The sequence below is a fragment of the Cotesia typhae genome, unplaced genomic scaffold (genome assembly GCF_013202065.1).
Source record: "Cotesia typhae breed Kobodo isofemale line unplaced genomic scaffold, CoteBio_Ctyphae contig_44, whole genome shotgun sequence".
NCBI classification, from domain to species: Eukaryota; Metazoa; Arthropoda; class Insecta; order Hymenoptera; family Braconidae; genus Cotesia; species Cotesia typhae.
In genome coordinates, this window is record NW_027423753.1 from 4,050,481 (window position 1) to 4,171,828 (window position 121,348).

The 121,348-nt window shown below is 27.3% G+C and overlaps 10 protein-coding genes across 14 annotated transcripts in view; 7 read left to right on the plus strand and 3 right to left on the minus strand.

The window, feature by feature from the left end:
• The first annotated feature begins 4,847 nt into the window (after nt 1-4,847).
• Hk (potassium voltage-gated channel subfamily A regulatory beta subunit hyperkinetic) lies at nt 4,848-21,476 on the plus strand. Its single transcript, XM_074245234.1, has 9 exons — nt 4,848-5,071; nt 7,257-7,480; nt 13,744-13,960; nt 17,911-18,038; nt 18,291-18,497; nt 18,604-18,698; nt 19,660-19,703; nt 20,274-20,499; nt 21,375-21,476. Exons 1-9 carry the CDS (start codon nt 4,953-4,955, stop codon nt 21,474-21,476), a joined length of 1,362 nt encoding a protein of 453 aa, XP_074101335.1. The 5' UTR covers nt 4,848-4,952.
• Nucleotides 21,405-36,074, minus strand: LOC141528937 (sodium/potassium/calcium exchanger 3). Of its 2 annotated transcripts, XM_074245233.1 has the most exons (7): nt 35,278-36,074; nt 34,795-35,201; nt 33,223-33,457; nt 32,051-32,218; nt 31,216-31,521; nt 30,753-30,990; nt 21,405-21,531 (listed from the first exon to the last, which is right to left on the minus strand). In XM_074245233.1, exons 1-7 carry the CDS (start codon nt 35,360-35,362, stop codon nt 21,456-21,458), a joined length of 1,515 nt encoding a protein of 504 aa, XP_074101334.1. In that variant the 5' UTR covers nt 35,363-36,074; the 3' UTR covers nt 21,405-21,455. The 2 variants fall into 2 exon arrangements, with proteins under 2 accessions (XP_074101334.1, XP_074101332.1); XM_074245231.1 differs by lacking the exon at nt 21,405-21,531 and having other exon boundaries at nt 30,391-30,990.
• A 424-nt stretch (nt 36,075-36,498) lies between these two features.
• Nucleotides 36,499-40,835, minus strand: Meigo (Solute carrier family 35 member B1 homolog meigo). The gene is made up of 2 exons (XM_074244638.1): nt 40,178-40,835; nt 36,499-38,915 (listed from the first exon to the last, which is right to left on the minus strand). Exons 1-2 carry the CDS (start codon nt 40,562-40,564, stop codon nt 38,334-38,336), a joined length of 969 nt encoding a protein of 322 aa, XP_074100739.1. The 5' UTR covers nt 40,565-40,835; the 3' UTR covers nt 36,499-38,333.
• Nucleotides 40,836-41,877: 1,042 nt separating this feature from the next.
• LOC141528588 (formylglycine-generating enzyme) lies at nt 41,878-44,597 on the minus strand. 2 transcript variants are annotated; one of them, XM_074244723.1, is made up of 5 exons: nt 44,412-44,597; nt 43,372-43,973; nt 43,137-43,308; nt 42,192-42,375; nt 41,878-42,110 (listed from the first exon to the last, which is right to left on the minus strand). In XM_074244723.1, the coding sequence occupies exons 2-5, from the start codon at nt 43,934-43,936 to the stop codon at nt 41,952-41,954; spliced, it is 1,080 nt and encodes a 359-aa protein (XP_074100824.1). In that variant the 5' UTR covers nt 43,937-43,973; nt 44,412-44,597; the 3' UTR covers nt 41,878-41,951. The 2 variants fall into 2 exon arrangements, with proteins under 2 accessions (XP_074100824.1, XP_074100823.1); XM_074244722.1 differs by lacking the exon at nt 44,412-44,597 and having other exon boundaries at nt 43,372-44,115.
• Nucleotides 44,598-46,628: 2,031 nt separating this feature from the next.
• On the plus strand, nt 46,629-53,306 carry LOC141528587 (uncharacterized). The gene is made up of 3 exons (XM_074244721.1): nt 46,629-46,935; nt 47,031-47,673; nt 48,441-53,306. The coding sequence occupies exons 1-3, from the start codon at nt 46,889-46,891 to the stop codon at nt 49,089-49,091; spliced, it is 1,341 nt and encodes a 446-aa protein (XP_074100822.1). The 5' UTR covers nt 46,629-46,888; the 3' UTR covers nt 49,092-53,306.
• Nucleotides 53,307-53,364: 58 nt separating this feature from the next.
• Nucleotides 53,365-59,467, plus strand: LOC141528589 (uncharacterized). The gene is made up of 4 exons (XM_074244724.1): nt 53,365-54,568; nt 54,644-55,953; nt 56,717-56,829; nt 59,130-59,467. The coding sequence occupies exons 2-4, from the start codon at nt 55,910-55,912 to the stop codon at nt 59,465-59,467; spliced, it is 495 nt and encodes a 164-aa protein (XP_074100825.1). The 5' UTR covers nt 53,365-54,568; nt 54,644-55,909.
• LOC141528586 (uncharacterized) lies at nt 59,423-68,103 on the plus strand. Its single transcript, XM_074244720.1, has 5 exons — nt 59,423-59,871; nt 60,476-62,154; nt 63,562-64,030; nt 65,427-65,528; nt 66,734-68,103. Exons 1-5 carry the CDS (start codon nt 59,558-59,560, stop codon nt 67,071-67,073), a joined length of 2,904 nt encoding a protein of 967 aa, XP_074100821.1. The 5' UTR covers nt 59,423-59,557; the 3' UTR covers nt 67,074-68,103.
• Nucleotides 68,104-70,526: 2,423 nt separating this feature from the next.
• Dysb (dystrobrevin binding protein dysbindin) lies at nt 70,527-72,911 on the plus strand. Its single transcript, XM_074244817.1, has 5 exons — nt 70,527-70,852; nt 70,935-71,227; nt 72,008-72,163; nt 72,307-72,447; nt 72,537-72,911. The coding sequence occupies exons 1-5, from the start codon at nt 70,797-70,799 to the stop codon at nt 72,623-72,625; spliced, it is 735 nt and encodes a 244-aa protein (XP_074100918.1). The 5' UTR covers nt 70,527-70,796; the 3' UTR covers nt 72,626-72,911.
• A 965-nt stretch (nt 72,912-73,876) lies between these two features.
• On the plus strand, nt 73,877-78,681 carry LOC141528672 (cystinosin-like). Of its 2 annotated transcripts, XM_074244833.1 has the most exons (9): nt 73,877-73,892; nt 74,317-74,423; nt 74,497-74,587; nt 74,659-74,841; nt 76,348-76,588; nt 76,650-76,769; nt 76,874-77,162; nt 77,907-78,009; nt 78,470-78,681. In XM_074244833.1, exons 2-9 carry the CDS (start codon nt 74,393-74,395, stop codon nt 78,519-78,521), a joined length of 1,110 nt encoding a protein of 369 aa, XP_074100934.1. In that variant the 5' UTR covers nt 73,877-73,892; nt 74,317-74,392; the 3' UTR covers nt 78,522-78,681. The 2 variants fall into 2 exon arrangements, with proteins under 2 accessions (XP_074100934.1, XP_074100933.1); XM_074244832.1 differs by lacking the exon at nt 73,877-73,892 and having other exon boundaries at nt 74,121-74,423.
• Nucleotides 78,682-113,358: 34,677 nt separating this feature from the next.
• Nucleotides 113,359-121,348, plus strand: part of Bma (SCY1-like protein bma) — a 10,515-nt gene continuing 2,525 nt past the window's right edge. For both annotated transcript variants that reach the window (XM_074244961.1, XM_074244962.1), the window contains exons 1-11: nt 113,359-113,610; nt 113,742-113,876; nt 115,026-115,271; nt 115,927-116,047; nt 116,363-116,601; nt 117,678-117,808; nt 117,919-118,033; nt 118,143-118,442; nt 118,513-118,753; nt 120,093-120,438; nt 120,591-120,840. In XM_074244961.1, the coding sequence (XP_074101062.1) occupies nt 113,461-113,610; nt 113,742-113,876; nt 115,026-115,271; nt 115,927-116,047; nt 116,363-116,601; nt 117,678-117,808; nt 117,919-118,033; nt 118,143-118,442; nt 118,513-118,753; nt 120,093-120,438; nt 120,591-120,840 (2,274 nt within the window). In that variant the 5' untranslated portion in view covers nt 113,359-113,460. The remainder of the gene's footprint in view (nt 113,611-113,741; nt 113,877-115,025; nt 115,272-115,926; nt 116,048-116,362; nt 116,602-117,677; nt 117,809-117,918; nt 118,034-118,142; nt 118,443-118,512; nt 118,754-120,092; nt 120,439-120,590; nt 120,841-121,348) is intronic.

Sequence of the window (121,348 nt, forward strand, 5' to 3'; positions counted from 1 at the left end):
CTGTCCGGGAATTCATCCAACTCGGTCTGTGGGTCAACGGGTTAAAAAATTGCAGATACTCCTATTTGGACACAGAATGTATTCGCCCACTCAACATACCCCTACACGTATACATATATACACAACATACATAAACATTCACCGGTGTACAGGGTACCCTCATTTTACAGCACTCTAAAACGTATTTGGTTACAGAATTTTTTTATACTTTTATAATATAAAAAAAAAAACTTTATTACATTTTTCATAGGTTACATTTATTCCATTTTTCAAGACATCCCTTCGAATATGAATAAATCGAAAATGTGCTGAATTTATTAAAAATTAAAATCTATCAAAATTAACTTTTATTATTCGCATGAAAATGGATCAAATTGTATGGAATTACATTTCTTAAATTAAAGTGATTCAGAAATATATTTTCTTATTGCGATGAATATAATATAAGGCGAATCAATAAGTCGAAGAATAATTTAATTAGTTTCATTAGCAATCAATAACTAAACAAAATAATTTAATTAAAATTGTTATTTTCGAAAGTTCAAAAATTTACGTAGTTTTTTTTTACTTTTCAAAAAAAAAATAAATTAAAGTTTGAAATAGAGGCCTTCAATATTTTTTTTAATTTCGCGCTTCCGTAGTAGCCACCAAAATGCGTGCGCTATAAATGTCATAAATATGGTAATTGGATAGTGAAATAAAGAGGGAATACGTCTTAACAGAGAAGAAAAGGAAAATAAATATATAAATGTTTTATAGACTTGACTGATAAAGTATTGAATAACCACTGAAAACTTTACACAAAACTGTAACATTTCTGGAAAATAATCAAAACGTCTAAAATTTTTTTTTAAATAACCTAGAACCATTTTAAAATCATTAAATATTCTTAAGTTTTAAAAAAACAAAAATTCATTTGAAAATTTTGAACCGTCCAAAACTTGTTTTAAAATTTCAATAGTTGTAATTCATAAAATACTTTAATTTGAAAAATCTGAAATCAAAGTACCCAAAAAATTTTTAAATCATTATCTTCTATCTAATCTCTTAAATACCCAAAAACTTTCCAATTTCTCAACAAAAAAAAGTCATTAGCTTGAATTAACGACCGAAGAATCCGAAATCAACTACCCATGAAAAAATAAAAATTTTTTATTGAGTAGTGTTGAAATTTTCCAACAGAGAGCGCATGATCGCTGAATCATCTTCTTATAGGAGATTTAAGTTTGAAAGATATTAAGTTATTAAGTTAAAAAATAAAAATAACTTTCTTAACTCTTTTACGAAACTTAGATCAGAAATTGGTTGAAGTTTCATTAATTACTAGACTATTTATTGTGTAATATGTTAATTCTAGAAAAAACAAACTAAATTATAATAAATTATCCTCACACATAGCTTCTATGGCCATAAATAACTAGATCAGGTCAATTCTCGCCAGATATAAAAATTTGATACGTACGACCATATGAAAAAAATTATTTCACGGGTAAACAATGAAAATCCCTGCAATTACACCTGCATTCCCTCACCCCAACAATTCCACCATCCCCATATGTTGAAAAGCCCCCTTCCGAGCCCTTTACAAGCTGAATTAACCAAACAAACTCGATCGTCAATTAACAACCGCTAAAAAATGGCAATGCCCAATTACCGGAGCCTCTTATCAACACATTGAAACTAAAAAGCATTGACAGAATCGACAACATTGATAGCTCTAGTTTCTACCCTGGCCGCCTGATGAAGGCCCAATGAGTGCAGATACAAGTGTTGTTAAAAGTGTTGGTTATAGTTATAGTTATATCAGTACAGCATTATAGAATAAAAGTGTGCAGTGTGGTATGTGCGACGGTGTGGCACGCGCGTCAGCGTTTGGATCTGCAATGCGGCGTTGCCGGTGAATCCGTTGGTTCCTGGCCCTCCACCCTTGCAACTCGTTCCGTCGGACAATACGACAACTTTAACTACCAACTACCCCAATCTAACCCGCCCGAGACCGTCATAGGACTGCAATACACCAAGACCGAATTATCAAATCTAAATTTATTGTGAAAAATTTTAATTCTTCAATCCAGTCATATTTTTAACTATTTTAAATACAAAACAAGTAGTTGCGTGGATCCTCCTATCCAACATATGACACACAAATACAAAATACAATATACATGCAATTAAAATAAAGACAGAAACTGGAAGTGAGTGAATAGAGTCGATCCATGCGCTGGATGCAGAGGAGTCATGCGCCCTTGCAACTACCCTTCCTCTTTGGCTTCAATGACTACTGTCTCTCTTCCACTCACTTACCGAGAATCTTACTCTTCACCCTCTTCCCTACCTGCCCCCAAATCGACCCCCAGTGCGAACAGACCATCCACCCCTTGATACGGTACCTGAAGACCGCGCAGTGTTGCCTACCGTGGCAGGGGAGCACAACACTTGCCGTTTAAAAATAATTATTATTTTTACTAATTCTTTCGTTAATATAACATATGTATATGTATATGTAAATTTATATGTCGTATTTGTGTATGTGTTGTCGGATTAATTATTAATTAATAATCATTAATCGATCATTAATAATTCATAGTTAATTAATTAATTATTAATGTTTATTTATTTATAGTTAATTATATTTAAATAATTTGTAAATAAACAATGTTCATAAATGTATTTTTTATCGGGAAAGTTAAAGTGGTGAAAGGACTCATTACATATGAGGACTAAATTGGAATCACGAGCATTATATTCCCTATCGTGATCGAGGATTTTGGAGGTTTTATTGGTTTATAGACACTTAAAATGACGTGACGCTGGGGGACGTTTAAATTATATTTATTATTGATATTAATTATATTTATTATGAATTGTTATTAATTACGCATTGTATAATATTTATCAGTTGTTGCAATTGTAATTTGTAATTTTAAATTCAGAGACTTTAGATGGTTCGTAACTTAACGGGCCCACGCGCTACCGAAATAATTGCTCTTTGACGGCTCTGGTGAACGTGTTAAATTTAATTATTATATTATTAATTACGGTTTGTCATTACGCCATTGTTACATAGTTTTTAGAGATATTAGAAATTGCGACATATCCGACTCATATCGACCAGACTTGTAAATAATTATAACAGTGTCCAATGTTTGTTTCAATTATTAAATAATAATTAAAATAGTTATTAAATAATAATACTTTGATAAATAAATGTGAATAAATAAATAAATATTTTGTGGGTGCCTCATGTTTCAATAAAATAGTGCCTAATACTTGCAATAAAAAGAAGAGGAGGATATGATATTTTAAATTCATTGTCTGTATGTGTGTGTTAATTTTTTTGTTTATTATTGTGGGTGTTTATTATTGTGGAAAAATAATATTAACAAGATTGTTAAAAAAAAATTTTTCAAGTGTTTTTAGATAAATTTTGCGGATGTTTGGACGATGAATATTTAAAAGTTTGACCTAAATTTAGTTCGGCGCATTGACGCGATTTTTAAATTTTTCGTTGTGCAAACTTAAAAAACGGGTTTTTCAAAAATTTATATTTAAAATCAATTCTATTTACAATGGTTATGTTTACTGAAGTTTAAGATGTAATATGACATTTACAAATTTACGTAATTAAAATCAATTATTTGTCGAGATTTATTTGCATATTTCGATAAATTTACTGTGTAAATCTTGAGGTCATTTAATTTAATTTAGATTTATTTATTGAGAGTTGTTAATTTTAATGATTCAATGTTTGGTATCGATAGTCTGTGTGTTGATTGACAGTACGAAAGGGCCAAAAAAAAATACTAAATGTTATTTTTTTTGTTTTTTAAGGAAGATTAGATTTTTTTTTTTTTTCTTCAAGAGAATATTTTTTAACTTTAATTTTCAGCAATAAAAAAATTTTATACTTTTTTGCACAAAATCATGTTTTTCCAATTTTTGAAAAAACTTTTTAATTATCAAAGAAACTTTATTTTTTGTAGATTTTTTTATGATTGAAAATAATTAAAGTTCAGTCTTTTTAACAAGTTTTAAAAACTTTTAAAAAAATTATTAAATTGATAAAACTTTTGAGAAAAAAGAACAAAATCTTTATCGAAAAAAAAAAATAATTTTCAAATATTTAATATCACTAAAACAAGTAAAATTTTTGAAATTTTAATTAGAATTTTTATTGTGAATAAACAAAAATTTAATTACAAAATAAAAATTCTCAATGCAAAAAAAAAATATTTTTTTTTTAAGAAATTTTTTTCTTGGATAGTAATAATTAACTTCTATAATCAATACGAGGATGAATTAAACAGAAATCTTCGTTATCAATATAAAAGTAAAGTTGAAAATTTTTCTAAAAAAAAATTTCAAAAATTTCAAACTCCATTTTACCTAAAATATTTTTTATAAGAATAACTCTCAATCAATGAATGCTTTTTTTTTTCTAATTTCAAAATGAAACCCACAGACGATATAAAACTAAATCGTTAGTGAATGATAAATCTTCCGTGTTAACGTCACAAGTTAATGACCTTTTATTACTGCAGTAGTCCGTCCTTCATAATTATATTCCGCATAATAAATAACTTTTAAATTTATTATTCTCTTTAAAAAAAATTTTTTTAATGCGATACATAGAATTATAAATTAATCTTTTTTATATTTTAATCGGATTACGTACTTAAAAAAACTTTTTAATAAACGAATAACTTCCTTTCGTTTTGTTTTGTTCTTTTTATTCTTCTTAAATGTAAATTTGTGCTGGTATAAAGTTTGATTTATTGCTAAAAGAAGAATTTAGTTATAAATTTTGATTTGTTGAAAACAGATCCGTGGTGATTTAACCTGCGGACACTTTGGGGCAATTGGATGCAATTAAAAACGAATGTGCATACCACTACTGAATAGTGAGCACGCGCTGGTGCACGTTAGCGGAATCACAGCCGTTAGAATTAGTTATGTCACAATTAATGCTATGCAATCTTGCGAATACTTCAACTGCGGGAAATGATACCAACAATAACGCTAGTAGCAGCATGGAGGACGACGACTCATATCCACTGCCCACTATTTATCGGTAATTTACTTTTTTATTCTTAAGTAATGTCATCGAATTATTATTTTTTACCTCCAATTTTTTTTTTTTTTTTTTTACTTTACTTTAACAAGACAAAATTTTTTTTACGAGTAATAGCTTAACTGTAGTAATTAAAATATAATTGTACTTTTCTGTGCGAATTATTTTCCGATCTGTTTCATCATAAAATCTACTAATCGCTGTAATTAACTTCAACAAATACACCCGATGATTTAATTTTAACGATTTAATTTTTGATCCAATACTTGAATCAAAAAAATTAAGAAAAAATTTTTTTTTCAATTTTGACTATACAGTAAAAAATTGTGCATAATTGCGTCAAAAAACAGTGTTAAAAATTTTTGTGTTAAACATTTAATACTTTTATGTGTGAATTTAGCATTTATTTTGTTCAATCAACACAAAAAAGTGTTAAACATTTTACATAAAAATTTTTGACGCAATGACGCAAAATTTTTTACTGTGTACAGTTTCGAGATATTCAGTTGTAATCAATTTAAGAAGTTCACAAATTAAAACTCAAGGATGAAAAAAAAAATCATCATTAAAAAATCTTACAAATTTGACAAACTACTTTACTATTTTTAAACAAGATAAACATTAGGACACATATCTGGCTTGATATGTTCTTATGGTTTGATATGATTTTTTTATGACGATATATGCCCATATATAATTTTTCGTCCACAAGTAGTGTTAAAATTTTCAGTAGAGAGCGCACGATCACTGAATCATTTCTTTAAATGAGAGATAAATTTTTGAGGTGTTAAATTATAAAATAATTGTATTTTTAAATATCTTAGGAAACTTATCTGACATTGATTTTTAGTTTGTTGAATTACTAAACTAATATTTGTTCAATAAAAAATTTGAATTGACTGACAAATTTCTAGAAAAATTAAAAAAATTATAATAAATTATTTTTTTATTCTCTTTTTTAAAATTTGAGAACTCATTAGAAGATTTTCACGGGAGAATATAAAAATATCCTTATTTTTTTTCTTCAATACAATTTCCTTGAATCAGGATTATTTTTCTTTTTTTGTATCAAATAGATAGATACATAGGAGAAAGATAGATAGCATTGTCTTTTTTCGTCAGCGTAAAAACAAAATAATAGAAAAAGTTTTCACAAATTTTAGAGTTGCTACATTTTAATAATTTAAAGAAACCATTTCTTTAATTTTTGGGTGAAAAAATGAGCGGTTTTATGAATGTTTTTCTGTAAAACAGTCAAAGAAACCCAATGTTAGAAGAGTTTTTTTATGCAAACACATTGGATGAACCAAAAATGTCAAGAAAAGTGTGAATCGCTTGTACACTTTTTTGTGTTTGATTATTTTTATTCACATATATTTTTTTCTCTTCAACACCGGGTTTTTTACTCAACATTATGAACAATGCTCTTGATTCTTTGTTAAGCTAGTGAGAACGTCATTTGTTCATGCTTTTATTTTTTGTTTTATTGTTTCATTTTGTCCACTTCGCTCACTAATAGAAGTAGGTAATGTACTATAGTGAGTTGAATTTTTTTCAACCCGAGGGTGAGTATATGAATGAAAAAATTTACATCTTGAAAAAGTAATAATAAGGAGTGAGAAGTAAAATAATTATTTCTATTAGTTAAATTTATTAATTTTTTTTTTTTTTCAACGAATTAAACCGAAACAAAGCTACTATACAATTTTCTTAAAAAAAACTGAAAGAAAATAATTTGAAAAAAGAATTCAAATAATTTTTAATTTTTTGTTGTGCAAAATAATAAAAACTTTAAAACAATATAAATTATAATTTATGCACAAAGTGGTTATGTGCGACAATTGATGCTCTGGGTGACAAGGTTTAATTGGAGACTTCAAAGACTTCTTATAGTTGTAGCCGGAGCTCGAGGCTCTGTCGGTTTTATTTTTTTTTCTTTATACTATACTAAAAACCGAGTGGAGCGTGCCTCGAGGATTTTAATAATTTTTTTTTTTTCTGTTATCATAAGGAAAAATTTTTATCAACGGGATAAAAAAAAAAATTACGCTGTTCTTAGTTACCGGGGTAATTGATTTATATTTTTATTTTACCGTTGGTTTGTTGAAAATAAAAGCAACAAAGAAAAACAAAAGCTTATCAACTGGTGTTGGAAAATGTCTTTAACAATCACGGTATTTTTCAGGTGTCGTGCTCCTATAGCGAGTCTTGATTGTATGGAAGAGTTCAATGGCAGTACCGGTGGTGCAGACTCGGGGATCCATTGTAGTACGACGCAGCAAGGTACAAAAGAACAACTACTGACGAGTTGCATAACGTCCCAAAGCCAACGTTCACAACATCCATCTCCGGGTATTCGTTACCGCAACTTGGGTAAAAGCGGTCTTCGTGTTTCTAATGTTGGGTTAGGTAAGAATTCACTTACTGAGTTTACTCAATATTTATATTATTGATAGTTCGCTTTGTCTGTTAATTAAACTCGTGCTACGCCAGAGTAACGGAAAATCTTTTATATTTTCATTTTTCAATGATATTTTGTTTGTTATTGGCCTTTTAAACGTTCAGTTGGCACCAGGCTCTATCAAATCTGTAAACTTTAAATTCTCGATAAAGGTCCCGGGTTCGAGTCGTGGGTTCAGTTAATTTTTTTCTGTCAAATTAATGCTTAAAAAAATTATTAAGTTTAATAAAGTCCTCATTCATGAATTTTTGAATTTTATTTAGAAAAATTTACAATGTAAAATGGTACATTTTAAATGCAACACTAAAAATTAAACTATAATTATTGACGTGCTGGGACTGATAATTTATATATTTTAAGATGAGAGACGTTATTCGAGTGAATTTTACAGTTCACTTTTTTCCCTGCACTGCAAAAAAAATTAACTTGAATCAAGAGTAAAATTCTTGAACCAAGAAAATAATTTTGAAGAAGCTCATTGTCTTGAATCAAGTAAAATTAACTTAAACCAAACGAAATTTCTTAGCTTGAGAATTTTTCAACTCAAACCAAGACGATGAAATTCTTCAAAATTCTTCAAACTTGATTCAAGTGAATTTTTTTTTCTGTGTATTTTTTGTGTTGTTTTTCGAGATACAATTACAGACGATAATAATGATAGTAATAAATAGTCCTAAAATGCCTGAAGCATTAGATTGTATTGTTCAGCAGATAGTTCCGCAACTACAGATAGGTGGCGAGAGATAGTCTAACGTTTTCCTGCACAGAACGGGAGATTGAGTAGATAAGTTTCGTTCATAATTCGAACTTTTCATCACTTCGTATGTATTCAAGTATTTTTCATGGTACACAGAGAAAATTAAATGATTGGGTTTAAAATACTAAATTTGTAGTTCCAATCATCGACGATGATTAAAACATTTTTTAATGCAAAGATGGTTAGTGTTATTATTTTTTTACGATAACAGTTACCATTTTTTTTTTTTTTTTTTTTTTTTTTCAAGTCACAGTTACAATCAAGATGATAACAGCCACTATCAGGATAATAATATTTACTATCAAGGATAGTAATTACTATTATTGATTTCTATAAAAAAATTGATCGAAAATTCAATAATTTTCAAGGCATGGAAAGAAAATTATACACAGTAAAAAATTTTGCGTCAATACGTCAAAAAATTTTTATGTTAAATATTTAACACTTTTTTGTGTCAATTTAACACAATCAATGTTTATGAAAATTCAAATATGTCAATGAAAATTTAAATATGTTTCAATACAGTGAAATGAGAAAAAGTTCCTTTCTAAACTCGATCAGTGTATATATGTTAAATAAAATAGCGATTACTAAATTCTTTGTTTTTCAAGTTTTTACCATCATCTTCACTTCTATCTAAGAAATTGTACAAATATATAACACCAAAAACTAGGAGTAATTTTTATGAACATTGAGAATGGAGTAAAGCTTCGTTACTTCTAACATAATACTTTTTAACAATAATAAAATTCATCAATACGCTAGATATTAAAAATCAAACCAAAATTTTTCTTCTGAAGGAATTTCATCTAAAAATTGACGCGGACAACAAAACAAGATTTTTTGCTCGCGTAACAAAAACTCGAAAAATGTTATTAAACTAAAAGCTTTTTTGGAGAATAAAAGTAAATACGTGTTTTTTTTTATTTAAAAAATGTTATTTCTTCCTTTATGGTCTTACTCTTAAAATACTCTTGAAATCACAGGAAAAGGTATATTGATTAAGTGTTGTAAAAGCGTAAAGTCGCTTCAACTAGCCCCCGTACAATTTATATTTTTTTATTTTTAGTGTTATATCTCAGTATCTTTTTATTTAGCTCTGTTGTAATTTTTTTACTTTCGATGTATATAGAATACAATATCATCGGAATTGAAATTTAATTTAAAAATATGAATTGAACTCGCAAATTCCTTTGAAATTCATTGTCTGAATCGCGTATTTATACTATACTGATTTCATATGTATACATCCATGTAATAAGCACAATAACATCACAGAGTTCTCTGGTATATTGAATTTTTTTCCCCTGTTTTTTTCACTTGTCAATAAAATTAACTTGGAATATTGGCATCTTTTTTCATTTTTATCACTTTGACGTGTATGCGAACTGCTGCTCTAGTTATATTTTTATATGAGCATAGTTTTGTTGCATTTCTATCTCATCATTTTCTTTCCATCCTCGTGCATTATTATCAATTTTCTATTTCAGTGAAATAATTCATCCATAATATTATCATAGGCAATATTTGCTCTCAATATTGTCTTATTTCAAAGACTCGGTTGCTCTTTGATTGTTTAATTTAGCATATTAATTTTATGCAATCTACACACTCAAAGTTAACTTTTGTACATTTTAATAACGATAGAGGATTGGCTCATTATTTATGTCTAAATTACACATCACATTATTCTACAGGGTGCTATCATAGAGACTGTTACCTCACAGTGTTTACTTTTATTCCACCAACAGGAATCTTGGGTCGGAAGCAACATTTTCTGAAATTACCATGTTAAATATATGTAATTATTGACAAAATTTTAATTTTTAATGATAAACTTTCATCAAAATTTTTTTTAATAATACACCAGCGATTGAAATAAAATAATCTTTAAATAATAAAACAATTAGAACATTTAAAATAGCACCCGCTCTCATGTTATCACAAAAAATTAATAATTAAAGAAAATATTAGACAAATAAAATTATTAAAGTTTTATTTCTTTAATTTTTTTATTAATAAATTAAATTCAAATTACACTAGAAATAATCACAAATAATCTACATGTTGTTAGTTCAAGAAAATGTTTCTACGCTTTAAGAAATTTACTTTACTTCAATAAATATTCGACTTACTTCGAAGAAATATTCTTTTCAATCAAATCCAGCTTGTACTCTCGTTAAATTTGTATTTCAGCCAAAAAAAAAATTAAAAAAAATTACGTCACTTCTTCCAACTGATTTGTATAGCTTGGCGCGAGACACAACCATTGCTCTCGATCTTAGCTCAAAAGAAAATTTATTGACATATATTTAACACTACATTTTAATAACCTAATATTATAATTTCATTGATATTTTTTGTCTTAAATAGAAAAGTTTTAATCTTCACTCAATAAAATTTTTTTTGGTAAAAATAATTATTTTCAGTCGAAAAAACGTTCAGTCCAATTCATAACTCTAAGCTATGAAAATAAATACTCTTGAAAAATCGGGAAGTTATTATTTTCGGCATTCCAAAAAATTTCACTAAGCTTCCAAAGATGTTCCAAAAGATTTTGAGAAATCGCATAAATAAAATAAAATTAAAAAAAATTTTTTCATCGATACAATTACTGGATTTTCCAACCTAAATAACTTAAAAATGTAATTACATTTTATTTGTAAGCTGAAAAAGTTCAAGCTTCGTAATAACAAATGTTTCAAGTTTTTTGAACTTGTAAAAAGCTGGAAATTCCAGGAATAGCCGGCAGGGTCAACCATTTTTCAGATTTTTTTTTTTTGAGTGCATGTGTCAGCTTATTGAATTTATACCGGCAGTAAATTATATCAACAGATATATATAACAATTTTCCATGAAATAAACATTATTGGAATAATTAAATGAACTGTCATTACACAATGTTATTAAATTTATCGTAATAATTTAAACTATTCGTAATATTTGACCCGTGATTGACATGTGGCATCACTTTTACACCACAGGGGGTGAATTTGACCTAGTTAACCACTCCGATGTCTATTTTCGTCCAAATTTAGCCTTCTCCTCCTCCTGCTATCGCAACCAAATTACATTTAAGCTTGATTACTATATACTTATTTTTAAATTAACGATAAACAAACGGACTTTGATTAAACTGATCAATAAACAATTCGATTTATATTTAAAAATAACCCGATTTTTATTTCCAAATTGTTTAACTTTTGCTTTGTTTATAAAAGCAACAAAAATGAATATACTCATATTCACACTCGATCAAGCAAAATTCAGCTTGTTAATTCAATTATAGCTAATCGATACATACCAGTTTTAATTATCCTCGAAAATATCGAGAAAAATGTTCCATTACTGTCATTTAAAGTTTTATATAAATATATTTTACAGTATCGGTTATTGCTAATCAATTAAAAAAAGGAAAAATTAGTTTTTGATAATTAAAACCTTTAGAACGGTTTCATATTGTTTAATTGTGTGTATTTGATCCAGTCTTCGTTAAGAAAGTCCAACTTCAGTATTAAGCAGAATCCTTATATATATATATATATCTATAAAATATGAATGAGTCAATCGAAAGTTTCAATAACTTTATTAAACTCAATAAAATTTCTTTTTCAATTACTCGATTCTTCAACTTTTTACCTCTATTTGTCTTTTGCTGAATTTAAGTAGTCAATACTTTACTAATACTTATTGTTGAATTAACTCAATAAATGGATATGTGGTATCATTGAAAATTCTTAAACATCAAAGAAAATATTAAGAATAACATAAATATTTTAAGATTTACACTTTAAAACTCGACTAAAAATCTAAGAGAAAATTATATTGATTTTTAATTAAAAAAAATTTTCTAATTGATGTCATCAGTACTGAATAAAAAAATGATTTTTTTACATTAGCTGATTTAATAAATATTTATTAACAGTTATTAATTTTTTTGTTAAATATTTAACACTTTTATGTGTAAATTTAACATTTGTCTTGTTAAATCAATACAAAAAATTGTTAAATATTTAGCATAAAAATTTTTAACACAAAATTTTTTGAAAAAATCAATTATTAAATGCAAATTATTTATACTTAATAAAAATTTGTTAATCATTAAAGGAATTATTTGTTTACAATTAATTTTGAAAATGAATAAGGTTATTTCAATATAATTAAAAAAAAAATAATAATTCTCGATTTACCTGACATTTAGCTCATAAACGTCTCCAAATTTTGACGCATTGCAGTGTATTTTCTCTTGCATGCAAGCATTGTTCAGTTAAATATTTATTTTGTTAGCAATAATAGGTAAGATTACAAAAAAAAAATCTTTCAAGCGGATTTGAGTCACTGAAACTTGCTATAATTTCATCCTACAATCTTCTTAATAACCAGCAAAGTAATAAGAATACACTGAAGAAGAATCTTATTAACATTTGAGATTTAACAAACAAGATAAACATAACGTTATAATTCATAACAAATTTTGAAACTTTATTGACCGCTTATCTCCCACACTGATAGAAAGATTTATTAACTATTAATAGTTTAATTTATTTGAAGACAATTAATTAGTTTATTAAATTTTAATAAAAATTTTCTAACATTTAATAAATATTTATTTGGGAGGAAAGTATATTTATTAATAGTTGACAAGTATTTCCATTAATTATATTACATTTTAATAAAGTTTATTGTAAAATACCAAATTTTATCAGAGCTCTTAATTATTTTTTTTATATTTTGAAATATTAAAAAGGTTAATTTATTTAGTGAATTGAATTATGATCATGTATTCCAGCTATAGGATTATAAAAAGTATCAAAAGAAAATTCCTATTTTTGCTTTTTATTTTAAATAAATATTTGTTAACAGTTTAGAAATATTTATTAACATTTAATAAATCGCATTTAATAAATAATTTATTTATGATGTTAAAAAATTATTTATTATTAGTTAATAAAGCTTATTAAATATAAACAAATCCATCTATCAGTGCATTTATAAATTCACAAGTTTTATTTATAAGAATTATAATTTATTACGAAAATGTCAAGAACTACCCTTAGGGAACTTGACTTATGATCTTTTAAAAATAATAATAAGTTTGATAACAGAATTAACGTGGGCGTAACAGCTGTCAATATTAGTGATAAAATAACAATAGATTTTAAGTAGCAATAAACCGAATCATATTATAATGACTTTCGAATATACCGAACTACATTTAATTGAAGTAGGTTGGAAATATTGAGAGGATAAGCCACTTGAATTTATACGTATGGATCATCTCTATCAGAGATGAATCAATACGGGTATATCTGTAGTTGATAAACATAGAGTAGAGGGTGACATATAATATGTAAGCACAGATGATATGGATATGGATATGGATATGTATGGTGAGCCAATACAAATGTGAATAATATAGTAAACCGAGAAATGTTCTCTTGACTGTTAATTTAGGTACATGGACAACATTTGGTGGGTTGGGTGGATGCACCAGCGAGGAAACAGCAGAAGCTATTGTGGCCTTGGCCTATGACAGTGGTATCAATGTGTTCGACCTTAGTGAAGCGCACAGTGGTCATAGGGCTGAAATCCAACTTGGTCGTATTCTCTTACGACGGGGCTGGAACCGCTCCAGCTACATTGTCACCACTAAAATCTACTGGAGCACCAAGTAAGTTTCGACCCAACATTATGGCATTAAGCATCCCTGAAATTGTTTTCACTAATACGATATCATGCACTTAATTTATCATTGGCTGCACTACACACACACACACACACACACACACACACACACACACACACACGCGCGCGCGCGCGCGCTGGACTTGCCTAATAACTCCCTTAATTTATGACTGCTATTTATTTTACTCATAATTACTCTATAGGGATGGAATTTTTTACAAAATGCACGCCTCGGTTATAGTAAAATAAAAATAAGTTTTTTATAAAATTAAAAAAATTGAAAGTTGATAAAAATTGATATTTTATGAAATTTTTAATGTTTAATTTTTTGTAAGAAGAGAAAAATTATTTCGGAGTGTTTTTTAAGTTTTTAAGCCGTTCATTCGACTTCGTGAGAAAAATCAAACGTACTTTGTGATTCATCCCAGAAATATTGTAAAAAAAAGAAAATTTCTTTTTGTAAATTTTATGAAATCATTATTAAATTTGTATGTTTAATTTTTTAATTATTGAAAATGTTAAATTGTCTTTGTTTTTGCAATTATTATATCAATCTCAAGTTGAAAAAATATTTCAATTTATTTTAGAAGAATTCGTATTCATACTTGATTAATAATCCTTGTAAGCTCTATGGTGACTAAAATAGTCCTTAAATTTTATAGAAAACTCAATGATGGATTTTAAAATCGAACAACCACAAAATTTGTCACTTTGAAATTTAATAGTTGTCATTTTAAATACTTGAATCGAGGCGTGCAAAATTGAAATTATAAATTTTTAAAATTTCTTTCACTATTGTATTTTAAGAATGAGTTTCATTTACATAAAATTTTCATCCAAGATTAATATTCATGAATGTTACGAATATAATTGGATCAATAAAGAAAATTACAATTAGCTGTACGTAATAATTAATTTGGTTATTTAAGTAAAATAAATTAAGAGTAAAAATTCTAAAAAGTTTTTGATCCAGGCTTTTAAATAAGAACTGAAGACATGCACAGTAAAAAATTTTGCGTCATTGCGTCAAAAAATTTTGTGTTAAATATTTTGATGTTAAATATTTAATACTTTTTTATGTTGATTTAACAGAATAAGTGTTAAATATTTAACACAAAAATTTTTAATCCTGTTTTTTGACGCAACGCCGCAAAATTTTTTACTGTGTACATAAATTTTATTAAAAATAAAAATTTTCTACAGATTTTCAGCACAAGTACACAGTGATCTAAAAATACCATGCGTGTTACTATTTAAATATTAATACAACACCACAGCTTAAAACGAACATTTACTAAAGCAAATTTATCCAGTCATGCTACAGTATAAAAAATTAACAAGCATTTACATCAAACAATCGCCACCACAAAAAACTTATTCATTATTATCAGTATTATTATTATAATCATACAATATACTTGAATTGTAACCAAACACACTGTCATGTAATCAATAAAATAAAATATTTATTGTAAAAAACAATTCATTGACATTATCAGAATCATAAATAATACATACCTATTATATCCAAGACCTTGGTCTAAATTCATTATTTTCTCATCATATCGATTAAATCCGTCGTAATTTCTATATTGATAAGATTATTATCTATTATCACTTCAAGTTTTTCTTTGTTCATTAATGCAATTTGCGATGCTTTAAATATGTACTCTGTGTCAAGTGAAGAATTTTTTATTTTTTGCTTACCACCTCTGTGAGCTTACATACATTAGCATACTAATTATCAATCATCGTCAAATTTTTCAACAAAGGGATGTCAGCCTCTTGGAAAAATTGCTAACAATTTTTTATTTTTTTTTTCTACTCGGAAAACATTAAGCACAACGTACACGCAAACTTTATCCATTTACCTATCTGCAAGCTTTTTAATATGTTATGCTTATTTATTCATCATTGTATTAAAACTCATCTATTGTTAGCATATCGTTTCGTTGATGTAAGGTAATTTTCGTTTTAATAAAAATAAATCTTTACACTAATTTATTAAATAAAATGACAAAATTGAAGGGAAATAAAAAATTTGTGGTCATAAATAGTCGTGTTTTATCATTTTGTGAGTGATCAAGGTAGAGCGCTAGGTATCGACTCTAGCGCGGTAAGGGGAGAGCAGTAACCATATGATTTTTCTTAATATATAGATTAGGGTGGTTTTTTTTTTTCAACTATTTTTTTTTTTTTTTTTTCGGTGTCATTGTGAAATTTTGTTACAAGCACCCAAAAAAAATTCCTTGAAAGTTTGGGTCCTTGATATTAATATTAAGTCCTCGACCAAGGCGTGTAAAGATTTCCCATTAAAAAAACACAGAAACTCTGGTTTTTTTATCTTAAAATTTCCGTAGCTCAGTGGCATTTCACAGTATCGTTTCGACCATGGACGGGTTTTTTTCAGAATTGAATGTTCTACAAAAGTGTCTATTGCGACCAAGCCGTAACTCGAACCGGTGAAGTAGTACAGGGCCTCTAAACTTGATTTTTCCATGAAATTCGCGTTTTTTCGCATTTATCTCATGAATGACCAGAGCTATACAAAAAAAAAACAATAAATTTGTAGGAAATTTAATTTCCTACAAAAAAGGTTCTGAGCACCAAGTTGCTAAAATGAATATTTCCGGAAATATTTAATGATAAATTTTTTGTAATGTAAAATTTCAGATTTTAATCGAATTTTTTTTATTTTTTTTTCAAACTTACAATAAATACATTAAAAGATTGTTAGTTTTTTGAAAGTTTTATTTTTTCAAGCATTTTCTTTCATAGTAAACGATATGAAATATTTTTTTAGAAAAATCAAATTTGTTTACGATCATTTTTTTTAATATATTCACACATTTTTCTTGACAAGAGAATATTCCGCATTATGAGACGTGTAATAACTAGATATTGTTACCTTACATCAATCTTAACATTTAAATAATACTTTTCTTATCAATATAAAAAAATGTCCAATAACTACACTGAAAATAAAATTATAAACTGTTAATAAATTTATTTATTTGCAAACAATATATTTATTTATTAAGAATAAATAATTGATTTTTAATTAAGTAAACGTACACTGATAACAAATTAATTTGATTTAAGAGAAAAATTCTTAAGCCAAGAAATTATTCTTAATTCACGTGAATTTTTCTCAATTCAAGAAATTTTCTACTTGATTCAAAATATTCAAATTCTTTAAAATTATATTCTTGGTTCAAGAATTTCTCTTTTTAATAAAGTTAATTATTTTTTCAATGTACAGTTATTAACAGTTAAATAAATTATGTTCAATAAACGACTTGTGAGCTGTTAATAGACATTTTTTAACTTTTAATGAATAATTATCGTTTTTCAATAAATCTCATTTGACAAGTATTAAATTAATCATTAATAAATATTAATTAAATCACCTAAAGTTAAGAAATTAATTATTGGCAATTAATAAAGCTTTTTCAATATTAACAAATCCTATCACTCAATTAATTTTGTTTCAAATAAATAGTATATAACATATATCTAGGACAGTAAAGTAAGAAATGTCTCAAATCACATGTTTTCTCAGATTACATGTGAGGAGTTGAGTTTCAAAAGGGTATCTTTTCATTTTTGATTAATCTTTTCATTTTTATTGAACTTTTTGTAATTTAGCTACAAAGTGCTGTCGGATATGAAGCTACAATTTGATTTTTATTCCGAAATCTTTATAATTCTTGAAGTAATTAATATTAAAAATTTTAGAAAACTGCTCTTTTAAAATATGAAAAGATACCTTTTTGAAAATCAGCTCCTCATGTGATTCGAGACATTTCTTACTTTACTGCTCTAGGGATGTAATATACTATTAATTTTTTTCCACCACCTCCGTTACACTAAAAATGATCTGATAGATTAAAAAAAATAACAAAAGTTACATGTAATTGTATCGGTGTGTCGTAGAAGTGAGGGACGAGGTCTATCCAGGAAACATATTATCGAAACCGTTCAGGCGTCCCTATCGAGGCTACAATTGTCGTATATCGATATTGTAATGATTCACAAGGTCGATCCAATGTGTCCGATGGAAGGTAAGCCAAAATTCTGCAGATAGGTTATCTCTACGCAGAACAATCAATAGTGTGCACTATACTAGCGTTGGTTAAAGCTGATAACAAAGTAGCGTCTCAGACACCTAACCAGAACTTAATCGACCACAAAACCTAAATACTTCCATTACATATCCATATTACATATATTATTTATTTAGAATAATTGTATTGTATTGTAAAATTTTTCTCTAGTCTTTTTCTTAGAAGTATCTTTTGGCATTAATTTTTTAGAAATCGTTCGAGCTATGAATTATGTTATAAATAGAGGATGGGTGATGTATTGGGGTACGTCAAGATGGTCACCGGTTGAAATAATGGAAGCTTACTCGAATTGCAGACAGTTTAATTGTGTTACGCCAATTGTTGAACAAGCAGAGTATCATTTATTTTATAGAGATAAACCAGAACTTTATATGCCGGAATTGTACAACAAAATTGGTGATTATTTCTAACAGTCACGTATTATTAAGACATTAAATAAAACTAATCACAACTTTGTCTTAAAGTTATTCTAAAGTATTAGATCTTCTCAATTGGCTTCCAGGCGTCGGTTTGATGGCGTGGTCAACCGTTACGATTGGTATGGTTTCGAAGCCCGATGAGTGCGGAGTTTCTTTTCTATCAAGATCCTCCTACAAGGTAAAGATTTAATTCATTTATCTCTCGTATAACTTTTAGTGTTAATTTACAATAACGGGGTGTTGAAAAGATCTTCTTTTTTTTTTATTGCAGTCTCTAAAGTTTGTTTTCAAAAAAACGGAAACACTTTTCTGGAAGATCACTTGATTAATTTCTATCTAATTGTGCACCCTTGAGAAATTTTTTTTTTAAATGAGACGATAAAATATTTTTGATTATTTTTTTTTACGACACACGTCTAAGGTTACGGTACAATCGTTAAAAACAAATCATTTTTATTTATACACGGAAATAAGTCAAATTTCCGGTTAATTTTTATAGTTTTGAACGATAAATGTTTTACATTATAATTTTAATTATTATTATCATTTTGAAATAATCTTTATTAATATTAAATAGCTTCGCCTTGTGGATTATATATATAAATGTTAAGAATATTTGTATAATTAGTGTAAGGCCCTTAGGGTGCTTTGGCTTCAGGGTTTAAATTTTTTAAAAATTTCTTAAACGTAAAAAAGTTAAAATTTCTTGAACGAAGTTAAATTTTTCTAAGTCAAGAAAATTTCTTCTTGCTCTAAAATAACTTTGGTCTTCTTTATAATTTTCTTGGTTCAAGAAATTTTTTTTTCTGTGTAGAATATGTAACAACAGTTTTGATTGCCTAAAAAAGTTTTATTTTCCATTTAAAATAATTAAATAATATTTTTTGTAATGAAAAATAATTGATAAATCAGCACACAATAGAAATAAAATATCAATTTATTTTTCAGCAGATTTTTTTTTCGGGATACAAATTTTTTATAAGATTAGAGAGCAATAAAAAATCATTTTTTCACACTCTCATTTCTAGTACGTTGAACTCAAGCGTACAATTGATTTTAAGTTGAAAGTTACATTCTTAGTTATTATTATTTTTGATTATCCCCTGAAAAATGGTATGATTTTTTTTTATTACTTGCAGAATAAATACTCGTCGTTTAGTTGGACGGAGGATGAAACACAATCGTTATACAAAGAAGTATATTATTTATTAATGTTTTGATTGTTGTTGTTTGTTGTTATTAGTCTTTCCATTCAATTTCTATTGCGACATCATTTTTGATTTTTTTTTCCAAAATTGGATACGTTTCATAAAAAAATATTAAGATAGAATAATTTAAAAATTGAATATAGATTTTGAGATGCATGATCATGTGGAAAGACTATCATAGCTATGTCAAAAAAGTAGAAAATTTTTCATTAGTTTTTACCGTAAAAATCATGGGAAAACTTTTCAAATAAGCTTGGAAAAATTTTTTTATAGCTCGCAAATTTTCGATAGTGAAAATAATAACTATAAATTACGTGGACGCTAGATTTTTTTAGTTATTTATTTTTATTTTTTATTAAAATTTTTAGTTTATCCTGACATTTAAAATATTTAGTTTTAGTTCTAACTATAGTAATTTATTTAACGAAAATAGCTCCCTAGATTATAGCCCATGCTAAAATAACACTTAAACGGTAAATTTTTAATGAAAAATTCGCTTTTAGCTGAAATTATCTATATGAATAATGACAATTGTATCTTCAGAGTCGCCGTGATCCTCTGACACCAGAAATAAGAGAGCGAACAATGGATGAAGAACCACCACGGAAACCATCGGATAAATTGCGGGATGTATGTGCGCTGGCTGATCGATTAGGATGTTCCTTTGGGCAACTGGCGATAGCGTGGTCCCTCAAAAACGAAAGCGTTCAGTGCCTTCTTCTTGGAGCGTCAAATATCGAACAGCTTTATGAAAGTCTACAAAGTTTACAGGTTTGTTATATTTTAATACTTAAAAGAGATTCTTGCATCAATAATAGTTTAGTATACGGAAAAATCATGTTAAATTGCTGTTAAATGTTTAAATATATAATTAAAATAGGGAAACACGTTGGTTTATTTTTTGTCTAAAATTATTTAAATTTTTACATTTTTATAAATTTTTTTAGTTCATAAATTAATAAATAAATCACTAATAAGATCTCAAAATAGTTGTCATGGTAAAACATTCTCAAAAAATTAGAGATTATACGCGCCGTAAAAGTATATGAACTTGTCCGACTCCTTAGATATATACTTTTTCACAAATTCTTGAATTTTAATTCATTATTTGTAAATAATTAGACGGTCAAAAAATTTTTTTTTATTTTTTTTTAAGCTCACAACAAATACATTAAAAAATTGTCAATTTTTTTTTAAGTTTCTGGCAGTTAGTTTTTTTTTATAACTAAGAAACTGGTACAGAACTGCAGAGAGCGTTAGAATTTTTAATTGAATTCATCTCGGGTTATAGGATAGGCCTTAACCACGATAACTACCTTAATATAAGAAAAAGTTAGTAAAATTCAAGAATCCACAAATCAATGCTCATTGATATTTTAATAAAAGATCACATGTCTTATGGTTCAAATATTAAGATAAAGTTTACATTTTCTTTTATTGACGAAAAATATACAAAAAATTGAAAAAAATATTTGGTAAAAAAAATGAATAAAAATGTTTTGTTAAAAAAATTAATTAAAAATCATTTTGTTTAAAAAATGAAATACCATATGATAATAATTATCATTCATTGTGATGAATCTAACTATATTAAAAAATATTTACGAAGATTGACTAGTACTAATAATATGAAAAAAAAATTTCAGCTCATACCAAAACTGAATTCAAGTATGATGTTGGAAATCGAAAGGATACTAGATAATAAACCGTCCCGACCACCAATGATTTCAACCCTGGCACTCAGATGACAATCGGCTGGGCCCCCAGGAAGCACTGGGGGCAGCATGGATGGAGCTGGAAGTCCTAAAAGCGAAACAGGACAAAGCAATGATCAAGATAAAGATGCGACCAATAAAGTATCATTTTGTGAAATACAATGAATAGTTATTTACACTTTGTGGTGGTTTAATACTCAGGGCACCGTGGCAATTTCAGCTTTAAAGCCCGACCGCAGATTTGTAATAATAACAGTATTACAATCTCCGATAAAATATAATAATGCTTTGTATTAAAGACGTTACAAAGTTTATACCAACCCACGACAATATTCCGGGTCACTTGAGGTATTTATAATATTAAAACAATAGTAATATTAATAATAATAATAATAATGATAACATCAACCATCGATATTTGACTTTTTAATCGATAAAATTAGTTATAATTATAATTATATAAATTATAATAATGTACACATGTGTATACAGTATTGTCCAAATGAAGATACATTTTTTCTTCGCAATATTATTTTATTTACAATAATGTGTAATCGCAACAAACACATTCGATTTATTACATTATAAATAATAAATTATGATAACAATAACATCAACAAAAGTATGAAATTTTAAATGAAGCAAACTACCGAAATTTGTCTTCTTATTATTAAAGTAACAAGCAACATTAAATTACTGTAGTTACAAGTAATTAACGATTTGAAATTAAAACCAAAAGTCATTGCGTTCAAAGATTTATAGATTTTAATATTTTTGGGTCATCTTCAGAGAAGAAATAGATTTTTTTGATAATGTGCCTGCATTGAGAATTTATCAATTATAACCTTTTCGTGACTTCGGAAGAAATAGACAGTAAAAACGAACTTCAATCTTTCAAAGTAAAAAATCAATTAATCATTTTTAAAAAAATTTTTTTTTTTTAAATAAGAACAATGGGTTGATAAAATGATTGCATATAACTTGTAAAATGCTATTAGATGGATCATATATTGACGTTTAATAGAGGTTAGTAACTGAATTTGACAAGTTAATGAAAATTTAAGTTGGTAATTGACGGATGGCCTATATCATCCACAAATTTAATCTCAGCATTACATGTACATTAATAAATACCAACTTTATAATATGACGTAGATTATGAAATGTGACTATTTCATTTTAGAATTATAATTTATCATACTGGTCTTTTTACGGTAGTATCTCTCGCCAAGTATTTCTTCACCCAAAAAGAAATTTACTTGAATCAAGTAATTAATTTTGAAGAACTTCATCTTCTTAATTTAAGAAGAAAAATTCTTAAACTAAAGAATCTTTCTTGGTTTAAGTAAATTTTCCTTGATTCAAGAAATTTTTTTCTTGATTCAAATGAAGTTTTTTTTTAGTATAATTGCTCTAAAACAAGTTAACAAATATAACAATTTAGATTTAAATAAAATCATGAATTTAAACAGTTTCCATGGCAAATTTTGACATAGTAACCATTGCTACGGTAATTGTTGCCAAAGTGGTCACCATAACAACAAAAAGCGACAAAAATGAAAACGTCACATCAAATTTTCAATAAAGGATTTTTTTTATGATGGAAAAAATTTTCATGATCTAGAACTTTAAATTTAGTTTTTGAAATAGCTATCGTCTTCTTTTACACAAATGAATAAGGTTCGAATACTTGGCACGAGGCACTACCATGTCTTTGATTGTTTTTCCTTTATAATTTTAAGAGATATATATTTGGGTATGACTTATGGCAAAATATATTTAATAATATATTGATCAACGTTTCTTTTACATTATATTTTTTCAACTACACAGAAATAACAAGATGACACTGGATATCATCACAGATTATACTCAGTGATATCTGTGGTGAAAAAAAATTTCAGATAATAGCTAGTATAATCCAGATTATACTGGGTGATATCTGGATTATACTAATTATAATCTGGATTATACTCATTGTAATCTGGATTATACTCATTGTAATCTGAAATGTCCTGATATTCTAAAAGAAAAAAATTTCTAATTTTTTGTATTTCATAACTTAAAAAAAAATAATTGTCCAAAATTAACCTCTATAATTCATAAAAATTAAATGTATCGCACATTATCAATAAAAATAAATTTTTTCATAAAGATCACAAAAAAAATCATAAAAATAAAAATTCAGTGGTATAAGCAACCACTTTTGTACCCAGTGGAATTTCTACGGGTTATTAATTAATAAGCTGCGAGAATGCTAACGAATCACGCGTCAACTAATATATAATTATAAATTATAACAATCGATAACAAATATATAATAATAATAATTTAATAACGAATAATAATAACATTAATAATAATCGTTTACATTTTTTGATAATTAATCGTGAACAGAACTAGATTATAACTGCATTTTAAAAATTTATAAAAAAATTTCCGTCAAAAAATCGAGTAAATTGGGATGTTGATAAATTATTTAAAATGAAATTAAATAAAAGTTCTCTGGTGTACGGTGATCACAGAGTCCATTTAAATATGTCCCTCCAATAATAAAAAGTAATTTTAAATGATTGCTCACGTATGAATCGCGTAGGCGGGTATATAAATTGTAATAAAAAATAATACTTCGAACAACTAAATAATTATCAGTTTTAGAACTTTTAAATGAGTAAGTTAATAAAATCTCGCACAATGTAAAAAAAAAAATTGAATCGCTTAAAAAAAAACTAATAAATTGCAAGTGACTTTTAAGAAATAGGTCAAAAATTTTATTCTCTTGATAATTAATTTTAAGTGAATAAAAAATTAATTAATAATAGAAAAATAAAATAAATTACCGGTATGAAATAAAAATTGTTAGAAGTAATAAATAAATAAAATAAAAAAAGCAAATGAATTTTTCTTATAGATTAACGCAATTTTTTTTAAACAAAACCATTCCAAACGCTTGCGATAATAATTAAAACGATAATGTTATTATATTAAATTTAATTATAAATAAAAATAAACTAGTTATTAATATTTTACACGTAAATTTTAGGGTATAGGAGGATTTTGAATTTAATAATATTAATACTTCACATTGTAACCAATATATATTTTTTATCGCAAAAAATGTAATCTAATTAAAAAAAAAATGCAGAAAGTTGATCAAGGAAATCGCTTTAGATTGCCTTTTACTACGATCTAATAAGAAATGATTAATAAAACAATTAAATATTAGTTTATAGATCGAGTGCAATTGGGTGTAAAACGCGAGGTACCAACTTGCCACGAGTCACAGGCGAGATTACTCACATGTCTCGAGGTTTATATGTAATTGTACTAGATTTTTATTTTACTTTTCGTGATAGATATTCGAAATTTATGATATAATTAGCGTCCATATAATATAAAGCGCATTTATCAAAACAAATAACTTACAATTGCTAAATATTAGTAATTTTTTCGTAAATGATTGATTGATTTTCTCTTTTTTGAGTTACAATAGAACATTACATAAATAGCTAGAGTTTTATTAACATTTAACTTAAACGTTACACGAAATGGATTAGAAAATCGTCGAGTTCTAACGTCAATGGCGAAGGCGGGAACTCTAAAAACTGTTAAAATTTTACCAAATATTTTATATTTTTATTTTTGACTGAAAAAACTCATAAAATTGGGAAAAACGCTACTTGTATTAGTGACAAGAGCTGTTGTCGGGTTACTTTGACGGACTTGTATATTTTACGCACACAATATTTCCGTATGGCAGAAAATTAATACTTTTCAAACTCGTAAATGACGTAACAATTCAAGTGATTTAATATTATTTTTTTTAATACTTAAGGTAGTACCACAGATATCGTAAGTGATAAATAATAAATTTAGTCGCTTTTAATTTACGGAGTAAATTTAACTATTCAACTTCATAGGAGAAAAAAAGATAAAAATAGTTTTTTTTATTAATTATTGCTATTGAATGCTATGAATCTGTACTTTTAATTATGAAAATTATTCAACATGTTATTTCTTATCTTTTCCTAAATTTTTATTAAAATCTGACTGGTATACTGAGAAAAAAAATTTTTTATGAAAAAAATGAGCAATGTAATAAGAAATTAATTTGTTGAAAATTTTAAACAATTTTATTTCCTAGCTGAAAAAATAAAAATCGCTCTCATAGAAACTTTCTTGCTAAAAAAATATTTTCTCGATAAATTTTTTTCTTTCCAAATCAAAAAAAACCTTTTTTTAACAAGAAAGTTAAAGTAAAAAAAATTTTGATTTTTTCAAGACACTGATAGAAGGATTTATTAACTGTTAATAATATAATTTATTTGAAGACAATTATTTAATTTGTTAAATTTTAATAAATATTTCTTAACTCTCAATAAATTTTTATTTGGGAGGAAAGTACATTTATTGATAGTTAACAAGTATTTATTAATAGTTAACAAATATTTATTAACATTTGAGAAATCGTATTTAAAAAATAATTTATTAACTGTTAATAAATATTTATAAAATCCTATGGTATTAAAAAATAATTTATCAACAGTTAAAAAAGCTTATTAAATTAAAAAAAAATCCTTCTATCCGTGTATTAAATAAAATTGTTGGAAGTTTATAACAAATTAATTTTTAATCATAAAAAAATGCCGATTTTTTTTTTAAAGAAATTTTTTCTCTCAATATATTTTTCGTAAAATAAAATAAAATCTGTGATTTCTCACAAAGATCAATATTAAAGGCAAAAACCATTATGTATTACCTTTTTTCTCGTTCTCTGTAGCTCCTTAAAAATTAAACTGATTTATTATTTAATTATAATGTACTAGTACGCCAAGTTTCATTAAATTCTAAGGAGTAATTATCTAACCGCGGGTACTACCTTAACTTTATTGGCGCTAAATATCTTAGATTCAGAATATTTATCATGAAAATAATAAATAAATAATTACTTTAATATAATGACTCAAAGCTTTAGCCTGTGAGATGAAATTAAAAAAATAAAAAAAAACTAAACTAATTAAATAATTTAGTGAGTTCTCAGTAAAATTGTCTTTCGCTGAATAAAACTTTTAGCCTTTCTAGATAGGAATAACAGTAATTTAAATAAAACTAAAAAGAACGCAAATAAATAAACAATTAATTAATTAATTAATTAAATAAATAAATAAATAAATAAAATATAGTTAGTATAATTATTTTCTCCACTTGAGTCTTCATTGAGTAATTTTATTATTACATATTAAATTATGTAGGTAATTAAATAAAATAATTAGAGAAATGAAAAAATTTTAAATAATGACGGCAATCTAGTGAACAAATTAATTAGTACATATCGGAGTTTAATAAATTGAATAAATGAAAATAATAATTTACATATGTAAATATTATAAATTAAAACTTTAATTGTAATTAATCTAATAACAACGACGTCAGTATTTCAGCTTAAACTTTTAAATAATTCGAAAATTGTATATTTATAAAATTAAACACGATAAACGTCCACGATATTTAAAATCAAAAAAAGAAAATAAATAAATATTGTAGTTAATTTAAAAAGAAAAAAGTTTTGCTGACAATTAAATTTTATCAATAACATTCGCGCAGTTATTGATTGTCCGTATTATTGAAAAAAAAAATAAAAAAAAATGATGTAAGACATGATTATTCCCGGCAGTTATCTGATATTAATTGGTGATCTGATATTAAAAATGAAAAAGAAATATATTGAAAGAAAGGAATAATAAAAGGTACCAAAAATAACACCATTGTACATCGAAGCGAGCATTTTAATCTACCGATAACCGATAATTGAATATTTTAAATCGATTGTCACCTTTAGTACATATTTTTTAGCTACAACTAATTAAATGTCACATTGCATAGTTTCATCGTGTCAAAATTTTTAACATGAAAAATTTATAAGAGTCCACTTGCTGTGCATTCGTAAAAATATGTTACGTAATAAAAAAAAAAATTAATTCGAATATTTGGCGTTACTAATACTTGGCGTAGATGTTGAGATGCACCCTTTTGGCTCTGCAGAGCCAAAAGAAATTTTTTTTACTCCAAATTACCTAAAAATGTTTATAAAATTAAAATCTGTAAGAAAAATGAGGAAAAAAATTTTTTTTGTATACGCTCTTTTGGCTCTAAGTCAAAAAAATTCTAAAATCATAGGAGCGTATCATTTTTTTTAATCATAATTAATTATTAGCCTTAAAAAAAAAAGAAAAGTTATTGCTGGTGAAAATAATGACTCTTCTACTCATTTTATTTGAAGAATTTTATTTGAAAAATTTTTTACTGTGTATGATTAAAAAAAATGATATGCTTTTTTTGGCTCTAAAAGTTTTTTTGTCTTAGAGCTAAAAGGGCGTATACAAAAAAAATTTTTCTACTCACTTTTATTACAGATCTGAATGTTATAAACATTTTTAGGTTTGTTGGAGAAAAAAAAAATTTTTTATACGTCCGTTTGGCAATTTACACAAAAAAAAAAAAAATTACTAGGCAAATCAATTCTCAATTTTTACTTTTTCAAATTGATACTTAAGTTACTGAAGTTGCGCGCGCATTCCGCCATTTCACATGCGTTCCCAACGCCATTTTACTAAACTAAGTTTCAACAAACTTATTTATCTTCTTTTTTGCGTAACTTCTAAAATTTCAACATAAAAAAATTTTTTTTCATCATTAATTATTTCTAAAAATCTATAAAATTATTTTTTATTAATTATTGACTGTTAAATTCATATTTTTATTCACAAAAACAAATTTAATTTTAAATATGAGCAGCAATGGGATCTCTTCAAAAATTGTATAAATCAGAAAAAAAAAAATAAATGGATTAGAAAAAAATCATCATTTTTATTAATTAAATGTCGCATAAATAAATCCAATTATCTGTAATTCACGTAAAACAAAAAAAAAAAGAATCGCTGCGATAAACAAAAAACGAAACACAATTAACTATAAAATTGGATTATTTTAAATTTGTATAAACATGACTTTTTTTACCGAAACAAAAGTTAATAAATGAAACTGAAATCGTCGATATTTCCAATTATTGTATGTGTTCATCCTTCATTATACATACATACATGTATTTGTATATGTATATGATTCACAAAAAAAGTATGCGACAAAAAAGAATTTGTAAAAACATTTGAACTTTTTTTAAACGAATATAAATAAATATTTGTATAAAAAAAAAAAAACTATTGAACATTGGCAAGTGACAAAAAATAAAGCCTCGATTATAGGCAGTATGTGTGCAATGAGTCAAAAATTTATAAACGCAATGTGTGGAGATAAAATGTTATTAGTAAGTAAGCGTGAAAGTGCATATGTGTGAGTGTGAGAGTGCGAAATAAAATTGTTTTAAAATGTTATATATCAAAATGCCAACAATTAAATAAAGTTTCGATCGCGTAAAAATGAGTGCGAAATACCATTGTGTATTTATATTATTTATCTTTATTACATTTACCCTTAATCCTTGGTATCATAAATACAATGTCTCTTAAGAATTAATTATATTGAATAATATACATTTATTATTAACACATGTCCATCACAAGGTCTAGGTTTAAATTAATTTCTGCTAACTACTTAAAACTACATTTATATAATTTTTTTTATAAGAAATAATTTATTTAAATATTACTACACATTTTTATTATTTTAACTTTAGTATTATTTATAAATTTAATAAAAAATTTATCGTTTTATCTGCTGATAGAATTCAGCGATTGATAAAATATTCATATTTATATTTATACACACCTTAATTGTATAGTCATGAGATTACTCGCTTTATATACAATGTACATTTATTAATTTCATTCAATCAATTTAGCACGGCATCAAAAAATTAAATAAATTTTTATGTTTAAGTTACTAAAATTATACAAAACATATCGACTACTTTCTTTATTTAATAATTAAATAATGAACTTAATTAGTAATTCAATTAATTTTTTCATAACTTATAGACACTTTCATTTAGTTTTTTATTTCTTCCAACAAGAATTCAAATTTGCGCGCGCAAAGGCGCGCCTTGACTATAGAGTTTGCATATATTTTCATGCTTATGATATATTCAACCAATCACATCACAAATAAATTGGTTTCACATACATTTCATCTCTATTTTCATATTAGGAATTTCAATATTAGGTCTAAAATTCAAATTTGCGCGCGCAAGCGCGCGCTTGAGTTTAGAGTTTGCATATATTTTCATGCTTATGATATATTCGACCAATCGCATTACGAATAGTTTGCTTACATGATATATTTTCATATTTTTCATCTAAATTATGAGGTTGGAACTAGAATTTAAATTTGCGCGCGCAAGCGCGCGCCTCATATTTGTTGTCATGATATATTTATGTGTCGTTTATGTATATTATATTCACTTTCAACCAATCATAATGAGAATAGTTATTTTCAACCAATCATATCACGAATAAATTGGTTTCACATACATTTCATCTCTATTTTAATATTAAAGATAGATTGTTTTGTCTCAGCGTCTATTAATAAATAACTAAACTAAATCAGTCTTTGGTGTATTATCAACTACACATAAATAAGTAAATTGTTCATTACTTCATTATCATTATCTATTTTTATACAATTATCTATTATTTTTATGATGAATTAATAATAATATCACGTGGCGTTTAATATGAAGAAATGAAATATTAAACATGATTTATTACGGCAATTATGAATATTTTGAAAAATATTTTTTTTTTGTAATATTTTTAGAAAAAAAAAAAAAAAAGAATTTATCTTTAATCTAACATGAAAATGAAATTAATAGGCATCTGATAATTTTTAGGATTTTTCCTACATAAAAAAAAAAAAAAAAAAAAACAACCATAATTTAAAAAAAAAAAATCTATAATTTTTAAAGAAGAAAAAAAAACCCCTGATTAAAAATATTGATTGAAAAAAATTCACTATTATGAGATTTGAATTTTTTTCAATAATTTCAATTTCTCTTTTTGCATATATAGATATACAATTTACATGGAGTTAATTTTTTGAATTTTTTCCAATCAATATTTTTAATCAGGGAAAAAAAAGTTTTTGCAACTTTCTTTAATTTCTTAATGTTGAAGTTTTTCTTAACAACTTAGTTATTATAGAAATCCGAAAAATTGACAGATGTCTGTTAATTTGAATATTACAATCTAAATTTTATATTCTTGCTATAACATATTGTTATCAATTACACATCGACTAGTCGAAAAAATAATATTAGACTCCATGAGGATAGCAAATGTTAAAAAAAGTACGTACATCACAAGACAAGCGTACCCAACTTTGCGGTTCAACTGATACTTGTAGAATGCAGTAACACCAAAAAATCCTACAACACAGACAACTATCGACATAACACTGTAAGCGATGGCACCCGATTCTATTACGACATCACTTCCTGTCATAATAGTTTTGATCATCCACGGTAAGCCCAAACACAGTAAAATATCCAGCGTGTTAGCTCCGAGTGTGTTACTCATCGCCATATCTCCATTTCCTACAATATTTAAACAATTATTGAAGATAAAATTTCAAGATTAAGTTTTATGTTTGAGGTCAACAGGTACATTATCAAGTAACCTTCTCAGAAGGCCTTTTATTTTTTACTAATTTATTTACTCTTCTTATTTACTTGTTAATTTAAATTGAAATAAATTGTGAGTTTTCGACAATTTTTGAGATTAATTAAACAAATCATTCCAGCTTTATAAACAGTTCTTACCTTGGCGGGAAAGAATAACAATGGATACTAGTTCAGGCATGTTACCTCCAGCAGATAAAAAAGTTATACCCATAATAGAATCAGATATGCCGAGGGTATCGCCGACAACAGTCATCATCCAGCTGACTAGATAAGAAGATATGGCTATCCACATAACGCACATTATGAAAGTTATCGGATACCAATTATAAAACTTTTTATACCGAGTGTCTGGTATCGTTACGAATAAAATTAGTTTCGCTGGCCATGTCAGTAAAAACCAGAATTTTTTAAGAAAACTTCCGCTCGGCCAAACAAACGGAGTATCTGAGAAGAAATCATTTTATTAACTAAAAATGATACTTTTTAAATAAAATGAGTTTACAAGTCATTATTTTTACCGGTGTGGTAATTTTTTTTTTTAAGGTAAATAATTAATTACACAGAATTTTGTGTTAAAAATTTTTATGTTAAACATTTAACACTTTTTTGTGTAAATTTAATGAAGAAATTGCAATTTTGAAAAAAAAAAAATTATTTCTTAGATAATTAGATAATTAAATCTACCGAGCAACAAAGCATTTCTTCTAACATATTTCTTTGTTTAGAAGAAATCCAAAAATATTGTAGTTTTTTCAATATTATTTAAGCTAATAATTAATTAATTTCATCGATTTAAAATTGTAATTTTTCAAAGAAGAAATGAAAAACTTTTTAAAATAGTAAAAAAATTTTCCCAACATATTTACAAATGCTTTTACTACTTTTGAAAACAAGTTTTTAAAATCTAAAATTTAAATTAATTAATTAAAAAATTAACAATAATAAATAATAATGATAAATATTTTTAACATACCTGGCTCAATATACTCTTCAAGTTTTTCAATAACATCAACATTACAAATTCCATTTTCAACTTCTCTTTTCCTAGAAATCTGTATACTTTTTCTGTACTCTATTTTCATTTCACCGTGTACAAATGGTTTGTAAGATCCAATTAACATTTCTTTGTTTATTTTTGATTCTGTAATTCATAATTATTAATAACTTTAATATTGTTGTTATTATATTTACAGCTTGGTGTTCCAAATTAGTTAAAGCTTACACAAAATTTTAATTCGCACGATCAATGATAATAATTAAATCAAATACTTTAAGGGTTTATGTTAATTTTTCTGGATAATAATTAATTGTTTAATTATTAATAATCACTTGATGAATAGAAAGAAAGGTTCACTTGAGTCAAAAAAATATTTTTTTGACCCAAGAAATTTCAAATAATTTTGAATCATTTTTTTCATTTAATATGTAAAATTGTAAGCTAAAATAGTATAAAATGGGTATCAAATATTCAACAGAAAAATTTTTTCAAATTTTGATCAAATATAAAAATTAATTGTATCAAATATTTATGATCATTTGAATTAAAAAAAAATTACTTCCACCAAGGATAGAATTTCAAGAAAAATTTTTACTTCGGAAAAATTAAAAAAAAAATTTTACTTCGGAAAAATTTTTTTTAAATATTTTTACTTCACAAATTTTTTTGAGCCAAGAATTTTGTTCTCCAGTAAAAAAAATTTTTCTTTCTGTGTGATAAACGTGAGTTTTTATCAATTTAAAATAATAGAAAAATGCGAATAAAACACGATCAATTTTTTATCTTAATCTATTTATTTTGAAAGCGAAATCAATTATCAGCAAGTTCCCATCAAAATACTTTGAAATTCATTCGCACATCGAATGATAAAAATAACAACAGATAAAACTCCTCGATTCAAATAATCGAATGTAGCCTTTTTCCTGATTAAAACATCTAGCTATTGCTGTATTATAAATGTACTCTGTATATATTAAAATAAACAAGTGCATACGCTTTTAATTCTAAGTGCCTAGCAAGTAGATAAGGTTTATTGCTTACTGCACAATAAATTAATAAATATAAATACTTAAAGACTGCAAAATAACAATTAGATCATTTGAAACACCAAGCTTATAATAAATTTATTTAATTTAAAAAGAACTTACCGGTTTTTACGGCAAGTGATGAATTTTTACTAAAAAACTTTTTAACATTTTTCGAAAACTTTATAACAAATTTATTTAAAAATAGTAAAACGAAGTACGCTGTAAATAGTATCATTAAAATCATAGCTTCGTACCAAGTAACACGTGCATCCCACATTACAATAACGAGCACACTCACAGAAATGATGTAAATAATGCAATCACGTGACAAAATCCATCCGTCTAATTGAATTCCCTGAAAGAAGAAAAAATAAATTGAAAAAAAAAAAATATTTAAGCAAAATAAATGAATGTTATTGACCTCTTTTAATTTCTATCTCAAGAGTACCTACTTAGATAAGCTTGTCACAAATACAATCATAAAATGGAATTAATGAAAATAAAGAAAAAAAAATTTTTATGTTTCTTGTCAATAATAAATTGTTCATTAAATTGGTTAAATGTAAAATCACGAAGGCTTTAATTTTTACCCTTTTATTTGAGTTCTTTAAATTGAGGAGCTGATTTTCAAAAAAGTATCTTTTCATATTTTAAAAGAGCAGTTTTTTTTTAATTTTTAATATTAATTACTTCAAGAATTATAAAAATTTCGGACTAAAAATTGAACTGTAGCTTCATAACCGATAGCACTTTGTAGCTAAATTAAAAAAGTTTAATAAAAATTTTTATAATTGAAGATAACCAGTTTTTGGTCTCGATTAATCAAAAATGAAAAAATACCCGTTTGAAATCCAACAAAATTTCTGCGTGGTTTATTTATTGAAGAAAACCCGATATCATCAAACGATCGCACAGAATAGCAAACAAAAATAACAACATCACTTCTAAAATACCCAACTTTGTTACCATAATTTACAAGCATTCATTTTTTATATCAGCTATATGGTTTTGGCAAGATTTACCCCCTGAAATTTTTAATTCTCTTGGTTTAGAATCTTTAAAGACGACAGTTTTGGATTTTTTTATAAATCTCGAATAATAATAAAATAGTGAGCGGGTTATTATATTTTTCTTTACCTTCAAATTTTTCTTTTGCTTTCTTTAAAATTTAAAAATCTTTTTTAATTTGTTAAATATATCTTGTCTTTGCAGATCCTGTGTATTGTATAAAATAATTAATCCTAAACATTCTACACATAAAAATGTAAACATATTGTTGTAAATTGCCGAAGACGTTTCTTTAAAAATAAAATAAAATAAAATATGATTAAAAACATTATTAGTAGTTGATTTTTATGTGAATTTTATATTTTAAGATATCATGTAAATTTTATATTTCTATTTAACTTTATATAGATCATTTTTGCCATTCGGCTTCGCGCCTTGGCATTTAAACCTACACCGACTGAAAAAAATTGAGTCAAGCGTAAATATTCTTAAGTCAAGAAAATCTTAAGGAAAATTTAAAATTTCTTGAATGAAGTTAAAATTTCTTAAACGAAGTTAAATTTTTTTAAGGCAAGAAAATTTCTTCTTGCTCCAAAATAACTTCAGTCTTTATTACAATTTTCTTGCTTCGAAAAATTTTTTTTTTCTGTGTAATAAATAAATAAATAAATAAATAAAATTTACCTGAGCTGCAGATAAAGCGCCAAAAGCCGGAGTAGCAAATGTATTAAAAACAGCACCTCCTACAACAGTACCTACTCCAAGGTCAGATTCAGTCAAAAAAGTACCAACAACATTGACGAATAATTCTGGAAAACAACTAGCGGTAGCCAAAAATGTTGCACCCGCAACATCGGCACTTATTTTTAACTCCGCGCAAATAATGTCAAGCGCCGGTAATAAATAATCATTGCATACGTATGCGGTCAATAAAAAGCAATAGAACCCAAAAAGTGTATGCAGTAAAGCAGCTCCATGTTGCAATTGATCTCTTGTAAATAAATTTTCTGGAAAGTCTTCTACAGAGCGCTCAATAGAACAATTTTTAGTTTTCGTTAGATTATCTACCGAATCTGAATCATAGCTTAAGCCTGCGATAAAACACACGTTAGAAAAAAAAAAAAAAAGATAATTACCAATAGTAGTTATTTATCACTAAAATCTTACCTTGATCTTCACTGTTAATGGCCTCAAATCCCAGAGATAAAATTATCACAAAACTTAGAAATCGATAGAATCGAATATCCATCATAAAAGTTGTAATAAACACAACTATGGAGTTTTTTTTTTTTTTTTTTTTTTTTTTTTATTGAATTTTAACTTGTATATTACTGTAATTTTTATTGTCGATAATTACTTGTTTGATAAGAGACGATATAAAATATGAAATGAAGTGAAGCCGCCGAAAGACAAGAAATGAAACTGTTTCATCGAAAGGCGGCCCTATCCTAGTCGCATCGTTAAATTAACTGATTACGATCCCTCCTACTTAACTTTATGGATACACGTTCATTATTTGTTGTCGCTAAGCCATCTTACAAGACAGCGATGCTTTTCAACCTCACTTTTTTTTTTCTTTAATTGTAACTTTTCATTATTGTTAGTACTAAATAGATAAATCTTGTGACTTATCGAGGAATTTAGGAAGAAATTTTTTTTGGTGTAAGAGCGTGTTTTTTTTTATTTATCTGGTGAAATACCTCAGGAATAAAAATTAGAATTATATTTATCATTAATAAGTTTTCAGTGATTCCCAAGATTAAACCGACTTAAATTTATTGAAATACTTGAGATTGCTTAAGAGATATCGATTTAAATGAGACGATTCTTGTGAAGATATGAATTGACCTGTTATATCTCTGGGTTCTTACAGATAAATTTGGGAATCCAAGTTCGGTTTTCTCACTCGCGAATGTACCACTAGCGCCGCGTGAAATCGTCGAGAAAGATGTTTAAAAAGTCAATTTTGAATTATGCAAATTTAATATCTTTTTTATTTTTTATAAATATTAAAACTTTCTTATAAAAAAGTACATTATTATTAATTTAATTAAGAATTTATTTTTTATTAAATTATTTAATAATTATTGATTTAATTAATAATTTATTTTGTATTAATTTAATTAATAATTAAACACTAAATTATTCATTTTTCTCATTTATTCAATTAATTATTTTAAAATAAAAATAATTTGTTTTATTTTTTCTTGAAAAAAAATTTTATTGAAAAAAAAAAATGATTTAAATTTTGACGGAAGAAATAAGTAGACACAATTGTAAACAAAATTTTGATGAAAAAAAATTTAATGAAAAAATAAATGATTTAAATTTTGAGGGAAGAAATAAGTAGTTACAATTGTAAATATTTTTAAAATAAAACAACACACGTTAAATATCAACTGTTTTTTATTTAATAAAAAATATTTAATTACTTTGTGCATGTTACACTGATGTTAATTTTTACCATTATCGTTTCCAAGTGAAACTAAAGCATGATAACGCTTGGCATATGTATTGTATTATTTGTAATGTTTATGTTTTTACAGTTTTAAAATATTTGTAAATAAATGAAGTAAACTATAAAAGTGAATTTTCACACTCTTATAAAAAAATCTATGCTTGTATAGCTACCTTTGAAGTATTTTTCTGGTTAATAGTCTACTATCAGACAAAATAGGTAGAATTTACATAATTTTTCATGTAAAAATTCTTTGTAAAAATAATAAAAATTTTTATTATTTTTATTATTTTATCTTTAAATAATTAAAGATAATAACAATTATCTTTATTTGTTAAAGAAGTTTTAATGTTGATAAAATAGTTATTATTTATTAATGAATAGTAAAAAATGCATAAACTTTGATTGATATGATCAAAATTAATTGGTTTTGCATTGGAAATCAATAATTAGTCTTTTATTTATTTAATTAAATAAATTATTAATTTGATTTTTATAAGCCGTAATCGTTCCGATAAAAATATACAAAAAAAATTTTTTTTCAAGTACTTTTGTGTTGTTAACAACAATTGATAATGATAATTATATAATAATGAATTTTTAAATTCGATAAAAAATTTATTTACTTCAAAAATACTTAATTCATTTTTAAAATTCGTCTACATTTTTTTCCCATGATTTTTTACTACAAAAATTACCTAAGTGGAAGAAAACTAATCGCCAAGTGTTTTTGGTTAAAAAAAACTTATTTGGGATAACAAAATATTTTTCAAATTATAAATTAAGCTAAATAATTCGAGCATTTTAATATTTTTATAAAATTATTTTGGAAGCACCATAAAACAACTTGTAACTTCCATTTATAAGTAGCGTGTCTTTTGATAATGAAAAATATATTCGTAACAATATTATAATATATTTTTTTTTCTTACACGATAATATTCGAGCATTAGGCTGGTAATAATGAAATTTATGCTAATTACTCTAGATCAATGCAATTATTTTTGTTCATAAAAAGTATTCCTATCATTTATACAAAATTCATGTAGGTTTCAACAAGGAAACATTTTTTTTAACGTGTCGCTGTCAGCTGTCGTTTTTTTTTTTATGAAAATTTTTCAATTATAGAAATTATCTTTTGTTTATTTTTTTATAAAATAATAATTAATATTCTTATTATTTATGTAATAACATATTTTTTATATAATATTCAGCTTTCAGTAATGTATAGATATAAAATTTTTAAATATTGTTTACGTGCATATTTTTAATCCTTTTCAAAATCTAAATTTTTATCAACACTGCAAGGTAATAACAAACTGATTTTAAAAAACTTTCTTGAAAATTGAAATAAAAATTCATGTATTTTTTTTATACACAAATATTTCGTAATCAAACATTATTGCCTGGAATTAACGCTCATAAAATTATCGCGTTGCTATTGCCAAAAGGGCGTATAAAAAAATTTTTTATAAAAATTTTTAGATTGGTTGGAGAAAAAAAAATTTTTTTATACGCTCTTTTGGCTCTGCAGAATCAAAAGAACATAGATGTTGAGATTTTCTTTTAATACGAAATTTTTTACTTTGTACAACTTCGTACAAAAATTAAAAAAGAATTTAATTAATAATGATAAAATCTAATTTCTAAAATCATTTGATGTTAGAGTAAAATTTTTTCTTGAATAAACAAAAATTTTTACGAGCAAAAATAATTGCAGTTTTCAAATTAAATTGCCATAATTATAAAATAAATTAAATTATTCTTATTTACTGTCATCTTTTTTGACATTCTTATTTCTGCTATAAAGAGCGTCTAAAAATAATGCAGAAAATACAATAAAAGTACCTAACCATTGTCTGGGAATCAAAGTATTTCCAAACAACAAAACTGAGCTTAGAACAGTGAAAAACTTCCTGGTCGTGGTCATAATTGAGCAGGGCAGTGGACCGAATTCCGATACTGTACGGAAGATAAAGAACTGCCCTAACGCACCAGCCATCGAAAATGACATAATATGAAAGAGTGAATTGGGATGTCTTTGAACAAACTTAACAAATTCAAACATTTCGCCACTCAGCGCAATAACGGTGCCACTGAATACCATGGACCAGAAGTTCATATTCATCATCATGTGCCCCGATGACGATTTATGCTCAGCGCGCATACGTTCTTGTGCTGCACTCGTGAAACCGTCCATCATTAACGATAAGAATATCAGTAATTCACCACCGAATCCAGTCTGTTCACTCTGTTTCTCTGGTACTGATTTACCATCTTTGTACATGAACAGAATCACGCCGGCGACAATCATGAATGTGAATAAATATTTTCTCATCGAGTACGACTGAAAAATACAAAAAAAAAAAAAATTAGTGTTTATTTCATTGAAAGTGAGTAAATATTTATATTACAAATAAAAAAAAATTGGAAATCATCAGATGTTACTTCTTTAATTTTTTTTTGTCTTATCATATGCAACATTCCCGTTGATTTCGAAAATTTGTTTAAGCTAACTCATTAATTTTCATTAATTATAGCAAAAAAAAATTTATCATAAAATATCTTAAAAAGCTATACAAAAATTATAAATGCAATTTTTAATTGTCTGTTAATTTCAATGTTATTATTTTTTTATGATGATTAAATTTACAGAAATTATCAGACAATTGAAAATTTTGTTTAAAAATTGCATTTATAATTTATATACCTTCTTGAGATATTTTTTGATAAATTTTTTTTATTATAATTAGTCTATTACAAAATTGTCTGCTAATTTCTGAACACTTAATCATTATAAAAAAATAATAACATTGAAATTAGACGACGAAAATTTTTTTTTAATTTCATTAATAATTTTTATAGCTTCTTAAGATAGATTTTTGATTAATAAATTTTTTTTCTTTGCAATAATTAGTCCATTAAAAAATTAATAAAAATTATTAGACGTTTCTAAATTTCAGTATCATAATAAATAAATAAATTTTTATGACATTAAAGTTATCAGTCACTTAACAACTTTTTAATTTTATTTATAAAAAAAAAACAATTTTAAAAAAATTGCATTTTTTAATTTTTTAAATTTTTACGCCAATTTTTTTTTTCTAATTTTTTTTTGTGCCATAATTTATTCGCTATAAGATTTTTTAATTCATTTAATATATGCTTAATTAATGAGAATCAATTTAGCAGCTACTAATTAATTAAAAAAATTTTTTTTAACAAATAAATTATGGTAAAAGAAAATAAGAACAAAATATTGACATCTATAAAATTGAAAAAGGAAAAAATGCAATTTTTCAGAAATAATTTTTCGGAGCAAATTTGTCTATTAAAAATAATGAAAAAATTGTCATAGTGACAGCTAACTTTAATGTCATGCTAAATTAATTTTCATAAATTTTTTATGAAAATTAACTTAGCAGATAGTTGATAATTTTAAGAATTTTTGTAACAAATAAATTATGGCAAAAAAAAATTGACATTTAGAAATTTTAAAAAACTACAAATACAATTTTTTTTAAATAAATTTTTGGCGCGAATTTATTTGTTAAAAAAAATTAAAAACTTGTCAAGTGACAGCTAAGTTTAATGTCATAATTTTTTTACCTTTTTGCCGAGTAAAACTCCTAATAACATAACAGGTATTGGTTTGGCAGCTTTACCGACAACTTGGGTCGGATAACTGACATAACTTAATGCCATATTACTGGATACCATCCCTAATAAATATGTCAAAGCTGCAAAAGCGTAATAAACTGTTTTTGTACTATCATCATTCTCCTTCATAATTGTCAGCAGCAGAAATTTTGAAAATACATAATTGACAACACATTGGAAAAAAACAAGTGAAAACATGTAAGTGAATTTTTCACTGTTCTTCTCATCGCCGTAGACACCCCGTGTTATTTTTTCTTGGAGCATGCCAAAATAAAAATAACAAACGAATATACCTAGTGCACATATTATTAATCTAGTATTGCTATTACCCGTCATTTTAAAATTATTTTTTTATTTCAACTAATTAATTAATAAATTAAATTTTATTAGATATTAGCTAATAAAGTAAATCAGCACCAATAATGAAAGTGAATATTTTACAAAAAGTGAACTTGAATATGACAGATTGATTGTTGACATCACCAAAAGGCGTTTAACCGGCATTACTGCGTGGCCATCGCTCGTTTGTCCCCGTAGTTTAGTTTCGTTGAAAATTCACTCGTGGGGGTATGTACGGAATTTTATAATCCCTTTTGACACGTTTCAACTCAACAATACAAAACATATGGAACTACAAATGGTTTTAGTTTGGTGAAAACTCAGAAGGGCGCGCTGATAGTTTTTTTGCAAAATAGTTATGGGAATCACCCAGAGATGTCATTTCTATGGCGTTTTTTGATCTAAATATTTACTTACCGACTTTTCAATGAATTTATAAAATTTACACAAGAAAATTATTTAAAAAGCATTTCAGTTTTGGAAATTATAAATAATAATAAAGTTAGCGGTAAGCTGTCAATTTTAAAAATTGTTTTAACAAATTAATTACAATAAAAAAAATGCTTCTAAAAATTTTCACTTGTAATTTTTATTAATTTTCATGAAAATTAATTTATCAGATATTTAATAATTTTTAGAACTTTTATTAACAAATAAATGACATTAAATTTAGCTGTCACTTCATAATTTTTTTAATTTTCTTTAACAAATAAATTATTCAAAAAATAGACTTGTAGTATTTTTAAAAAATTAAAAATGCAATTTTTTTAAAATAATTGTTTACAACAAATTTTTTTGTTAAATAAAATTAAAAAATTATCAAGTGACAGCTAAATTAAATGTCATGGCAAAAAAATAATAAAAAAAAAAATTGACATTTAGAAATTTAAAAAATATAAAAATGCAATTTTTTTAAAAAATTTTTTTATAATTAATTTAATTGTTAAATAAAATTAAAAATTTGTCAAGTGATAGCTACTAACTTGAATGTCATTAATTTTTACATGTGAAACTTTTCAATTAAATTTTTTTTTAATAATTTAATTACTATAAAATTCTAAAAAAATTTTTTAATATTTGTCAACTTCAGTGTTATAATTATAAATGATGTTGGATAACAAACTTAACAGAAAAGCTTTTTTTTTTTTTTAGATAATTTTAGTAGACACCTGAAAATTTTTTTGACATTTGTAAGTAATTTATTTATTGCAAAAATGATAAATAAAAAAAAAACGTGTGGAAAATTTTCCATGATAGTAAATAACTTTGGTATCAGTAATAAATAATGCTCAAAAAAGTATTAACTACTATTTTGGCTTGCAAAATAATTTTATTAAAATTAAAAAATTTGTGTAAAAATATCCGTTCCATCTGAAATAAGTAATTAAATATCATCCTTTGCACACCTGAATCCAAGATTACCAGCCGATGTATCTGGTGTGTTTTGATGACGAGCCATGCATCTGTACCTGAAACAATAATTTTCGTGACAAAGATATGAACCCCCTTTCTTAACTTTGTCACTTCCCGTCGCTGGTCCCGTCTGTAAAATTATTATTTATTTAAATGATTTTAGAAATTGATTAAAACAATAAATGGGAACAAAAATCATGAATAAACATACAGAATTATGAGTTTTATATTTGGTATGTTTTACAGACCACCAATCGGATGTCCATTCCCAAACATTACCAGCAATATTGTAAACACCGTATCCATTCGGGGGAAATGCAGTTACTGGTGCTGTGCCTTTGTAACCATCTTCAGCGGTATTTTTATTTGGGAATTCACCTTGCCATATATTTATTCTGTATCATAAAAAATAATAAATAATAATTAGTCATTTCTGGATTAATCCAACATAAAAAATTATAAATATGTATTTAGAAAATGCTCTAGCTCTAGATACATAATCAAGAAATTACCTTGTATCTTGTGAACTATTGACGTTTTTGAAGATATAAGCTCATCCTGATGCTATACTCATCGAGACCTTTCATTTGAGTACCCAGACGAATTTTTGATATATTTTATATATTTATAAATATGAGAAATATCATATATATAGAATATATGTAAAAAATTCGTGTGGGTATTCAAATGAAAGGTCTCAATGAGTATAACTCTAGGATGACCTTATATCGTTCAAAATATCATCAGTAGACAAAATACAACGTTATTTCTTTATTATTGACATTTCTCAAGTTATGAGCTCATCCCGATGTTACTCCCATCAAGACCTTTCATTTAAGTACCCACATCAATTTTTCATATATTTATATATGTATATATATATGTATATATAAAAAATATATCAAAATGCATGTGGGTACTCAAATGAAAGCGCTTGATGAGTGTAACATCGTGATGAGCTTATATCTTTAAAAACGTCAATATTTAAGAAAGTACAGTGCAATCTAACAAAAGTCATCATTTCATAAAGCAAAATTTTATTTTTTAATGCTGAATTTTTTTACTTAAAAATAAATGTCTTATTTTCTCATAAAAAATTTTCTAGAATTTGTACCTAAACCAATTTTGATAAAAAAATCCAAAAAATTATCATTACCTATGTTTATTTTTTGGTGTCAATTTATTACCCCAAGGATATAATCTGTCATCAAGACCACCTTTACACGTGACTTCCCATTCTGCTTCAGTGGGCAGTCTTTTTCCTAACCATGTGCAGTACGCAACAGCATCGTTCCACGATACATGAATGACTGGATGATCCATTCTGTCTAAAAATAAAAAACTACAATTGAAACATTCAAAAAATGATTGAAAAAAAAAAAATTAATTACAAGTGATATTAGTGTCAGGCCCTTCCGGATGTCTCCAAGATGCTTTATCAACAGGCAACCACCAAGGCGCCTGAGCGACAGCCTGCTTAATTTCAGCCTTAATTTCTTCACTAATCAGCCCGTCGAACACAAAAGAGTTGCCAAATTTTTCTGCTTCTGTCTTGTATCCAGTAGCGTTGACAAAAATTTCAAAGTTTTTATTACTGACCTCATACTTGTCGATATAAAAACTGTTCAATTCTACCGGCCTTTTTGGGCCTTCACCGTCTTGGGTAAACACCGGTTTATCAGTACCAATAAAGTAAACTCCGGTTTTTATCTTTACCATTTCATTGGGCACACTTTGCCGTAATTTTGATAATAAATGATCACTAATGTCATTATCATAATCTTCTGGGTGATTAAATTCTCTTGAACAATATTGGTTGTCATTTTTAGAACTGTCACACTCTGGACGGTTTAAATTTTTTCCGCAACAATTTTTTTCTTCTTGATTTCCATCAGCAAAATTTAATATTATTATTATTATTAATTTTAATAAAATTTTCATTATTAAATTTTTCATAATTGCTATTTTTTTTTATACTGAATTTAGCAGTCAGCTGTTAATTTAAAAAATTTTTTTAATAAATAAATTACAATAAAAAAATATGACATTAAAGTTAGCTGTCACTTGACAATTTTTTAATCTTTTTTAACAAATAAATTTCTTTCAAAAATTGCAATTTTTGAAATTTCTAAATCTCAATTTTTTTTATAAATTTTTTTTGCCATAATTTATTTGTTACAAAAATTCTTAAAATTATCAACTATCTGCTAACTTAATTTTCATTAAAAAATTTTCACTTGTAATTTTTATTAATTTTCACATTGAAAACTTTTTAATAGATTTTTTTTTAATAATTTAATTGCTAAAAAGTTCTAAAAAAATTTTTAATGTCTGTCAACTTCAGTGTTATATTTTTTTCCAAATGTTAATGACCTGAAAAAAGAAAAAAAAATTATATATGTTCAAACGTTGACAAGTAGTTAAAACTTACCTCATAGTTTATGTAAGCGATAAGCTTTCGAGTTAAAAAAAAAAATTAACGAGAAAAAAAAAACAATAAAAAATTTTAATATATTGATAAATATTCTTTTGTCTTTATTTGAAAAAATAAAAAAATTTATTGCATTGTCTCACGCATGAAGACAAGCTATAGTAAACTGTATTGACGAGCGAGAAATTTTCCGTTTATTTCATTTATTTATTACTGTAAATAGTATTTGTAATTAAATGAAAATGAAGTACTTTTTCGACAGCTGGCGAATTGTCGTGCGATGAAATACAACCACACATTTTTAGCGGTAAAATTTAAAAATGATATGAAGGTATTACATATTTATAGCTTCGTATGTTTTTTATTTCAAAAGTCAATTTCATGGTATTGAAATAATAAAGTAATATTGTCTCAATTAGGTGACACATAACAATTTAAACATTTTTATTTAATGTCATATATTTTAGGGATATTTGAAAAGTGTTTATGCATGATGATCGGATAATGGTATCATCGGTAATATCCACATATGACGCTGACTTTTTCAACAGTTTGTATGATAATATTTGCTTAATAGCTGATAAAACCTGGGCATTTGATAAACAACATCATTATCGTAAATTAAATCAACGCTTGTGGGTTCAGGTGATGTGATATAATGTTATTATCCTATTATAACTAACCTTTATTGAATTATTTATCAGAATTCTTTTTTTTATCAATATGTTTTACAGAAAATATTTATTAATGAGCGGGTCAAATATTATTCTTTAATTTTTTATAATTCAATTATTTTCTTGATCATTTAATTTTTACTACACTGAAAAAAAATTAACTTGAATCAAGAGAAAAATTCTTAAGCCGAGAAAATAATTTTGAAGAATTTTATCTTCTTGAATTAAGACGAAAAATTCTTGAATCAAGTGAAATTTACTCAGACCAAGAAAAATTTTTTAATTTAAAAATTTTTTTACTCAAATTAAAAAGATGAATTTCTTCAAAATTATTTACTTGATTTAAGTAATTTTTTTTTCTCTGTGTAGAAAAATAATTAAAATTATTTCGTTTTTAAATTCAAATTTTAAATCATGATTACATTTTGTCAAAACGTTAAATAATTTCAAAGAGGATATTTTCTGCATATTCGGAAGTACTACTATCTCTAGCTCCATATGTCACGATATTAAAACCATAAGGACGTAAAACTTTTTTGCCAATCGATAGGACTTTCGAGCCTAAAAAAAAAACTAAGCCAAAAGGGCTTATATATTTTTTTATTGACCTTTTCCTCCCTTCATGTAGAGAAACTTGTTTTATATAATAAAATTGTGCAAAAAGCATTTTTGTTAATTTTAGAAATGGCTCTTTCACCACGAAAGTTCAATTCGATCCATTTTTTTCCTAAAAATTTATGATCTTTATAGTTTTGAAAGTCTTATGTTTGCGCTAGATTAATTTTGACGTTAAAGCTTTTACATTGTACACTGATAAAAAAATTAATTTAACTCAAGAGCCAAAATCTTGAACTAAGAGTACCATTTCGAAGAAAATGATTTTTTTGAGTCATGTAAATGATTAAAGAAAGAATTTATTGAAGAATGCTACTTGCAAAAATTAAAAACAATTTTTGATGGAGTTTTTTTTTAATAAAAAAATTTACATGTTCAAAGAAAAAAGTTAAATCTCGGAGTATGCATTTTTTAATTCTTATACGCACAATTTTTTTATTTTTCTTAAAAAGAAATAAAAAATTCAGTTCACGGAATTTTTTTCATTAATAATATCAATAAAATCCTTCTCGGAGTGAATTTCACTCCGGAAGAACTAAATCAATTAAAAAGTTTATTAATTTAAACCCTCTTCTCACTTCACTCTTTCTGCTGTAAGCTGTAACATCCTGTTTTAACTCTAGGAGCGCAGTGAATTATAGTTTATTATTATTTAATTAAATATTAAAGTCATTAAATTAAGACACAATTTGTGAAAAAATAATTGATCTAGTTTTAAAATTTTATTGTGTATGAGAAGTAAATAATTGAATTAAATTTGACCAAATGGAGTTGTAAAGTTACAAAATTATTATAAATTCTAAAATTTATCTTCATGCAATTTTTCTTTTCGCATATTTCATTAAATAATTCATGAAATAAAAAAATTAAACTTTTTGAATCACAAATTGAATTCAAGAAATTTCAATACCTTTGTACAAAAAAAAAATCAATAGTTTTTAAAAACTTATAAAAAATTAAGGACAGAAATATTTTGACTGTAAATTTCAGAATTTCGAGTGGATTGAAAAGTATTACGATAAAAATTCAACACGTCGTGTACATGACGTAATTCCTGATTCTTTGTTGGCACAATATGGTAACTATGAGTATAATGAAGCCCGAGAGAGTCTGTATAAATCAAGCCAGGAAACATCTATATTTCATAGTGGAAATTTACATTCACCGGATAAACCAACTGAGCCATGGATGCTTGATGAAGTTGAAAAATGGTTTGCCTATTTAACGCTAAAAAGGTTCGTGTATTTATTAATTCGAAATTAACTTCTACCCTCTATTACTTTAAAACAATTATCTAAAATATTAAAATGATTTATTTATCTTTCATAAGTTCATTGAACGGGTTAGGGGGTATCAACTTCTTTGATGAAAGCATCAAATTAACTAATGACACTGATAATGATGAATATTACGACAAATGCTGTCCATTGCTTTACACAATCGACAATGCAGCTGAGCTAGAACTACAAAGACGTATTGCTAATGACAGTGTTAAATGTCTGTGGAGGTCAAAAGCGACGCCAGCAAAAACACAGTCTAATCACGAACAAGTAACACAAGGATACGATTGTTCACGCGTTAATCAGCAACACCAACTGCATGATAATGATCATAAACTGCTACCAAGTGGACGAAAAAACGACGATGAATTATGTAGTAAATGTTTTCAGTGTCCTTCGACTTGTATTTCTGGAGTTAATAAAAAAAAGTTGCCTGAGTATGAAGAAAAAGATTGCAAAATATTCCAGAAATCGTTGCCTCTGTTGAGCCCAGAAGTACCGGAGTTCTTTCCTAAAGAAATGATTGTAGGGCCTACACGTCTGGATGTTCGCTATGAGTCATCAGTACCTCTACCTCTCCATTATATTCCATTAACGTCCTCGTCAGCCACAGAGAGAAATTATTATCATGATAAGTTATTTCCTGTTATTAGCAGTAGACCGCAGTTGCCAAACTTCAACGCGATTTTTCAAGTAATTTTCATGCTGTATTATATAATTATTTAATATGCGGTTAAAAATTTTTCTTCATTGTATAAAAAAATATTTGACATTTTTTTTTTTTTTTTTTTTTTCAATACTAAAAAAGTGTTAATTCATTAGATTATTTTTTTGCACACATAAATTTTATTTCATACCAAATTAACACTTTTTAAATGTTATCTTCACTCATTTTTCCCTTGACTACACGTAAAATGTTAACTAATCATTTCTAGAACATTTTTTTAACTGAATTTTATTTTTCTTCCAATTTTATCACTCAGATTAATTAATTGGCTATTTAAAATGTTTAGAATTTTATTTTAGAGATTATAAAGTACATAATTTTCATTATAATATTATATTTCGAGCAATGTAATTAATTTCAGAAAAGATCGGTCAAGAACTTAGCTTCAAAACAATATGTGACGTACATAGGTAGCGCATCGATAAGTGCACGAAATTTGAAATTAATATCTAGTATGAGAGTAAAAATAACAAAAAAATGGTTTTAAAATGAAAAAATTTGAGAATCCGTAGATTTTATTTTACTATTTTTTGTTAATACTAAAGAAGAAATATTTCTTAATGTTATACTGTAGTTAATAAATGATTTTAAATAGAAAAGAGAAATTTTTTACTGCATGTGTACGTTAAAATCATTTATGCTCGTTGAGTAGAGAAACGAGACAAAGCGATCTATAAATAAAATTCTGCGAATATTAATACATTAAAACTAAAACCGATAATTTCAATTATAGAACCCGGGTATTCCACTAGTTACACCACCTATAATGACCCCGCTGATCAGGTCACCACACCACTGGATTCCACGAATAGCTCCTCCTTTACAAATTCAAATTCCAGTCTGTTGTTCAATAGTTCCACATCAGAATATTGCATCATTGCAATCAATTTGTCCTATTAGCCATCACCGGCCGTCACCAATTCAACTAAACGATAAAATAATACAATCATCGCCGTCGACTAACAATTTTAATAATCAATCGCCGATTCCTGTTTATCAACAGCCTCCAGAGTTGTACCATCATGATTACAAACGTAAATCACACGGCGTTGATTTTAATAATTTGATACTGCTCACAAAAAATGCCATGAAAGTACGAAGAAACCAGTCAAAAAATCCTCAGCAGAGTTCAAGTTTCATTTTGGAATCACGCCAATCGAATTTGAAGTCTGAAGATGATGTACTTCAATGGCTGAATAAGGGTTATCAAAAAAAAGCTAAAAAGTTCATAAATAGTCATTCTCTTGATACGGATTTGTGTGAATTTGCTGTGAAATTAGACAATGGCGATAATGACCACAATTTTGATAACAACACTGATTTGTCGGAACAAGATGATAATGAATCAGTGATTAATAATGAAACCAAAAGTTCAAAAGTATGAAAGTGTTATACACGTTATTTATTGTTAAGCTTTGTTGTAAATTATAAATATTTTATGGTTGATATTTGTTAAATAACACTCAATTGTTCTTCGCTGTTTTTTAATATTTCTTCCCTAGTTACATTAAAAAAAAACTACTTGGATGCAGAGACAAAGTTCTCCATTTTACAATCTTACAAATTCAGCATAATACTTAAGTTTTTTTGTTTTTTCTTTTTAAAGAAGAATCTTATTTTTTGCTCAAAAATTTTTTTGGATCAATAATATTTCTCTTGAATCTAGTAGTTTTTTTTTTTCAGTGTAAGCTACTGATTTAAATGTATTTTTGCTTTAAAGAAAACACATGTTTTCACCAAACGTGAGATACTTTGAACATTTTGGCGAACATATTATATATTCGAAGCAAAAAGGTAAATTTTGATCACTTTGTGAAAATTTTAGATAACTTATTTTAATTTGACACTGTTCGACGTATCAATTGAAATCAAAAACTGTTTTTTCTCTTATTTTGGTTCAGTAATTTACAACTTCTTACATACACAATAACAAATAACGAATTATGGGTTAGCACACGTCAATATTAAATTATGAGATCAATAAATAATTAGAACATGTAAAAAGTAATTTAATTATAAGTTGAAAACTTTTAGAAGTACAGTTCAAAAAGTTAGTTCTATCAAGATATAAACTTTCTAAATTGACGGTACGTTTTGTACTTTGAAGAGGAATTGTTCTTGAAAATACAGGGTTGTACTAACCCAGGAGAAGTGAAGTTAGGAAGTACGGAAGATATAGTTCCAACTAAAAAAGTTTTTTAAAAACCATATTGTTGGCTTATACCAATCAATAGAAAGTTTTGAATCCGTGCTTCAAAAACTTGAAAATTATTTTGCATTTATACAATGTATGCATGTTGGGTTATTATCGATAAATCCGAGTGCAATACTCAGATATTTTTGCACACCTACTGTATAGAGTCATTATTTTAGAAAAGTGCCAGCGTGTACATCATTACGTTCCCCTAGCTTTTGCATAATTAATTGAATCTACCCCGGAAGTTCATGCTTCAGAGATTTTCCAACTACTATCCAGTAATTACGTTTGAAACACTTTGAGGGGCTCTCTGTATTAAAGACCAAAATCAAAAACTGCAGGGTTTTATTTGCTTAGTAACTAGCAATTTCTTAGAAGTGGACTATCGATTTTGAAATTAAGGTATTTCTGTAAGGTAGGAGCGAACAAAATATACGGTAACCAACCCTGAGAGCTAGCCCTAAAACTTTTCGCTGTCGACGAGCTATTTGAACTCTGAAGTATTAGATATATATCAAAACTTGTTGTTAGTTAGCAAATAGTTATCAGTTTGAAATTCTGGTTTGAGGAAACTCTCAGAAGAAAAGGTTAAATTATAATCGTGACAACTAAAAAGGTTTATCAAGATTTTATACTAGGATTGATTGATATGTCCAGTAGCTTCTGCGTCACTTTTTGAATAACTCTAATTTGCAATAAGTTTCAAAAATAATTAACTTTTACGAGTAGTTTATAATAATAATCATGAAGTAAGTTACTATTAATTTCTTAACTTTTAACTCGTAAATTTTTCTTATGAATAAAGCCAACTCCTCAGTTTTTATGTTACGAAAGTATTCATTTTATTTCCGTAAAGTTGCAGATTTGCTGTGTCATTTTATTAATTTTTTTTTCCGTATCTAAGCAAAGGAGAACATTAAGTGAATTTTCGCTTCATGATTCTGGAACGAATTCTACCATTAGCTGACGTCAACCCCGTAATAGTAAAACGAGTTAATTGAGATCGTGAACTAATTGAATTTCAGAATTATCTTTAAACGTATAGACTGTCTACATAAACAAAGTCAATATATTTGCTTTTAACATTAATTCATTATAATTCCATCGTATTTTTCTGAATATCACTAGTAATGAAAGCAATTTTACAAATAGCAGAAAATTTTCAACTGTATGGTGAACTAACATTAAAATTAACGTGATTCACGATTCAAGAAAAAAATTCTTGAACTAAGAAATCCGTCTTGGTTTAAATAAATTTTACTTAACTCAAAAATTTTTCATATGATTAAATTCTTAAAAACTTTTTTGGTTCAATTTTTTTTCTCTTGAATTATATTCATTTTTTCGTTGGTGTAAAAAATTTAAAATTCTTGCAATACTTACCTCTATTTTTTTAACAGATTTTACTCAAAGTTTTCACACAGAAATAGACAGACTTATATATACATTTTATCACGATTTATGCACACACATATTTACATACATACATACTGATATAGATGGTAATATCCGTACCTATAAATAGAAATAGAAAAAAGTTTTATGATATTCTTTAAATTTAGGAACAAATTTTCCATCACAGCAGTTTTATATTACAATATTACAATATTATAATTCTATATTTTGATAAAGATTTTTGAACATATATATCATAATTAAAAAAATCACTCACGAGAGCCTTTGAGTTTTTATTACTCAATAAAAATCTTGAAAATTAAAGTTTGATCGATAATTTTTATTGTCGAAGAATTGAAGATACACGGAGAAGAGAAACAAGGTCATATCAGTAGTTAAGTCCATCAATCTAGATGACTTTTATAGCTCTTACAATGTTATTAGTGATCATTACTTCTGCATTACTAGCCCGAGTGTAATTATAATAAAGAAAGCTTCGAAGTGAAGCAAAGTAAAAGTACGAAATGAAGATTTTGAAACAACGAAAAAAATTTCTCGGTCCCTTTGTGATGCGAAAGGAACAAAAGTAAAAAAAAAAGAAACCATAAATTTAAGTTATAGGGTAGACAGCTGCGGAAACTTACACCGATGAACCTCAGTATAATAATAGTGATTCCAGCAACAGGGCATTGCTGTCAAAAAGATTTTACAAAGGTTTCAAGGGTCTGAAATATTCAACGTAATATTATTTTCTACATTAAAGATTTTTTCTCGCCAACAAAAATTGGTTATTATTTTTTGTTCAAAAACTTTTTTCGCAATCTTTTCCTATTGAAACCAATAACATCTAAGCTACGTAAAATTTTTTATTAAAATATTAACAAAGACTTGAAAAATTATGAACATGTAATTACGATAAGTAGCTACTTGTAATAAATGACTTAAGGAAATTCTAATTATTTATTTGTACAATTTTCCTTATAGGTAAATTTAATAGACGTAATTAGTGATCAAAACGATTAAGTATTTAAAGTAATTAAGATTAAACCCTGATGTTGTCAAAATTACTGTAAAACGGCATTAAAAATTGGTAATTAAAAAAAAAAAAAATGATTGAAATAAATGTGGAACTATCATTTACAATTTTAAATTTATCGTTTGAATAGTAACGATAAAATTTTATCAAATAAAACACTGGTGTATTATTTTTTATAGACTGTAGCTGATTAACAATGAAAAACGTCGAAACGGTTAGATATTTTTATACAGCTACAATTATGATTAATCAGCGCGTAACAAACAAAAAGACCTTGAACTGCTGATTTTGTTCAAGCTACGTTTCATGATTGCTATACACTCTGGCAACGTCGCATCAGATCGAGTTCAGTCAGCACAACCCGTCGCCTAGCAACAACCCGAGTCTGGTAAGGTCAGCATAACTCGAGCCAGGTTACTTTACAACTACGTAGAGTATAACATATAACTTATAACTATACGTTAAGAAACGATGCGAATATAAAGACCCAGAAATTGAAGTAACTCGATTGAATTTATGGCGCGTTTAAATTTATTTATAACTTGGTTTGGATAAATTTTTTATCACTATAGTATACAAACGTGTACTTATTTTTTAAATCTTATCTTCTATAATCGATATTGAAAATCTAAAAAGATTATTAAGAAAACAAACTCAACCAGGAAATTTTTCTTATTTTAAGCGAATTTTATAAAAATTTTGATATTCTATATGTCAAATTAAATATTTAAATTACGTGATGCAGCAAATTTTAATCGATTAGAAATTCTTTTCAAAGCTAACAAGATTTATAGTTCAAGTCGGAACATGAATAAATTAGCATTTAATCAGATACAGTAGCTGCAGCAGTCAGGGTCCAGGAGACAGTTATGTCTGTTGATACATGTGTAGTGTATAGTCAAACTCAAAAAGCAGCAGGGAAGGGCTCAGCTGCAACTAATTCCTGCTATGCGTTGTTGCCAGATTCTCGAACTGCGTCAACGTGAAACAGAAATTGTTACGTAACGTTAGTCGAGAGAATTAGGAACTAGTAACTACCATTAAATTTAAATTACGAGCGTCCATAAATTCGTGCTAGCGTACTAAAAAGGTGGCAAAATTAATGTCCTATTTTACGATAAGCATTTTAATACCAGAAATTTTACCAGGCTATTTTCGACGCACTTACATTAAAAATTTTATAGCTTTCTATAAATCTCAGACTGTCCTAAACTATTAAAAAAAAAAAAATTTACTCAAAAATGTCGAGATTGTACTGTAGACAATATTAACAGTGAATATAGAATAATGACAAGGAAGTAGTTTTACTTTATCAGTAAGATAATTACTATATCATCTACTAATGCTTTGGTCGTTACTGCGACGGCGTTACTTTGTTAATAGTTAAGCATTTTTGTACATTAGTAGGAGAAAATGGATCATAGTAAGTTGAACAAAAGATTTCAGGAATAAGTTTTTATTTGTAGTGAGTGCCGCGCAGGTTAGTAGCTAATGAAAAGAAAAAAGGGGGAGGTTAGAATAATCCAGCAGCAAACGACAGACCGACAGACATTGTACATTCATTTCAATTCCCGTGCTGAATTATCCTACTGCATAGTAATTCCTGAAACTTTCGTCAGTTAGTGGTTCCACTAAATCCCCACTTCTTACAGTTACGTTTCCAACAGCCGTATAATCAAGAATTTCAGTGGGGGTAAAATCAATACGTGGAAGTTCCCAAGCCTGGCTCTGGCTCAAACCTATTAAGCTCTTGCTGAACATATACATAGTGCGCAGTATACACACTGAAGTGTATACTATACGTATAGTAGATATTTATATAATATAAATGAAAATATACAACTATAATGCCATTGGAAGGGCGGATACAGTTCCCCACTGATTTTTCCGCATGGAAAAAATAATATAAACAATGTAGCTCAGCGTTCCGACAGGAAAAATTACTATTGAAACTCTGTTGAGTCTTAAATAATCAATACAAGTTTAGAATCGGTCGGTTCTGACTGGTTTTGCTATCAGCTTTGACTATTATACAACATCCGTTTGCTTTACAACTATAGAACGTACATGTGGGAAATCATTAAAGTTCACATACATCAATGCGTCGATACATGTAACGCTCAAACAAGTAATTAAAGTAAACTTAATGGCATTTAATCTGAAGATAACATAAACGCTAGCATAATAGCAATAACGCTCAAATCAATTATCAAATACTTATAATTACTGAAAGGTTATTAAATTTTCATATTATAATATTTTATGTCATATAACTCAATTAACTATTTGATTCTGATATATTGTACAGTTATATCCGTACTTTCCAACTGGCATATTTTGTGAAAAGATCATCAATTTTGAGGTAGGGGCTTTCGTGTTTGAAAAAAAGCTAAAAAAAAACTACCATCTGATTCTAAATACGCATGCACACGGTCTACTCTATCGCTATTGGCTCCCCACTCTTAAACCTCGACGAGTTAGGTTGCTCAAAAATAAATAAACTTCAGCTTTCCCCCGTTTTAAGCGGTAGATTTTTTGTTTGGTCTGTTAGGAGTAACGTGAAATAGAATGGAAGCAGATGAAATTAAAACTTAAATCCTGAAGAACTTATACAACCGTATTATAAGGTAGTGTTGGTTGGGTTGTAGACTGCGCATGTTGAGTACATGTGGTGTATGCCAGATGTAACTGTAATCCGACTCCTACTCCTACAAGAACCCATATCAAGTTTATGTCATCCGCCATCATACCATTAAGTCCCATACCAAGAATTTAAAGTTTTACCAATACAGCACATCACTGTACCATACCGTCTAGCAAATATGTACAGTGTACTATGTAGTTTGCTAATACAATGTAATGAGTTATTAAACCCAACGATACTCTAGGGACTGACAGGTAGGAGCAAGGATAGGGGGAAGTAAAGCAGGCAAGCAGAAGCAGCAGCAACCAGCACAGCACCTAAACAGCAGAAGCAGACATAGAAAATTAAAGAGACGAAGTGGGGACGAAGTAAAGCTCTTTCTCCGGCACGATCGTGATGTTTCATCACGCTCGGCGCATGTCTCTAGCCGCGTTCTCTCAGAATACAACACAATACTGAATACTGACACAACATACATACCAACGCTGAACAGATTTCTGAAACTCTGACCGCGGTCATATCATATCACGTTTATTTCATCTGTCCTGTTATTATGTGAATTCATTAACGCGCCGCCATATTTGCTGACACTGCGTACCGGGTAAAGACAAACATTTCTGAAGGACGATTGGGTACGATATTATTGTTGTGTACTTTAATAGTATAGTATGTATCTACTATGGATACTTATACTTATATAAATATTAAATACATTTGTATATATACGTTGAGATATAAATGTACGCATACCTATTAATGTAAATATGTTATATATATAGTTAAATACTCAGTGATATATTATATACTGCGAATATTTAATAATAGTTTCGAATATCGCGCGTTATATTTTATAGAATAGTGTTTGTATAGTGATTTTAACGTTAGCCATGTTTTTTAATCAACTATTTACTACTATTGTTATTATGTGTCATGATCTATTGGATTATATTGTCATTTTACCAACACAAAATTAAGTAATAATATTAAACTGTTATTGTTTATTATTATTATTTTCATTATTTTGAATCTTGATAGTTGTTTTTTCTTTACTAAATTCAATTATTTAAATTAATGTTAATTAAATTAACACTTTTGACGCTATGATATGCCGTTATTTATTTATCAATCGATAATAAAGTATCATGTGAAAAAAACTTGTTGCTTTCTAATATTCTCTAGTGCACATTAATTTTTGGCAAAACTTTACAATAGAAAATTAATGAAAATAGCAGATATCTGACTGTTTGTTTTCATTTTACTAATTTTGAAGTGAAGTCATTTTATTTTATTAGATTATTTAAAATTTTTGCTTCATATTACCTTAGTTTTTTTGCGATGACATCAAAAACTTAGATGTCTGCTACTTTCAGCATAATTAGATGATAATATAGTTTGTTGTTCTTAATAAATTTAGTTAACTTTAGCTAAGATTGAAATTAACACCTATTAATGTAATGCTCATATAAATTGCAGCGAATGAAATGGCTTGTTGATATATTAAGATATATAATAAATAAAAATATATGCAGCACTAACTAAAGCACACGATTACGTATACGATAATAAATTGTTTATGATTGTCATCATTACTGTTGACAATGAATGTAAGTAATATTTACTAATAAATTTATTGTATTTTTGATAGTTATTTTTATTTATGAATTTATTGTAAATTATTACTACTAATTTAAAATTATCTTTATTTTTATTTTTAATTTTTTATGAATATATTTTAAGGGTGGAAATGAACAGTCCAATCCAGGAACCAGATTTTGACGGATTTGATTTTCCAGAAAAAAATAATAAAATTGATACTACTGAAGAAAACGAAACTGGATTACCAATATTAGGTTCGTTTATTAATTGCCATTTAATTAATATTAATAATCAGAAAAACAATTTTCTTTTCGAATTAAAATTTTGAAAACTATTGATTTTTCCATTAAAATTAATACATAAAACATTTTTTTACTATCTATCAACTGCTGAGCATTGTATGAATAAAAATATAGGTAGCCATAATTTTTAATGACATTTTCCAATGCATAACCTCAAGACATAAATTTAATAATAGACCGTAAATAATTTAGCGCATAAAAATGATCATGGAAAAAAGGAAAAATGATAAAATTTTAGTTTTCATAAAAGTTAATAAAAAAATAGAAAATTTACTATTGTAAATTTAAAATCAATTCCGAGTTTGTTAGACTATTTTTTAATGGCGGGAAATTTGAAATGTGTGTTTTTTATTTTTATAACTCACAATATTTCAAGACTTTAAATAAAATGTATTATTAGATGTTATTCAATGTAAATTTATGGACTATTAATTATGAATTATTATGATTGGAAATTCAAATATTTAAAGTAAGAATTCTTTTTTTTTTTTAATTCTAAAAGTAACAGTCGCGCCTCTGGCGGTAAAATTTTTGTGGCAGTAAAAAAATAAAAAAAAAAAAACAAAAGCCTTAAAAAGATACCGCGGCGGCGTCAGTTGATCCCACGAAAAAGTGTAACAAACATCAAATATTGGCAATTAGATAATTATTTAATCCAATAAATAAATTATATTCATGTATTGAGAAGTATAACAATAGTTGTATTACATTTGTGGAAACAAGTGTTTCGCCTAAATAATTGAATCTTAATCAACAATTCACACATCAATACATGTGTATTTAGTACCGCGGTGGGTTAATTGTTGTTTACATTCGTTACATATTACATGTGGTTTTTTTTATTAAATATATTCATATGTAATTATTCAAACATATAAATCTCCGTAAATTAGGTCTAATTATTTTTCATTGTGTAGAATTCTAATTTTTAATTAATATCTTCAAAAAAATTATTGATTTTTTCTTTTAGTTTGAGGTTAATTACTCATTAATCTGATTTCAATTATGATTATATACAAAATGATGTGGTGAATAGCAGATTGCAGGCGTTCTTTAGTAATCCAAATTCACACAAAGAATTTCAAAAGTTTGTTTGAAAAATCACTGACATTGTTATGGTACTAAAGTTAGACGACGTTTTTAATTTTTTGATATTTTTTTCATAATTAAATAACAAAAAAATTGCACTTACAGTTTTTGAAGTTTTTTACAAGAAAAATATTTTTTTTAAGTGATTTTTTTCGATAAAAAAAATTCTAAAAATTTTTAAATGTCGGCTAAATTAGTTTTCATACATTTTTTTTGTCATTGATGAGATTAATTATTTTTTTTTAATTTTATAAATCAGAAATAATTCTTTTCTTAATTGTAATTAAAATTAATGAAAATTAAGTTAGCTGAAATCGAAAAATTTTTTATTTTTATTGAAGTAATAATTACAAAATAATGAAAAAAGAATTTTCATTTGTAAAAAACTTGATAAACTGTAAGTGCAATTTTTAAAAAATTTTTTTTAGTTTTAATTTTATATTAAGAAAAAATCAAAACATTAAAAACGTCGGCTAAGTCTAGTGTGATTTAAAATGATCAAGTTCATTGTCAAACCAAGAAAATTTAAAAACAATTGCAGAGTTGAATTTTTTTTTTTTTTTTTTTTTTTTTTTTTTTTTTTTTTTTTTTAGATATTCAACAACAAAAGATACATAAAAATATGATTCATGATTTTAAACAAGTTTATTTTCATTTTTTTAATTTATTTTTTGTTTAGTGTCAGTTTTTTCAGGGCAATAAAAAATTATCACTAATCTTGAAACATTTATTTCATAAGTAAAAATTATGAATAAATTACAAGAAAAATTTTGTGTGAATGGAAAATCACCGATATAAAATAGCTTAAAATTTTTTTAGTTTTTTATGTTAATTTTCAAATGTTTTTATTTAAAGTTTATAAAATTTATTTCTAGCTGCTCAGTTCTATCTATTGAAGTAATTAATATTGATTTTTTAATTATCGATCTAACAATAAATTTTATTATGTATTAAACTCTTAAATAATACAATAATAATAATAGATTTATTAAAGTAATTAATCAATAATGTTTCAAATTGAAATCAAATTATAAAAAAAAAAAAAATCATAATTTTGAGAAACTTCAATTAAGTGCTTAAAAAAATTTTTAATATATATTACTATAATTTAGTTAATAACAGTTTGAAATAGTACTAATTGACATTATTTTTTTTTTTTTCAGAGGAACAAATAAATATTGTTAAATCATTGGAGTGTGTGTCGGAAGAGTTGCCACAGTGTGAAGTCTGTTCGCAGCAATTTTTAACGAAAAAGGAGTTACGATCTCACATAACTCTCCACCTTGGACAGCCTAGAGTTGTATTAAAACGGTGCTCAAATTTGCATTTGGTAAAAAAAAAAGAAAAAGACAAATACAGTTTGACTCAGGAGAAAAAAGGTTCGCTTAAATTAACACTGAAGAAACAAAATCATCGTGATTTTGCGGTCATAAGCCGTGATTTGGATTTCGACAGTGATAATTCAGAGTCTGGAGAGGTGGCAGGTTTACAAAAAAATTAAAAAAACGAGGAGGAGGAGGAGCATGAGGACACTGTGGATGACAATAATGGCGAACAGACAGATCAACCTCCACATGAATTTGAAAATGTGATGGTTAATGAAGACGATAATTATCAGGATGATAATTATGACAATAACGATGAGGATAATTTTCTTGAAGATAATGAAGAAAGACCATCCGTGGAAATTAACGAAGGTGATTCTGGGGTAGGGAGTGATATGGCCAATACTTGTGAAAAAGATGATCAAAATGTCGATGATTTACATAACGTAGATAATTATCAGCATGACGATGATGATAGAAATACTATAGAAGAACCTGATGACCCAGAAGAATCAGATCCCATCGACGCAACTTACAGGGAAACTATTGAGAATTTAAAGAAAATTGGTGAACAAACTAGGTACGATAATTTTTATCATCTTAATTACTTTTGAAATCGGTTCATAGATAATACTTACTATTAACCATCAATTATTTTAATGACTGCAATAGATGCAAATGACAGTGAGCAATTATTCGACAATGCAGTTTATCACTAATTTTTATCGAATTTACTTCTAAAATTATTCAGGCTAATAAAAAAAAAATTAATTTTTAAAATAATTGCTTTTTAAAATTGTCAACATTAATTAACTTGGCATGCTAACTTTTTAGGTCATCGAATATTGAAAAAAATTATGCTTTAAATTTTTTATAAATATTTCGCGTCACTAATGCCAAAAGAGCGCATAAAAAATTTTTTTCCCAACTAATCTAAAAATGTTTATAACATTTAGATCTGTAAGAAAAGTGAAAAAAAAATTTTTTTTTTTGTATACGCCCTTTTGGCTCTAAGACAAATAAATTCTAATGCCAAAAGGGTGCATCATTTTTCTAAATCATAATTAATTATTAGCTTTAAAAAAAAAGGATTTAGCTGGAGTAAATAAAAGCATAAATTACAAAATAAATAAATACGTTTAATTAAACAACTTATAAAAATTGGAATTTATTTATAATTTCAGTACAATTAGAGAAGAAATGTCTCCGAGAGACGAGGACGATAGTCCTGATGAATCATCATCAGATGCAATGACCTCCCGCATCAACGACAACGATGCCTTGAAATTACTGTCCAACAACTCAGCAATAGAGCTTTACCCGGCAAAAAAAATTTCTAGCAAACCTACCAAAAATAATAACGATGTTCCCCGGATAAACTCAAGTATAAATTGGAATCAGATTGAAAACTTATCCTCCAGAGACAGAGATAACGACAGTGGTGACGACCATGTAAATAAAGATGGTGATCAAGCGTCCAAAGACAACGCAGACAACAGCACTGAAGCGGGTTTGTTGCTACAAAATTTGCTAACAGAGCATCATCACAGGAAAAACAGCGAGGAAAGATCCTCAGTGTCTCAGAATTCCTCCGTCGAAACTGAGTATGTATCACTCGAAAAATTAGCTGAAACAGTGAACAAATGTCGTGTGTGCAATGAAAAATTTAACGACATAACAATGCTGGATGATCACAGATTAAAAGCCGGTCATTATCAGTGCAACGTACCAGATTGTTCATCTCTAGTGTTTACAACGACCGCCGAATTATCGTTACACAAGTTACAGTCACATGAACCTCACAACGACAATCATCCTCTGTCACCAACCATAAGTATTATCCCATCCCAAGTAAACCACCAATTATCGCCTAGAATAACTGACAGTGCTTCTAGTTTAGGTCACAATTCCCCCGGTATGACAAACCACCGTTCTCCGTCAACTATTTCTCCTCATACAAATTCCCCTCACAATGTATCCCCGCATCCGATGAGCCTGGACCCTCTGAACCCGCTCCAATTGAACCGTTCGTCACCGCTGGCTTCTCATCAAACCCACTCACCTTCATATTCCTCCCAGCAACATCACCATCTTCAGCAGCAGCAACAGCAGCATCACTCGCAGCAGCAAGAGCATCACTCGCTTCACCATCAGCAGCAAATGATTCCTCCTATAAATTTCGACCAACTACCACCTCCAGTACAACAACTAGCCCAGCAAGTTCAACGGATGGCACTACCTCAGTCCCAAATGCCGCCGACATTACCACCGGGCGCGAATACGATGATACCTGGCCCAACTTACTTCGTTCAACCGTCTGGCAGACCACCGATGTACCACCGCATGCCCAGTGGTCATCAACCAGGTCCACCTCACAATATGCAATATCCACCTCACTTGGCTCACTTGTACGGTCCTCAGTACGGCGGACCGTATTCTCAGTACCCGGGTCCGTCCCAAATGCACCCCCAAATGCAGCAGCAGCTACAACAGCAAATGCAGCAGCCTAGAGGACGATATCCTCCGACGATGATGCCAAATGCGAGAGGTCCCAGACCGCCGATGGTCCCAAACCAGGTGCCTAGGCAGAGGCTCAAGAGGCCTCTTCCTCCTCAACCTCCGCCGTCTCAAGTACAGCCCCAGCAAAGAGCTCCAGAAGCCAGTACTAGCAAGCAGAGGAGGATGGATTTGTTGATACCCGACAGGAACGAAGACGCTGATTGTCATGTAATTGCGCAGCAAAAGAGGAACGATGGGGTGCCGATTATTCAGAATGTCCAGGGAGCTACTGGCCAGACGAGCAGTAGGAGTGACTCTACTATTCATTTAACTGATTCCATTACTCTCAGTGTTCGTCAACCTGGTGAGTTTTTTTTTTTTTTTTTATTTATTTTTGGTTTTATTTTTTAAGTTGCTTTTTTTCTGTTGGATTTTATTTTTAAAGTTTTGTTAAAGTATCCGTAAAATGAGAATTTTTTTGGATTGTGGTCAACCAGTCAGATCGACAATATTTTGAATTATCAAAACTCTAGAAAATTTTTAATTCCGCTACATTCAAAGTTTATAAAATACATTAGCTTAAATTAAATAGAATGTCAGACGAAAAACAATTTTGTAAATTATAAAACACCGAGAACTTGAATATAGATAAACATAAATCTTATATTCCTCAAGAGTTAAAATTAATTTAATTTCGAAAAAGGTTCATTTTGACGTATATTCAATAATCCGAATAATGATTCGGCCGAAAATTACTCATCCAAATAATTATATATTTACATTTTTCGGCTAAATGCGTATTCGTCTGTTCATTCATTTTGGCGTAAAAATTTTCGTTCTGTTTTTTAATTTATTGAAACTTTGTAACTTTATATTTATTATATTTTTCGGAATTTTAAAATTTGTAAAATTAATTATTTTAAATTACATTTTATATTAATTTTCCAAGTTCTAGTAATTTATTAATTTGGAATTTTGTCAATCTGACTAGTTGACTGCAACCCATTTTTTTTTTGTTAACGATAGGTGATGAAATATTCACAGAATTAATTTAAATTATTGGGTATAAAATATGAAATAATTCTAAGAATTTCAAGTACGAAAATTTTGAGAAAAAGTTTTCGTTGAGTTACGGTTGTTTTACAATTCTAAGAATTTAGTGAAAAGGAATTTTCTCAATTTTTCTGCCTTTAAAGAATACTTGGGAAGTAAGTTTGCTTATTTAACTTCAATTTTCGTCTCTTCATTCTCTCTCTATATTGATTTTTCGCAGAGATATCCGGCTGGGAATGGAAAAAAAAAAAAAAAAAAAAAAAAAAATTATCTTTGATCATCGATATCTCAGTGACTAATCATCGTATAGTAAATTATAGGGCGGTTTTGAATATTTGAATAAATTTCCTGAAAAATTTATTCATTACTTAAAAAAAAAAAAATTTTGTGTGGATACTTATGTACACGCGACAGAAGTTAAACTTATTTGGCACAAGAAAAAAATTAAAAATAAAAAAAAATGTAAAAATTTCTCATTCAAACGCGTCAAAAGAAGTATAACTTAAAAAAAAAAAAAATCACAATATTAATTGAAAAAATGTTAATTATAATTTGTTACAATTAATCGAAAAAATTTCAAACTAAATTTTTTTTCTTCAAGTCAAACATCTCATTTTACGGTAGATTTACTTAAAATTATTATTTGTTGTAAAAACTTATTTTTTACATCTGAAAAAAGGAAAAAGCCAACGGAAAATATGTGTTTGCTAATCTGAAGGTTCCACTCCAGCTCAAGTGCAGAATCCAGGGACGACGCCTGCCAAAAAAACCGACGCAAAAGCAGTTGCCAATGTTTTGGCGGCTCGAGGTATCACGGTGACACCTACAGCGAATAAAAACAAATCTGGGGATCAGCAGAAACAACAAGCACCGGCGCAACAACAGCAACAACCGCAGCAACCTCAACGGACTGCGGCCTCGACCTCGCCTTCGGTTACCGCTTTAACTTTAAACTCTGCCATTTCTATTATTCCTGCGAGTACTCAGAGGAAGCAACAGCAGCAGCAGCAGGCGTCACAACAACAGCAATCGCAACAGCAAGAGCAGCAATTTGCAGTACCTCAAAATAAACAGAGTAAACAGACTACTAATCAAGAAATCGAAAGGCCGCCTAGACCTCCGACGATTGATCTTACACAAGAGTCGGGGCCGTTGATGGCTCATACAAGAAGAGGAAGACCAACCAGGTAATTTTATTCATCACTTTTTGATTAATTCACGCTTTTTATTTTTTTTCTTTAGGTAACATTTTTATAAATGATTTTGAACGAAATTCTCCTTGAGCTATACGGGGAAAAAAAATTAATTCCAACACGAAATCTCCCTAAGACAAAATATCCCCGGACGAATTCTCACTGACAAAATCTCTCTTAACTAATTTCAACAACTTATTATAACTGAAATAATTTACAATTATTTTATTTCCTTTGCTTAGTTATTTATTTATTCATTTTGAATTCTATAAAATCATTACATGTCTACAAGATTAACTGTCATCATATAATTGTATTACTTTGAATAGATAATTCCAATTATTTAGTCATAACTTGTGTAATTGAGTAAGTTATTAAATATCTGCTTTGAATTATTTTTATTAAGTTATGACATGAAATATGAACATTAAAGTTCGTTATATAGTTTTTGTAAACTGATTAATTAATTTTTGGATTAAATAATGGCAGTCTAAATAATGACAATGGTAATAATGATGCGATCAGAATTGATGAAATAAAACAATTATAATAAGAGCAATAATAAAATGAATTACTTATATTATTTTTATGAATGTCTATAATACTAAAATGGCTTTAATTTGATATGGAAAAAATTTTTTTCTCAAGCATTTACTAAATTTCTGTGAAGTTGTTAATAGTAAAAAAATGATATGGCATAAAAAAGTTTCACTTCTTACCTGTGTACTCTGGTACACAAACATATTTTTTTTTTTTTGTTATGAATGTTGAATTACAAATATTTAAAATCCGTAACCCGGTTTACCAATGCTAATTTCTAATCCTGATTTATGAAAAAAAATGCTTCAAAATTTGTTTAATGTTGGACATTTTTAAAAATAATTTTTAAATGATTTTGGGGTTTTTTTTAATTTATCATGTTTTTTTGTTTAATTAAATCTAGTTAATATGACTACATTTAATTTTATCAGAATTTAAAATCAAAAAGTTGTATTAAAGTATTTAAACTTTGTATATCATACTCTAGTAAATTTATTCCTAAAATATTGTGAAGATAAAATATTGATGTTGAAAAAAACTCTTTGAAAGTAAAATTACAAAAGTTAAAATCGGGTAAAAGTTGAAATAGATACGAGTTTTGATATTTTTAATCATTAACGCTCTAAGGAAATTTCACGGAAGTTTTTATGAGTTTCCAAACGCAAAGTTTGAAGCAATATTTAGATTTGTTTAGCTTATATTATTCTTAAACTTTTCTGATTTGTAAATTTTGTAAATAATTAACAAAACAATTGTATACTATTAAATTAAATATTTATATGATAGTTGATAACCGTAAATATAAAATTGCATAAAAACAATTTTTTTAATAAATGAAATTATTTTTCAGAGCTGCGTTAACCTGCCAAATATGCGATAAAAGTTTTCAAAATCAAGAAATTTTAGTTCAGCACATGGCATCTCATCGCACGTCAAATAAATTAGACTATAAGTAAGTGAATTAAATTATATACTAATATACAAAAATAGTCTAGTCAAAATGAGTCAATGTAAAACAGATGGCATTTACGTCAACATAGTTATTTTAAAGTTTATAATAAACAAATTCAATCTAAATTTTTCCTCCCTCGGGATGAAACTCATCAGTTTCATCCACTAATTTGCATTGATCTAAAATTGTCTCGCTTGGAGTGGCTTAACTCGATATTTAAATCCAAGTAACATAAAAAATAATTTATTATTGATTATTGGTTATTTAAAACTGTTAATTCAAGCACTGATGAACTTTTTATTATCATTAATTATTCATGGAATGGTAATACTTTGACATTTTTAATTAAAACAACAAATTGAAATAATGTACAGGCTCTATAAATTATTACCTTCTGAGAGTAATTAATTACCAGATTCTCTTGAATTATTAAAAAATAATTAGTACTTCATCGACATAGCCCTAATTAAAAGTACCGGTGGCATAAAACTATTAAAATTTTAATTATGTTTTGTGTTCGAATTTTTAATGAAAAAATTTTCAAGGACATTGAATTTTTATTTTTCAAAAAAATGTTCTTCATTATGGCTAGCAATCCTGCAGTCACTATGTGACTACCGTGAGTTGTGAACTATAAATGAGTAAAATTTTGCTTTATTAAATAATTAATTTTGTTAAATTGCATTGCATTTTTTTAATCATTGAGATTTTTAAAGATATAAGCTCATCTTGATGTTACACTAATCGAGACCTTTCATTTGAGTACCCACATGCCATTTTGATACATTTTTCATATATACATATATGTAATATATATAAATATATGAAAAATTGATGTGGGTACTTAAATGAAAGGTCTTGATGAATGTAACATCGGGATGAGCTTATATCTTTAAAAATGTCAATATTTCAGAAGATAAAAGGTCATTTCTTAATTATCTGTCTAGAGATAGAATATTTTCGAATGCAGCTTAAATACTTATCATAATAAATTGACCATCGGTGAGAATGATATGAAACTTTGAAAAGGCACAAATTCAAGTTAAGAGCTTTACAATCACACTAAATTTCACTTAAAAAAAAAAAAAAAAAAAAAAAAAAAAACAATTTTATCATGTGACCATCCTGGACACAAAATTTTTCTTATTCTTTTAATAGAATAGATGATTGATAAACATGACTAATAATTTTTTTTTATTTATTAGATGTAATCTTTGCACAGCGGCGTATCCAACGTCACAAGGTTTAGTTTTGCACAAGCAGAGCTATCACAAGGAATTGGACAGCACTCCAACAAATGGTGGCACAGAGTTAGCGATTCCAGTGGTGGATTTGAAGTCACCGCAGACGTTGTCCAGATTGACGAGTTTGGGAATTCAAAGTTACATACCTCTGTCACAATTGAGTGCACAAACTGGTGGTTATTTTGCATTACCAATAGTTACTATAGACAGTCCTCGTAATCCTAACTCGTGTAATCTAGGTGCACTTGGTGCTACGTCGATACTAAGTTTAGGGCCTTTAAAACACCTGTCTAACAGGTAACTATCATAATTTAAAATAGAAATTAAATATTTATATATATATATGTTTATCAGATTTCTAAGATACATTTACTGTTGACTATCATTTTGATGTTGTAAGAAACCATGACGTTATCTTTCTTATTTTGATGGACGCAATTTTAAACAAAAAAAAAAAAAAAAAAAAAATAAGTTATCATTAATTCTGTTTAATAAGTTGAAAAATATTTTATTCTTATTAAGATGATTTACTTATTGTTAAAAAATTTTTTATCATAATTGACAAATGTATATTTACTTTGCTTTTTAAATTGTAAGTAAAATTTATTTGAAAATTTTTTGCTTACTCAATCGATTGAGTTATAGAATTTTTATTGTGTTCCACAATTAATAGAACTAATAAATCTTATAAGAAAATCATAAATGCATCTAAAAAAAAAAAAAAAAATAATCAAATATTTTGTAACTAGAAGGATCAAAATATGTCAAATACGAATCGATGTTGATCATAACTTTGTATATAAAAGTGAAGTTTTTTATGATTATCATTATCATAAAATTTAGAAGTTTAAGTATTTATTGAATAATAATAAATTAAAATAAAAATATACATTGACGAAACAAGAGCTCAATGTTAAATTGGCAGTTACAAGTAAATGCATCAATTACTTACTTTTTTATATTTTAAATAGAGCAGTATTTTTAAATTCAAATTCAAGAAGATATAAAATATTTCCGATGATGTAAATATATTTGAAAAAACCTTAAATTTAGCTGATAACTGAAAATATTATGATTTATGATAAAATTAGTACAGTGCCTCCTCTCTAAGATATTTTAGCTGCGTCCAATTTTTTTATTAGTCACTAATGACAGAAAAAAAAAAATAACTTGTTATACCTTGGAGAAGGAGAAATGTTCGGTATAATTTAGAATGCATTTGAAGATGTTCGAGCTGTATTTGAAGATAATATGAATGCAAAGTTTGAAATGTTCTTTTTTTTTTTTTTTTTTTTTTTTTTTTTTTTTATTTTTTTTTTTTTTTAATATTTTTGATACTTACTCAAATTTGTTTTTATATGTATATATTTAAATTTTTGTGAGCATAAATTTTTTTTTTTTTTTTTTTTTTTTTACAAACGGACAGCAGCTTTTATGAATTAATAATTACCAGCAGCTATGATTTATGATTTTGCGTTACTAATGCCAAAAGGGCGCATCTCAACATATACGTCTTTTTGGCTCTGCACTGTCAAAAGGGCGTATAAAAAAAATTTTTTTTATACGCCCTTTGGCTCTGCAAAGCCAAGAGGACGTAGATATTTAGATACGTCCTTTTGGCATTAGATTTATTCAAATTCAAAAATTCAAATTTTTGTTAAACTAAAAACAGAGCATGTTCGAATGTACTTTTTCTTTAAAATTTTAATGTTCACAAGGCCTAAAAATATTATTTTTTTTTTTTTAATTTAAATTACCTAAATTAATAATTTAATTACTACAAATTACCATTATTACAATTATTTTTATACTGTTACGACGCATTTATTTAAATGCATAATAGTACTTTATAAAGATTAAAATATCGAATTAAAAAAGACCTGAGTCTAATAAAAATTTCGATATTAAAGTGATAATTAATAATTCGATGAAATAAAAATTAAAAATTTATTAATTTTACATGTGATGCAAAAGTGTTTTTTTTATTAATAGCTTAAGCTTGTTTATTGAGGTTTATCCCATTTGTAAAGATAATTAACCATTAAAAAGGGTACATTTCATTTATATTTTCAAATATTAAAATATAAATTATTTATTGTCATTAGTTATTATTTATGTGAGGATGTAAAAAATGGACTATTTCTTAAGGTAAAATTTTTCTTATAAAACTAAAAAATAAATGAAACAAAACTCATAGGCCAGAACTGATCTACGATTATATTATTACTGTAAATACGTTGTAATGTAAATAAGTATTTTCAAGAGTAAAAAACAAATTATTCAAATAGCCGTAATGAGCTTTAATGAAAAAATATAATTTATGATGATAAATAAAAATATATTGTTAAAAGTATCGTGACAAATATTTCTCAAAATAAAGTTGTTTTATTATTTATGGTCATATAATGAATGATAATACATTATTGGTTATTAATTATTAATATTAGTAATATATCTAGAAATATATATATATATATATATATATATTTGACATTCAATAGTTTAATATATTATTGTAAAATATAATATATCATCTTACCATTTAATTTTTGTATACGATTATTATTATAATTATTATTATTATTAAATTTCAGTATTTAAGAATAGAAATACTTGAATTATGTTAAAAAAAAGCACGTGCTGAAATATATAAAATTTAATTTCATAAATAATTTTATATATGTCTATTACATATTCCTACAAAAAAAAAAAAAAAAAAAAAAATTATACAGAACATAATAAAATTTTTATGCAAAAATATTTTTTAATTTATTTTTTACTTGATTAATTTGTTTAAGTGAAAAAAAAATAAAATAAATCAAAATGATTATCTAATTACTTCTGTCATATTTTTTCTTTTTTTATAATTATAAATAAAAATTTTCAGTATTTTTTATAATTTAATTTTAGGAAGAAATTACTGCGAGTTTTTTTTCTTCAAATTTTTCAGTAAGTAGGATAAAGGCTTTAAATATTGACCAGTTAAGATAAAATTAACATAAATAAATTATTTGTAAATTTTTTGAACTATGGAAAAGTTGAAAAAAATTTTTTTTATTACTTTTTTTGACTTTTTCGAATTTTCTAAAAATACTAAAAATTAAAATTTGGAGAAGTTAATTTTTATTCGATTTTACATAAATTGATCATAAATGTACTTACCAAACAAGGCGAGGTTGAGGTTAAAATAACTAATTTTCACAAATTTCTGACATTATTGTACACAAACTTTTTTTTTTTTACCGCACAACAACTGCATATACGTGCATGCGCAAATTTTTATTTCAAGTATAATTAAAAATTAATAATTACGCACTGAATATAAAATTAAATTACTAAATTTTTTTAAATCAAATTTTTAAGCTGCCTGGTCAAAATTTGGTTCTTTTACTTTATTGAAGAGACCATTTAAAATTTATAATGCTGAAGTTAGCAATCAGCTGTTAATTTAAAAAAATTTTTTAATAAATCAATTACAATAAAAAAATGCTTCTAAAAATTTTTACTTGTAATTTTTATTAATTTCTGATTATGAAACTTTTTAATTTACTTTTTTTTATAATAATTTAATTGCTATAAATATCTAAAAAAAATTTTTATATCTGTCAACTTCAGTGTCATTAAAATTTTGAGTTATCAGCTGTTTTTATAATTTACAAAAATTCCTCTAAAATTGGCGGGAAATTCGATTTTTAAAAGTTCTCTAAAACTTAAATAGAAAACGATGGCGCTAGTGTATCAATCAAAACTATTGTTATTGTTATATTATTATTTTATTTTTTACAGTTTATTGTTTATTTACAACAATAACAGTTTAACCTAATATTTAATCATCAATTTGATTAGCAAAATTAAACACAGTAATTACTTACTTAAATGAATTAATGTTAATTAACTACTGTCAACTATATCAAGTAATCAGCTAAACCACTTTCTTAACCTCATCCATATGTTTTGAAATTTATTTATCCAATTAAAAATTAATTAAATAAATAAATGCAAGTACCTTAATAATTGTGGAAAAATGTTTGGAACGCTGAAAAGTAAATTTCAAACTGTACAAGATGGTATTTCAGCAAGGTAAAATTAATAATTATATGTGCAGTAAAAATTATTTTTAAGTACTTTATTATTTATTATTATTTACGATTGAATGATTCAGTTTCAAAGGTCTGACACTTGGCGAAAGTCCAAAGCCTAAAAAACCAAACGCGGGTATTGACCGAGTTAATTACAATGCCGGAGCAGATGTTTTGCATCACTACCAATTGCAGTGGAATGAATTGCATGAGCTCGCTGAAGAAAATTCAATAAAAGCACATGAAGTTGATGTGCTTGTTGGAACAATTTATGAAAAACTTAATAGAGAATGGAATAATATGACAATATTAAACTGTACTTTGGCTTCAATACCTAAAATAAATCATGACATTCAAAATCTCATGGATCAAATAGGTAATGTTAGTTAAGTGCTTATAATTTTTAAAAAATTGCACTTACAGTTTTTAAAGTTTTTTACAAATTAAATTTTTTTTTTTGAATTATTTTTTTAATAAAAAAATTTTTTTTAATTTTTAGATGTCAGCTAACGTAATTTTCATTTCGAAAAAAAATTTTATCTTTTAAATTACATTTTTTATTTATTAAAATTTATACATGTCAATTAGTTTTTCTCATTTTTTTGCTATAATTTATAGCAAATATTTATTTATTTGATTTTAATCCCAGGGCAACAGCCAAATGTCAAGAATACAAAAAAAATAGTAATATAAAGTACATGTAAGTGTATAAACAGGTCACATAGACATATTAAACAATATTAAATTAAAAATGAGATTAATATAACAGTGAAAATGAAATGACATATGAGTCAGCAAGGAATTTAAATTAAAAATAAATGCCAGAACAAAGTTTAGATTTAGTATTTGGACCACTACACATTACACCAATTTTAACAACTTGAAATTTCCTCGGTAGTACCGATTTATTTGTTAAAAAAAAGTTTTGAAATTTTTGAATATTTGCTAAATTAATTTTCATTAAAATTGATAGACATCTAACACATTTTAGAATTTAACTCAACAAAAAGTTTATTAGAAAATAAATTTCACATGTAGAAATTTTATAAAACTCTCAATGATGATATTTTTATAAAATATTTAAGTATCATCCTAAATTTAATATTTGACTCAAGCTAAATAATTGTAACCAATTGATTAAAAAATTTTATTCCAGGAACTCTGGAAGAAGCTTTTGAAGAAGTTGAAGCTGCATTATTTAAATTAGAGGATTTAAATGAAACACTTGAGCTCCAAAGTAAACAGTTGGATCATAGATTCCAGTTGGCGTTGTATAAAGAGAAAAAATTATCCGAATTAGATAACTACAGAGGTATTTATTAATAAATAATATTTAAAATATTCTTCACGAATTTTTTATAATTTTTTACAAATTCATAGTTTTACATTTTTTTTTTTTTTTTTTTTTATGAACATCAAAAATTTTTAATGTATTATTATTTTCTGTTAATTTAGTCGCATTGGCTAGTGAACACTCTGAACGCGTATTGCAGAAAGAATTAAGGCAACAAAAAATGTTAAAAGAGCGGCAAGATACATTTGATGAAGTATTCAGAGGTGAAATTGAAAATTATAAAGCGACGGGTGTAGTACCACGTAAGTTTGCTTTTTTCTTTAAACATTAACTGTAATTTACAAGTAAAATTATGATTAATAATTATATAACTGCTCTTGTTTATTTCCAGGAGGAGCAACATCACAACAAGGCCCTGCACTAGAAGAAATTGTTTTAGAAGATGATTCTACAGATTTCGATGAATTTTTACAGAGTTAAATATCAATGAATTTTAATTTTGTTTTTTTTTTTTCTACCATATTGTTTATTCCAGATATATTATAATAATCATGAGTTAATAATTTATTATTCATATTAAATTATTAATATTTATTCTAAATTATATCACAAATGAAATACATATGTATAAATATATTTAATATAAGTGGTATTAACTGTAGAAAGCTTTACCTATATATATGTTTCAATGTGAGTATATATTTTAAGTATACACAATGTTTAGTTTTTAATAAAAATAAATTTATATGGAAAGATAAAAAACCTATCACTGGCTAATTACATTTTAAATTATTTATTTTACTGATAATCATTCTTAGAATTAAATTATTTTTCTCAGTAAAATATAAAAAAAATTAATGTAAAATTTTTGAAGTAGTCTTTTTATTAATTTCTTCTATGTAATGTCGCTTTCATTACTAAAGTAGTTTATCCTACTACACTGAGAGAAAAAATTTATTTAAAAAAAAAAATCCCGCGAAATTTTAGCCAAATTTTCAATTTTTTTGTAAAAACCGCCAAAAATCCAATTTTCATTTTTTTTTCTTTTCTTCAGTTCAAGACCTAGTTTGAAGTCTCAACTAAAGCCCATATTTTTTTTTTCTCTTCAAATGATCCCACTGGGAGTTCTGCTGTCAACGCGGACGCATCTTTTTTCAAAGGGCTCGCCGGGAATGACGTCACATTAGCAGAGTTTTTAATATTTTTTTTTTCAAAATTTCAGTAATCCCTCATTAAACATGTATCTTCAAGATAGTAATAAGTTTGAGTAAAATATTTCATTTTTTATATTAAAAAAAAATTGTTGAAAATAGACCATTTTTTCCCGGAGAAAATCCATGTAAACCCCTCAAGAAAAATGACAGTTTTTATTTTATTTTACGAAAAGTACCGTTCCGATTTCAATAAAAATTGAGAAAATAAGAGTAAATAAAATATTAATTATTCCTTACAACTAAAAGTAAAGATTAGAAGTTTATCTTCTTCCTAATCAATAAAAAACTTTCAAAATTTATCTCTGTCTCTTTTTCTCAAATACGACTTTACAAAGAAAAATCAAATACTAAAATTACTTTTTTAAACAAGACTACTCTTTTAGGTTCATTACAAAGGATTTAAGTTAAAAATTGATTGGATCAATTATCAATGTTCTATTCAGACTATATTAGTTTAATTATTCGAATTTGCCTGAAATTCAACAATAATAAGCAGTGACATAATTCTTCAGTATATCACCAGCTAGATACAAGTATAATAAATTTATCTTAAGATCACATTTGCGTCATTAAAATGCCTTTGTCATTCTAAACAGCGTTTATGAGTGCAATAATTTTAATCTGTATTATCATATTTTCGTTATCATCATCATCATCATCATAATCTTGATTAATTATCATGAAAGATTTGCTTCTGGGAGTGCGTATGCTATCACGGTACAAGCTACGGGTAATTAATGTTTTATTGATCAAAAATTTCGTTAGTATCACTCACAGATTTTATTCTCAGATTAAATTTTATAATCCGAGTTAAACTAAATAACAGGTTTACCTATTCAGTAATCTTGGAAGTTTTTGAAGACCTTCATTAGTTAACTAACAAAACGCGCATGCGTTCGAAATTGTATTTATTAGTGGGTAGATTCTTTGTAAATTTATTTGGGACTTTTTTTTCAGACAATTATTTTTATGTCTTTACGGAGTTTTTCGGCTAAATTGATCAAACTTTCAAATACTGACGTCCTGAAAAATCATGATTTTTTCATTATTTTTATTTATTCAAGGTATTGTATCCTAAAAACAAATACAAAAACTAACATTTTTTGTATAACAATTGTTAATTTTATTTTTGTATAGTTTTGCATTACGCAAGTGCTGGTTTCAAAGTTGACACACAAAATTTGAGATTTCTAGTTGGTGAAGAAAAATCATTTGATCTTTATTTGACGTAAGTGATTTGATTCTTATGTTACGACAATATTTGATCTCGTAGTGACGTATTTTGTTTTATTTCTGCAGAGAAAAATTACCGAATGATGCGACTGTGATATTGAGTTCTACACAAGCAGGTCTAGTTAAAATAAGACCTTCAGTGTTCAATATAACTAAGAATAATCAAAATTTACATTGGAATATCAGTGTGACGGCATTATCACCTGGGTATTTTGTGATCAGTACTAATGTGACTTCTGATATTACAGAGTGCGTACTTTCAATTAAAGTATGAAATTTTATTACAGTGTTTTATGATGAAAATTTGACACAGTGAGCTGTATTATTAAAAAAATGTTTTTATAAGAATTTTGATTCACTTTAAAAAAAAAAAAAAAATTGTGAAAGTTATTTTTTTTTGTCATTATAAATATCTTTTATAAATTTGAATTTTATTCAATTAATTGAAAAAAAAAACAACCATTAAAAAAATTATTCTTTAATGTATTATAACATAATAATAAACTATACAAAAAAGAGTTTTTATTATTGATAAAATTTTTTAATAAATAAAATAATTATAAATTACAATGATATAAGTATTAAGCTCTAACTTGAATAGAATTCAATTGACAGCGCGTTAATATTAATTGAAAATTTAATTATCAGTTTAAAGTTCACAAAAATTTCAAAAAAACTAGTTTGAATTATCGTTCAAATAAATGTCTTTAAGGTATTTGTCGTGGTAAAATATTGTAAAAAAATTAGAGATTATACGCACTGCAAAAGTATATGAACTTGTAAGCTAAGTAATACATAATTTTCAATTGAATTCACACAGTAAAAAATTTTGTTTCAATGCGTCAAAAAACATTGTGTTAAAAATTTTTGGACGCAATGACGCAAAATTTTTTACTGTGCATCTCGGGTTATAGGTGGTCAATCGACTTGAAATTTCAAGGGTAATTATATCATCATGTTCTTAATAAGTATACAAAAATTTAGAATTTTCTGACGCTATGTCTTAACTACAACAACTACCTTAAAATCATTTTTTAATGACGTTCATTTTTTAATTGTTTACAAGTGGGGTCGACCTTATTTTTGGCTATATCTAGATGAAAAATTAAGATTTTTTATTTTTTTTTACTCCGCTTTTTTTTTACGGTGCATTTATGATAGAAAATATCGTGAAAGAAAAAAATAAAGATTTCGATAGCTTTTTTGCGTTCAAAAGTTGGAAAAAAATTTTGGCTCTCGTGTTTTTGGATAAAATTTCTATTTTATCTTTTTTTTATGTTTTTGATATATTTTTTTTTTTTTTTGACAATTACAAGAAAAAACGAACAAGTTAAAAAAAAAGTTGAATTTTCTAAAAAATTTATAAATTTTTAGATTTATAAATTTATAAATGTAAAAAGTCACAATTTTCTAAAATATTTATAAATTTGTTAAAATTGTGATAATTAATTATGTTTTTTTTTTTTTAAATCGTTCATTTTTTTATGAATTTGAAAAAAAATAAATATATCAAAATTTTCAAAAAAAAATTTTGTTCAAAAAAATGAAAATTAAATTGTGAACCCCACTTGTAAATAATTACCGTAAATTTTTATAACAATCTTTATCGCGTAATAATTATGCCTACTTATAAAACCAAGCGACTTTTTAAGCAAATGTGCGATAAAATATTTCATTTAAACACTTAAAAAGTTTTAAATTAATTTTTTAACAAAACAAGCCACTACTAATGAACTCTTTTAATTTATTTTCCAGTGTTTCAAGTGCATTTGTCGTGGTGACAATAGAAAAATCGATATTTTTATTTTACCTAAGCGAAGTTGTCGGTTGGATCTACTTCCTAACATGGACCACAAGTTTCTACCCTCAAGTATACGAAAATTTCAAACGAAAAAGCGTAGTAGGATTCAGTTTCGATTTTTTAGCGCTCAATATTCTCGGATTTTTTATGTACGCTCTATTCAACTGCGGGCTTTATTGGATACCAGAAATCGAAGTACGTAAATCTATAAAAAAAAGAAAAAGTAATAACAATACTAATAAAACTATTATTTCAGAGACAATATTCCGAAAGATATCCAAGAAGTTTGGTCCCAGTACTATTCAACGATGTTTTTTTTTCAATTAATGCTGTTATAGCAAATTTAATAATAATGGGGCAATGTTTTATTTATGAGGTGAATAAAAGAGACTACTAAGCTTACATTAAGTATATAAAGTAATAAAAACAACAATTACAATAACAAAAATAATAAGAATAAATGATACAGAATTTTTTTAGACTGGCACGCAAAGAGTTTCTATCACTGCGAAAGCAATCAACGGTATATTTGGAATACTCGCAGTAGTTTCACTTGCATTATCTATCGCAAAAGTAACTCTATGGCTCGATTTTTTCTATTTATGCAGCTACATAAAGCTTGTTATAACAATAATCAAATATATACCACAAACGTACTCAAATTGCATGAGAAAGTCCACATCTGGTTGGAGTATTGCCACTACTCTCTTGGATATTACCGGCGGAATTCTCTCTATGCTTCAAATGATATTGAACTCTTACAATTACAGTAAGCATTTTTTTTTTAATCCATCGAACTTGATAAAGATTTTTCATTATTAATATTAAAGTTCTCGTCCATATTTAAAATATTTATATTAATGAATTTTGGGAATTTGGACAATGAATGAAGATGTTAAGTTATAGCTTCATCAGGCGAATTTTTCTGGTTAGTATCCTCGTCTAGTTCTTACAAAATCAATAGATGTAATAGACTAAAACAGCATATTCATAATCTCAAACATTTTTTCCAAATTACAATATTATCAACTTGTTAATTAACAAATTTAGTTAATTAACAATAAATTTAAGCAACGGGTAGCTCAAATGGTAGAGTAGCCGACAGGGAAAAAAATGGTCTTTGTTGGAGCATTTCCGCTGCAATTTCAAAATTTGGCCGGAAGTATCCAAACAAAGCTCCTGTAAAAAATTCTTTGAAAATCAAATAAATCCTTTTACGCTTAAAATATGTCAGGAAATGACCAACTTAACTGCTTTCAAAAGCGGAATTCAAAATTCCAATTTTAAGAGGTCCATCACGGAAGTTACATTTTCACACACCCTAATGAATATGCTGTTTTATTCTATTACATCTATTGACTTTGTAAGAACTAGACAAGGGTACTAACCATAAAATTCGCCTGATGAAGCTTAAATAAATCAGCTAAATGCTCCAATTCTTATAATTTTACATTTTCATTTATTGTCCAAATTCCCAAGATTGTTATTTAAATTTTTCTTTATGATTTTTTAGATGACTGGGAAAGTATTTACGGCGACATAACAAAATTCGGGCTTGGTTTTATTTCAACTTTGTTTGACGCAATTCTCATTTTCCAACATTACGTACTTTACAGGTTTGTACTTTTATTCATTATACAAGCTTTAACAAAGAAGACAATATTTTTTTGTCCGTGAAATTTATTGCTCAGAAACTCGGCAGTGTCTCACGCCAATAACATGAAATTTGCATTGATCAATAAACCAATCGGTTTAAGTGTAATTGCTTATAAAATTTACTTAATAAAAGAATTACGGGTCATTAGCCTATTCACAAAAATGACAATTTACAGCAGAATTTACTGAAATAACATAATCATTATAATAATTATCGTGCTGCTAACGTCAATAACTTTTTTGTTCTCTGAATACTTGTTTTTACATAAATATAGTTTACCAACACGGATTATTATACGTAATACAAATTTTTATTGAGCATAATATAGTGTTATCATCTTCTTCTTTGGTAAAGAGTAAACACCGATAAATTTTATAATAATTATTATTAGATTATGATCTATAAACTCTTAATTACAGGTATGAGCCTCATCTGATGAAATCTCATTCGTTCATAGATGTTTTGACATGAAGATATTACAATTCATCTTGAATTTTTACAAGGAGACGACAACTGATAAAATTATTGAAACTGACTTAAAAAAAAATTAACGAACTGTTGTTATTATGTTTTTATTAATTTATTTTTAAAAATTTAATTTAGCTTGACGCAAATAAATTGTTAAAATGAATATACGGTTATTTTTTTTTATTCATTAATAAATTTATATCACAATTCATGCATCTTTATTGTTGTATTGATATTAAATTATAAAATTTATTAAACTTCTCAACAGTATTTCAACTCGAAGAACATTGGGAACAGATTTCACGCATGCGCAGTGACAAAAACTGTTTAGTAGTCTCGGATATAAGTATTCACGTAAAGTTTTCTATCAAGAGTTGATAAAGTAAAGTCTATTTCGAAATAATTACTTAAAAGATGATTATTGAAAATCATGACATTAAAGTTAGCTGTCATTTGACAATTTTTTAATTTTTTTTAATAAATAAATTTGCTCCAAAAAATTATTTTAAAAAAATTGCTTTTGTAGTTTTTTGATATTTTTAAATGTCAATTTCTTTTATAAATTTTTTTGCCATAATTTATTTGTTAAAAAAATTCTTAAAATTATCAATTATCAGCTAAGTTAATTTTTATTTGAAAATTTTGAAAATTAGACTTGATGTTCCGTACATTGCAACATTTTGAAATATTTTGTTTTGCTATGAATTAAACTTATATCAGCCGAAATTGTACAAGAATAAGAAGATACGTCACAATTGTACCAGCAATCTAAAAGTTGATAATATTAGAATTTATGATAATGTAAGAAATATCTGATTATAAAAAAATTTGAAACGATTTCGGGTCGTGAATTTTAAGACAAATTTTTGTGACTATAAAACATAATCAAATCTTTGCATTATGTATCGTGCGATTTAAATTCAAGTTATCATAAACTGTTTCAAATTTTTCTTCTAACCAACGATATTAATAATTAATATTGTTGTAATTACGGAGTGTAAAAGAACACCATCCAAATCAACTATTTTGTAGACAGTGAATTTAACATCTGTATGTAAGAGATTACTTGAGAATTCAATCAGCTGTAAAAAATTGCAATCATCTTTAATTGGTATCAGGATTTTTGATACCCCGACAAAATATCATTGCGACAGAATATTTAAATAATAGTTGACAAATGTTGTCTAATAAGCAATATTTAAAGTTTTTGTAAAGCCGCGTTACAAATATTTGTTGGAATGACATTAATAAGTGTTAAAATAAATTTGATAATTTTTTTCAAATTTATTGTTTTGAATTATTATATTAAAAAAATTGAATTATTTAGAATATTTTGTCTAGAGTTTTTTTTTTTTGGAATATTTTATCAAGGGATATTTTGTCGGGGTATCAAGAATCATGGAACCCTCTAATTATTCTTAAAATTAATGTGAAATTATAAAAATTTTCAAATAACGATATTTGCTAAGAGCATCAATAATTAAATGGACACTGTTATGCATTAATGTATTAAGTGCTATGGAAATCTTATGAACTTAACACACTATTGCATAACAGAGTCCAAATGTAAGTAGTTGAAGCAAATTACCGTGTTTCTGACTTGAGGATTTTCCTTACATCGGTCCATAAGTAAATGAACGCTAAAAGCGATATTTTTTACCTGAAAATGAAAAAAATTTCTGTCACTTAAATTGAGTAAAAATGACTGAAATAGTAGTACTTCTCTCGAAATTCTGATGGTATTTGTAATCAATGCAAGGAAGTCAAAAACGTCATCAAAAACATTGAACTGCTTTCAATGTAAACGAAAATAGAAAAATCTCCATATTTTTTCGTAACAAGCGGTTCTAATACGTAGTACAAATTATACGTAGCAGTTGCGACGAAATATAGAATAGCTCCTAAGGTAGGAAGTGCGTAAAATTCGGCAACTTTTCTGCTGATTTCACACAGATTTTTGTGGTAATAATTAATCGTTTGCACAGCATTTATAATAGTCGATTCACTGACAGTAACTCTTGGAACATAAATCGAATCGAACTCGACTTCAGTATTGATATTTCCAAGTTTCAAAATCATGTTATTCAAATTCCGAAATCGTAGAAGAATCCTGTTCAAAAAAAGCGTGTACTGAGTCAAAGCCCAGCTGCTGATTACATAAGGAATTGACCACAATGGTTGTACAATCGAAAAGTATAAACACAATTCAAATAAAAATACGCCATTGCAAATAATAAAGTTGCCAATGAATACTAAGTACATAAGATAATCCTTTTCCGGTGAGTAAAATTTGCATTTTTCATGTTGCTGTCAAGGATGTGCAAATCGTTCACAATTTTCACGATGTCTTTTTGATATACAAAATGATTTGTATATCATTTTGATTTGTAAAATGTAAATCAGCCATATAATTTTGACACTCAGTAGTCCAAATCCCATAATACAATACAAAATTATTTTTGATGCAATCGTTTCATGGCTTTCAAAAGTCGGTACCTCTAAGTCATAGACTAAGATTAGATAAGCACATAATAACAAAATTAAAAAAATATTGTAGACGTATCCATAGGTTGAAACTTTGTGTGGATTGCCAAGATCGCCCCTTATGATTTTTGAGGTGTCCACTTGCCAAGGCGCCAATCCCAAAATTTTGAAAGTAAATATATAGCAGTTTAAGATTATTCGCTGGTATAATAAAAGCGAAGGTATTTGAGAATTGTTGCGCTTGTAAAACAGCTTTTGATCCATGACTGGTTGTGGTGTGTGATGAATTGCGGTGTAACTGGATGATACATTTTATTAGAATCGATCGGAGATATAGATCTATTACTTAACCTAATTAATTAAATTAGCGTTAAAATCATTCATTTTACGGTGATGTTAATCGCTTTAATTCTTGAATAAATATGTGAAGGGCGTTGTATTGATTACTGAGGTGTTATTGAAGACGGAATTGGGTGAGAATGATAACATATGTCACAACTGAACCAAAAGCCTAAAATTTCAAAATTATTATTATTAATATTATTATGTGAGTTATGATCAAATATGAAAAATGAAGCTGGAATATTTACGGAGTGCAAGAGAGATCCATCTAGATCTATGATTTCGTGAGCGGTGAATTCAAAATTTCTGTGTAAGAGATCGTGTGACATTAACATTCTATTAACTGTATAGGGAAAGAAAAATTGTTTTACAAAAATTTTTTAAATGTGTAATGAATGATCAAGAATAAAAAGAGTACCATTTGTTCAATTTTTGAACTTTTAGTGCATCGATCGAGTAATAGATGAATGTAGCCTACTGTTTTTTGACTCTGAAAAAAATTTTGATTAAATTTACTGAAGATTTAAGTTTTCGAGTCAAAGTCGATAAAATAAGACAATTTGAAATTATTGATGCTCCTGATGAGAACTGAAAGATTCTGAACAATAAATAATATAAATTGGATTTTTAAAAATTTTAGTTGTTAATTTATTATGGCTAGTATACTACTAAACGATTCAAATTCGAATTGTTATAAAAGGTGAATGAAATTAGGAAACTTTTGTAGTAAACCAAAAAAATTTTCCGATCGTAGAGCACTTTCTAATACTTATTATCAGTTTTATAAAATTTTCACAAGTATTATTGTTTTCGAAATTTATTTTTCTTGATTCGTTTGTTAGGAAAATCCTATAAATTTTATCAAATTATACAAAAGGGTTTCTATGTGATTTATACACAGAAAAAAAAAACCTTTGCATTAAGGAAATAACTTTAAAGAATTTTATCGTTTTGATTTAAGGGGGATAGCCACTGTAAAATTAAAAAAAAAAAAAAAAAATTTTTTTTTCTTTATTAAATCAAAGTTTATACATTCAAAAATATGTATCTCGAGTTTTATATTAAAATTTTGAATATTTCTCGAGTAATCGTCATTTTTGTAAAAGCGTTTTTCTCGAAACTGAATCGATTTGCAACTTTTTTTTTTCGTATTTGTTTATTCAGTAACTGTAGTTGCACGTAGGGGATTTTGAAAATTTTGATTTTTAAGATTTTTTAGGGCGTTTAAATCTGAAAAAAAAAACGAAAAAAATTTTAATGGGTAGAAAATAAGAAATGTCTTAGATCACCCAAGAAAATTACGTTCTTCATAAATTTTTTTTTTTAGTTCAGAAAATTTTTTTCTCTACTCAAAAATTGATTTTATCTATATACTAACACAAAGTCATAATTATAATATGAACATTAATACTTCTCTCATAGTTTTAGTCACGCACGTAGTCAAAGCAACAAAATTAAAAATTACTAGAAGTGACCATAAGCAAATGTCGGCAAGAAGAAACTCGCGGGATAGCGAGGACTTGATTTTGTGAGCCAATAATAAAATAAAGTAGCGTGATTCTACAATTGTTACTGCTGCAAAATAAATAACAGCGACTAAAGTTGAAATAACAAAATAACTTGAGAATTTTTTAGAAATTTCATAAAGCTTTCTATGATTGTTATTAATATCCATAATATCTGCAATGATTAATTCATGAAGAGGATCCCGAGGAGTGATTAGCGTCTGAATTTCCATTTCAGTATCTAGTCTTCCCACTTTAAGAATAATATTATTAATGCATTCGATATGCTGGTAGATTATCGATAGTACAATGGTGTGTTGTATTAATACCCAATTCAGCAGCATTATTGGTGTGTACCATAATACTATTAACTCGAATAGATAAGCTATAATCCCCATAATCATTATTGACGCGCACAAAATAAAGTTTCCAAAATATGAGATTTTAATAATATTATTTTTTTTTAATTCACAATATTTGGATCGTCGCAAATTTTTGTTAACACTGTTAAGTTCATTAGCGTTATTAATGAAATCATTTTGACGCAAAATACTGTAAAACCAGATGGAAACACACACAAGACTTCCACTACTCATTAGAATTATTTGAAATAGCATCATTGCCGATAAATATGCATAATTTTTTTCCCATTCTGGCGAAGAATACAACACTGCAGAGTATCCTACCAACAATATTATCAACAACGCATTGTATAGAAGCCCGCAGTTGGAAAATTCACATGGAGATTTATTTTTAATGTCTTTATCATTAGAGTCAAAAATATTATAAATATTTACGCTCCATGGTGCTAATCCTAATAATTTAAATGTCACAACATTACAATAGATTACGATACGTGTGATTAACAGAGATAGTTTATTGCTGTTTTGATCCATACTAATAAATTTTAATTTTAATTTATTAATTAAAAAATAACTTAAAATGATTCAATGTACGGATGATGCGACTTGTAAATATGAAAACATCAGCATTTGTGGTGATGCTTAAAAACAATCAATTAACTTTGTTTATCTTTATGGCACACGTCACACTAATGACTTCTTCAATTATCCATTTAAAGTAATTGTTAATATACTAAATTGATTGTTTTTAATTTATTGAATAAATTATGAAAGGTTTTAAAATTACTTACCATGCGCGATAACGATTGGAGACTTTGCATTAATTTGAAAAATTGATAAAATTATTTTATTTTATTCTCAACAAATTAAAATTGAGAAATAATTGTAGATTTAAATTTAGAAAATATATTATTTATAAAAATTTATAAGAATGTTTCCTTTGAATTCTTGGATGGTAAAATGATTAATTGGAGCAGCTTTTGAATCTATGTGTATTCAACTTAGAACCCAAAAAAATTGAGTAAAAATTTTAATGTAATTCGTCATTTTTTTAAATTTTCAAAAATTCAAAATTTAACAAATTTGGCATTTTTTTAATGTTTCTTTTTCAATAACTCCAAGTGTCCTTTCAAACAAACGAAAGGCCACTCCTGTATTTATAATAGCGATCGAGATATAACAAAAATAAAATTGAAAAACTGGAAAAATCGCGAAATTTTGAATTTGCATATTTTTTGAAAAAAAATTTTTTTATTTTTTTCCTTTGGCAGAAGTTCGATTGAAAAGTGATGTCATGTGTGAGAACGCTGAAAAAAAGACGTATAATTTTTATTATCACAGAAAGTTGTAAATTTTTGAAGACTTGCGAAACGACACAAAAAGTTCTTTCCAAATAAATAGTTTTTATTAACAATGTAGTACAACAGAAAGATTAAAGTTTTAAATACGTCGTAAATACATCGCAGCATCATTTAGATCAATTATTTTTATCTTTAGCATCCCCAAAAATTAACATGAAACTTTTTTTGATTCTGTTTAATAAATAATTCTTTAATCAAAAAATGTACATTAAAATCAGCTATTTTAAGTTATAGTCTATAAAAATAAATATATTTTTAATGTAATAGTTGATCGTGAGACTACATTTCTGAGTTCTTGATCCATTGTTCATGAAGGACGGAATTGAAACAGTAAAATGAGGTTCATAACAATGGTCCCGAAAATCTAAAAATTATAAATATAACTAAAAATGTATTATCGCTTTTAGAATATCATTTTATAACACAATAAATAATGAAAAAATACTAATACAAACCGAAGATATAAAAGAACCATTTAACTCAATTATCCTGTAATTACTTAGTCTGAGATTTCTATCCAAAAGATCCCATGAGAATTCAATCAGCTGCAAAAATTACGAATTTTATTTTAGAATTTTTGTATCCCAGCTTTTCAAATTCCTTCTAAAAATACCGATTGTTCAACTTCTTGGTTCAAAATACATCTGTCCATGAGTAAATGAATGCAGGAAGCTGTTTCTGCAAGCTAAATCAAAAAGAGTAAGAAAATTTTATAATCAAATTCATGAAGCTTGAAGTAAGGTACCCGCGGGTAATAAGGCCTGTCGGGTAATAAGGCCTAAGTGATAGAAATGCTATTTACAAAAAACCGCTTCCGCTAAAGACTTCTCAAATTTTGAAATTCCAGCAGAAATGCCCAAACAAAGCTCGTGGTAAAAAATTCTCTGAAAAAATAAATTCTTTACGCTCAAAATATATCAGGAAATGCCCAAACACAATTCCTATTAAAAGCGGAACCCAAAATTCCAATTTTGGGAGGTCTATCATCAAAGTTACATTTTGGAACACCCTAATTTCCAGTATGTATAACCCGCAGGCCTTATTATCCTACCTTGGTAAAATAAGGCCTATTTACAAGGTTTTTGAAAAAATTTAACTCTGTATTTGTTTATGGTGAAAATTACCATTACTCCATTATATTTTATGGCTAATGTATTAATTTAAAAATTAATGATACATTTCAATAATTAAATGCAATATTTTCGATTTTTTTCAAAATCTCCCTTAGCTAGGCCTTATTACCCGCAGCTACCTTATTTCATTACGAATTCATATGTACAAATCCTTACTTCACGTTCAATCCTGATAATGTTGGTATTTAACGCAACGAAACAATTCACAGCCACTAAAACTGTAGCGCCACTTTCCATCGCATCAAAAAGTGTTAGCTCGTCACTTTGGGTAATAGTTGCCCCAACCAGAAAGTATAAATTCATCATAGATATTATCATAAAATAAATTACTGTTATCAACGTCGGAAATGTATAAAAATCCGTCATTTTATTACAAATATTACACAGTTCCAAATTGGCATGATTGACGTTTTCAATGTCATTGACAATCGGCTTACAAAGGGTAATTTTATCAGTGAATATAGTGCTTAGTTCATCGTCTGAGTACATATTACCAAATTTGAGGATTGTTCTGTTGATGCTGTTGAACCTTTGCGTTATAATGCTCAAAAATAAAGCATACTGTGCCAAAAAATAACTGCTGATAATGCACGGAACCATCCACAGTGGCATAACAACTGAATGATATAAAACTAAATTAAGTAATAATAGACCACCAGAAAAAACAGAGTTTACAATAATTATATAGTAGGCATGAGAGTCATTAATTAGTGAGTAATATTTACAAATTTCTAGATTAGTATCAACGGTATACAGGTCATTCGCAATTTGAACAACCGTTTTTTGATAATAAATATAAACGAACCAGATAATAATTACGCCAGTTGTTCCAAAAAATCTTAAATTTGTTACCACAATTTTCAATGAATTTGAACTTACATAATTTGGAATGAACATGTCTTTGTACATAAGCACTATTACATAAGCGCTTAAAGTGAAAATTAATAAAACGTTGTAAAAAAGTCCCAATTTTGAAACTTTGTGTGGATAAGAAATATTTCTGTTGATGGTATTTTTCAAAATTTTTGAAATATTTAATGCAGAAGGTGCTAATCCGAGAATTTTGAAAATCAATAAAAAACTATATAATTTTAAATGTGAGCTGTATATATGAGAACTACGTTTTTGATAGAACTTTTGATCCATTGCGCTGTGCTAAGGTTAAAAGTGACGTATTCAGACTATTCATTTTCTAGCGCTGGCAATTTTTTGTGAGCAATGCATTAAATTCTGTGGCATTATCGTACTATGAAATCGCAAGATCAATCACTGGTTCAGATAACTAAATTAATGGAGTGTTGCATAGTGAATAATAAATTATTTTTATACGGTGGTAAAATAATTAAATAATTTTACATATAATAAATATTCTTTAGTTGGGTTATAGATAATGGATACAAAAACGATTGAATATGATTAATATACAGTGCTTCATTATTAAGTAGGCTAAATTTATTAATGTATTGAGTCAAAATATAAAAATATTATGGTATACACTTTTGAGAAGAAGTCTGGAACATAATGACTGCCAGGTTACTAGTTCATAATTAATTCTCGAAGAATTCTAATCTAGTCGGTTTACAATTGATATTCTCATTTCATCTTCATGGAAAATAAATTTTTGAAATGCTTTTCTTGATAACGAATGACAATCCCATTGGAAAGTTGAATAAATTCATCGTACACGAAATTGAGTGAGAATAATCAAGTAGGTTACTATTGTACCAAAAACTGAAATCAATAAATTTTATGTTCACAGAAAAAAATATTTACTCGGATCAAGTAAATAATTTTTAAAAATTTCTTCTTGATTTGAGTAGAAAAATTCTTAAACTAAGAAATTTTTATTGGATTAAATAAATTTTTCTTCATTCAAGAATTTTTTGTCTTGATCCAAGACAATGAAACTCTTCAAAATTATTTTCTTGGTTTAAGAATTTTTCTCTTGATTCAAATTAATTTTTTTTTCTGTGTTGAATTGTTAAAATCATCATATTTAAACGCTTCGTTTAATCACAGTAAAAATTTCGTTTGATCAACTCACTGAATGTAGAAGAGAACTATCAAGTACGGTAATATGAAAAGCGGTGAATTCAACATTTCTGTGCAATAGATCTCGTGAAAATTCAATCAACTGTAACAAAAATGTTGTTTTTCATTACAACAAATCAAAATATTCCCACAAAATTAGTGTGAAAAGTACCGATCTTTCCGTTGTCAAATCCATGATGCATCGATCTAACAGCAAATGAATGTAAAGAGCTGTCTTTTTGAACTATAAAAACAAATTATAGTGTCTTCATCGGTGAATTAGCTTGAATTAAATCACTCACCTCTCGAGTAGTACTAGTGACACTAGAAGTAAACGCAGTAAGATCAAAAAGTACTATAACAAACCAAGAAACACTGTCTAAGTGTACCAAAAATGGAGGTATTGTTCCATAGCTTTTATTGGTGATCGACAAAAACAAATAGCGTAACTCATAAATGGTCGTCATAGCAAAATATATAATCGCTGATAAAATGGGAATTGTGAAGAAATTAGCTACATCATTGCATATTTTGCACAGTTTCTTGCTAGCATAATTGATGTTCATTATATCTAGAATGATTGCTTCACGAAGATGAAATTTTGTAACAAATAATTTCTGAAATTTAATCTTAGTGTCAACATTTCCCAGCTTTAGAAGCATTTCATTTAAACAAGCAATATTTTGGTTGATTACAATCAGTGTTATTGTATACTGGATCATTACCCAACTGACCAAAATACACGGTATGCTCCAAAACGGAACTGACACATATTCATGAGTGACTATTCCAACTAGCATTATGAAGAAGCACAAAATAAAATTTCCGAAAAAAATAAAGTAAGTGAAGTAATTGGTCTTCAGTTCATAGTGCTTGCACTTTTTTAGAACATTGTTCACGCGGTAAATTTCATTAGTTACGCTTACAATAACACTTTGTCTTAAAATGTAAGTAAACCAGATGACGACGCTGGTTATGGCGCCCAAAATAATAAGACCTTTTCCGATTATACCCAGTGTACATGCGTGAATGTAAATTTTCTCCCACGACGGAGATAAGTAGAGCACTACGAAGTATGTCGTCATAGATATTATCAACAATGCATTGTAAATGAATGCATAATCTGACACTTTGCATGGAACGGTTAAATTAATAATCTCATGTTTGTTGTGGTTATTGAAGAAACATGAAATTTTTATTTCGAAGGGTGTTAATCCTGATATTCTGAAGCAAATTAAGTAACTATAAAATATAAGACGCTCACAAAATGGCTGGATGGTAAATAATTTACGGCAAAACTTAAGTTCCATCGTCTTTCAACGAATGGTTATAATAATTATAGTAAGACGTAATGAGTATGTATGTCGATTGATCTGTTTCGATTACTGGAAAAATTTAAACTGTGTTCAGTTGGATGTTTATGCAGAGTAACTCAATTCAAATGTACCTATTAATGTTTACTTTGTATTGTTGCGACGTTTTAATAGCCCATTCATTCCAACTACCACTCAAGCAAATTGATTTTTTGCGATGAATAAGCTCTAGTCTTAACTTTAGTGAAAATAAAATTATATGAGAACAATGAGATACGTGATGATTGTTCCAAAACCTGTAAATGTAATTATTGGAATTTGATTTTTTATTTACTATTGTGTAAGATATGATTACCACATGGAATAAGAAGCTGATAAGTGAAATAATGCTATAACAATTGAATTCAAAATTTTGATGCACAGTATTATGTCAGAATTTGAGTATCTGTCATTGAAAAAAGGAAAATTATTTTTAAATGGATATTGAAAAGATATTACGTTTCTGTAATTGAATAATTTATTTTTTCAATAATTGCCGATGAAAATACAAATTACTCACAGTTATTTCATATTTTGAATTGTATTTATTTATTGCGAGAAGTTAAAATAAATTTAAATTAAGAATAGTGTTAAAAATTTCAATAAATATAAATTAATAATAGTGCGAATAAAAAAAAAAAAATTATTTCATTTTAAAAAAAGCGTGGGGTGCTTTTTAAGATATCATCATTTTGATAATCATTATACTCATATCTGTCAATAAAATATTTATAACTCCTCTTCTAGTTTTGTAATAATGTTTATCAGTTAAAATAATTAGATCATAAAGTGCGATTACAAACGACAATTAACGTACTTAGTTAACAGCCCAATTATAAAATACAAACTATACATAATAGTCATTATGATAAATGCAAGGATGTATTTTTTCTTGAATCTACATAGAATTGGTACCTCAAAAAAACAATTTATAATTTATTGCTGGTTACGAAATTGAATAAGAATAATTAGGTAAGTAACAATAGTTCCGTAAATCTGAAAAAAGCATCATATCTGATTAAAGTGATTCTTAGTAATTTTATGTAGTTATTACCGTTTGCAAAAGAGAACCATTAAGTGCAATCACTCCATAAGCATTGAAATTGACATTTCTGTAAGATAGATCACGTAAAAAGTCCAGTAGCTGCAAACCAAAGTTCAAAATCATTAACTATTTTCATGATAAAAAAAAAAATTATAGCTTACCGATTCTTTGGTAGTTAAATTCATTGCGCATCGATTTAGAAGCAAAGAAATGTACTGCGGAGTTTTTTAAACTAAAAAAACGTTCATTAATAAAAGTTGAAACGCTTTTTGAGTGGATATCATAACATACTTCTCGTGTGACCCTGGTGACATTTGAAGTAAGAGAAATCAAATCTAAGGATACTATCAAAAATCAATTTCCAAAGTCCAAAAAAAGTTTTGGTAAATCATTATCAGTTGCAATGATAAGTGATAAAATCATAAAATATGAATTAAATGTTGTAGATGTTACAAAATAGACAATAATCAGAAGTATTGGGATAGCATAAAAATCCGCGACCTGGTCACAAATGTCACATAATTGCATGATTGCATTACTGATGCAATTTATATCCTTGATAGCAAAATTACGCAGTGAAACTTTTGAACCAAGCGCTGTTTGATAATAATTTTCTGTATTTATATCGGCGAATTTAAGAATTTTGAGATTAATGCTTTCGAAAAATTGAGAGATGACATTCAATAGAAGTGTGTATTGTATCAAAACCCAACTACTGGTGACCAACTAATGGTCCAATCCACAAAATAGCTGTATACGCTCCGGAAACAAAACATTCAGTCACGATAATACCGAAGCACAGGCAAAAATTGGTTATAGAAAGAATATGGAGCCGACAATCACTTTTTAAGGTGAATCTATCACAACTTATCAAATTTTTATTAATACTGTACAATCCGTTAGCGATAATTATCATTTTTTTCTGTTGCAAAAGCCAGATTACAACGAGAACTAAAGTTCCATAAGACATCAGATATTCATCGATCTTGTCGACCAATTCTGATTTCAAGTAATTCTGCGACCATAGTTTTAATAATAATACCATTGCACAGTAAGTAGATAAAATGGTCGCCAATAAAATGTAAGAGCTTCCATATTTTGATGGTACAAATAGATTCATTTGATTATTATCTGGATTTTCAGCTGGTATTTTGTATAAATTAACTTTCCAAGGTGATAATCCGAGAAATTTAAAAACGGATAATAGACCATAAAATATGATTCGTTTGTATGGTAAATTGAAGTAATTACTTGTATTTCCACGTTTACGGAACAATTTTTGCTGCATTTTACAGCGCTGTATTTGGTAACAAAAATGAGGTCGCGAAGGGTGTCTGAGTAGACAAATGATTGTACCTTTCAATCATCTTGTATGACATTCATATTTTATGTGTTTATGTAATTACTCATTCGTTTTAAAGCACTTTTTGCTATTTTTATTTTAATGAATTACTTCAGCGGTGTTATTGATCAGTTTTATTAATAATATTGTAACTGTACTTATGCATGATTGGAAGAGGTGCCTTACGATGAACATAATGTAGTCAGACAAGCAAAAAGAGGTCCTATGTTAATAAAAATTTCACTTCACTGACAGCGTAGGAATCAAACTTGAATATTTTTTCCGACGTCTGAAACGTGATTTAAATTATTAAGAATTGAAGGTTTTTGAATGATGATGTAGAAATAATGAAGACATCGAAAGTTAGTTCGAAATATTTTATTCAATGATCTTTATTAACAGAATTTAAACAGATTTTTAATAGCAGAATTTATTAAACATGATGCCGGAATTATTTATTTTTCCAATTCAACGTTAATATATAATTGATGAATTGAGAATAATAAAATAGATTAAGATGAAGAATCTGAGAATCTGTTGTTGAAAAAAATATTTTTCTGGGACAATATAAGATAATTTGTGGTACCATATAAATATGTTATTAATCATGAAACTGGACAAGAATAATTAGATAGGTAACCATGGTTCCAAAAATCTACAAAATGAAAATAGTATTTAATTAAAATGAATTAAAATCCTTAATGATTTAATAGGATTATTACCGTTTGTAAAAGAGATCCATCGAGTGTGATCACTCCGTAAGTAGTAAATTTTACATTTCTGTGTGATATATCACGTAAAAGATCCAATAGCTGAAATAAGATACATGTGTGATGTAAAATTCATAAATCATTTATTCATTTTATAATTTATAGATTATGACAAAGCTTACTGCTTCTCTGATGGAAAAATTCGTTGAGTATAGATGAAGAAGCGAACAAATATGATGCGGAGTTTTTGAAAACTGAAAAAGTTAAAAAAATTAATAGAATTTATCGATCATTGTACAGAAAAAAAAATTACTTGAATGAAAATTACTTCTCGAGTGATTCTGGTGGCATTTAAAGTGACAATCAGCATATCAACGACTGTTATAAAAGTCCATATGCCAATCACCGTAGAAAGTATCATAAAATCTGACTCCTTTAACACAAACACTGACAAAATCACATAATATATACTGTATGTGGTTGTTGTAATGAAATAAACAAAGATCAGCAATGTTGGGATCGCATAAAAGTCCGCAATCTGATTGCAAACGTCACATAGTTGCATGATCGCATTGTTGATACAATTAATGTCCTTGACATCGAATTCTTGGAGTAAAACTTTGGAATTAATTAGGTGGTAACGATTTAGAAGCCCAAATTTAAGAATTTTGGCATTGATGCTTTTAAACAGTTGAGAAATAATAATCAATAAAAGTGTGTACTGCATCAAGACCCAACTACTTATGATGAACGGTGCGAACCACAACACTTCAGCGTATATTTTCCGAACGAATAATTCACATACAAAAAAAACAAAGCACAGAAAAAATGGACCATACAGATAACATGCATGCGAAAATCACTTTGGAAAATGTATGCATTACAACTTTTTAAGTTGTTATTAATACTGAACAGTCTGTTAATGATATTCACAATTTTTTTCTGCTGTAAAATATAATTAAGCCAAATGACAACGAGGATCAATGATCCATATGACATCAAACAAACGTCGATTTTGTTGATTAAATCTGAATCAATGTACTCTTCCTTCCACAGCCCCATGACTATTATTGTTGGGCAGTATGCAGGTGAAATGATCATCAGTAAAATATTGTACAAGGATCCATATTTTGATACTTCAGCGAGGTTTTCTTTATTATTATTCTGATTTGGAGCTACTAATATTTTAAATATATTCACTTTAGACGGCGATATTCCGAGCAATTTAAAAATAAATAATAAACCGTAAATTGTAATACGTTTGCAGAATAGATTAACGTTATACTTATGGGCGTTTTTACGTTTATGAAACAATTTTTTTTCCATTTTGCAAAACTATATTCAGGAACAGGAATGAGGTCGCTATGGGTGTTTGAGTGGAAAAATGTATAATACTTTTCAATCATCATTTATGACTCATTTTTATTTTATTTATTTATGTTGTTTCTCATTCACATTGATTTTTTTATTATAGCTCTTAATTCTACAGTTATTTCAATAAATTGCTCCGATGGGAATATTCATTGGTTATTGATGATATTGTGGTTATACTGATTAATGATTGGAATCTGTGATTTGTGATAAACACATAGTTAGATAAATTGATGAAAATTTCACTATTGTAATACTACGAAACATTTAGAAATGAACTTGAACACGATTAATCAGTAAGAATAAAATTGTATCCAGTAGAAGCTATAACTTAAACTCCAAGGAAGAGACAAAAAAATTCGAGTTATAGAGGATTTCGAGTCAGGCAGTAACTGATTTCGAGTTAGGAAAGAGACAAACGGAAAAGAAAAAGTCAAATACATTTATATACAAATTCAAGTTACATAGATAAACAACTTTGACCACTCTCAACTTTCTTCATTATATCTACTTCATTTTTGATTATTGTCAAAAGAATACACTGATAAAAAAATTTACTTGACTCAAAAGCCAAACTCTTGAACCAATAATTCCATTTTGAAGAAAATGATTTTCTTGAGTCAAGAGAATGAATTCTTGAAACAATAAAATGTTTTTAGACCAAGAATAATTTCTTAGCTCAAGAATTTATTCTCTTGGCTCAAGAAAATCATTTTTTCAAAATGGGATTCTTGGTTGAAGAGTTTGGCTCTTGAGTCAAGTCAATTTTTTTATCAGTCTACTCAAAGGAATACCAAATTGTTCCGCAACATCCTTTTTTTTTTTTATTAATCTTTCACAATTAAAATTTGTATTGTTTTCATATAATAATTAAAAATTTTATTGATAATTATGATGATACAATGAAAATTACTCCATAAATTGAGGAATAAACATAACTTAAAAAAATTCTACTATTTGATCACAAATGTCACATAATTGATATCACAGCGTTATTATAAGAAATAGTTATTAAATTATTAATTATGAAACTGGACAAGAATAATCAGGTAAGTGACCGTGGTTCCAAACATCTATCAAAAAAAATTGATCAAAATAGTTCCTCTAATAATATATTATTATTATAGGATTATTACCGTTTGTAGAAGAAATCAATTGAGTGTAATCACCCCATAAGCAGTAAAATTTACATTTCTATGTGATATGTCGCGTAAAAAGTCCAATACCTTGAATAAAACATATCACTGTGAAAATTTCCTATTAATTTTTATTCCGTATGCTAATCATTTTTTACTATCGTAAAATTGTTTCTATGTTAATTCAAAAAATATGAAATAACTTACTATTTCTTTAGTAGTTGAGTTCATTGAACATCGATGAAGGAGCAAGCAAATATGGTGTGGAATTTTTGAAAACTGAAAAAATTTTGAAAAATTGAAAAATGCGCGGCTTGTTCCGCACATTCAATTTTTAATAAAAGTTTTTATGCATTTCAAGTTTTAAATAGCACACTTTTGTGAAAGATTTTTTCGGTCATTTTGTTGTCTGTTTTCGTTTTTGATACAGTAAAAAATTTTAAAATATGACATCGACCTTCATTAAGAAATCTGTATAATGTAACGTGAATCATTGTCATTTCGGGCGTAAAAAATTTTCTGATATTATCTGATATCCTTTATTAAAAATTTAATGTGACGTTTTCATTGTTGTCGCTTTTCGTAGCCTTGGTAACCACTTTGGCAACGGTTACCATAGCAACGGCTACTATAGCAACGGCTACTATAGCAACGGTTACCATAACAACAGTTACTATGGCAACGGATATCATAAAAACGGTTAAATGTTAATGAATAAAATTTGTAATAATATTAATTAATTATATTGTCAATCTGATTTTAAAATTGGTAACTGATATTGTCATTTATGACCATTTATAATTTTTCGACTAAAGATTATATTATAATTTTTCGACCAAAGCTCATATTTAGCATGATATGGACAGATGAGGCCGTATGTGGTCATTTCAAAGAATTTTTTTTTTCAGAAAAAAAGTAAATAATTTCAATACATTACGACAAAATTTGTGCAAAACATAATAACTAAAGTTAAAAATTTCGAATAAATATTGAAACATACTTCTCGTGTAATCTTGATGATGTGTAAAGTGAAAACCGCCAAATCGAAGACTACTAAAAAAACCCATGCGCCTATAGCCCAGTAAGTTGTCGCCAAACCCACTTTTTGGAACAGAAGTGACACAATCCCATAATATATATTAAATGTTGTTGTTGTAATAAAATAAATAATAATTAGTAGCATTGGGATCGCATAAAAGTCGGCTACCTGGTCACAAATGTCACATAATTGCATGGTCGCATGATTTACACAAACAATATCCTTAATAGCGAACTCTCGAAACGGAATTATCGACGGAAGTGCTGCTCGATAAAAATTTTCTATATTTATGTTACCAAGTTAAAGAATGATGGCGTTTATGCGTTTGAATAATTGAAAAATTACATCCAGAATAATTAAATATTGCATCAAAATCTAACTGCATGTGAAAAACGGCACAAACCACAAAATTCCTGAAAACACGTCGTTCACGAAGAATCCAGTGAAAAAAAGAAATACACATAGGAAAAAATGTATTACGAAGATAATGAACAAATAACAGTAATTTTCGATGTGTCGATGATAAATTTCCAAATTTTTGTAAATACTGTACAAATTGTTAGAGTTATTTACAAAATTCTGTTGCTGGCAAATATAATTCATCCAAACAACAACGAGAAGGAAAACTCCAAACGATATCAAAGAAACTTCAATTTTATCCACTAATTTTGATTCCACGTAATTTTCTTGCCATAATCCCAAATTTAGTATCATTGCGCAGAATGTTGGAGAAACAATTATCATTAAAATGTTATACAAGTATCCATATTTCCATATTTCAAGTAAGTTTTTTTGATTATTATCCTGATTTTCATCTTTTAATAGTGCGTCTACGTTACATTTCCATGGAAATAATCCGAACACTTTGAAAATGAATAATGAAACGTGAATTAAAATACGTTCACACGATAATTTAAAATAACTCTTCTGAGCATTTGTTCGTTGACAGAACAGTTTTTTCTGCATTTTGCACGATTATGTTTTACGATTAAAAATAATATTGTTTAGTCTTTCTGAGAGGAACAATATACATTTTATTCTATCTAAATTAATATTTTATGAATTTTATTACGTGTTTAACGTGCGGTTAAAGTTTTATTTGCAATAAAATTTAGAGAGCGATATATGTGGAAACATTCTCATTTATAAAACGTTTTTATTGCACTTTACACAATTATGTTCGTTAACTGGAAGTTATATCATTAAAGTTACATTTCTGAATGCCTGCACAAGAGATTGTATCTTTTAATTACCATATATGATGTTAATATTTAATGTGTTGTATTTGTTAAGCTTGAATAATTGAAAAATCAATTCTTTCGAGGTTTTATTGTTGTACATTAGGTAAAAGACCCCCATTAGTGGCACTTGTAACCCCTATTAGTGGCACTTTTTCTTTCAATGAAAAAATGTTCTTCTTGGAATAAAAATTGAAAATTTTTTTGATCTAAAAGTCTTAAAGATTATAAATAATATATTTATTATTGAAATTAATTATTGCATACATATATAAAATTTTGAATCATCTACATTTTCTGACTTAGTTAAGTAAGGATGTATGAAAATTTTTTGAAAATTCTGACATGAGGACTACTGCAATAGTTAAATTTCTATGAAATCTACTAAAAATGAAGAAAAAAAAAATTAGTTTTCACTTTAGCTTATAAATTAGAGAACAAAAAAAGTAATTTCAAGTTTACAGCACATTGTTAATTAATAAGCGATGATTTCAAAGTTAATTACGAAACTGGACAAGAATAATTAAGTAAGTAACCGTGGTTCCAAAAATCTAGAAAAATAAATAATGTCTGATTCGAATAATTGCTATAAATTTATGTATAGGATAATTACCGTTTGCAAAAGAGTTCCATTTAGTGTAATTATCCCATAAGTTGTGAAATTTATATCTCGGTTTGATGTATCACGCAAAAAGTCTAGTAGCTGCAATAAAAAAGAAATAAGTAATATAGTGTTACACATAATCACATATTTCTTCGTTGATCGAAGAAATAACTTACTGCTTCTTTGGTTGTTGAATTCATAGCGCATCGATTTAGGAGCAATGAAACGTATTGTGGAATTTTCGAAAACTGGAAAAAGTTTGAAAAATTATTTACACTACTCATAGCGCGATTATTTTATAAAAGTTAATGCAAATTATTTTGTTTTTTACAACCGAATTATATTTGTATAAATTAATGTTTTTACACCTAGCGGTCAAGTGAGTAGTGAATATCTAGTACTAGTCACTAGAAAAGGATCAAGAGGTAGCTTAACTGGTAGAGCTCCTGACATGTTATCAGGGAGATCCAGGTTCGATTCCTGGCTTGGTAACCAACCCATTTATTTCTTCAAGGTTTGTCTTTGCTCTCATTTAGTTTCTTCCATTTCTTTCGTTTCAATGAACATCTTTATAACTCGAATACATATCACTAGCTTTCAGCTTCACTAGTATTCAAGTTCGATGGATCCCCATCGATCTTATGTGAAGAGAGAAAGAATGTCTCTCGACCAATAGAGAAGGTGGAATTTCTATCCGTTGGCTTGAATTAGATTTACTAGTCACTTGACCATTAGGTGTAAAAACGTTAATGCAAATGATCGTGATTCAGTGAATCAATTAGAATATAATAGCATTTATAATATGTAGAAAAAAAGTTTATGAAAATAAAGCATTCTCTGATGCTAAAAATGATAAATGATGTGAAACATTAACGACTGAAAATAAATTCCTTCACTCAATATCTAAACATACTTCTCGTGTGATCCTGGTGATATTTGAAGTAAAAATAATAAAATTAAAAGCTATGATCGAACACAATATACCAACAAAAAAGTAAATTTTTATTAAATCGGATTGATCCAACAAAAATAGTGAGACAATCAGATAATATATATCGAATATTGCTCTTGAGATGGAATAAACAACAACCATCAGTAGAGGAATTGCATAAAAGTCCGCAATCTGATCACAAATCTCACATAATTGCATGATCGCATATTTTACAAAATTAATGTCCTTGATAGCAAATTCTCGAAGTGAAATTTTTGACCGAAGCACAGTTCGATAATAATTTTCCATATCAATATTTCCGAGTTCGAGAATTTTCATACTCATACATTTTAACAGCTGAAAAATGATATTTAGCAGAAGTGTGTACTGCATTAAGACCCAACTGCTTATTAATAGCGGTGTAGACCACAAAGTTGTTATATAAATTCCAGACTTTATCATATCAAGGGTAACTAAAGTCCCACCCAGGAAAAAATTTACTGAGGGAAAAATATACAAACGATAGTCACTTTTGAAATGGTATCTATTACAAATCATCAAGTTGTCATAAATGCTGTACAACTTGTTCACAATATTGACAATTTTCTTCTGCTGCAAGACATAATTCAGCCAGACAACAACCGTGAGCAAAGTTCCATAAATCATTAAGCATACGTCAATTTTATCAACCAAATCTGATTTCATATACTCTTCTTTCCACAACCCGAATTCTATTACCGTTGCACAAATTGTAGGTAAAATAATTATGAGTAAAATGTTGTACACGCATCCATAGTTTGATGATTCAACTAGGTTTCCTTGATTATCCTTATTTTTATCTGATATTTTGTATTTACTAACTTTCCATGGAGATAATCCAAGCACTTTGAAAACGAATAACAAACCTTGAATAGTCATACATCTGTTGAGTGAATCAAAAATATATTGATGAGTATTTACGCGTTTTTGCATCATGTTTTGCTGCATTTTGCACGATTATATTTTTCTATTAAAACTAATATTTTTTAAATTTTTTGAAAGGGAAATTTTATATTCTATTCAACGTAAATAAACTATTAAATTTAATATTTCGTTAATTTCATTACGAGTTTAACATGTAGTTGAATTTTTTTTTAACTGCACTTAACACAATTACGTTCGTTAATTGGAAGCTACATCGTTAAAGTTATATTTCTGAATGTCTGACCAGAAGATAGTATCTTTTAATTACCATATATGATGTTAATATTTAATGTATGCATGTGATGCACAGTTGGCTTGAAAATTTTTAAATCGATTCTCTCTAGTAATCATTTCTATGATATTAATTAACGGATCATTATGTGTAAACTTCATATACTGATGTGAGAAATTAATTTCATTCAAAAAAAAATTTTTTTGAACAAAAAAAATCATTTTGAAATGTTTTGAATCGAGCATAAAAATTGTGCATGGCAATTGAATGGATCGCGATGGTGGCTATGCAGACTGATACTCGTAGCTATACGGATCGTACCTGTAATGATACTCTCGTTGCAATACAATGGATAAAGCCGAGCAATTTTTCCTAAATAAAGTATCACTAAATCTGGCTCATTTAACAAAATAAACGAAACAATCAGATATATATGGTCAACATCGTTTTTGTGACCAGATAAATAGTAATGATCAGGAATGGAATAGCATAAAAGTCTGCGATATGATCACAAATGTCACATAGTTACATGATCGCATAACTAATGTAATTAATATCTTTAATAACAGACTCTTGAAGCAAAACTTTTGAACCGAGTTTTATATCACCAAATTGAAGAATTTTGGTATTAATGCTTTCAAAAAATAAAAAAATGTTGATCAAAAGAAATATGTATTGTGTCAAAATCCCACTACTTATGACAATCGGCGTAAACCACAAAAGCGCTGTGTAAACTCCAGAAATTAAAAATTCTGTCACAAACATACCTCAACACAGAACAATATTAACTGATGGAATAATGTACAGAAGATAATCACTTTTAATTATATATCCATTACAAATGATCAAGCTATTACAAATGCTGAGTATTTTTTCGAGAGATCGAACAATTTTTGCCGCATTTTGCACGACTATGTTTTCCGAGTGCAAACTGGTGTTCTTGATGGTTTTACCGAGGGAATGTATCTTTTAATCCGCATGTATAAATAGTCAGTATTAATATTTAATGTCTTTAATTGCATGTTTTAACAGGGAAGGTTAAGCTTTAGTTGAACTAGAAAATCTGAAAATCGATTTTTACTCTTTAGGTTCTTACAGCGTACTTTGAAAATGTCAATCGACAAAATACAATATCATTTAGTAATTATTGAGATTTTCACAAATGTAAGCACTTTTCGATGTTACACTCATCGAGACCTTTTATTTGAGTATCCATATGAATTTTTTTATATATTTTATATATTTCATAAATATCATATGTATATATGTGAAGTACACGAGTGAAAGCCCTCTATTTTTTTTCCGTGTAATATTAAGCTATGTATACCTTAGTACACGTCTTAGTACTTGGTGCAAGACACTGTCGTGTCTTTGGATATGAAGAATCATTAATTATTGTACTGTCATCGGTCGTTGATAATTGTTTAAATTTTTAATTTATTCTGACGTTTTTAAGAAGTTGCAATTCGAGTTCAAAGATTTTTTTGCATACATAGATACCGATAAAGCTAATAAAAGCATGTTAAAAATTAAAACCTACTTACCCTTTATTTTATTGTGATCAATATTTTCAACTAATATCTACACCGTAATTTCTTCTTTTTGAGCAAATGTATAACCAAAGTTACCATTAATAACTTTGTGATCTTCGTAAAATAATCTTTATCTACAACTCATAAAACTAAAATATGAAGGTTCCGCTATTATCAACTGCGTAAGCCATATTTTTCTCGCCAATAAAGCAGAGTCCTTTGTATTTTTTTAGCTCTTCCTCTGCAGTCATCGCGCACTTCCGACACAAACAGTTCGCGCGTCACAAAATCTCAATAAACATCCCACATATTTACTTATAAAACCCTAAGCCTAATCGCAACAAATGACTTGCAAAAGTAATTTCTAAAAGTAAAAGCTATGCCCTCAATATAAGACTTCTACCTACGCAGCAGAAATCCATTTGAATGTTATGAGAAGTTATAAATGTATAAATTTATTGATCTGATAGTCATGGGACGTTTTTCAAAGAACGTGAAAATGAATTTAATATTAAACTAAAAGCGACACATATTTCACCAGAGTTTAGTTACACAGGGAATACTAAAAAGCTAAAAGCTAGATGTCCACAAAGTTAAAATGACGAGGACATCCCTCATTGCCCACGGCCCACGGCTCATGGCTTTTTCTTCCCATCATCGTCTTTACCATCTTCTCTTTCCATTTCCGTTCTATTCAGGTAGACCAGTACACCGGCTTAAGCTTCGTACCACCAACTCATCTTCTTTTTCCCTTCTTAACCCAGAGCATTCTACACCAGTCGATCGGGTGTTCTATCCTCCCCATTTTCCTTTACAACCTTGGCCTGTATCCCGAGGAGACAGCTGAACCGGGTCGCGTAACCCGCTTTCTTTCAGAATAAGTTCAATCGGGCACCAAGATCAAAGTTACAATTTATTGAGCCTCATTATTTGTCCAGAAATTTATATCAGATAAATCAGACTCCTAAATTACTATCATTACCATTACTATCAGCAAATCCGATAAAGAATAAAAATGAAATAAAAATATCAAAAGAATTATGATCATAGCATGTTTCATTGATTTTATATTTTATTAATTCACATATCAACTAATTACCTGTATTATCTATACAATCACCTCTACCATTTTTTAAAATAATTAAGTCACTTTTGCTTGTACAGTTGAATAATTATAGTTAATATTATTCTACTACTACTACATTTTTTAATTTTATCCAATTAATTAATAAAAAAAAAAATATTGTACGCATTGTCACTGAAAATTTAGTCTATTTTCAAAAATTATGAACTTTTGACTCAAATTTTTTTTCTTATTAAACAATTAATTTTTTCTAATTTATTGAACATTTCTACATAAATCAAGAAATTTTAAACACAACCTCATAAAAAGACAACTTTTTAAGAAATGTAAAAATCATTGCTAAAAATTTAAATCCAAAAAAATTTTTTTGATCCAAAATTTATCTTCTTCCAAGTTTTTAAAATTATTTTTTCATTTTATTCGAATTAAAACAACATCCAAATTTTGAAACTTTTCCAGATTCAATAATTTTTTAAAATGATTTTTTAGATTCAAGATATTTTCTTTCCGAATCAAGTTATTTATTTTTCTAGTATAAAAATCTCTTCGCGCATTTATCCCAGAATTCAACTCGAAATTCAAATATTTGAAAAGTGACTCATGTTGTTTGAATTACTCATGCAAACTAAACATCTATTAGTAAGCGCATAAAAAGTTGCTCTTATTCCCTGAAGATAAAAATGACTCGTTAATTTTAAATGTACATTATTACAGTAAACTTGATCTTTTATTCCAGCATACTCTGCAAAATTACCCATAAAAACAAAGAAAAATTAAAATAAATTGTAAATTGTAACCTTTGTCACCATAAATAGCAAAGCATGAAGCACAATTATCTTTAAAAAATTCTTAAACCGAAAGATGACGTCTCAGGATTATTAATTCGTGGAGGATTATTAATTTACGTCGTAGCTCGGCGTTATTTAGCGATTCTCTGGTAGTGGTGTGTATGCCAAGGGCACAGGAAACCTTGACCCAAATAATTAACGGGGAATTAGGAAAATCGAGAGGGAAAGAGCTCGGTCAGGAGAGGAAGCTAGATATTAGTATATGTCGAAAGCGGCAAGAGTATACCTACGGGGGTTTGCACACTGGTTGGCATCAAGAGCCACATCAGTTGCCAGTTGGGAGAGAGAACGAGATGACTGAGCACACTGGTCGAAGACAAGGGTGAGCGGAGGAGGGTTACAGCCCCTAGCCCCTAGCCAAACGAGCTACCTGCAGCCCAGACCTATAATATCCAGGCAGGCAGTAGCAGGCCTATACCCTGGCCAAGCTTGCGCCTGCGTATGGATTCTTATCATTACCTATACCGGGAAAAACGCCACGGCTGAAGGAGAAGAGCCAACCTATAGTAACACATAACACATAGCACATAGTAGCTTCTACGAGAAGCTGGTGGGAGTTGGAGAAACCAGAAAGAGAAGAGAAGGTTTCTCTCCTATTATCCTGTAAACAGGACTGCTGAAGCACTTCACCGCCGAGACAACCGACATTATTGTTTCTTCCTCCTCGCATCAGGAAGATCGTTGTCGTGGTAGTCGTTTTCGTGGTGCTCGACGCTTCCTCTGCGTTCACATTCACGTTCTTCACCTTCCTCATTTTCACTCTCTCGCGTTTGTATGTATATATACATATACATATCTATATATAGATATAATATATATATATATATCACCGCTCTCATTTACCTATACATGCATCCCCCGTTACTCGAGGACACCCGAACGTAATCAAGTCAGTTGATCGCCGGCTTCACGAATCACCACGTCGCGGACACATTTGTTGTTGTTGTTTTTGTTTCATTTGATACTTTTTGTTGTAGTCATCAAATTGGTGCTGCTCATCATTATTATTTATCGTATAAGCCGCTTTTAAAAAGTTTTTTTCGGTACTTTGAGCCAATGGCGAATCCAAATAGAAGACACACTTTCGGCAACAGGTGAGAGAGACCCATTTTAAATTCAACTTTAATTTTTACCTTTTTTTTTTTATTTTTTTTTTATTCAATTTTTTTTAATTATAATTTTGTTGAAACTATATTTTAACCCAGGTTTATTCCAATCAAGACCGTAGTTTATGTTTATATCGGATTAGAGATGAATCAAATCGCAGGATTAGATTTAACGTTTTCACCCCGACGGCACGTTTTAAATTTAAACTCACGAATTTCATCGTGCTTAGTTATCTTTGAGGGATTAGCGGGTTTAACTTAAAAACTCTTTATCCTGATTCTATAGTGTGATGTTTAATTAATAATTGATGATTTATAATTTATAATTGAGGATTTAGGAATTGAGATTTAGGATTAATAGTTATTAATAGACATCAATTTAAATCCATCGATTAATCGATCGGCCGTTTCGACAAGGTTTATTCAGCGAAAGTTTTTTTTTAGCTTTTTACCCTTATTTAACTTTCATTTTATGTCTGAGCTTTTAAAGTTTGCTTGTTTAAATATTTAATTGGTTTATGGATTGGAAACCAGGGAACCGGAAAAATATTTGGCTGAAGTATTTTTATCTTGTTAGGAAATATGTTGTTTTATTTAAAACTAGAGCTTATGATATTAAACATAGTTGAATTTTTTTTTATTTTTTAGCGTTGATTCCTTTCTTTGAATGAGCGTGTGGAGGTGATTCTGGGGTAAACAATAGAGAGGATAAAGAATTATGATTAATTAAACACAAGTGGTAGAATGATAAGATTATTAATAATAAACGAGAGAGTATTTAATTTTCTTTCTTTTTTTTTTTTTTGTTTAATTTTATTTTATTATAAATTCTTCAACTATTGAGACATTGATGAAACTTTTTATAATTGTAAAAACTCAAATAAAATTTGATTTAGTTTCGTAATTTGTTTGAGTGTAAAATTCTATGTAGTAAAAAGTTTATCAACATTTTTTATCCTATTTTTGGATTGTTATTGAGATCACTCAAAATTTTATAAAAATAACAAATAAGCAAAATTTATAGAAATATTGAGACAGTATATTACACAAATTGATCTGATTTATTTGCAGCAGAAAAATTTGTGCTTTCAGATCGCTTCAATGTTTTCAATTGCTTCTATTGTTGTTGAACTTTGTTTAGTAGGGAAAAATATCTCGATTTTAAAATTTTTTTTTAAGAATTTTCATTTTATTTTTCTGGAATTTGAAGGGAAAAAAGGGAAAAAAGGGAAAAAAAATTTCTTGAACCAAGAAAATTATAAGGAAGACTGAAGTTATTTTGGAGCAAGAATAAATTTTCTTGGCTTAAAAAAATTTAACTTTGTTCAAAAAGTTTTAACTTCATTCAAGAAATTTTCAGTCTTCCTCAAGATTTTCTTGATTTGAGAAAATTTACGCTTGACTCAAGACTTTTTTTCTTTTTGTGTACTAACAATTTATCACAAATATTTTTACATATAAGGAGGTGTAACATTTCGTCAGCAAAAAAAATTTTGTTTTTATTTATTTCAAGAGAAAGATACTTGTTTTTAATCATTCCTGTTCATCAATACACACTTAAAATTTGACATGTAAATTAACGAGTACTTGTAACTATCAGCTGATAAGTTTAATTAAGCACTAAAGATTAATTGAGTGGAAAAAAAAATTCTTTTGCCCCACATAAAAACTAAATTATCCAAAGTTAATTTTTCCATTTAACCACACAATATTTTCTTAAAAGAAAATTAGCTCTACACTTAGATAAAATAATAATGTAATTGGTCTTTCACCTCACTGTTTATATTGAAATATGTACATAATATAAAAGTAACGTCTATAAACGGCTGTTACTGTGTCTCCCGAGAATAGTAACGACGAAAGGAAGAAAGAAAGAACAGGACGGAAGGACGGAAGGAAGGAAGGAAGGAAAGCGCTAGAGATCTCACTCTCAAGTGACTGATATATAAAATGAGCAGTAGTGTATAGTGTAGGCGGGAATAAAATAGGATCGCTCTCACTTGAAGGGGTTATACTTTTAAAATTTTATATATAGCCAAGCTAACTTTGAAAGAGTATGATAAAAAATAATAATATTTTTTTATTACTGTAAATATTTTCTCTCTTTATTTTATTTCATTTTATTTATATTTATTTTGATATCAAATATAAATTTCCCGGTGAATTCGATTTTTATATTCTTCAATTACTCGATATATTTTCTTCTTATCTTTTAAATTGCAACAAGCTTTTATTTAGTAGCTCTTATTTTTTCAAAGCTCTCGATATTTATTTTTCTCAAGATTATACAGATACAAACAATAATCATAATTATATTTCAAAGCTCTGAAAACTTTTTTATTGCTTGTTTCGTCTCGAGTAATTGCAGGGTAAAAATAAATGTTGTATACTTTCAGATATTATTTATCTGATTATCTGTAGGTTCAAGTTTAATTATATTTTAGCAAACTGATCAGATACAATTGTATTTTAACTAAATGCAACATCAAACATAATCAGATCTGATAATGTTTGACCTCATAATATCAGATCTCATCATATTTTCCGGGAAAAAACATTAAATTAAATGGATTAAATTATGATTAGATCTGATCAGATCAAATTATATTTAAGCTACATATAATATCAAATATAATCAGATTTGATGATATCTGATCTGAATGTATCAGATTTGAGTAGGCCACAACATTTTTTTTTTTTTTAAGAAAACAACAAATCTGATAAAAAATAACACGATCTACTCAGAATAATTAAGGGGCTGAGTTTCAAAAGGGTATCTTTTCATTTTTGATTAATCGAGACAAAAAACTGGTTATCTTTAATCATTAATATTTTTATTGAAATTTTCTAATTTAGCTACAAAGTGCTATCGGTTATGAAGCTACAATTCGATTTTTAGTCCAAAATCTTTATAATTTTTAAAGTAATTAATATTAAAAAGTTCAAAAAACTGCTCTTTTAAAATATAAAAAGATACCTTTTTGAAAATTAGCCCCTCAATTATATTTGGATTAAATACAAGATCTAATATAATCAAATCTGATGATATTTGACCTACATATATAAGATCTCGTCATAATTCTCGGAACAAAACTCCAGATTTTATAAAATGGGATAAGATCTGATCAGATTTAATTATATTTCAACTAAATACAGCATTAAACAAGATTAGATCTGAAAATATCTGATTTTATAATATTAGATCTGAGTAGATCTCATTTTCCTCCTCGGGAAAAAATATTAAATCAAAAAAAAATATGATGAGATTTAATTAGATCTAACTATACTTGCTTAGAAATAAAAATAAAAATTATTCAAAATTTTTCATTCAAAAAACGATACAGATTTGGCATTATCTTTCCAGATTTGAGCAGATATGATTAGATTATTTTAGATTTCTTCACTGAAAAACGGTTCAGATTTTTTTTGTATCTACTCGGATCTAAATCAGTTGATTCCATAATTTGATGACAAGATTATAGATATCTCATTGGATTTAGATTTAGATTTTGTTTATTGAAGCCAAGGCACAGGCCAAATATTATTTTTTTTTTTAACATAGTATGTACAATTTTTACAAGAAAACAATTTTTGTAAGAACATAAAATAGTATTGCATAAAAATTCATTTAAATAATTTGTATATAAACGAGGAAAAATTAAATTAAACTTGGAAATTAATAAAGAAAATAATAATTGAAAATATAAAATTTTAATATCGCCAAATCAAATGATAACTCAGCATAATAATTCTGCAAGTTGCACTTTATACTTATTTTAATCTTTAATCTTTAATGTATTAAACTTAAATTTCTTATTTATTAGACGTTTTAATTATCAAGATTTAATAAATAATTGAAAACTTGCAAGCTACTCATTACGCGTTTTAAATTCTGAAAATCTTGCTAAAACAATTTATTTTTAAACTTCTATCAAAACTTAGATCAACAATACAATAGATTTAAAATTGAGGTCCAACCATATTGAATTGATGAAAATAATTAAGATCGAATCTTTGATCCCGAAGATCTCTCAAGAATTTAATTAACGAATAACCTGACCTTTTGACCAGTCGACTGAAAGTAAATACACTTAATTCCTTTGCATTACTCTGGCATTACAAAGTTTACCTCATAAAAACAAACTTGTGTAATTAAATAAATGTTTATGCTGGTTTGTAAACGAAATATGTTTAATTAAATATTTCAAAGCCAAGTTTTATGGCTTCGACGTACAAAATAGATTCACGAGCTTTTAGCAAATGTGATGTTGACAGATATAAAGGTAGAGTATAAGACTTGAATACTCTCAATGCTCGTTTGCACATAACTAAGTCTCTCAAGACCCATGCCAGTAGTACAGCCGTATAACCGAGTAGCCATCAGATATAGCATCCTACTATCGTACTATCTATCTCTGTGTCCTCGTCCTGCATTCCGTCTATTCTCTGAGGAATACCCCATATCCACCCTTAATTGCACATCACCCGAGCAAGTAAGACGAATGTTGTCCCATTACCAACTCATCCCTTGCCTTTCCTTAACTCCCTCTTTACTTGCTTATAAAATCCTTCTATCCGTCAACGTGGGTGTTTGTTGGGAATTAGTTTTCCCCTACTAAACCATAAAAAGATTTTAACTTTGAAAAATAACAAATCATGAAAATTGAATATATTTTTTTTATCAAATTATTATTACTAGCAACCTTGCAGTCTCTATGTGACTTGTGAACTATAAATAATAAAATTATTACTGTACTTTTTTAACTATTGACGTTTTTAAAGATATAAGCTCATCTCGATGTTACACTCATCAAGAGCTTTCATTTGAGTACCAACATGCATGTTGATATATTTTTCATATATACATATATATAATATATATAAATATATGAAAAAATGATGTGGGTACTCAAATGAAAGGTCTTGATAATTATAACATCGTGATGAGCTTACATGTTTGAAAATGTCAATAGTTTACGAGATACAAGGTCATTTCTTAATTATTGATATTTTTAAAGATGTAAGATCATTTTGATGTTACACTTATCAAGAGCTTTCATTTGAGTACCCACACGCATTTTGATATTTTTCATATATACATATATATAATATATATAAATATATGAAAAAATGATGTGGGTACTTAAATGAAAGGTCTTGATAATTATAACATCGTGATGAGCTTACATGTTTGAAAATGTCAATAGTTCACGAGATATAAGGTCATTTCTTAATTATGTATCTAGAGATAGAGCATTTTCAAATTCACCCTAAATACTTATCATTATAAATTGACTATCGATGAGAATGATATGAAACCTTAAAAAGGCACAATTCCAGGACAAGACTTTTCCAACGATACCAAATTTAACCACAAAAACCCATTTTATCATATAAATACACTGGTCACAAAATTTTGCTTATTCTCTTAATAATATAGTTTGTCATTTTTTTATTTTTATTGTTTCATTAAAATTTTCAATTTTAAAAACTAATGTAGCTGAAAATAACGTATTCATACGTTTTTGCACTTTGAAAGTAACTAAGCACACAGATACATTTAAATGAATGCAAATTATTTTCCGACACGTTGATAACTAGTTACCAAGTAAAAGTCGGTTTATTATTTCCTTTGAAACTAGATCCATTTTCGTTTTATGGACCGGTCAAAACCCTTTTATACCAGTCTTTTGTTAAAGCCAACTACTATGCCGGATTATTTACTTGTTTAATTGTTTAGATCCGTTTCACCGGTTATTTCCTTAAAGCTTTGATCAGACTATTTCTGTCAGACGTTCAATAAGAAAAAAAAAAAAAATAAACGAAAAGAACCTATAGAAATAAAAGTCAGCTATTGAAGTATAAAATATTATCATCAATTCATTTCCCGAGATAATTGAGGAAAATTATTATTTATAAACTTTTAATACACTTAATTGAATTTTCATTATAATAACTCATCCAATAAATTAAACTAATAATAAACATTCTATTATTAATAATTTAAACTCTGCAAATTAATAGCAACTTTTTTCAGTTCTTTAAACTTGTATAATAAATCAATAACTTAAAAGTTTTCGAAGGATCAATTATTTTTAAATTATCAGTTATTTAAGGCTTATAATTTTTATTTATAACAATATAATTGGCATAATTACACTCTTAAAGTTTTATCGATAAATTCAATTAATTTTTTTTTTAAGACTTAAATAATTTTCAATTTCCTTGGTGTATCACTTTTAATAACTTGCCGCTGAACTTTAAAATTCTAACTTATTGTAGAACAAAACTTTGTTAATTGGAAAGTACGATAGTTGTTATAACTACAAACTAAATTTTTCTTTCACACACACCTTACCGACTAAACTGTGCAGTTAAGTTGAATCTAAACTTATGTCTACGTATACAATTTATACAATATACTTAACTTTTGTTTTTGAATTTTTTGAAAATGTTAATCAAATATGTACATGCATTAAGCACTTAAGTTATTCAGATTGAATATTCATATTTGACTACATTTTTTCTCGATTTTCCGGTTAAATATTTATCGAAAAATTCCGATAAAAAAATTTGACGCTTCAACGCCAACAGTATATTTTTAGACCATCTGTTGCAATATGGAACTACAATAGAGCCATTCCACGTCAAATCAGACAGTTCTGAAACTTTGATTCCTTGATTGTTTAGAAGTTTCTCTATCTTTGTCTACTTTTCAATACGTATCACTTTTATCTGCTCAGTTTCGATGTATTGATTTCTTCTTCCAATAGTCAGAAGTCATAAAACTTTTGTAGCATTCGGAAGTGCTGTCATGAAATATGATAACAGTAAAAGGTTACATTGTTCGAATTTAATGCAGTTATTTGCTATTTGTCAGTTCATTTTTACACTTTAAGACATCAACAAAAAATTCAGTCTTTTGATTTACAATTTAAATAGTAATAGTACACTTTTTACGTCACTGAATGCACTGAAAGAAAGAAAAAATTTCTTTTGAAAAAATAAGCAATATTGCAATAAAAAATTAATTTGTTGAAGATTTTATTTCTTGTCTTGAGAAATCAAAATTTTTCTTACAATAACTTTCTTTTTTAAAAAAAAAATTTCTAGATTTGAAAAAAAAAAAAATTGGTTAAAAATTCGCAAGTTGCACGGAAAAAAATAAACTGTAAAATTCACTCCGGTTAATTTTTATAATTTCAAACAGTAAAGCGGATATTGGGGTGGCAAAAATATAAATATTACAGAACTTAATGTGGAAAGTGTAAAAGCCACAATTTATAATTTAATATTAGTAGCTGTCACTATAGTACACAGTAAAAAATTTTGTGTCAATTCGTCAAAAAAATTTTCTATTAAAAATTTTTATGTTAAATATTTAACACAAAATTTTTTAACGCAATGACGTAAAATTTTTTACTGTGTAAATAACAACTCTCTCATCTTAAAAATTACAGTTTCAAACAGTAACAATTGCCGTTTTAATATACAGTCCATATTATGAGGAGAAGGGGAACTCAGATAGATAAATATGTTATTTATTTGACCATGAGATTATAATCCCTTGTGGCTATACATAAGAATAAATGTATTAAGGAGAAAGAAGTCTCACTCTCGGAGAAATAAACATTTGAAACAGTAAAAATTCTACTCTTAAAATATATATATTTTACCAATTCAAGCAAGTCAATAATTATAGTTTCAATTTTAACATTACGTTTAAAACTTTCCACTTTACTTTGTAAATATTGACGTTGCTTGTAACAGAAATTTAGTAACTGTATTTTATACTCTTTACATATCTCGCGATCATTTTTTAGGTATGAAATGATAAATATCAAAGTCAAAGTTTTTAATTATTATACTTTAACATTTTAGGCATTCACGTAGCGAATATTACTGTTTGAAATAGTATTTTCTCTCATGTAAAGAATAAATTGTAGCGTTTAAATGATAAATATTTTAAAGTGATTATTAAAATCACAATTTTACTGTTTGAAATAGTAATTTTTAGCAGTTGATCATTACTTATTGTATAAATCGACTATTATTTATTACAGTTAACTTTTTTCCGTGCAAATGAACGTCTTGTCACAATAACTTTTTTCAAAAAAATTTTTTTATCTCAGTTCGCATCTTAAAATACCTTTTACCTTAAAAAATATTAAAATTAATTTTCAAAAATTTATCACTAGTCAACAGTAAATTTTTATTAAAAAATCATTATATATTTGTAAACAATTACTTTGCATTCATCAAAATAAACTTTTGAAAACTAATTAAATAAATAGTTAAATTAGATTGTTGACAGTGAAATAAATGAATACAGTTTGTATTAAGAAAACTGTAACTATACAAAGTAACGATTTCTCACCTGTTCCACAACTTCAGACTAACTGTCCTCGGTAATTCTGGAATCTAATTAGTGCAAAACTCGGGTATTCCCTTTACTTTTTATTTCATTATTCAAACTCTATTCCTATTAGTTTTCTCGCTTTTATTGATACACTAATTAACCATCTCTCGGGAACTCCTATTTGATATTTGATAGGATTACCCAGAGGACAATGCGAGGAGTAATTAATCTGCGTCCATATTCAACAGCGTGCTCGTCGAAAGTGGGTTATCACTAAAAACAAAAAATATTAGTTTTAAAAAAAAAAAAAAAGTATAAAATACGAGATTGACTTAACTGAAAACTGAAATTGTGAGTTTTAAAGAAGAAAAATATGTTAGCTTATGTTTACCCTAGGGTACTGAATAGAAAGAGAGATGTTGGACTTATTTTATCCCTGCAAACGACCCTTTTCAATTTTCTATGGATATATATTTTTTTACGAGATAAAAGACAGTATATGTGAATCAATATAAACGTGTGAGTGTATTTATATTTTTATATCTGTGTAACCGAATGAAAATTGATTTTTTTCAGATTCTGTATTGTTCGACAGCGGGTGTAAGAGTGCCATCAACTAAGGAAAATTTATTAAAAATTAAGACCGAGATATATTGATGTTTACTTCAAGTGGCAATCAATTAAAACGGAAGTAGAGATAATAATTATTGAAAAATAAATGAAATAAAATTTGATGAAGAAAAAAGAAGGGCAGATAATTAATAATTATTATTAATAATCATAATAATTGGAATAAGATTGATGACCGTAAGATATTGAATGGATTTTTACCATGTTCAAGTTCAAAAATACTCAGCCCAATATCGTTGAAAGCAATCCAATATGGGAAGAATTTGTGGCACGAAAACAAACACCGGCGGCTACTGCCGGCCCGGAACATGTTTGGAGGATCTTTGACGCCTACAAAAAAAGCGATGGACAAGTATTTATACTTTTATTCCTCTTTGCTTTGATATCTTTCTTTAGTATCCTCAAGAATTTTTATTGATATTAAAACTTTTAATTATTATTGTAAAGAAAATATTGCTGATGTACTGTTTGTTTAATACTTAGGACGCTTCTGTGTTTGTCTTCGAAAAAAGGTCTGTTGAAAAATTTCACAAGCCCAAGCACAAGGAGACAGTTACTGAAATTTTGCGAAGGTGTGCAAGAAATTTGGAGGATTATCGACATCCTAAATTGCTTCAAGTAATTTTTTTTTGTATTTGTAGTTTTGCTCTGTGAAAATTGTGGAGTAAAAATTTTAGAAAAGTTAAAGTTTATTATTTTAAACGCCTTAATTTTGAGTCTGCTTTATTTTGCTTTATTAAATAATTACTTTTGTTGAATTGCACTGGACTTTTTTAACTATTGACGTTTTTAAAGATATAAGCTAATCCCGATGTTACACTCATCAAGAGCTTTCATTTGAGTACCCACGTGCATTTTTATATATTTTTAATATATACATATATATAATACATATAAATATACGAAAAATTGATGTGGGTACTCAAATGAAAGGTCTTGATGAGCGTAACATCGGGATGAGCTTAAATCTTAAAAAATGTCAATAGATCGCAAGATACAAGGTTATTTCTTAATTGTGTACCTGGAATAGAGCATTTTCGAATGCAGTCAAGAATTTTTCAACGATACTAAATTTAAACATAAAAACCCTTTTTTATTCTCGCTCTATATAAAGGACCCTTATCAATTTACGATAAAATTACTTGTTCGAAAGTTATTCGTAATCAAAATTTCGACACAGTTGAGTTCGATATTTTTTTTTATTTTTTTATTTTTGCTACAAAACTTTTCGTCACTATTTCTAAAGTTTTGTTTAATTGAAAACTATTTAAATGTTACAAATATCGTTTTTTTTTTTTTCCGTACTTCAATTATTATATTCAGTTCAGCAGATTAATAGTGCATGCGCATTTTAACTATCAACAATAGAAGCACCGGTATGTCAATAATTAGATAAGCCGGTTTTGTTGACATGTCAATAATTGATAAATTTGAGTGATTGACTTTACACTAAGACTTTATTGTTTTATTGAATAAATTTACGTTTGACAAGTAAGATTGATTGATGAATATAAAATTAAGCATTTTCAGAAAAAACTTTTAACAATTTAAATGTTATTAATTGTGGAAAAATTGAAATTGTTGATGAGATTAAATCTCAATGTTTTGATATTTTAACAAACATAAAATTGTGATTAATGACTAAATCGGAATATCTATATGAAATGATCAAGTAGATTTAACTCTGCACGTTTGACAGTGTACATCGGGATGATTTTAATGGAAATAATACAAGTTCTAATAGAATATTATTAATCAATTATGAAGGTAATTCATCCAGTAAAAGAGTGTGCGGAAACGCTGGCATTTGCAACAGAACCTGTCCTCGGAAGTTTAGCAAATGTATTGGCCTACAGGGAACAAGCTGCAACAGCAATTCCAACCGCCGCTAATCCAAACTCAAATTATGCGGCCGGCCAACAGAATCCTCATCAGCAGCCACCAGGACATCGGCCAATTCTAATTAAGGAATATGACATGGTTCCAATGGAGATAAAGTATGGGTTGTTACAGGTTGTACATTTTATTAAATTTTATTTTTAACATATTTTTACCCTAAACTTTCGTTTTTATCCTTAAAAATTCATGATTAAAAAATACTGGAGCATTAAATAGCAAAATAATGATATGAAATAAAAATTATGTAATTTTTTTCAATACACTCATAATAACAATTTCATTTTTTATCAAAAAAAAAATTATATCTTTTTTATTTCAATTCCAAGAGAATTTTCTCTGGATTTGAAAATTTAATTAAATACATTTAAGCTTTTTTCTAAAATAATTATTTTTAGATTTTTTTGAAATAAAATTTTTTTGAGTGTCTAAAAGTATGAAGAAATTACTGTACAAAAAAAAAAAAAGAAAATTATGATATTCTTCATTACAAAAATTTTGTGAAAAGAACTTTTCTAAACATTTAAAATCCTCATCATCATCATCATCATGAAACACAATATTTATTTAGACTCTGTGGACTCTTTTTGATTTGAAGCAATTTGCAAACATTAAAGCAACATAATAGCCGAATGTGATGACTTGTGAATTATTTTCCATCTACTTTTGTACATTTTTTATAATAGTACATTTTACTCCGATTCTATTAGTGTTCACTCTTTTCATCTATTTATTTGTCATCAACAATATTCACTTGACACGTCTATTGTAGATCACCGAGGCGCTTTCTTTTCTTCACTGCAGCTGCAAGGTTATACATAAAAATGTCTGTCCCAGTAGCATTATCATAACGAAAAAAGGAACATGGAAGTTATTTGGTCTCGAATTTATTGGTAAAATTTATATTTTATATCATTTTTATATAAAATATAACATATTTCCATAAAATCTTTTATTTTTTTATTTTTTCATCTTATTGGGAAAAAAATTTATTTTATCTATATATTTACATTTTATTTTACTACTTTAATCCATCAGTACTCACGTTACTAGATTTTCTTTTTCGCAAAAATTTATAGGACGTCGCTGTGGTGCAAGCGAAAAACTAAAAAACACGCGAATGCTGAAGGGTTAATTTTTATATTTCTTCTTTCATATCTACCTTTTTATTAAGGGATATCATTTTATCCATCAATTAACACTTATAGAACGGACTAATGACAATGGCCTAGATCCAATACCGTGTCACCCATGGACCAATAAATTATCGAAAATAATTCAACCAAACCTTGATTATATTGCACCGGAAATACAATTAACAAAATTATGCAGTATTCGTAGCGACATGTTTAGTCTTGGAATGGTTATTGCTACCATTTACAATGACGGCAGATCACTCATACAAGCTAATCATAGTAATTCTGATTACATTAAACAATTGGATAATGTAAGTCAACATTTATTTATTTATTAATACTTAATTTTATTTTGAACGACATAATTAATCATAAATATTTCATTTGTTAAATCGATTGTTGTTTTCTTAATTTTTTCTACCCTTCATACGGAAAGAAAAAGATGACACTGGATATCATCCCAGATTATGCTGAGTAAAAAAAAATTTCAGATAGTAGCAAGTATAATCCAGATTACAATGAGTATAATCCAGATAGTAGCTAGTATAATCCAGATTACAATGGGTATAATCCAGATATCACCCAGTACAATCCAGATTATACTAGCTACTATCTGAAATTTTTTTTTACCACAGATATCACTGAGTATAATCTGGCATGATATCCAGTGTCATCTTATTCTTTCCGTGCACTGAGAGAAAAATTTTATTTCTTAGCTGAAAAATTGAAAATTTTTCTTACAGTAGCTTTTTTTTTTTTAAAAAAATTTTCGAGGTTTGAGAAAAAAAATTTTGGATGAAAATTTTTAAGTTGTTTATCTAAAATTGTTTTTTTCCAAATCAAAAAAACTTTTTTTCAACAAATTATTCAGTACTTTCAACAAATTAATTTCTTATTATAAAATTGCTAATTTTTTTCAAAAGATATTTTTTCTTTCAGTATTATAATTAATTAAATTTATAAACATGACGTTGCTTATCACAACTTTGTATTGTTTTTAATTTTTAAAATACTTAAAATTTTTGTTTAAATTAATAACAAAAGAAATTTTTTTTCAATAATAAAAATGAATAGAACAAAAAAACAATTAATCATTTTAATATACTAAAAAAATATAAATATTGATAAATATTTTAGTAAAATGAAAATACTGGACATTTAAATTTGTGTCAAGGTTAGCATGACCTGAAGCATTAATTATATCCACTGAAGGTTAATTTTAAAATCAAGCAAACACTTGATACATGTAAACAATTTATTTGAAAAATAATTATTTATATAAAAATAATTCTTTCTGTTATTGTTTTACAATCGATTATTGAACAGAAAAAAAAAACGTTTCACTTTCGTACACTTTATACACGATAATATTCTAAATAATTTCCAGCTGAATGAAAATGTAGAAAACCTACTTTCAAGAGTACCTATTGCTCTCCACGAAGCAGTTTCTAGATTACTTCATAAAGATCCCGAGGCAAGACCCATAGCGAAGCATCTTTCGCTCATCAAGTACTTTAGGTAAATACAATTTATAAAATAACGACATTTGAATTTAACATTAAAACATTAAATATACACTTAAAATTTATAAAATAAATCGTGCTATATTTTGATACTGTTATTTCCAGCGATCCTTCAGTGCACGCGCTTCAATTTCTCGATGTAATAAACATGAAAGAACCAAATCAGAAGGCACATTTCTATAGAAATACGCTCAAAGAGGTGCTTCCTTTTATACCTCTGGTAAGAAATTGAAATTTTCCCCTTAAATATTCACTACAGTACTTGTAAAAATTATTAATCTTTTTGCTGTCAATGTCTAATCTTAAATTTCAATAAAATTAAATTGTAGAAATTGTGGTACCAACATATCTGGCCTTATCTCCAAGCAGAATCAAAATCCCAAGAAGTATTTGCGTCAGTACTGCAACCAATGTTATTCATAATTCAACAAAGTAGCACTGAGGATTATGAAAAAATAATCTTATCCTCATTCCGTGAACTATTTTCGAGTCCAAGGTCCGTTCAGGGGACAGTCGTGCTGCTAGAAAACCTCCATGTTGTCTTTGAGAAAACTCCGAGTGAAATAATTAATGGAGAGATGCTTCCAGTACTTTATTCATCATTTGAGAGTCCAAATATTCAAGTTCAAGTAAGCTAAAACTTATTAAAATTATCTTCAACAATTATTGCTAAATGGCGGGCTTAATTTTGTCCATTAGGCAGCGGCATTTGTCGCAGTATCAAAAGTGTGTGATTATATTGATGAAAATTCGCTAAAAAATATCGTGTTACCGAAGTTAATGCAGGCATTTGAGGGTAGCACAACAGACTCTCGAGTCTTAATGAACTGTCTCTCTAGAATTCTTGAACAATTGGATACTCAGCAAATAACCGACGAGGTATTTCCTTTGTTGTGGGAGATAAAACTACAAGAGCCAGATGCCGTTTTGCGGGTAGTAAGTAAGTATGGCTCAATTGCAAACTTTATTCTTCAAGCGAATCTTACAATCCTCTAATGGATTAAACTTGGCCTGTATTTTTCATTCTCTGGTAGGCGGGAGTTTAATTCATAATTTTTTCCATCGAGTAAATTTATTTAAATTTCATTCATCTAAATATTTTTATATAATGTAATTTAGTCCTCAATAAAGTATTTATTCATTTATCTTCATCCCTGCGCATGCAAATATTTAATTCCTGTCATTTTTCGTCAACTAAGTGGCCAATAATTTTTTTTTCTTTTAATAATTTTATATTAGAACTCTCTTTCGAATTATTAAAAATCTTTTAGAAATATTTTTTTAACTTCCCGCTAAGAAAATTGAAAATTTTCAAAAGTTGGGAAGTTATTGGTTTTATCCCGTTTTTCTAAAGTCGAGTTTTCAACTGATTTTGACGTTTTGAGGTCCTAGGAAGCTTCCCCGAATGTTTTCGCAATGATGTCCGAATGTGTGTGTGTGTGTGTGTGTGTGTGTGTGTGTGTGTGTGTGTGTGTGTGTGTGTGTGTGTGTGTGTGTGTGTGTGTGTGTGTGTGTGTGTGTGTGTGGCCGAATGTAAACCTCTCATAACTTTTGAACGGCTCGACCAATTTCATCGCGGTTGACGCCATTCGAGAGGGCTTGACCAAACTTAGATTTTCAATAAAATTTGGACCGATTCAAACCGGTAGTTTTTGAGAAATCTCGAAAAAACTACAAAAAAAATTATTTTTAACGAGGTTTTTTTGAAATAACTTTTGAACGGCTCTGCCGATCGATTCCAAAAATTAATCAGCTCTTAACAATAAGAAACCTCGTCAATTGCTGCCAGCTCGGTCAAAATCGTGGGAATCGGTTCATTCATTAAAAAGTTATTGCGGTTTGAAAATTCAAAAAATAGTGTTTTATTGAACTTCTATCAAACTATTGAGCTCGAAGAGCTCAAAAACGTAATGAGTGCAATTTTGAGCGCTTAAGTATGGAATTAGCGGGAAGTTGCAGGGATGGCCTTTAGGGTCAACCGTTTTCCTAATTTTTTTAAGTTGAAAAATAAGAAAACTTTAAAAACATTTATAGAAAAGTTTAGAAATAAGTTTTTTCAACTTGAAAACTTAAAATTTCATCTCAATTCAAAAGTATATTTCTTCATTAGATTTTTTTTTTTTTTTAATTCGAAACTAATTCAACATTTAGTTCTTGACAATTTAGTAAATACTTTTGCAAATAAAATATTTATAAACAACATCATTCACGAGAAATAAAATAAAACAAATATTAAAGCCATAAAAACTTATAAACTAATAAATATATTTTTCTTCAAGACATTTATAGGCTTCTGTTGAGCAACAAAAAATACGGACTCTCGATAAACTTATTAGCAACCAGAGTAATGCCCATTCTTCTCCCAGTCACCGTTAATTCGTCCCTCAATATAGATCAATTCACGGTGCTAATGGAGATCCTGCAGGACATGCTAACGCGTATCGAGAGGAACCAAGCAAGCAAATTAAAATTGTCGATGTCAAGCCCAGAGCGTCATCGACCACTGAGACACCAATTTAGCACCGAAAATATGCACGTTCCACCATTTAACATTCCTGGATTGCGCATTGAGCAAAGAAAGACGTCGTCTGCTGAAGACATGGTTCGTAAAACTTCTATTGGTTCGATGTCGATGACTGCTTCTGCTGAAAACATGACAAGGAAAAATTCAATGTCTGGTAGTATATAACTTTAATCAATAATCAACACATTAAATTTGGATTTATACGGCTAAATCACGCAATAAAATATACACTTACCTTGAATAATGAATCAATAGGTTTACTGGGTGGTTGGTGGTTTGGTTCGTCATCATCAGCAAACGAAGGTGGTTTCCTACGGGTCGCCAGTGCCTTCCCAAGTCGTCGACTATCAGATAATACTCTTATGACACCCAAGATACGTATTGCGCCATCATGCTCAAGCTCACCTGGAGGTACTCCTGGTGGCGGGTTACCTATTAGACGTCATTCCAGCACGGGACCACAAGAACGTCGTGGCTCCAATGTCAACCTATCACCTCCAACGGTAATTATTGTTATTGTACTACACGATATATACGTCAGATGTTAGATTATAATTAATAGATTCCCCAATCTAAATAGCAGCTTGAAATTAGAAACTTTTTGTTGACTTAAATCTTGTGTATAATACAATACAATAACTTGTATAAAGTCTCATAAATTAAAACACAGATTGCTTTTTAATTATATGTCTTTTACTGTTGCTAATATCTTGGCTAAATAAATTTTTAATGGAACCTTCAAAAAGTTTGTAAAATCCAAAAGTATACGCCTCATAATCTCATTTTCCAGAATAAAATTTATTAAAATAAAATACACATACTTTTAAATCTTTTGTGCCATTGTCTACCCAGAAAAGAAAAGGTACTGCGCATGTATTTTAAACGAACCTTATTTACATAGATCACTACTTATAATTTAGATGAAAAATATGAAAATATATGTTGTTGCACAAACTATTCGTAACGTGATTGGTTAAATAAATATATATTAAGCATGAAAATATATCTAAT

Excerpts from the sequence above, each read along its gene's own strand:
- Hk (XM_074245234.1), top strand. The coding sequence starts at position 4,953 with ATGTCACAATTAATGCTATGCAATCTTGCGAATACTTCAACTGCGGGA. Across the intron at positions 18,699-19,659 it reads TATCAAGATCCTCCTACAAG|AATAAATACTCGTCGTTTAG; the intron begins GTAAAGATTTAA and ends TATTACTTGCAG. Across the intron at positions 20,500-21,374 it reads AAAGTCTACAAAGTTTACAG|CTCATACCAAAACTGAATTC; the intron begins GTTTGTTATATT and ends AAAAAATTTCAG.
- LOC141528937 (XM_074245231.1), bottom strand. The coding sequence starts at position 35,362 with ATGATGGATATTCGATTCTATCGATTTCTAAGTTTTGTGATAATTTTA. Across the intron at positions 33,458-34,794 it reads GCGCTTTATCTGCAGCTCAG|GGAATTCAATTAGACGGATG; the intron begins GTAAATTTTATT and ends TTCTTCTTTCAG. Across the intron at positions 31,522-32,050 it reads TGAAGAGTATATTGAGCCAG|ATACTCCGTTTGTTTGGCCG; the intron begins GTATGTTAAAAA and ends ATTTCTTCTCAG.
- Meigo (XM_074244638.1), bottom strand. The coding sequence starts at position 40,564 with ATGACGGGTAATAGCAATACTAGATTAATAATATGTGCACTAGGTATA. Across the intron at positions 38,916-40,177 it reads GAGTTTTACTCGGCAAAAAG|TCGTACTCGATGAGAAAATA; the intron begins GTAAAAAAATTA and ends TGTATTTTTCAG.
- LOC141528588 (XM_074244723.1), bottom strand. The coding sequence starts at position 43,936 with ATGAAAAATTTAATAATGAAAATTTTATTAAAATTAATAATAATAATA. Across the intron at positions 43,309-43,371 it reads GCCTGACACTAATATCACTT|ACAGAATGGATCATCCAGTC; the intron begins GTAATTAATTTT and ends TTTTATTTTTAG. Across the intron at positions 42,376-43,136 it reads ACACCAAAAAATAAACATAG|AATAAATATATGGCAAGGTG; the intron begins GTAATGATAATT and ends TTTATGATACAG.
- LOC141528587 (XM_074244721.1), top strand. The coding sequence starts at position 46,889 with ATGCTTGATGAAGTTGAAAAATGGTTTGCCTATTTAACGCTAAAAAG. Across the intron at positions 46,936-47,030 it reads GCCTATTTAACGCTAAAAAG|TTCATTGAACGGGTTAGGGG; the intron begins GTTCGTGTATTT and ends ATCTTTCATAAG. Across the intron at positions 47,674-48,440 it reads ACTTCAACGCGATTTTTCAA|AACCCGGGTATTCCACTAGT; the intron begins GTAATTTTCATG and ends TTTCAATTATAG.
- LOC141528589 (XM_074244724.1), top strand. The coding sequence starts at position 55,910 with ATGATCTATTGGATTATATTGTCATTTTACCAACACAAAATTAA. Across the intron at positions 55,954-56,716 it reads TTTTACCAACACAAAATTAA|GGTGGAAATGAACAGTCCAA; the intron begins GTAATAATATTA and ends ATATATTTTAAG. Across the intron at positions 56,830-59,129 it reads AACTGGATTACCAATATTAG|AGGAACAAATAAATATTGTT; the intron begins GTTCGTTTATTA and ends TTTTTTTTTCAG.
- LOC141528586 (XM_074244720.1), top strand. The coding sequence starts at position 59,558 with ATGGTTAATGAAGACGATAATTATCAGGATGATAATTATGACAATAAC. Across the intron at positions 64,031-65,426 it reads AGAAGAGGAAGACCAACCAG|AGCTGCGTTAACCTGCCAAA; the intron begins GTAATTTTATTC and ends ATTATTTTTCAG. Across the intron at positions 65,529-66,733 it reads TCAAATAAATTAGACTATAA|ATGTAATCTTTGCACAGCGG; the intron begins GTAAGTGAATTA and ends TTTATTTATTAG.
- Dysb (XM_074244817.1), top strand. The coding sequence starts at position 70,797 with ATGTTTGGAACGCTGAAAAGTAAATTTCAAACTGTACAAGATGGTATT. Across the intron at positions 70,853-70,934 it reads CAAGATGGTATTTCAGCAAG|TTTCAAAGGTCTGACACTTG; the intron begins GTAAAATTAATA and ends TGAATGATTCAG. Across the intron at positions 72,164-72,306 it reads CGAATTAGATAACTACAGAG|TCGCATTGGCTAGTGAACAC; the intron begins GTATTTATTAAT and ends CTGTTAATTTAG.
- LOC141528672 (XM_074244833.1), top strand. The coding sequence starts at position 74,393 with ATGATTTTTTCATTATTTTTATTTATTCAAG. Across the intron at positions 74,424-74,496 it reads ATTATTTTTATTTATTCAAG|TTTTGCATTACGCAAGTGCT; the intron begins GTATTGTATCCT and ends ATTTTTGTATAG. Across the intron at positions 74,588-74,658 it reads TCATTTGATCTTTATTTGAC|AGAAAAATTACCGAATGATG; the intron begins GTAAGTGATTTG and ends TTATTTCTGCAG.